This window comes from Gobio gobio (assembly GCF_949357685.1).
Source record: "Gobio gobio genome assembly, chromosome: 8".
NCBI lineage: Eukaryota > Metazoa > Chordata > Actinopteri > Cypriniformes > Gobionidae > Gobio > Gobio gobio.
The window spans coordinates 34,703,693-34,847,871 of NC_137114.1; the positions used below are offsets into that span (position 1 = coordinate 34,703,693).

A 144,179-nucleotide genomic window follows, 5' to 3' on the forward strand; every position below is an offset into this window, starting at 1 on the left:
CGCTGTCATTTCTCCCTAAACCTAAACTTAAAGTCAGAATGAGTGATTGTTGTAAACTGCAGTCTCTACTGTTGCTGAACTGCGGGATGTGTTTGATAATTAAGAGCAATTAAATGCACAATAATCCGCGCAAGAGACGCTGTTTCCAACTTAAAGGCGGCTTATGTGTGTGTGCTGCGAAATGGACCGACTTGCACTTTAGCCTATATTTTAGGCTTCGTGTGCGCGTCTAAACCATCAAATAAACAACAAATTGCCTGTGTCAAAATGACCGGGTTGGAGAGTAGTTACTTTAACAGTTTATGTCTTAAATGGGCATAAATAGTTTGGAGAAATAGGAGAATATGATATTATTAGTTCTGCATTCGGTCTTAAAGGGACAGCGTCTAATAAACCGGCTGACGATTGAGCCATTAATTCGAATCAAACAAAAGGCAAATAGAAAATATTCACATCTCTTGAATGAATAACTTTAGCTTTTATAAGCATTAATCTATCAATTTATACAGTGAAAACTATGCAGTGTTATTTTACATTTCATTACTTTATTAGATTTATTTGTAGGTTTGTTCTTTCTAAGTAATATTAATGTTAGCAGACCTTCCGAATGCCTGCACACTGGTCCATTTACAAATAGATGTTTTATATATTTGTTCAAACATTGCTGTTTCTTTTGCTATAGATATTTTACTTTTCAGATTATAAAGCCATGTTAATTATGTTCTTAATTATGTTTTTTTTTCATTAAAAAATATATATATACAGTATAATAAAAAGAACCGGTAAGAATACCGTTAAAGTACCGGATCGATAAGCAGTATCAGCAAGAGTAGTAATACCGTTAAAACCTTATTACTAAAACCTTACCCATCCCTATTAGTAATGCAGTGGAAATGAGTAGATTTGGTTAGCATGTTGATTTACGGTGTGCCCCTAAATTTTCAGTTGGGGGCCACTGTGCACCTGAAAAAAGCTAGTCTGGAGCCCTGCATTTAAATCATGATCACAACAATACATTTGGATTTAGCGAAATTACAGCAAACAATTCCCATTTTAAAAAGTTAAACCAATAATTTGAATAAGCTTTCTAGCTCTAAATTGTAACTGTTATGTCCCATATTCTGCATATGTGAATATAATGTAGATCTATTGTTTACATCAAATAATACTTAGTCCAGTCAAATAGACTGTAGACACTGCTTTCTGGCCAGTTAAAGAAGTCAACAAAAGCATTGCTCTTGTCAAAGCTTCAGAAACTAACTAAAAGTCTATTTGTGAAAGCCTCAAACCATTGTTGCTCCACGTATACTCTTATCACATTATCTCTCCATTTATAAGCTCAAATCTATTAATAAACGCTTTCAGTTTAAGTACAGTTTAAGTTTGTAGGCTGACTAGGTAGCGATCTGTCAATGGACAACTTTGAAATCCTACCATTATCAAAAATGCAATCTGAAAAAGTTTGCTAATGCTAATATGTGTTTATAAAAACAAAAAAAATCAGACTTACAGTTATAGCCATAAAAGTTAACCACTATAAGAATTCCAGTAACATGGCCATACTAATCAGAATCAGCATGTAAATCAACTGCAAAAATCTTCCTCAAACAAAGAAATAGGAAAAATTCCTATCATTAGACTGATAAAAAGTAAACCATCTGGTAAATAAAAATGGTACTTATTAACACAGGGACAGAATAGGTTAACTAAAATAAAGGCACACCTTAAGGAAAGCTCTTTCCACAGTGTTAATCATGAAATAATCAAGAAAAAAAAAGTTTAAGAAAAATGTTAACAGAAGGAAAACATTAAGACTTAAAGGGTTAGTTCACCCAAAAATGAAAATTCTGTCATTAATTACTCACCCTCATGTCGTTCGACACCCGTAAGACCTCCGTTCATATTCGGAACACAAATGAAGATATTTTTGTTGAAAGCTGATGGCTTAGAAAGGCTTCAGATAGGCCTCCATTGGCATTCAGTACATTTACACTCCCAAGACCCATAAAAGGCACTTAAAACGTCGTTACAAAGTCCATCTCACCACAGGGACTCTACAATAATTTTACGATGCGACGACAATAGTTTTTGTGCACAAAAAAAATATCAAAATAACACCTTTATCCAACTTGTTCTTGTCTTCCGTGTGTGCCTCCACGACGCATGCGCGAGAATATGACGCAGATCCGGCGTTCGGACACATGACCCAGAAGCGATTTGTTTACAACAGGGCTTAAAAACGGAAAAAAATATCAATCGGTTCACTCCGAGCAGAATCGATATTATAGCGTTTCCGTTTTTGCGTTCCTCAATAAACATTACTGTTCCGAAAACGGTTTGATGTGAAAAAATACCGGTTAATAACGTTATATTAATTTAGCCTATACTTTAAACAAATATGTATAAATAGACTTATTTTTCACTCATAATAATATAACGCATGGTAATTAAACTTGAATATTTATTTCATAACATTTTTAAAACCACAACAGAAATACATGCATTAATTACAAAGCATAAATAGCGGACCTGTTTTAATCAGGAGCGTTAGACAATCGAAAGTGGCCTCTTATGCCTAATTCTTTTCAGAAGAGTGATAACACGACTTGCTTTAAAAATTGCATGAATAAAGAATAAATAAACTGGATAACCATTGCTCTTTTAATGCACCGTCAACTGGTAATTTCAAAGCAAACACTGCGCAACACGTCCTTGGATCACATAATCAAATTCAGTCAGCTAATAAAGCTTGATCATTTAATGCAATATAACATACCATTTAATACGAAGCATCAACCGTCTATATAGAAAACATTGACCTGTCCTGTATTGGCAATCTGAAAGACTATAGGAAAAATGTTTGATAGATGCTAGTAACCTACTTGGATACACGGAATCCATAACTAGCCTAAATCAGTCTATTTGAGCTTAAAGTCCGTACTACTTATTTAAACGCTCGAAAAGAATGTCCTCCAATACCTGCGCTTTCATTGTAGACCTCAGCGGGGAAAGAAATGTACTTGAGGCATGAAAATGCGCGCTCTATACTGACTTGCGTAACCGGTAGATTCATAGATGACTGGTGCGCGGGCATTTCACTCACGCTTGATCCGTCAACGTCACATGCTGTACTACTCAATTCATGATTGGTCACTGCCAAATTAAAATATTAAAAGAACAATAAAATAACGTTATTAACCGGTTAATGGTCATTTCAAATTAACGTTTCTGTTCAGAACGATTCAAATTGATTTTGATTTCGTTTTTGTTCCCCTTAAAATTTCGTTCGTTTCCGGTTTTCGTTTTCGTTCCTTGAACCAGTTCAGAGCCCTGGTTTACAAGCAGAGGAAGACGTGCGTATCTAAGCTGTTGAATTCTACATTGATCGTGCTTTAGGTCTCGGCGTAGTTCTCAAAATGGGACTTTGGGACTGTAAGAAACCCCCCTGAATTTTATAAATTCAGTTTTGAAAATGTGTAACTCAGGCCCTGTGTGCTCTTGCACCCTGCAGACAGTTTGGGCTGTTTCCACTAAATTCCAGAAAATAGTGGAAAAAAGAATTTTGTCTGTCATGTTGTGTGCCCAAACTGTCTGCATGGTGCTAGAGCTCACAGGGCCTGAGTTACACACTTTCAAAAATGGGGTGGGGTGGGGTGGAGGGGGAGTCGGTTATTACAGCTACAAACACAAATATGATGTTTATCTAATTATTTTAGCTTATTATGGTTGAATTGGATCATTGAAGGTCAGCTGCAAAGACGTTGGTTAATAAATTGAGATTAAATACATAAAGTATATTTGTATAATTATATATAATTATTTCAGGTTTGAAATATACTGACTTTGAAATTCAAATGGGGATACAAAGTAACTTGCATAACTTATTTGACAAAGTAACTCAGATATTTTGATGAAAGTAATCTGATTACATAACCCACATTAAGTAATGTTACCCCAACTCTAATTGATATATTTACTTTAAAGTAAAATAACATTCTACAGTAAAAATTATAATCAAGTACTTTCTATGCTTTAGTGTGTTAGTCAACACATTAAAATAATTTTAGTTTGGTAAAGGACTACAAAAGATTATTATATAATGATTTAAAATGTACTTTTGAGTAATACTAAAATGTAGTAGTACACTAAAATGGCTTTTTTTAAATAATATTTTCTGCAAGTACAGTTTATTAGAAAATATATTTATAAGCTTGCACTACAAGTGCACATGCAATCCACTTCTTTTTCACAAGGGAGGGTCTGATGTAATCCGTGCCATTTTGGGGTCAGTGTCCTTTGGTAGCCTGCATGGCAGCCAGAATGTCACACTGTGAAGAAATACACTTTAGGGAGGCGTGTGTTTGCAGCCAGATCAGGCCACTATGTTGCATAACTGTCCCATAGACATGCTATAAAAAGAGCCTCTTTCTCCAGATCTTGCACTGCATCCAGGCAGCGGCCATTTCACCATCTTCTCAAGAAACGCCCTCAGCCTGAAACCCACCAAGAAACCATGCAGTCTGCCGACGCTAAGCTCAGTCGAAGCTCCCTCCAGCTGGCCCTGAGGCGCTACAGCACAGTGGTGCACAATATGGAGCAGACCGTCCTGCTTCCCAGCCTCCTGAGAGATGTGCCGTACGACGAGGGTGCCGACAACAGCATGGACCTGTACGAGTACTACCTTATGCTGAAAGCCATCAAGAACACGGTGGAGAGCGGCCTCATCCCCCACGACGATGCCAAGGCCAAGAGTCAAGCCGCCCTGCACAAAGGCCTGGAGCCCCTGCTGGAGGCCGAACCTGAGGCGATTTTCCACTTCCATCTGCGAGGCTTGTTCACAGTCATGGCTACGCTCGGAAAGAAGTCTCAGAACTTGACTGAGAAATACTTGGACATTATTGGGATCAGCCGTTAGGATTCGGCACATCTTGAGGAAGAATCCATCTTGAGGTGGAAGCAATTACCTGGAAAGCCATTTACATCCTTGTCACTATCTATGTGACATGTAATAAAAAAAAAATCTGAAAAACAACAAACCCTGTTTCAGAATTTTATTTAAAAGACTTCTTTACTATTTAAATAATTTAAATGTCTCCTAACAATTCTGTTATTTTTTTCATCCATTACATTTGGCTATATTAGTAATATTAGTTTAGTAATTAGTGAACTATGCATCTAAAAAAACATTTGATATCTAAAAAAAATAACTCTCAAATATGAGAGGTTGCAGAATAAGTCTCCATTTTGTAGACTATGTACACAAGATAATTAAAACACTTTAGAAGACATAATTGTACATAATTTGTATGCTATATATATATATGACTTCATTTGTCATGTCCCTGTCAAAATAACCAGTACATATAGTGAAATTATAGGCCAATAAATTCATGTCAATATTGCAAAATTACTGCATCTGTTTTTAGTATTATTTATATCATATTAGTTTTTATAAATATCTTTTATTTTTACGTTTTTAGTAAATGTTTTATTGAATTGCATTTTTTTATTATAATTATTTTTAAAATATTACTATTTAGGTTTGATTTATTTTTATTTTAGTTATTTTTCCAGGTAGAAATTTTTGTTTTGTTTGCAAGGCTACATTTTAATTTATTTAACTTGGTTTTTCATCTAATATTTATAGCCTATTTTATTGCCGCTTTATTCAATTTAACAATATAGTTTTAGGTTTGGTTAACGTTAATAACCCTAAAGTACACGTTTTAGAAAGTCCTGTAATAATCTCAGTTCACTGGAATGATCTGACCCTTGGTTTTTAACTGTGAATGTATGCCCCCCCCCCAAAAAAAACAAAAATAAGATAGATAAGCTTTCAAAGTAAACCAAGAGTAACTGAATAGGTTGCAAAACTCCTGGGATTGCGCATTATTGGTACAATATCTGTGCCAAAGTCTAGCTGAAATCATTTGGGTCATTCCTTTTGGACATCACTTTTTAAAAGACATTTTTGTGGAAACATGATACGGTGATGTAAAACATTTGAAAATTATTTTGGTCAAACTCAGTTGTTAGGGAAAAATTAACAAAACTTTAAAATACTAACGGTACTAATTTATGGGCATTGTGTACATTTTCTTAGACAACTCATGTGTCTTTAAAAGCATATCAGTTAATAAATGATCAGAAAATAAATATAGTGTGTGACATGAAAGAACACTCAAATGTCAGACCATTTGGGTGTTTGCCAATAGAGAGTTGTTTTGTGGGCGGAGCCTACCTGGTGGCAGAAAATGAGTTTTCCTCCATGCTTTTTGACATTATGCCATGCACATTTTAGAGGCATAATCAGTATCCTACACATGCATACAAATTCAGATTGTGAAAGGAACAGTTCACCCAAAATGAAAATTATAACAATTTAATCACTCCCATGTCATTCCACAGATTATACATTTTGAGGTGTTTTCTTGCAGTTAATTTTGTTTTTTGAGGGTGGGTAAATAACCGTTGAAAAAATCGTTTTGTGTTGAATGTCTCCAATCAAACTAATCTACTTGTTAAAAATGAATGTGCATTGGAAAACAAATGAACGGCCAAATAAAGAAATACATTTTTAAATAGTTTAATGACATTGAATATACAACTTAATAAATCAATACAAGAGTATTTATAACAGAAAAGCCTGTTAAACCAGATTTTCAACTATAGTTCCATTCAACGGATTGGATGAAACGGCTCCACAATTTCAGCAAATGTCTTCCGTTCTGGTGTGAGAAAAATACATTAAAAAGTTAAAGGATGAAAGTATTGTGGCAGCGAGCATACACAGTAATTTAAACATCTGAAGAAAATAAATACACTAATGCGGCAGAAAGTAAACCCTAATGTGGCTTGATTTCCATGTGCGGCCGGTTACCTTTCTCTTGAAACTCGTCAGGATGCAGCCGGACATACTCATTCATGTCCCTGTCCAATAGGGCATATTTGTAATTCTCATATTTTGTGAGATGATAGCCAATGAACCATCCAATGGTTATGAACAGCGCTTGGCGGTGAACACCTGCATATTAAAAAAAAAAACGCCAGAAAGTCAAATCACTGCACAAGATATGTTTGCATAATCAATGACTGGTTTGCATGCTTGCTGTTTACAGTACAATTGATGTTTTAAAGCTCATTCAGATTCTGTTAACTTTACTGGTAATCTTTTGACATGGTGCCATGTAAAGGTATATGAATGTGGTGTTCATTCAGAACCATGTATATTTCAAACTACCACCATGTCCACTACCACAGTTTATTTGTGTAAGTCAAATCAGCCAGGAACGCATTCACTTGATGTTATTAAGCTAGTAAATTACAATGAGTTTGTTACAGGTATGATTCATTAGAATAGCATTGGTTCAGATTCGTTCTCACCGGCTTTGAGTGCAGGCCTGCGGTTCAAGCTGTTGTGCAGCATCGCGGACGCCCAGCCGCACAGCCCGAGCCACACTGAATTTCTGTTGACGATCCCCGGAGGAGGCAGATGTTTCGCTTCATCAGGTAGGAGCCCCATGTTCCCTTATAACAGGCTTTTCTGAAGTCAGAACACTTAACTTTCCATATCACCTCCTAGAGGAAACCAAGGGCAATGTTTAGGCGGAAATGAAAACCGGTCCGGGGAGAAACACATGACGAATTACAAGTGTTCCGGAGAAGGCTTCAACGGCTGCATTCGAAATCGCATACTTCTCTACTTACTTCTCAGTAGGCGAAAAACAGAAAAACGTACTAGCATACTAGGCCTACTCTTACTACTTCTGCCATAGAAAGATATTTTAAAATTAGTAATAGTAGTTTGACAGTATGTGGTTCCGAATAAAGCATCTGTGACAAAATAAGTGGCAGAGCCATAGAAAAAACATAAAAAAATCGACTTATTAGCTTTTGAGTAATTTTTTTGTTTTTGTTTTTGTTGTATTTTCACAGTTTAATCAAGTAAAGTCGCAGCAAGTAGCAATAGAACTTCAAATCCCAGAATGCAGCGGCGTTTTTTTCCGGACTCGAGCTTCCACTGGGGAAGCAACATGACGTCATTATCAAAAAACCGAGGAAACTCTGCGATCATTGTGCAACACTGGAGCCGAAAATCTGCCGAGGTTGCTGTTGGGCGCTGCGCGATTGCTATTATCGTTTAGATTAAGAGCCCGAAGAAAAGACTGAATGCATTCGGAATAATAGAAGCAGTGGGGTGAATCCCCTGTGTTTGGTAAGTGTAAAGATGATTTAATGTGACCTTTAATGTGCAGAGCATCCTGCTAGCTAATGGAGAACATTGTGCCTGCTGGTTTTATTTCATCATAAAATACAATATGCAGTTTTCACTTTTTATAAAGGGTCTAAATAGAAAGAAAAAGATTTAGGCCACGTCTATGTCTTTTCTCCTTCTCCTCTGCTCAGAGGTATAGTGCATATCAGATTTCAGTTTTCTGCTTGGAGATATGCAGATCTTTTTTCATCTATACAGAGTGGGGATAAATAAGTATTTTTTTCTGCTATTCTTGAATATGCTTTAATATATATATTATATGCTTTAATATATAATATATATATATATATATATATATATATATATATATATATATATATATATATATATATATATATATATATATATATATAATATGTATATGTGTGTAATATATGTGTGTGTTTTCTACATGATCCAGAGGCATAATGTTTAATATGTCAAGGAATAGTTATATTTAATCTATTTACAACATTTATTTCTGGCCCGAAATGAAATATATATTTTGTTAATCATTCTATGAGTGTAAAAAGTTGTGCTCATGCTGTTGCATTATGTGGCAAGCAAACGATGTAATGTGAGGGTTAAATAACAGTTTTTTTTTATTAAACAATGCAAATGTATAGCTATAAAACAACAGTGAAAATATTTAAATGCCATATATTGTGTGCAAGAAGATCTAAAATATAAATGTGACTGAGTAACAATTACCTTAATTATATATTTTTTATTTTATAAATATCAATTACATTCAAAATGAATGTGAGATGAAGTTTGTTTGCAGTGGTGATGACATGGTTGAGTGTTCATTCATGCAGTGAAGTTGAGTTTATTGAATCAAAAATGTTTTTTAAAGGGGGGGTTTATGCAACGTTTCAGCTGTATTTCTTTTAAGCTGCATATGCTTCTGTCCAGCACCATTCTTAATTAGCTGTTGAATGATTGTTTGCCTGCGTGCATGTGTGTTGACAGGCCTCTGGGAGTTGCTCTTTATTCCTTGTGTCTTTATTGCGCTCCTCTCAGCATCCTGCCATAGGCCTTGGCAACAGCAGCTTTTGAGCACATGCATAGCAGCTTCTCCTATAGCAACACTTCAGAAACAAACACAGCTAATGTGTGTGGTGAAATACAGAGGCCCTGTTGATCTAATAAATTAAAGAATGGAAAGCACAAAAAAAAGGTCCCTAGAGACATCAGGCGTAGTTTATTCCCTCGTTTGTTCTCGGTAATGCATCACTGGTGTCATTGAAATGTTTGTTCTGCTGAGGCCCTGTTACTTCAAACAGTGTTTTATCAGAAGGATGTTGCTCAGCCATGTGTGTTTTGCATTGCAGTTTTTAACACCCACGTATTACCCGTCTGTCTTTCTGTCTGCCTGTCTCTCTCCCTCCCTCTGTCTTCATCATTCATGTTCCCTCAGCTGAGCGTGAGCATGGAGGATTATGACTACTTATTCAAAATTGTGCTTATTGGAAATGCAGGAGTGGGCAAAACCTGCCTCGTCCGACGCTTTACTCAGGTGTGTGAAATAATTTCCCATAACACAACACTGGATGTTTGCAATGTGTCAGTGTTTCTACAGGATTGACAGTCCCTGGTAATTATAATTTCATAATAATTGTTGCATTTAAACCTCTCCATCTTGCGTTATCTAGGGGCTTTTCCCTCCTGGACAAGGCGCCACCATTGGAGTGGATTTTATGATCAAAACTGTGGAAATAAAAGGAGTGAAGGTGAAGGTGGGTGTGACTCATTTTGAGGAATGTTTTTATTTGAGTTTTCAGTCTTTATTTTGTATTAAGTTATTTCAGTTTTTTTTTTAAATCTTTTTTTTTCTTTTTTTTTGTATCCTACTGCATCTTTTGGTTTTGCTCTTGTTTTCTTTTTGTCATGGGTTGTAAATTAAATAATAATAATAATAATTGTTTCTTTTTTATGTACATAGCTCCAATAATAATGCTAATAATAATATTTATTTATTTACATAGCCCCAAACCCAAGAACACGTCACAATATATATATATATATATATATATATATATATATATAAAACTTTTTTTTTTTTTTTTTAAGTATATTTAAAATTATTTAACACAATTTTTAAGCCATTGACAAGGCTGTTGGTAGATTTTTGAAATGACACAAGGAGGATTGTTAAGGATGAAGGAGGATTCTTACATTTTAGAAAAATCAATGTTAAAAAAAGGACTGTAGGAATTTGCTTTAAATATACATACTATATAAGTCGCACTGGGTCAAAAAAAACCTAAACAAACAAAAAATTTGTATCAATGTATGTCACATTTTAATATTAAAGCTACACTGTGTAACTTTTTTAGTTTATTCTTAGCTAAAAACACTTAGTTCTTTCAAAAATATATGTGCTCATTAATGTATATTTACTTCTTTCAAGTAATAAAGTATTCTCGTAAGTTTATAATATGCCATTGAAAATACATACGTGAGGGGTTCGAATGCGGGTCGCCATGTTGCCCCTCCATCTTGAAAGTACATTAGCCAAAGAGGGACATACCTTTTCGCGTTTTAACACTCGATGGCACCGTGTCGAATGTGGACGAGGTCGAACTGGAAGCCATGTTAACCTGGACTAAATCGGCCACCGTAGGAGTTAAAACGAAATCGGAATTGAGAAGAACAGAAACTAATATTCACTGGATGGTCATATACCCTGTCACCACTAGATGGGGGAAAATATCACACAGTGTAGCTTTAAATTCACCAATAATGTTAAAATAAATAATAAATAAAACTTAAATTTAACAGTATTTAGAATAGAACAGGAAACACAATTATATAGTATAGCTTGGCCTATATATAGTATAGTAAGTCAAAAATAGTCAAATAAAATAGTATAAAACAAACAAAGTATGGTGGCATTTATAATAAACAACTTTTATTATATATCACCAAGTCTAAACAAATGTATTTAAAAGTGAAACTGAACCTAGCATGTGTGCTATACAAATAAACCTGGGCTCACGTGCCTCTCTCTTTGGGCATAAATCCAAATATGTGAACAGTTTTTTTTGTGTATCATCAGTGCTTGATGTCAGTTGCGTTAAACACGTTTATAAAAACATGACTTCTATTCAGAAAAATATGGGGTATATCATTTTTGGACGATTGGTGGGCGGAGTTAGTGTGAATAGCCTCTGCCAACAAGGCGGGCTATTTGCACACTTGTTGTAAATAGACACTCTGATAATTATAGAAATGTGACCAAACATGGAATTGAAATGCAGAAAGCATCAGTTTAGTCCACTGGAACACTGTGACTGATTTAGCATGTGTTTTTGCACCTAAAGGCACCTCTGAGCATTTTTCCGCATTTCACTCCACTTCCTGCTAACGAAATGGACTGAAAGCTCTAGTTTGTGTTGGGTTCTGCCTAAACGTGCTAAGTGACTTCACTGATTATTTGATCCGCTCATCCCCACAGCTCCAGATCTGGGACACGGCCGGGCAGGAGAGGTTCCGCTCAATTACCCAGAGTTACTACCGCAGTGCCAACGCCCTCATTCTCACCTACGACATCACCTGTGAAGATTCCTTCCGGTGCCTTCCTGAGTGGCTGAGGGAGATCGAGCAGTATGCCAACAACCAAGTGGTGACAATCTTAGTAGGTGAGTATCCAAGCTTAAAGCTTCTGTCTGTCTATCTGTCTGTCTGTATACCATAATGCTGACCTTTAAAGTTGCATGAAATTAAAATGTACCTATTTATCTATTTTCTAAATACACATGACTGATATTGATCTTATTGTGAATAATTAATCTGTGCATCTGTTTAAAAGGGTTAGTTAAAATAAATATTCTGTCATCTATTACCCTCATGTCATTCATAACACCATAATACTTTATTTCATCTTCGAAACACAAATTAAGGCATTTTTTTTATGAAATATTAAAGATCATACATTGGAAGCTCAACCGTACTTGCTTGACATGCGAGAACAAACCCTGTTGGTTCTTGCAGAAGCTCAGATGTGCATAAGAATGAACCCTATTGGTTCTTGCGGGTCAAGCAAACATGTTTGAGCTGCAGTTTACCATATATGAGTGCTCTATGTACGTTTGCATATACATTTTTATATGTGAATAAAAGCCTAAATAAATCTGTTCATCATATAAAGCAATCGTATCTCTTCAGAAGACTTGGATTAAACCGGTCGATTCATATGGATTTAATTTACAATCTTTATGAACGCTTTGAATCGTCAAGAGTTTTGAGTATATATAGACTCAAAGAAATATCTCCGATGTCATTAAAAACATTTAATTTTTGTTTATAAGATGAACAAAACTCTTATGGGTTTGGAAGGACATGTGGATGAGTGGATGACACATTTTTGAATTTGTTTTTTTGGTGAACTAACCCTGAAAAAAAATTGACCTCCTAATATTTAATCAAATTGTCCTAAGTCAATCTTCTGGTGAATCTTCCGTACTCAGGACTTCTCCAATCATTTAGTCCACCCCTGCAAACTTATTCATTAATTTATTCGCTCATTGTTTATTCAAAAAACACATTTAAAAACAACCCAAGGTTGGCCAAAGAGGAGTACATATCGATAAATAAGGTAAAAAAAACTTTAAACATATTAACAATCCATATAAAAAATAACAGACATAGACTAGTGATGGGACTTTTACCTGTTTCACGATATCATTTACAATTTAATTTTCATTAAAACCGTTTTGTTATCGCGATTTTGAAAACTCGCTGTAAATCCTGTCCAGCCAGCATCAGTCTGGTGCAGACGCAGTGCCCAAAGTTGTTTTTTTGAACAAGAAGAAATGGCAGAAGGCAGTGACAGCGGCTGGAGATTTTTCAGCTTTCTAAAAGGACCAAATTTGAGGAGTGGTCATATTTTGGCTTTTACAAAAGTCCTGAGGGAAATTTATTCGAAGATGGTCACCCTCTCTGCAGAACATGCAAAAAGAGGTAAACACTTAAAATCTGCCGAGTCGTCTTCAGTGTATAGCTGACGCAAGGCAAGTGGGCTTTGACCTCAATACCAAAACTATGTTTGGGAAATAATTGGACACAAAGTTTTGAGTTTAAATGTTTTCGCTGAAATATATCTCACTTGCTTGAAATTAACGTGAATCTTCTGCAAAGAAAAGTTCGCAGCAAGTGGCTTTGAGCCAAAGATGAACGAACAAGTTCAAATAAGACTATTAAGGGTGACATTTAAGGGATAATAATGTATATTCATTGTACACTTATTACAGAGATTTTCATTACCACATAAATAATTACGGGAACATATTGAATTGAGATTAATGTTTTAGATCTTACCTGTTTATAAATCCATTTTGTACAGTGTACAAAACAATTGTCCAGACAAGATGATCAAAAGAAGTTATAGTAATTAAAGGGTTAGTTCACCCAAAAATGAAAATTAGCCCATGATTTACTCACCCTCAAGTCATCCTAGGTGTATATGACATTCTTCTTTCAGACGAATAAAATCCGAGTTATATTACAAAAGTCCAGGCTAATCCAAGCATTATAATAACACTAATAGTTGCTCTGTTTTTGAATTCCATAAAAAATGCATCTGTCCGTCAAATAACGTGCTCCATGCGGCTCTGGGGTTTTAATAAAGGCCTTCTGAAGCCAATCGATGCGTTTGTGTAAGAAAAATATCCATATTTAAAACTTTATCAAGTAAAGTTCCAGCCGACCACCTTCCCTGTTCAATTTATGGAAAAAGTGTTGAAAGTGCCTCTGCCGATCGAAAGACAAACGCGACCAGGTACGCTTGTCATGACGTCACGTACGCATCTTGAGTTTCACATTCAACTTTCAACACTTTTCCACGGAAGGCGATCGGCTGGAACTTTACTTGATAAAGTTTTAAATATGGATATTTTTCTTACACAAACGTATCGATTCGCTTGAGAAGGCCTTTATTAACACCCTGGAGCCGCGTGGAGCACGTTATTCGACGGACAGGTGCATTTTTTTATGGACTTCAGAAACAGAGCAACTATTACTGCTTTTATAATGCTTGGATTAGCCAGAACATTTTTCATATAACTCAGATTTTATTCGTCTGAAAGAAGAATGTCATATAGGCCTACACCTTGGATGACTTGAGGGGGAGTAAATCATGGGCTAATTTTCATTTTTGGGTGAACTATCCCTTTAAAGCTACACTGTGTGAGAATTTTAGTTTCTGTTCCTCTCAATTCCGATTTTGTTTTAACTCCTACGGTGGCCGGTGTAGTCCAAGATTAACATGGCTTCCAGTTTGACCTCGTCCACATTCGACACGGTGCCATCGAGTGTTAAAACGCGAAAGGCGAAGCTTGAATTTACGGGTATGTCCCTCTTTGGCTAATGTACTTTCAAGATGGAGGGGCAACATGGCGACCCGTATTCGAACCTCTTACCCGTATGTATTTTCAATGGCATATTATAAACTTACGAGAATACTTTATTACTTGAAAGAAGCAAATATACATTAATGAGCACATATATTTTTTAAAGAACTAAGTGTTTTTAGCTAAGAATAAACAAAAAAAGTTACACAGTGTAGCTTTAAAGTAATAATAATTATAGTAGTATTAATAGTAAAGTCAGAAAGTAAAATAGTAAAACAGAAAGAGATGACACCGTTCTGGTAGATACTGTGCAGATGAATATGACCATTCATAATAGATAATGCTTTACAATCAACTCCGTTAGAGAGCTACATATGGTCATTTATCTGTTCAGTAAAATACCTTACCTAACCTGTTGAGTAATAAAAACACCATCTCGTCGCTTTTACAACATTTCAAATCCTCCAGTTCTCGCCATCTCTGAAAAGCCAAGCCAATATTGATTATTGTTTTATTACGAGCTCTGTTGTGTTCCCTTTTTGCCAGCAGACTCTCCTCTGTTCGGCATTTGTTTTAAACAGGTGATTCCCTGGATGTTGGAGATTTAGCTGCTCCATGTCATCCTTTCTCGCGCGTTGTGATAACTAACCTCCGCCACTCCCACACATTTACATTTATGCATTTCCCAGACGCTTTTATCTAAAGCGAATTGCAATGTACTTATTGCACAATACACACGTCAAAGTAGCCGGAGCAACTTTTCGTTATTTATGGATATGATGAGACGCATACGGGCGAGTGACGCATGCATGCAATTTCCCATGAAAACCATCCCATCAGGTCCTAAAATAGGAACACTTATAATAGGCCTATAATGTTTTAAGACTAAAACATGTTTTGGAAGAATGATTGATGATGTATTGACTCATTATTTAAATGTTCTTCATTTTGAACTAAAATAGTTACATAGTAACTTTTGCCAGGCGTCGCAAATGGAAAAAAACACGATTTAACCATTTGATTTGATGTCATTTGAAGATTTAATGTCATTTGATTAAATCTTTTCATGATTTTATGAACATGAGGCCTCCATTTCTCCACATCTCAAAATCCAATCAGCAACCGATCATACAACTAAGTCTCTGCCCTATATTTTCATCTGTCGCTACTTCCGTTTCACTGCGATTTTAATGGCGAGACTTTAATGACATCTGTGATTTACAAAAAAGTTTATCAGTAAAGTTTCGTAGGCTTGCTGATTAAGGTGCTCATGCAGGAAATTGTCTATCAACGTGACTTTAATACGTTTTTGGATCTGTTGAATAAGCAAACAGATTATTACAAACTGCCTCGCAAACATTAGACCTTCTAGCTGTCAACATGCGTCGGATGTCCTTGTCACCAGAGCATTTGAGCCCTGTTGACTGCTGTTGTTGTTCACAGGGAATAAGATAGACTTGGCCGATAAGCGAGAAGTCCATCGGCAGCGAGCGGAGGAGTTTGCGGAGGCACAGAGCATGCTGTATCTGGAGACCTCGGCCAAAGAATCAGACAACGTGGAGAAGCTCTTTCTGGATCTGGCCTGCGAACTGATCCGCGAGGCCAAGCAAAACACGTTGGACAACAACGACTCCACCCCCATGCCTGGAGAAGGGAAAAACATCAATTACTTGAGTTGCTGCAGCATAAACTAAGTAGACTTGGCCTCCCTGTCTGGCTGAGGACGCAACATGGATTGCATACAAAGTGGTTGTATTGTTGGTGACAACTACGTAGTTGCAGTGGTTAAACTTGTTGACGTCCACTTCTTTTACCCTTCTTAAATCCCTGGGTATTTTAAAACGTACATTCGGAAAAACATGATAACAAGATGATGCTGCTTTTAAAGGGGGAGGGTGGTCCGAAGCTCCTACATGCTTTTGGACAGTAAAAAGGGCCTTCACAATAATGCTTGCTAGTAGGTCAGACAATGAGATTTGTTTTCAGCCACAAGCTCACCCATTTAAAGGACTAGTTCATCCAAAAATGAACATTCTGTCATCGTTTATTCACCCTCATGTCATTCCAAACCCATATTACACAAAAGAAGATGTTTTGAAGAATGTTCACGCTGCTCTTTTCCCGAATGAAAGCGTACAGTGACCAAAGCAGTCCATATGACTTGTGTTCTATATTTCAAGTCTTCTGAAGCCATACGATGCTTACGCTTTGGAATGACATGAGGGTGAGTAAATGGTGACAGAATTTTTATTTTAGGGTGAACTGCCCCTTTAAGATTCATTGCCACAAATTTGGTGTTGATGTGCACATTTATTACTCGCACAAAATGCACTTCTTGATGATTGCTTGCGAGATCGTTTGAGGTTGCTTATGCATGCTTTTTTAAAAATGAAAGTCAACAATGCAAACAGACAGCCAGCTACCTTCAATAATCTGTGACAGGAAGATGTGAAGTAAAACACCCTCATTTATTAGGTGGAGAATATAATACCCATACTGCGTGGATGGAAGTCTGGCTGTTAATACACAATGAAGGCCATGCCATTTTGATAAGTCACAGCAAAAACCCAATGTGCCTCTGCCATTTCCATCCTGTCGTCATATATTACATAACACCCCGGGGAATCTCTTGGGGTACATGTTTGGGTCATATTTCTCCCAAAAATGTGACTAAAAACGTGTTAATATATTCGTCTTAATATGTTACTTTGGAGTTTATTCGTTTTCATTATTTTAAGAATAATTATCATTAGATTCTCAATACAGTAATTGGAATAATCCTGTCCAGTCCAGACAGTATATATATATTTTTTGTTTCACATTACAACATATTCTACCATAACATATACATGCGTTAAAGGGTGTTTTTTGCATTACAGTCATGAGAATAGGGAAAATGTGCATAATTTTTATGGAAATTAAGCACACTGTAAAAATGTTACTGTTCACAAAATAAGCTCCATTTTCTTTGCCAAGTTATGATTTTTTTTTTTTTTTTTTTTTTGGTGAAATACACAACCGTTCAAAAATTTGGGATCAGTAAGATTTGTTTGAAATAAATTAATACTCTTATTCAGCAAGGATCTATTACATTGATAAAAAAAAGATTTCTATTTCATATAAATGCACTTTTAATTTTTGAAATCAGTCAAAGAATTCACAAAATGTGAAGTAGCACAAATGTTTTCAACATTGATAATAATTGACCATTCGCAAAGACCCGCCCCCTTTAGTTACTGTTGCTATGGCCGACAAGCCATGGCGCTCTCACACCACACACGTTCTCACGTAGAGAAAATACATCGCGGAGCAAAGAGGACATTGACAACACGCCGACAGACAGGACAGAGCAAGTTACTTTTGATATGAAACAAAGTCCCTACTTTGAAATGGTCATTTTTTTAAAGAAATTTAAACAGTAAATAGTGTTTTGTGGCTCTTTAATGTGTCGTGATCGCTGTAGCACCTCGTGAACCGATCATCTCTTCCTTCTAGTTCATTGATAAGCATGAAATAAACATGAATGAACACTAAAATAAATGTTGTTTCAACCGCAGAAAGACGTCAGTACACACCGTTTTTCCACGTTCAAGTCCGCCGACGTTAATCTACTAACTCTCCTGACTGCTTCGTCGGACAAAACGGCAGATTCGGCGATGTGATTGGTCAGATCGCCTGTCAATCAAACTTACGGTGAAGGGTGAATTAGGGATGCACGATATATCGGTATCGGCCGATATTATGTTAATTTTTAATGTTATTTTTATCAGCCTCATAAGAAAATTTGGCCAATATATTAAATCCGATAAATAATGTATTATTTCCTTGCAACATGCGCAGCACATAAAGGCTACATAAAATGATGAGAACATTATAATTGTGTGCTTGGGACATGGCTTTTAATGGTGAGACTTTTGTTTTTGTAATCAGGCTCTCAAAAATGATACAAAAATTTGGATTTAGATTTAACAGCCAATAAATCGGTTAATCGGCTTTCAAATATGAATCGGTTATCGGTATCGGCAAAAATTTTAATATCGGCGCAGCCCTAATAATAATAATAATAAGAAATGTTTCTTGAGCAACAAATCAGCATATTAGAATGATTTCTGAAAGATCATGTGACTATGAAGACTGGAGAAATGATGCTTTGCATCACAGGAATAAATACATTTTAAGATAGACATTTTAAACTGATAACATTTCACAATATTACTGTTTATTCAAACAAACACAGCCTTAGCGAGCATAAGAGACTCAAAAACATTTCAAAATCTTACTGACCTCAAACTTTTGACTGTCGTGTTCTTGACAGGTTTTATGAGATCTACCAGTCCAGAGGTTTTTAGTGGCTTTGCACATTATATGTTAAAACGTAAACACAATGAACTCAATGTTATAATGCACTGTCTAAAATGCTTTCATTCCATTTTAATATTTTTTCTCTCTCTCTAGGAATACTCCTGATTCACTTTTGGAGATATTCTTAATGTCTTTTCACACATTATTACATATTACAAGAACTGAAATATACCAGGATGCTTTGTAGTTAATTTAGTCCAGCTTTAGTATTGTAATAACCGTAGCGATGTTTAAAGCTTTTGGCACTTGAGAGGTCAAGAGAACAGTGTGTGTGTGTAGTTTTTGTGTGAATGAGAGATATCATGTATTCCATAGATGTTTCAGTGAGTTCTTGCACAAATGGTCTTTATGTTTCAACGCATTGAGGAAAAGATGATGGAGTTGTTTAACGGTGTGATGCAGTGATTCTGATTTTCTGTTCTGGAACTGTGTTGTGCATTTTAATGACTTTTAAACAGTTGGAACTTGTACCTCCAACCTTGGCTGTGCTGTAAGGTTGTTTGCACCTGTATCATTACAATGGAACTGTGAATCTCCTCTTTTATAGACTGTCAGTATTTTACTTGCTGCTACAGAGCTTTTTCCCCTTTTTTTTATCTAACAAAATCGACGGAGGTTTTAGTGTGCTTGGTAATATTTGTGATGATGATAATTCAATGATTTTGTTTCGAGTGATTTTTTTTTTAACACTCAACAAAATCCAACACTAAACAATGTTTAACTTGAGGACCAATTGTTTTACCTTTTTTTGTTGTTGCTGTCCATGCCAATTACTTTTCAGTATAATGCATTTTCCTCATATTTACGCATAGCTGCTTATATGATATTAAGCTTTTCTATTAACATTTTATTTCAAAGTGATAACCTTTTCTAGTTTTGTATGAACCGTTTTCTTTCTATGTTACTTGACGTGCCATGCACAGTATTTTCTCTGTCAGGTATTTTTGTCTAGCTTTGTTTTACAGATACTTGCCATATTGTAATGGGTTGCATTGTGTACCAATGGGACTCTCTAGAAGAATTATTTTTTTCTATGTTAAATTTAATTTCCAGTATAAGTTGTATTACTAAGCGCTTAGTTTTTCTGTATGCACAATGTTATTATGTCTGTTTCATTATGTAAAGACAATATTCATCAAAGCGTAACAGTCTTTTGTCTAGTGAAGACTCCACTCTTTCGCTGTACATTTATGTGCTTTCGGTATATAAGTTGTGGTGTACCATCTGTGATTCATTTATCATAAAGAGACAAACCCCACGACTGCAGCAATTCAGTATTGCGAATATGTTTTCTTGAGCAATTCTGTTAGTGTAACTTTGTGTTTTTAATTCTCAGCATATAGACTGCAAGTTAATACATTTCTCCAAATAAACATGGTTATGACACTATCTGTATTGTCATTGTGGGAAATTGGTACAAAAATTGTTGATTCAATTTCCTTTAAAAAGAAATTGGGTAAATCTGAGGTAAATATAATCAAATAATAGCCTACTAAAGTACAATTTACTTTGAAAAACAAATACTAATAACATTTTATTAATATTCAATCAATATTATAATACATGCAATACTATATATATAGAGTAGTAATTTTGAACTATGGTTATTACTTTTGTAAGGGGTGAGGAATAGCAAGAAACTACAATGACCATAAGCCATCGCGCTAATCACGTGTTTACAATACGGAAGCGCGTTGTACCGTGAAATGAAGTTAACAAAACATGCCGTTTATCGACAGAAACAATTGACATAATCCGCTTTGACAGAGCACATGGACAGAAAGACACTCTGAAACACTATACACACACGGCGAACAGATTTAGCAAACTTACTGAATGATCTTTTTCTAAAATGGTCTGAAATTTCAGAAATTAACCCTTAAGAGCTACGGTATTTTATATATATTTTTTAAGGCGTTACATTCATTGTATCCCTGTTGTTTTTATTACTGTAAGTTAGTTGAAAAGTTTGCGTCATGGAGTAACAACAACGAGTCATTTGACATCCTTCCTCGTTCCCCGTATGCAAATGATCCATCGCTTCATATTTCCAGATGACCTGTGACTGGACTCACTCACTCATTCAGCCATGAGACTGACCAGCACTGCTCTGCTCTTCCTCCTCTTCATCAGCTGTAATGCACTGGCTCTCAAACCGCAGCTCTTAGGCAGACACACCGTCCAAACCTACTCTCATCACAGATCTGTCTCGTACAAAACTTTCTATTTTGATCAACAGGTAAGTGTCTTATTTCATTGCTTGCCTTACTTGGCTGTTTATTCTTGGGCATAAGAAATCTAAACTGAACAGGACTTAAATGCATGTCAATAAATAATTTAGTTTACTTTAGAGAACACTGAAATTTTGTTTTGTGTGTGTGTGTGTGTGTGTGTGTGTGTGTGTGTGTGTGTGTGTGTGGGCCAGAGACGTATTATTTATGTTAATTAGGTAGTTTTTTATGTTAATTGTTTGATAAATATAATTCCCCCAACCCCCCGGTTAAAACTAATTAAAACAATAGTAAAAAAAAAAAAAAAAAAACTATATTATAATAAAACAGCATTTCCGCATATTATTTTGCAAACAACTTTCTGTTTTGTTTGTAAAATGGTATAAAACAACATTGATGAATAATTATAACAATATCAATCATTTGTTTTTTTGTATTGTTGTTTATACCATTTTCTTAATGCAAAGTTGTTTACAATCTAAATGGTTGCAAATGTATTTTCATCTATTTTGTGATTATGTCTACCTATTTCTTGAAAATAAATGATTGTAATGCAGGTACAGTAATACATTAAATAAACAAGACCCAAACCAAATAGGGCAATTTATCAGTGTGCTCAATAACCAATGAAGTACAAAATAGTAAATAACTATAAGAAAAACAATTGTAAATGCATGAATGTATTTAACCTGAAATTTCAACTACATAAATAATGGTAAGATATGTGTTTCTTTTTAATGTAAATATGAAATTATTAAAAAAAGACACTATCTATGGAAGTCACATTCTTAACGAGTGAGTCTTTGAGTCATTCATTCAAACGATTCGTTTAAACGGCTGATTCATTCAGGAATGAAGCAAGTGAGCGTCTTTATGAATGGGCCATTGAATCAGCAATTCATTCAGCATGGATTCACTTCTGTGTGTTGTTCAGAGATGCACAACAGTGCTTTCAATAATAATAACTATAACAATCATATGTCTTGTTATTATTACTTCATTATTATTAATATTTTGTATACCATTATGGGTTTTAATAAGTAAATAAAACCGACCCAAAAAGTGCAATTTATCAATGCACTCAATAACCCATGAAGGACAAAAGAGTAAATATCTTTAAAAACAGTGGTTACACTGATGACTGTCTTTGATCTTGTAATCAGAATCTCATGTGACAGTTTTTAAACTTGTTTGTTGTTAACAGATCATCTCATTTATCAGAGTTGTAAACCCTTGTCAATGCAATCAACTCTTGTGACATGATCACATTGCCGGGCGTTATTTCGCAGCCCACAGCAGATTTATCTGGTTGTGTGTGTGTGGCTGCTCATTAACTTACAACTGGGCTTCCTTAAAGGATTTCCTTTATTTAATGTGTACATAATCTGTGCCGTTCTGCTCTGTATTGTGTCTGCAGGAAATTTCTTTTCCCTTGTGGCCCCCACAGAATAATAGCAGATCCTTTGCTCTTCTGGGATCGGTCATATGCAGAGGCACATGTTGGCAGTCTGCCCGTTTTTCACTTGATTGAACTGAAAGTGAGATCTTGAAAGTCCCTTCATTTTGTATTTGTGCGTGTGTATCAGTTCCTGATGGTGTTCTAACATGCACTGACAAAAAAACACTAAGTGATTCTGAGTGATTGTATTGTTTCATTAGTATATACTATTTAAAAGGGTGGTATGATGCTGCCTGTTATTTAATAATTTACGTCTCAGAGACATTTCATCTCAACCTGAAGGGTGGCTTAGCAGTTAATCTTTTACATGCTGTCCGTGTGAAAAGCTGACACAGGAAAAGCCCTGCGTCTAGTTTTAGACAAAAACAATCCTGTTATGCTGTACTCTGAGCCTGATTACTTCTTGACCTGGACACACCAGAGTGAAGGCAATTGTTTCTCGTGTCTGTTCAACTCATCCTCTGAGCCGTCAGGAAGATTAGGCCCATTTCCTGGCTTTCTTGCTCCTCATTGTCTTGGTTTTTGTCCTTGTCAGCGCTTAGTATGCCTTAAACGGTAGCCTTCAGTTGCAGCGGCGCAGTCGAGGCTGTTAAAATGAGGATCCGATCTACAAAGACTATAAGAACAAGCGGTAGAGGAAATGAAACATGGGTCTCCCTCTGTGGTTCATTTCACATTCCCGCTCAAGTTGAGCTGTAGTCTGTCGTGTTTTAATTCTCTTTGTTGAGCGGTTGGACAGTTGTCGTGGGATATCCTTTCAGGATCTGTTGCTGGCTGTGGGTGGTAAAATGGAGAGCACTGTTTGACAAGCAACCAAGAGCAGAGCTGTGTCTAAATTCATTTGACAGTACCAAAAGCATTAATGTGTAACTCCAATTTGAAGGAACACGCCGACTTTTTGGGACTTTAGCTTATTCGCCGTATCCCCCAGAGTTAAATAAGTCCATACATACCATTCTCATCTCCGTGCGTGCCATAACTCTGTCTGACGCACACACCGCTAGCCTAGCTTAGCACAAAGACTGGAGGTAAATGGCTCCAGCTAGCCTACTGCTCAATAAGTGACAAAATAACGCCAACATTTTCCTATTTACACGTTATGATGTGTATAGTTAGCCTGGATGCCAGCCGAATTTAGCCCGGCCCACAATTTTTTTTGCTCGGGCAATTCGGTCTGGACTCGCTCCATAGAGGAGTAATTATGCCCGAACAGAAACTGTTCGGACCAATGAAATTGTCAGGGCGGGCTTTAGACGATGATGGACAGATGATAAACAGTAACGTAATCATCCACGTCATCGAAGGCTCTTGGGTTGAATTTGCTCTTATCTTAAACGGAGAACTTGTTCGTATATGCATTCACCTTCACTATTTCTCTCAGAAACAATGATCGTGTTGGTAAGTACTCTGTGTATCCTTAAATTATTTTATTACTGGCAAAGATCGTTTACACTCATCTTTTTCTTGTAACGTTACTTAATCCAGCGTGCGTGCAGACAGGGTTTCCAAGTGTTTTTGCAATGTCGCGCACAATTGCTACTCAAAACTATAGCCCAAAACAATAACTTTCCAGGGTGTTCTCCGGAAAAAAATGCAGTTTGGTTGGCAAAATATGTTATTTTGGCAAGGTTGCCTGCTAAAATTCGCATTCCTGGGTTTATATAATCACATAATTGGGGTCGCTTCAACCCGCGGACATGGAGAAAAACACGGACTTGGCAACACAGTGCAGTTGAGTTCTGTTGACATTTGACAACTAACGTTACGCGTCGCTCCGTTGCTCTGATTGGTTGTAGGTCTATCCAATTGAGGTCTTTCCTGGCTCGGTTGAAACACGCCCCATAATCAAAGCTCAATGGAGCGGTACCAGACTCAAATTCTGACTAGAATTGAGTGTGGCCACGCCAGGCTAGTGTATAGTACTAAGACCGACGGAAAATGAAAAGTTCCAATTTTCTAGACCGATAAGGCTAGGGTCTATTCTCTCATTCCTGCGTAATAATAATAACTTTGCTGTCATACCATGGGTGCAGCGGCGCAATGATATTACGCAGCGCCTGAAAATAGTCCCCAGCATGCTCTCTGTGCAAGCAGGTTGTCACGTTGGTCATGTTGACGGAAGTTAGCCTATTTTCAGGTTATGGCACGCATGGAGATGAGAATGGTATGTATGGACTTATCTGACTCTGGGGGATACGGTGAATAAGTCCCAAAATGTTGGCGTGTTCCTTTTAAGTCCAATTTCATACAGTTATGTATAGGGGTGGGGGTAAATTAAAGGGTTAGTTCATCCAAAAATGAAAATTCTGTCATTAAGTACTCACCCTTATGTCATTCCAAACCCGTAGGACCTTTGTTCATCTTCGGAACGCAAATTAAGATATTTTTGATGAAATCCGAGAGCTTTCTGACCCCCCAATATACACCAACGTTATTGCCACTGTCAAGGCCCAGAACAGCAGTAAAGACATCGTTGAAATAGTCCATGTGACTACAGTGGTTTAACCTTTATTTTATGAAGTGACGAGAATACTTTGCGCGCATAAAAAAACGAAACAATAAAAAATAATTACTTTGTTCAACAATTTGTTCTCTTCTGTTTCAGTCTCTTACACTGTTCACGGGTTCTACGTCAGAATGCCAGCTTAGTACTGGCCACTGATTGGCCAGCTCCTGTGTCAGCATCACATGCATGCGTCATTGTGCTCACGTGAACAGCGTCGACCAATAGTGAGCCGGCATTCTGACGTAGAACCTGGAAGCGCTGCACTGTGTTTACAATGTGAACTGCGTCAGAGACTGACATTGAAGAGAAGAAATTGTTGAATAAAGTAGTTATTTTTGTTTTGTTTTTTGCGTACAAAAAGTATTCTCGTCACTTAATAAAATTAAGGTTGAACCACTGTTGTCACATGGACTATTTTAACAATGTCTTTACTACCTTTCTGGACCTTGAAAGTGGTAATAACGTTGCTGTTTATAGGGGGGTCAGAAAGCTCTCAGATTTCATCAAAAAAATCTTAATTTGTGTTCTGAAGATGAACGAAGATCTCGTGGGTTTGGAACGACATGAGGGTGAGTAATTAATGACAGAATTTTCATTTTTGAGTGAACTAACCCTTTAAGCATGCCCGGCTATGATGTCACAATCATGTTGCATTGTGGTCTATGGATCTGCCAGAAGTGTACATGTTGAGTAGACTCACTCCTTTTGTCAAAATCAAGGGGTTTAGGGTCTGTCCAAATAAACTTCCCTCGCCAACTTCAAAATAGTGGCGGGGATTCCCCGGAGGGGAAGTGCATAGGAAAATTTGTGAGTCTGCGATGTCTAAAAATGGAGTTAAACAGCCATGGTCAGGTTCAAACTGAGCATCAGAATGGGGAAGAAGGGTGATTTAAGTGACTTTGAACGTGGCATGGTTGTTGGTGCCAGACGGGCTGGTCAGTATTTCACAATCTGTTGATCTACTGGGATATTCACACACAACCATCCCTAGGGTTTACAGAGAATGGTCAATTGCAGTGAGTGGCAGTTCTGTGGGTGAAAATGCCTTGTTGATGCCAGAGGTCAGAGGAGAAGGGGCAGATTGGTTCAAGCTGATAGAAAGGACACAATAAATCAAATAGTCGTTCGTTACAACTGAGGTCTGCAGAACAGCATCTCTGAATGCAAAACACGTAGAACCTTAAAGCAGATGGGCCATATAAAACTTAAAATCATGTAATACAGAATTAGTTTACTCAAAAATGAAAATTCTAGTCGATCATGTCTTTTGTAACATATATGACTTTCACTTTTCTGTGAAACACAAAAGATGTGATAAAGAATGTCCACGTTGCTCCTTTCCCTAATGATGCCACGATTGTCAGGCAACTTAAATTCACTTTACAAAGCAATCAGTTTCAGAAGAGTTTAGGATGTAGTGCATGATTCATATAGAATGCTTTTATGACTCTTTGAGCCTGACAGCCCCTGGTCACCATTCATTTTCAGTGTAATGGAAAAGAGCAACGGGAATGTTCTTCAAAACTTGTGTTGAGAAAGAATTCAGTGCAAGAATTTTCATTTTGGGTGAACTTTCTCTGTTTTAACAACTGTAAAATATCCACAGATTTTCTGCAGAACAGATTCTTAAAATACCCTGTACATTTTTTCATATATGATAAAGTAAGTTACAAAACAAGCTATGTGACACTTCCACATTTTGACAAAGAAACGGGTAGTAGATTGATTCACTCTGATTCTGCATTCCAGTGTTGTGAATTTGCTTTTTAAGTTTCTAAAAACCAGAAGGGGGCGCTGCAATTCTGAACCACAGTGAACACACTGTCCATGATGTGACCCATCTAACCTAAGCCAAAATCACTGTTCTCAAGTTATGAGATTGTGTTCAGTTCTCAAATCTGTCATAGTCATTTTAAGATAAAGAGGATATCATCGTACATGTAATTTCACAACAGAATATGGATATTGTATTATAAAAGAAGCTACACCACATTTAAAAGGTTTGGGGTCATTAAGATAAAAAATAAATGAATACATTTATTCAGCAAGGATGAAATAAACTAATCAGATGTGATAGTAAAGACATTTATAATGTTACAAAAGATTTCAATGTTTGTTTTAGCATTCTATTCATCAAATGTATCAGGTTTCATGAAAAATATTAAGCCTGCACAACTGTTTTCAACAATAATAAGAAATGATTATTGTGGATCAAATCGTAATGATGTAACAGAGTAGAAAACAGTTATTTTAAATTGTAGCAATATTTCACAATATTACTGTTTTTACAGCATTTTTAATCGACTAATGGCGAGCATACAAGACTTTTGAACAGTTGGGTATATAAATGTTAGTAATTTTAACACAAAATGTAAAAATGCTGATATTTTATCATTCTGTTACTATAACATTTTAAAAGAAAATACTTGTAAATTGATGGTAAAATATAATTTAAAAAAGTAATACCTTATTTATTTATATATTACAATGATTTTATTTATTTTATTTAATAAGACAGCATGTACTGTCATGATAAAATATTGTTGAAATGTTTCTGAGTGAAAATAAAACAAATAGACTTATAAATGATGTAAAAAGTCCATTTTCTAGAGCTGGAGGCTTCAGACATAACAGCTTACACAGAAAATAACTCACTAAAGCATGTGAATATAGCTGACACTCATTTGACCTGCAGCCAGGCTCTGACTGCTGTTGAATGAATGTAACTGTGAGTCCTTTTGCTGTCACTGGCTCATAAAATTTCTGCCTCTTTTGTTGCCAACGGGAGGAGAAAGAGGGTATTTACGAAAAAACAAAACACTAGAGAGAACATTCTTTATTAAGTGTTGGGTGGGATTCAAGAAGAGCGAGAACTGTAGAATTGCAGCTCTGGGAACAAATTTTAACATTCTTTTTACTCCTTCCCTCAAACTTGGAGAATTTATGGAAATGTAGAAGACGGTGGACGAGCTCTGAACCGGATGAATGGATATCACAATTCTGCTGAAACCGGAACTAATGTGGCATCCCTGACGCTGGCACTAGATTTTAATACAAATTGAGGCTAATTATCCCTCCATCCTGCTCTGAGGTTTCACGCTCATAAATATGAGATGGCTGTAGGCCAGAAGATTGAGGAGAACACCCAGGAATAAAGACAGTGTTGTGTCGTTACTGTATGTTAAGCACAGACAGCCGTTTAAAACCGGTTATAACAGCAGCAAACATTATTACACATTATATTATAAGCCTTTAACTACTATGTACTATACTTATTGTGATCATGTTGTATTGCAAAACACTTTTGCGGCTATTTAGGTGGGATACGGGTAAGATTAGGGACAAGTTTGGTGGTATGGGTAGGTTAAGTGTGGGTTAAGGGGAAAGGGAGAGATCAACAGTTTAGATGCAGTTACATAAATACATTACAGATGTAGTTACATAAAATATGTATGTACATAATAATTGCATTATATTAAATTATTATTTGCTAGTACATAGAAGTTAAAGACACTTAATACAAATTGGGACAAAACGTTTATTACTCTGATTTAATACCCTTACATAAAGAAAAATGTGTAACTTTGCCGATTTTCAACCTGCTTTGTATTGTTACAATGTCGGTAGTATATGTAAATGAAATGATATATAAATATAAATAAATTAAATTTATAAATGTTTCCTAATGCCCTGTCATCTGGACCGAGAAATTCACGTTTATTTGTAAAATTAAGTCCGCCGGATGACACAAAACGTGAAAACTACAGATCCGCCCACGGACAGTAGGAACAACACTGGGTTAACAAAGGATAAATAAAGGAAAAATTCAAATGGAAATTCTGTCATCATTTACTCACCCTCAAGTTGTTCCAAACCTGTATGCGTTTCTTTCTTCTGCTGAACATAAAAGAAGATATTTTGAAGAAGAAAAAAATAAATACTATGGAAGTCAATGGGGCCCATCAACTGTTTAGTTACTGACATTCCTTTAAAAGAACAGTTATTTTAAGGGAAGGCAACATCTTTCTGTAGGCGACAATGTTTTGCTTCGGAAGGCTGGGTGGAAATTACAGAATGGCAGTTTCTTTCAGTTTTTCCCCTCCATTTGAAACACTGTGTTTGTGGACATCCAGTTTGAAATGTTGACTAGAAACATGGAGGTTTTTTAGATTTTCCGTTGCGGCGTTCTCCCCATATTTACAATTTTCAGCCTTTAGCCACTGCTTACAACACGCTGCTGGATCCTTCACTGGAAACCGAAAGTAACGGACTCCCACTAAACGTTTGAGTGACTTTAGACTAAAAAAAATATTACTAAAAGTTTGCAAAGAAGTATTTCCTACTAAAGCAAGGTGGTATTTGACTCTGGTAAGCATATCCATAGCAGACTGGTGGGAATGGATTATGCCCAGTGCATTATGGGTGTTGAATTTCTCCTAGCTATTTGTCAAAAGGGAAGACAATAGCCTTTTTTCCTCTGCTTTCTAGTCAGGTAGCATCGATTTCATAAATGTTTTCACATAAATCTTTTTAGTGCAGCCAAGTCTTTTTGAAAGTCCATTTCGCCAGTTCTCTTTTTCCTTACTCATTTTTTGTAAAAAACTAAAAGCAGTTTTTTGTGTCTTAATCAGCATTGTTTTATTACAGATTGACCATTTTGGCTTTTTGGAGAATGGCACGTTCAAGCAGAGGTACCTTCTCAATGACCAGCACTGGCACAATGAAGGAGGCCCAATCCTGTTTTACACAGGCAATGAAGGAGACATCACATGGTTCTGTAACAACACTGTAAATATGCATTTTTAAACAGCTTTTATATTTATTTATTTATTTGACAGGGACAATGCAGAAAAAACATTGCTACAATTTCAAGCAGCAGATGCTCTACATACAGGCTTCTAGCCAAAGAAGCCCCAGTCCCTGGCTAGGCTGTTTTAACAACAATAAAACCATCACACACAAAAAAAACAACAATAATAAAAGAAAACTGAGACTGTGTACGACCATCAATGTTCACAAAAACGTGTTTTTGTTTGAACCACTTTTTTAAATTTCTTTGAAAAATGTTTAACTCTGTTTGCATTTTTAGTTCAACTGGCAGGCTGTTACCTTGAACTGAAAATGTGGATTGTGCAAATTTAGTTTTCCTCTTCGGTCCTGTGCAATTCTGATAAGTTGCACCTCTTGTAGTGATCCCCTTACTACGTTGTTTTGATATTAATTGGCATGTGATATCTGGAGCAAGATTATTTATACTTTAAAAATAAATTTTAATAAGAGACAAATTTATAATAAATTCCAAAGCTAAGCAAACTATATATGAAGGGATGGCAGAAAAACCTTCTCAGTGATATAGGGATTGTGGAACTGACAAAACACGGAGCTATTTTGCCAAGCAGGGAAAGTCATTATTCATCCTTGAAGTGCAACAGCCAGGAAGTAAAAATCTCATTCATTTTCTCTATAGGGGAATTTATTTCTGTGAACGACAATTCATAAACCTTTAAAGACAGACCAACTGTGAGCTATGAGGCTGTCAAGCGATAGTATATGCTTCTATTGAAGCCAACAGCCCACATTATTTCCACATATTTAAAAAATCCTGGTGGAAAAAACTACATTACCCATGATTCTGCAAAAAGTCCTCACCAAATTATGCCAATAGAACCATTTAGCACCTGCCCACTCAAATGAAGCACTGTGAAATATATTGAGTCAGTTTCCCTACACTCTTAAACTACTTAAATATTTACTTAAATATTTATACAGTAAATATGCATGTTTTGGATACACATATTTATATATAAAGTATATTGTTTCTCTCCCTCTCTCTCAATCATGTCATTCACAGTGCTTCATGGGATTGTAGTTCTTCCTTTATTAAAGTAATTGAGTCTTGTATCTTTGTCTTTTACCAAATCCCTATGGGAAAAATAAATGAGAAAAATACTTCAGAAACTATTCTGTTTAGTGACGCAGATATTATGAACTTCAACATTAACGTTAGCATAATGTACTTAATAATTATAGCATTACAAAAAATGGTAGTATCAGCAAATCTGTGAATCAGAAAATTTAAATATTACCATCCAAAGGAAAAACTTGAAAAAGTATAAAATGCTAACTCTTAGTAAAAATAGAAGCTCAGTATCTATGCCTCTGCTTCTTCCCAAGGGTTTCATGTGGGATGTAGCAGAAGAGCTGGGAGCCATACTGGTTTTTGCCGAACATCGCTACTATGGAGAATCCATGCCGTTCGGCGAGGAGTCCTACAGCGTGAGTCAAGACCGCTGCTCATGTTGAGCAATAAAGGGTCATTTAGCAAACCTTCTCGACTTGTATTTCCTTTCCTCCAGAATGCAAAGTATCTGAACTACCTGACCTCAGAACAGGCTTTAGCTGACTTTGCAGTGCTCATCAAAGCTCTGAAGAAAACCCTGCCTGGAGCTCAGAAGAGTTCAGTCATCGCCATCGGCGGCTCCTATGGCGGGATGCTGGCGGCCTGGTTGAGGATGAAGTATCCCAGTGCAGTTGTAGGGTGAGTGTTTGCCTTGTTCATATTTGTATATGACATTATAATATATTAATTAGGGGCCAAGCACCGAAGGTGCGAAGCTGCCAATTTTGGAGTCTCTAAAACAATCCCTCTAGCGCCACCACCTGAAGTTTGACTCATGTTTATGCTAATAACTTTTGAACCATAAGGGCTAGAAACAAAATTATTTTTTTCTCTGATTCCTTTGATCAAGTCCATTCGATTGCACCCATGATGTCATTTTCCGTCATGAAAATTTTCCCGCCATTTAGAATTTTCAGAAAAACCTACTTTTGCGAACTTGTCCTAGACGGTTCGTCCAATTTGCACGAAAATTGAACCAGATCATCTACAGACCATGCTGACAAAAAGTCAAGTTCAAGTTGATTCGTCAAATCGTTTTCGATAAATGCGCCAACAAATTTTATGTAGCGGTTTGCGAAAATACCCTTAAGGCTATATCTCTGCAACGCTTTATCGTATTCAAACCAAACTTGGTACATGTCATCACAAGCATGACCTGAGGCAACATGCAGCGTTTCGGTGCAGCGCCACCTACTGGTCCGGAGATACGAAAAATGGCTATTTTTGCTTATAACTTCTGAACCCTTTGTCCAAAAATCATAAAAGTGGTCTCGTTAGCTTCAACACGGCATGCCAAGTCCACAATTTTACCACATTACCATATTGGCTGTCGGCCATTTTTAATTATGTGCTAAAATGCTGTTTTTTATGAACTCATGAACGGATTGTCACAAAACTCGGTATGGGTCATCAGGACGATGCCTTGAAGGAGCCTGATAAGTTTCGAAACAGCGCCACCTAGTGGATAATTTTTTTCTCCAAACGTTTATAACTTTGGGTGTGGTTGACTTATTTTCATGGGAGTCTCCTGAATCATTGCCGAGTCCAATGATACCAGACTTGCCAGGTTTCGGCATATGGTTTGTGCAGCGTTGCAATTTAGCGTTTAAAAAACGTTCGCTGATATCTTCGAAACCGCTAGTCCGATTGAGATGAAACCAGCATCAGAAGTTCGGAAACATAGGTTAATAGCAGTAATTTTCAGCCCAAATGTCAAAATATTGATAGTAAGGGGTAGTAAAATCCAATCAAAGTCAGGTGTCAGTCATTTTTTACATGTTTTTTCATATAAATGTCTATAACTCCAAAACGAAATGAGATATTTTCACCAAAATTGACACACACATGTATGGGCTCACTCCGAGGACACATAAAAAACTTGTAGGATTGTGCCTCTTGGTGGCGGTATAATAGAACAAAACATGAAATTCCCATAGACTTCAATGCATTTTTCAGCCTTTTATCCTTAAATCATCTTATAATGCCTTTAATTGCTCATTGTTGCAGTTGATCTAACCCTCCCAGCCATGTTGGCATGTCTTATTGGCTTATTTGCGCTTGGCCCCGGTATTGCTGCTTGCAGCTATATTTTTAAATACATTTTTATGTAGAATAATATTCAAAGCATAATTTTTGGTAACAGTTTAGTTTAGGTTCCAATTCTCACTATTTACTAGTTGCCCATTAGCATGTATATTACAAGAAGTATTTAGGAGTTTACTGAGTCAAAAGTTAATAATAGTTAGTTAATAGTGAGAATTGGACCCTAGACTAATATGTGACCAAAATGTTTTTGAAAGAAGTCTCTTCTGCTGACCAAGGCTGCATTTATTTGATAAAAAAAAACAGTCAAAACTGAATATTTATTTATAATATTATAAAAAGAAAATTTAAAATAACTGTTTTCTATTGTAATACATTTTAATATGAAATGTATCTCTGTGATGGCAAAGCTGAATTTTCACCTGCTTCCACCTTCAACCCTATATATATTAATCTTTGAAGATATGAAGATGACATTGCAAATGTTTAATAAGCATTCAACGGTCACAGCTAGTGTGGAAATAACAGTCTATTAAAAATGCATAAGTACAGTAAATGCATATTTAATGGAGTATCATGTCTAGAAACTTAATAATATCTTTTTGAAGTAGTGTGTAACCATGAGTTTAATTAAGGAACGGGATTTTTCTACTGTGAAATGGGATGGGATCAGTGATTGTGACCTTCTGATGTTTTCAGCGCTCTTGCCGCATCCGCTCCCATCTGGCAGTTCATTGTACCATGTGGAGAGTTTTACAGAGTTGTCACCAATGACTTCACCATCAGTGGCACCAACTGCAGCAGCAACATCAGGAGGTCATGGGCCGCTATTGACAGGGTCTCAGCAACAGGTTGGTGAATGTGATTGCCATGCTGCATAATTTTCATGATCATGTTATGCTTGTGATAATCAATAGCATAATCTTTTAGATTACATTTTTTAGGAAACCTAATATGATTGACCTTAAGTATATCTAAGTATACAGAAAAGAGGAGAGATAAAGTCAGAATTGAGAGATATCAAGTCAGAATTGCGAGATATCAAGTTAGAATTGTGAGATATCAAGTCAGAATCTCGCAATTCTGACTTTATAGCTCACAATTCTGACTTTATATCTCGCAATTCTGACTTGATATCTCGCAAATCTGACTTTATAGCTCGCAATTCTGACTTTATATCTCCCAATTCTGACTTTATATCTCGCAAATCTGACTTTATATCTCCCAAATCTGACTTGATATCTCGCAATTCTGACTTGATATCTCGCAATTCTGACTTGATATCTCGCAAATCTGACTTTATAGCTCACAGTTCTGACTTTATAGCTCGCAATTCTGACTTTATATCTCGCAAATCTGACTTTATATCTCCCAAATCTGACTTTATATCTCGCAATTCTGACTTGATATCTTGCAATTCTGACTTGACATCTCCCAATTCTGACTTGACATCTCCCAATTCTGACTTGATATCTCCCAATTCTGACTTGATATCTCACAATTCTGACTTGATATCTCGCAATTCTGACTTGACATCTCCCAATTCTGACTTGATATCTCACAATTCTGACTTGACATCTCCCAATTCTGACTTGATATCTCACAATTCTGACTTGACATCTCCCAATTCTGACTTGATATCTCCCAATTCTGACTTGATATCTCACAATTCTGACTTGATATCTCGCAATTCTGACTTGATATCTTGCAATTCTGACTTGATATCTCCCAATTCTGACTTGATATCTCACAATTCTGACTTGATATCTCGCAAATCTGACTTTATGTCTCACAAATCTGACTTTATATCTCGCAATTCTGACTTGATATCTCGCAATTCTGACTTTATATCTCGCAAATCTGACTTTATATCTCCCAAATCTGACTTTATATCTCGCAATTCTGACTTTATATCTCCCAATTTTGACTTGATATCTCCCAATTCTGACTTGATATCTCCCAATTCTGACTTGATATCTCGCAATTCTGACTTTATATCTCGCAAATCTGACTTTATATCTCGCAATTCTGACTTGATATCTCGCAATTCTGACTTGATATCTCGCAAATCTGACTGTATATCTCCCAATTCTGACTTGATATCTCCCAATTCTGGCTTGATATCTCGCAATTCTGACTTGATATATCGCAATTCTGACTTTATATCTCGCAATTCTGACTTTATATCTCGCAATTCTGACTTTATATCTCGCAATTCTGACTTGATATCTCGCAATTCTGACTTTATATCTCACAATTCTGACTTGATATCTTGCAATTCTGACTTGATATCTCGCAATTCTGACTTGATATCTCGCAATTCTGACTTGATATCTCGCAAATCTGACTGTATATCTCCCAATTCTGACTTGATATCTCCCAATTCTGGCTTGATATCTCGCAATTCTGACTTGATATATCGCAATTCTGACTTTATATCTCGCAATTCTGACTTTATGTCTCGCAATTCTGACTTGATATATCGCAATTCTGACTTTATATCTCGCAATTCTGACTTTATATCTCGCAATTCTGACTTGATATCTCGCAAATCTGACTGTATATCTCCCAATTCTGACTTGATATCTCCCAATTCTGGCTTGATATCTCGCAATTCTGACTTGATATATCGCAATTCTGACTTTATATCTCGCAATTCTGACTTTATATCTCGCAATTCTGACTTGATATATCGCAATTCTGACTTTATATCTCGCAATTCTGACTTGATATCTCGCAATTCTGACTTGATATCTCGCAAATCTGACTGTATATCTCCCAATTCTGACTTGATATCTCCCAATTCTGGCTTGATATCTCGCAATTCTGACTTGATATATCGCAATTCTGACTTTATATCTCGCAATTCTGACTTTATATCTCGCAATTCTGACTTGATATATCGCAATTCTGACTTTATATCTCGCAATTCTGACTTGATATCTCGCAATTCTGACTTGATATCTCGCAAATCTGACTGTATATCTCCCAATTCTGACTTGATATCTCCCAATTCTGGCTTGATATCTCGCAATTCTGACTTGATATATCGCAATTCTGACTTTATATCTCGCAATTCTGACTTTATATCTCGCAATTCTGACTTTATATCTCGCAATTCTGACTTGATATATCGCAATTCTGACTTTATATCTCGCAATTCTGACTTTATATCTCGCAATTCTGACTTTATATCTCGCAATTCTGACTTGATATCTTGCAATTCTGACTTGATATCTCGCAATTCTGACTTAATATCTCGCAATTCTGACTTGATATCTCGCAATTCTGACTTGATATCTCGCAAATCTGACTTTATATCTCCCAATTCTGACTTGATATCTCCCAATTCTGACTTGATATCTCGCAATTCTGACTTGATATCTCCCAATTCTGACTTGATATCTCCCAATTCTGACTTGATATATCGCAATTCTGACTTTATATCTCGCAATTCTGACTTTATATCTCGCAATTCTGACTTGATATCTCGCAATTCTGACTTGATATCTCGCAATTCTGACTTGATATCTCGCAATTCTGACTTGATATCTCGCAATTTAAAGCAGCCGAGATGTCTCTGCAAGAGGCAGGGGAAGTTATTTATATTAAAGATTACGAGGCACATAAATTAAAAAAAAATCATGATGTGCACTGATTAAATCATTTATAATAAAAATACTGCAATTTTTCCATTCTATAAAAAAAAAAAGAATTTTCAATTTTGATATCATGGTGACTTTAAATTCCAAGTACTTGATTTTTGTTTCCCCTTGATTTCCTGGTTATGTAGTCCAGATTTTTTTTAAATCCCATGTTCATTTGAGACCCTTCGTGGTTTTGTACAGACTCTTTTTTTAAGCTTATGGGTTTCCCTGGACTCATTTGATTAGTCTTTCTTTTGTAGGAGAGGGTCTGCAGTGGCTCTCTCAAGAGTTTGGACTGTGTGGTCCTTTAAAGTCTCAAGAGGAAGTGTCCATCTTCAAGGCTTGGCTGCAGGAAACCTGGGTGAACTTAGCCATGGTGGATTATCCATACGAAGCCAACTTCCTTCAGCCACTCCCAGCCTGGCCTGTTAAGGTACAATAAATTCACTTTCAAGGTTTCCCTTACAGAACATGCTGTGGCACACACTTGATAAAATGGATATTTTGAATGCACCGTAAGTTGATGTGGACGGAAGCATGTGCCAAATGCATAAATGTAAAATAAATCATTGAATCATTACCAAATTCATATACTGTTCCATGATATTAACATGGTATTTTACCATCGTACAATTTGAACACTAGAACTGACCCTTTTCTTGGCCCCGCCCACGTTGGAATTCATATAATTTTTACATAAATGGAAGGATTCTTTGATTCATGATAAAAATGGCAAAAATGGCATGGTCTAAAAATGAAGTATGACACACAACAAAAATCATTAACAAAAAAGTTACACTTCAGCAGCTGGATTTCACAGCTACTCGGTATGAATCACTCTCACGCTATGAATTCCTCATTAATGCTGACTCACCTCAGATAATAAGTCAGTTGTTGTACCCATTTACATCATTATGCGAATAGCTTCATTCATATTCATAAAGCTTCTGTTTTCTTTCACCCTCAGAATTGAGCTTTTGTTCAGGTTTTTGTTTGGTATTGGTTAGAGGGTGGCGTGGACAGAAAACATGTTTATTTTCAAGACTCCTGAGGCATCTGCATTTTCATTCATTAAATCTATCTTACAAAGCAAACAAAAATCAATATGAGGAGCCCAGTATGCATTACAAGAAAGTAATATACGCTCTACTCCTAAAGCTAGTGAGCTGTCTACCTAAGGACATTTCAAATTCAGAATTGCCATCCTCAACGCATTTTACTTCCATATTTGATGTATTTCAGAATGGAAGAGGATATTCAACGAGTAAAAAAAGTTGACATTACATAAAAGATGCAGCCGGACTGAATGCTAGCTTGCTAAAGCAATGCCTAAATATCTATTTGTCGACTGGTTAATAATATCCCATTTTCATGTGGTCTAAATGACATCAGTGGAAAGGCAAGTAGAAATGAATTATGTTGGCCAGAATGAATCAAACAATCATGGCGGACTGAGATAAGAAAAATGTCCCAAAATATAATTGCGTCTTTGGCTTAGCAACATGCTAACATCAAACTTCTTCAAAAGTCAATCGTCTCTTGTGTGCTTTTGTGTGTAGTATGGATATCAAGCTGAAAAAATATAGTTTTTTTTTTTACCTATGAATTGTATTAGTTTCATATTTAAATAAATACGCCGAAACAAAGACACACAAAGACTAAACTAAATCACTTCCATTGTAATCAACAAAGCTGTCTATACTCGTCATGTCTGGTATAGACATTGTGTTAGTGTCTGGGTGCCAGACGCGGTAGACAGTCGACTTCAAGGCAGGTCAGTAGGTTTGGAAACCGAGATAGACATGGCAGTGTGAATTTGAATCACAAAAGCTTTTATTTTTGATTAAATAGTTTAGTCGTTTAGTTATTTTCTAGAAGCTTTTAGGTAAATTTATCTTCTGTGGTTTTTTGTTTGTAACTGTAGCTTATTTCTAGCACATATGAATATGCAGAGTACGTAGACTTGGTTTACTTTTGAGTAGTTTTCTTTTTCTCCCCTTAAATCTGATAATGAATGCAACCCCTATGGGTGGTTAAAGCAGTTTAGGCAGCGGGTGCAAAGAGGAGGCTTTTTAATGACAAAGCTAATGTGATTATGTGAGTGACTGAGAGAAGGGGGTATTGAAGGCTTAGGAGTGGGAAATCTGTTGCTGGAGATGAATGTGTAAGCCTAATCCCATCTGAAAAGCAGAGAGAAGGTGCTTTGGACAGCCTCTGCTGTTTTTGTCATAGTATAAATCTTTGCTCGGACATGCGTGTAGCTTATCTCGCGCACAGACCACCACCTCTGAAGAAAAGGTTAGCAACAACCTTCTCAAACCCACTCTAAGTCAGACATGACAGATATCAGCTCATTAAATGTGATGTGTGTTAATGTGTGTGACGTGCGCTGCAACGTCAAAATAAATTCATGGTTAATATGTAGAGAAAACTTTGAGTAAAGTTGCTGTCACATTTACTGCTTCTCTGCAAAATTTCAAATTTGAAATCCAGTCATTTTCAGTAGTTTCAAACGAGGGCAAATAATATCCCTACAATGGTTTCGCATTGGATTCAAGTTGGTGGTGGCCACGTTGACCAACAAAAACCTGTTTAGTTGTGACACTTTTGACAATAGACAAAACATTTCGCTTATAGACCACACCTTATAGGGATGGTTCACCCAAAAATGAAAATTCTGTCATTAATTCCTCATGTCGTTCCAAACCCGTAAGACTTTCGTTCATCTTCGGAACACAAATGAAGATCTTTTCCGTGAAATCGGAGAGTTTTCTGTCCCTCCATTGACAGCTACTCAACTACCACTTTGACGCTTCATAAAGAGAACATAAAACTAATCCATATGATTCAAGTGTTTTAGTCCAAATTTTCTGAAAAGACACGATCGCTTTATATGATGAACAGATTGAATTTAGGCTTTCATTTTCATTAAAACGTTGATCAGTGAACATAAACCGAAGCGGCTTGACACGCGAGAACAAACCTCTTGCTGAAGCTCAAACGTGCTGCACAACACGAGAATGAACCTCATTGGTTCTCGCATGTCAAGCGAACATGCTAGAGCTTCCATTTACCACAACTGCTGTGTGCATTGATGAATGTCAATGTTTATATGTGAGTAAAAGCCTAAATTCAATCTGTTCATCATATAAAGCTATCGTGTCTCTTCAGAAAATTTGGACTAAACCGCTTGATTCATTTGGATTCGTTTTATAATCTCTTTATGAACTTTTTGAAGCATCAAAGTGGTAGTTGCGTAGCTGTCAATGGAGGGACAGAAAGCTCTCAGATTTCATGAAAATATCTTTATTTGTGTTCTGAAGATGAACGAAAGTCTTATAGGTTTTGAACGACATGAGGGAGAGTAATTAATGACAGAATTTTCCTTTTGGGGTGAACTATCCCTTTAAGTCATTCATAAACACCGTGGCGCTTAATGTTTGTTTGAGAATCTTGACAAGCAATGCAACATTGGCTCAGCCAAAGGTATGCTAGTAGTGCAAAATTACAACAACACTAAGGCCAGAAACACACAAGTATGCAAATATAGGCACAAAGGTGGGTATAAAATTACCTTAGGATGTCTATGCCAAGTGGAGTTGCACGATTAATCGTTAAAAGATCGCAATCTCAATTCAAACATAAATGACAACAATTCGTCTGTGTCTATTAAAATCACTACAAAATCACACCAGAACATTCAGATCTGTGCTCGTGCTGCCATTGAGTCAGAGTAATGTATAGGTATGAAACAGCTTCAACAGCAGTCTTCTCCACCACACAGTATAATTATTTATATTTTACAAATATTCAAATTATCACAGAAGTACTGGGATAAACTTGTCTGGCTATCATCACCAGACCAAGCTCAATTTAAGATTGAACTATTTAAGATTGAACATTGGTCTGGGGTACCCTGGTCCTACCAGACTCTCGTACATTTCATTTGTACAGAGAGTCTGGCCACTCTCCATTGACACGCGTTAACTTCCTTGAAGGCAGGTACTCTGTTGAAGTTTAAAACTATTGGATCTGCCATAATAAATGTTTGGTCGTGACGGATGTCATCTCAAACTAGCACACGATATCAACGTCATCGTTCTCAGCCAGTCCCTCTGTTCGCTGATTGGGCCGGTTAAAATTTGACCCGGGAAAACCAGAGAATATACCGCAATCCCAGACAGAGTACTGAAGGAAAATGAAAATTGAGCGGAAGTACGTAGGAGGGCGGAGCCAGGCTAGGTCTAGGGAGTCTGCTAGGTATTTTCTACTGCACAAGAGGCGTGATAAACGAGCATAATTCAAATGACTCTGTACGCAATTGGATAGTCCTTCAACCAATCAGACCACAAGAGGCGTGATCAACGAGCATATTTCAAATGACTCTGTACGCAATTGGATAGTCCTTCAACCAATCAGACCACAAGAGGCGTGATCAACGGGCATCGATCCATCGCTTCTCTAACCGTCATAGTGTTAAACCAGACCAATAGTGCGCCAGGTGGATAAGCCAGTCTGTGATTGGTTCCCGCAAAAGTGTGACAGAAGCAGGATAAATGAATGTGCAGGTTTCCAGCCTGAGCTGCAGGGCGAAATCAAATCGCCGGCAGATCAGGCTGGGTTTACTCAGTCTAGGGATAAACGTTTATAGCTTGGATATAAACACTGTTGTCTACAGTATTATTACGCCACTAGGTAGCGTAATTACTTAAAAATGTATGTGATTGAATCATCCAGTCAGGAGATTTGTTCAAAAACACTGATTCATCCAGTTATCAAATAAGTATTTATAAGTGAGTAATTTAATCAACATTCAAACCGATTATTTTTAAATAATTCATTCAAATTAGTTCAACATTTTAAATAGACTGCAGCAATTAACATTTTGTTGCAACCTCTTGTAAATTAGGCCAATATGTTATTTTGTTTAGTTTTCTCTTGTCTGTTCAGAATCGTGATCTCTATTTGAAACAAATAAAAATCACGATTCTCAATTTATCCAGGATCATGCAGCTGCCAATAAACCAAATTTATGATAATTCAGGAAACATTGCCTCACCATCACAATTGTTGAACTCAAAGTGAAAATGTCTGTAGGAGTTAAAGTTGAGATGAAACGGAAGTAGTGACAGATATTTTCTTCTGTATTGTGACGAACATCCAAGTGTAAGAGATTAATAAAAAAAACCGAGAAAAAATGGGGACTTGGTTCTATCCATCGTTTGTTGATTAGATTTGGAGATTATTTTGTAGGGACAGGGTTTAAGTGGACTAAATGATTGGAGAAGTCCCGGCATACGTCACCTGGTTTTATGGCATTTTAACATTTTAAGGTAAATTAAAAAAAAGATTAAACTGATATATGGATGAATTTTTCACAATAAGATCTATAATATAAATATATATATATATATATATATATATATATATATATATATATATATATATATATATATATATATATATATATATATATATATATATATATATATATATATATATAAAATTGAACTTTAATGCTCGCTATAGCGCTCCTTGTGGCAATACTAACAGTTTAACAAATATTTGCATCACTTCATAGCTGCAAGTCTTTGAAAATGTTCTTACTACTTTGTTCCAGCTTGACATTGATAAATTCCACTTCAGCAGAATCCCATTCCACTCAATTTCACATGCAAATCAGATGATTCATCAGAAAAAGCTGAATTGGGGATTTTCACAGCACTGGAACATATGGAACATCTTTGTATGGATAAAGCTTTGCTTGTTTGCAGATCGAAATTGTAATTTGCGCCTTTGTTATGCAATAAAGCAGAACTGCTGTCATCTCTTTGAACATAAAGCCAGCTGTTTGTTCTGTGATCTATAGACAATTTACACACGTTTTTTCTGATTCTCAGGTGGTTTGCGCGAATCTTCGGTTTGATACTGGCGTACCAGACAAGGAGCTGTTGAATGGTATCTCTAAAGCTGTAAGAGTGTACTACAATTACACAGGAGATGCAGCCTGTCTCAACACCTCACAAACCGCTACTGGGAATCTGGGCATGCTGGGTTGGTTCTACCAGGTAAATTATTAAGATGTTTATGTTTTTGACTCCATATGGTCACATTTACTAATATATATGTAGCAAGGTTTAAAGACTTAGGGAAGAAGGAGTCAAGAACCGGCAACATAACATAACATAAACTTTAATCATAAAATTAACAAACAACAAAATGAAAGAAATGCAGCCCCCCTCATGGACGACTGCCGCACAAACATAAACAAAACGACGCAATGTAAAGTCCAGGCCTGATCCTCTCTCGTCTTGCACTGCCGTCACTCCTCCTTTTATCCGTACATGAGACTCGAGATCGGTGTGGCGCGCAGGTGACGCTCATTAGCAAAGCTCTGTTCCCGCGGCTCTCGGCCCCACCCTGCACAGTACATATTAAAAAGCACATTTCTGGATATTACCATCATGTAGCTGAAAGATGTTCAATAGACCTATTTTGTGTTTGCAAACATCGATGATGTTTTTTTGTTTTTTTTGTGGGCGGAGCCTACCTGGTTGCAGAAAATGACAATTCTGCCGTAGCAATCTATGGAAGCCACGGAATAGACTAATAATTCTGAGGGGAAAAGAGTCAGAATTGCGAGTTTATATCTCACAATTCTTAGAATGATAAACAGAATTGAGATATATACTTGTTATTTTGTCTTTTTTCTTCAGTGTGAGTTTATATCCCAAAATTCTGACTCTTTTCCCCTCAGAATTGTGATATAAACTCACAATTGCGAGTTATGAAGTTCAAACTGGGAGACATAAACACGCAAATGTAAGAAAAAGAGTCAAGAATTGTGAGATAAAAATGTTATAGGCTATGTTTAAAAGTTATCTATGTAAAATGTTATAGGTTTAAAGGGGTCATAGAATGACATTTTTGTACAAGTTAATATGATTCTTTAGTGTCTAAATGAAAAGTTTGTAATATACTTTAATTAAAAATTCTCATTAGTATTGTAAGAAAACACTCATTTTACCTGGTCAAAACCAGCTCAGTTTTCAGCAAGTCATTTCAGTGTATGTGACTTTAAATGATAATGAGCTTTGCTCACCCCGCCCCCTCTGCTCTGTGGGGCGTTCGGTTCGACCCGACACAACACCACAACACACGTGGAGTGTTGCCTTGACAACATTTGAGGGTATATTTTCGAGAAATAATGGCAACGGGAGTCTCTGAGGAAACATCTGAGCAACCTTATCATTTTGAACTGGAGTCGGACCAGGAACAGATGACGAACGTTTCTGAATGGTTGGTTAACGTCATATCACTTTGATCTATCTTTGTACTGGCAGAGTAGCGTAGTCGCTATGTGTTTACTGATGTGTTAGTTCATTGACAGATTGATGTTATGTTATAAGATTTTTTTTTTTACATTACTTCTTAATCAGTAACAGACACCGTTATAAACCATGTACAAAAGTAAGCTTAGTGTAGTGTTACCACGTTAACTTTATCACCCGAGTACACAGTTTGTAATAACAACCATAACGCGTTGTTCATTATAAACGTGGGATTATGAATTATATTGAGAGCGTCATACACAGAAAGCATGCCGTAATGTAACTTACCCTGTAAACTTTAGCCTCATTCGTCGTGAAGCATGCAAGCGATTTGCAAAGATTAATATAAAGGTTAATAAAACGTTACACTCACATCTTCCTGAGGTGCAGCAGGAACACGATCCTTTTTTCAAGAGCAGCTTATTAGCAAAACCTGCTTTATACTGACGCTCGTTTATAAAGCAGTCTGCTGAGAAATGATTCGCGCAAACATTGACGTTGATCGGGGGGAATATTCCCTTCTAAAACAAAACTCAGCAGCCACTGGGTCTTCAGCGGTTCGGATTTAGGAACATCAAAATGACTGCTGTGTTCGTTATTACACCCAACAACACAACACCACAATCGCTTAGACGCCATTCTGCTCCAGCGTATCAACAATGGCGGACTGATGACAGCTCGCTCAGGGCGGGTCTGTGTTGAAACGCTGCTGTCAATCAACAATCTTAGGAGGGGCGTACACCGTGTAACGTCACACGGTCAGACGGCTCGATTTGAGACAGGGGAAAATATATAAGGAGATTAAAAAAAAACTCTGGATGTATTTTTATCATTATAGGATGGTTGTGTACAGGCACTGCCAACACACATTTCCATATAATCAACTTGTAAAAGTGCATGTACCATTCTATGACCCCTTTAAATATTATTTCATGCTTCTGTAACTGCTATTTATGTCCCCTATGAACTGCATATGTGAATATTATGTAGACTTACGCAATTAGTTACTTTTTTTTTTGTGTAACACAATATTGTAATGCATTACTTTTAAAAGTAACTTTCTCCAACACTGGTTGTCTTATTGTGCAGAGCTGTACGGAGATGGTGATGCCGATGTGTACAGACGGCATCGCTGACATGTTTGAGCCACAGCCCTGGAACTTCCAGGGCTTTTCTGACGAGTGCTACAACCAGTTTGGAGTGCGGCCACGGGAAGACTGGGCAGAAATTGTATATGGTGGAAGAAACATCAGTGCTCACAGCAACATCATCTTCAGGTAGGACCTCTAATATTGAGCACTGCCTCCATTTTTCTGCTGAATGTTCACTTCATACTATGATTAAAAAATGAGGATGTGGGGAGCTATTCGATTTGGGGTTTAGATATTAGTCCTGCTCCAAATGCTTTGCTATCTACTGCCTACAATGTCATAAATCTCACAAATATCTGATTTGGAGTGCACTAATAAAAAAAAATCACAATTCTGACTTTCTTTCCTCAGATTTGTGTGTTTATGGCCCGGTTTCACAGACAGGGATTAGACTAAACCAGGATTAGGCCTTAGTTCAATTAGGACATTTAAGCTTTCATAAACATGCCTTAGAAAAAACATTACTGCTGTGCATCTTGAGACAAAACAATGACACTGACATATTTTAAGATATGTTAGTGCAAGTTGCTTTCAGTTAAAACAGCTTTAGTTTGGGACTAGTTTAAACCTTGTCTGTGCATCCGAGGGTAAGTCTCACAATTTGGACTTTATAACCCGCAATTTCTAGTTTATATCACAATTTGGAGAAAAAAAAGAGTCAGAATTGCAGGCTATAAACTGTGTGAGGTATAAGCTTTATTGTTAAATACAACTGCAAGGAAAAAAGTCAGAAATGCAGGTTTATATATTTTATATATGCCCTTTTTCAGTTGTAAAGTCTGAAGTTCACACTAAAGGGAAAAAAGTCATAATTGTGAAGATAAGTGGCAGTTACCTTTTTAATTTTTTATTCCCTGGTGGAAACAAGCTACTATTCTGGTATGGCCTTCTCAACAAAGCATAGCCACACGTTATGCTGCCTTAAAATCACAAGATATCCTCTTGTTGGGGAGCTAGTGTTTTTTATTCTATAATTAAAACATTTAATTTATGTTTAGGTACATACACTATATTTGGTGATCCTGCTAGACCTAAAGGTGTAACATACTAAGTGTATTGTTTTTCAGTAATGGAAATCTTGATCCATGGATGAGCGGTGGAGTGACTAAGAGTCTTTCCAAATCTCTGGTCGCCATTATGATTGATGGAGGTGCTCACCACCTCGATCTGCGCTACAACAACGAGTTTGACCCAGAGTCTGTGATCAAAACACGGGCGCTGGAAGTACAGTACTTCAAGCAGTGGATTAAACAGGCAGGATTTGATTGAAAATGAAAAGAGGACTTTACAGTAAGAACGACAAAATGAATTATTTCTATTTGCTTTGTGCCAAAGTTAGTGGTCTCTTCCTTGGTACTTAAACTGTTTTATTGGGGAGTGGATGGAAAGTTCTTTTTGGAATCATGGTTTGATCATCTTGTTCTTCATTTTTTTTTTGTGATTGTGTGTGCACAAACCAAGAATTTTGCCCGTACAATTTTCCATTACAACTACAATTTTTGTTGCTGTTTGGATCCTCAGTAAGTTTTTGGACAAATTTGAGGAATGTAAAGATTCAGAAACTGATACTAAATGCAAAACCACTCAGGGTTTCCTTTGCCAAAGTCTCAAAGCTGAATTGTAGCAATACTAATCATATGCATATTCGCTGTCAGCTTGGGTTTTCAACTGAAGTATGCTACATTTTAAAGGAATAGTTCACCAGAAATGAAAATTCTCTCATTTATTCACCCTTGTGTTGTTTTGAACTTGTATGACTGTCTTTCTTCTGTGGAACTCAAAATGAAATTTTCTATGAACAAACGAGACAAAAAGGACACCATAAAAAAGGAAAAAAATACAAGAACCCAATTTGAAATGTGAGGGAAAACTATATACATTTTGATATGTTTTTTCTCACAAAGGTATCGTAATATTTGAAATATAGTCATGTAGACAACATTTATGCTGGTTTTTATGGTTATGTTTTGGAAGACAGGAGCGTGAACATCTTTCAAACTCCTTTGGTGAGCCACAGAAAAAAAAACATACTGGTTTGGAAAGAGATTGTGAGTAAATGATAACAGCATTTTCATTTTTAGGGGTAAACTATTCCTATTATTCAATTGCAACATTATATCTTAGGGCTAATTTCTAGCATTCAGAAATAAAATACTCACTGAAATTAGCTGGATCTAATATCAGTGATCAGTGCTATTTTCATTGTCTGTACAAAATCACCACAAGTCTTCTGTTTTCTGAACAAACTGTTTACACTCTTGGTGTTCTAGTGTTACTCTGTTAATTTTGCACTATTTTTTATAGGAAATTATGCATGAACATGATCCACAGAATAAATGCATATGAACGGAAGTAACCGTAAACGTTCCATTTCCTGTTCCTCCACAAACGCTGCTCCAAGTGTGATTTAATGAAAACCTAAAGAGAGAAAACGAGCAATAAAGTAGCTAGCGGGAGGCATGCGGTGTAAAACACAGAGATTGTGCCCCATGCAGGGACCTGCAGGACTCCACCAAACCTGCATTCACTCGCTGGCAGCTCCTGCTTCTCCAAATTGTGGTGCGTAGACATCATCTGCTCTGTGCTGAGCTGCCTCCTGCTAATATTATTATTAATATCACAGCCAGAGTGCAGCGCAGGATGTTTTGTGGGGTCATGAGGAGGAATAGATGATGACTTTCACTTTGTTTCTCAATGAAATATGAAGCGTTCAGTGTTTTGCATTAATTTCTTTGTTTTTTGGGGTTATTTGGTAAGTAGTGTGAAAGTAAAATTTAGAGATATGCGCTTTTGAAGCGGCCATTTTTGAATCATTTGTTTTGACAAAGCACATATCCAACTGCCAAAGGCTCCGTCACGTCATAACCATTTCGAAATTTAAATGGTTCACCATTAGGGGTGAACCAGTCTAAACTGTGTTTTTTCTAAAAAGTTGTAGACATTTTTAATGACACATTTGTATAATAAAAAGTAAGAGTTTTAGTTAATAGTCTCTTATTGGCTTGATTAACCAAGCTCTCTATAAAACAATCCCTACAATTGAATAAAATAACACATATTATACAGACACTTCATATAATGGCATTAGATGATTTGTTAATTGCATTTAATAGATTATACTTTAAAGGTTCAGTGTGTAGTATTTATGATGGTCTATTGACAGAAATGCAATATAATATACATTACTATGTTTTCAGTGGAGTATAAAGACTTTACATAATGAACCGTTATGTTTTTCTTACCTTAGAATGAGCCATACACGGGTCTTCTTCCGGTGAAATCGCCATTTTGCGCCATCATGTTTCTACAGTAGCACTAAACGGACAAGCTTCTCTACAGAGCGCTAGTCACTCCCTGCTCTCTCCGACAATGACATTGCAATTCACAACCTCACCGTTAGATGCCGCTAAAAACCACACACTGCATCTTTAAATAAAAAATTTGCAACAGGTTTGTAAAAGGTGTTTTATGCATGTTTTGGTTGAGTTTTTGTTGCATTTGTGCGTGGGGCGTTTTGAGCCCTTCGAAACAGCAAATCATTTTGTGAATCAATTATTTCAAGCTTCTCCCATCACTAGGTAAATTGTAATTTCTGTGCTGCTAGCGTTACCAAATGAAATTAAAAAAAAAAAATCAAACATATTTCCTGAACACTCCCACCATCTGCCATTGGTCAGGCAAACAGATGGTCCCACCCCAAACTCACACTATTGGTTGAACCGCTGTTGCTATGTCAGTCTAGTCAGGAAGCTCAAATAAACAAAAAAGTGTTTTGATAGTGCTACAAAGCCACTTTTCTGGGAATTCAACTTATAAATGTTTTACTCACCGTTGTGATTTTATATTAAAGGTGCTGTATGTAATTTTTTTTTTGCAGATATTTAGGAAACATGCTAAGTTCACACTTGTTTCTCTGAAAAGCAATGCTACTGCCAGTTATTCTACTTTGAAATGTGTGTTCTGTGTCGGAATTTCTATTTTTGTTTTGGTCTGTGTGACGCCGCCCACTGCTAATTTATCCAATAGTATTTCGACTCCCCAGGTTGCCAGTTGGTTGAAAACACAGCGTATTGTAGCAATGGGAGCCAGCAAACGAACTGGGTCAGAGATCGTAGATTCTACCCGACCCAAAAATCCTCGGCATCCATCTAAAAATCTCAATGAACGAGAGCATATTAATGTAATGCATTTAAATGTTTTTTTTTCCAGTGAAAAAAAAATAGCTGTGCCTCAAAATAGCTTGAGTGCAACTCTACACCCTTACTTAATTTAGAATTCAAGGATTTGTGAAAATTGAGTAAGGCAAGAATGCACCATGTGTTTTTCTTACTTGTAATTCAAAAACAAGGGGTTTTCATATTTATAAAAGTACCACAGAAGGTTCTAAGCAGGCGTATGCAATTATTATTATACAATTTTTGGGGGAAATCTAAGCTATTCTTGCCGCTCATCATTCTCAAGTAAAGGATTTGGACGTTGACTGATGCTGTTTTATATGATAATGACATTAATTAGGGGGCGTTTACAAGGCAGAGATCTGAAATCATTAAGCTGCGCACAATTTCAAGATCATTTGCATTTTATAGATTTCACATCTGGAAAAGAGGCGCATGCAAGTTTTTTTTGTGCGGACGTTCATTTCTCTGACTCACACACATATTTGAGAAATGATCTTAGATCAAATGTAGGATGGTTTCTACATAACATTTTATAAATAAGGCCTAAGGTCTATTTTGGAAATTCTACTTGTAAAGTGTAGAAGTGTCCCAAGACAACTGGACATTTTGTCAGAAGTGGGATATTTTAACTAAATTTTCCCATCTATGACTCTGTCTAGAATGCGTCATGAATAATTGGTCAAGCACTTGCATAGAGCATGTTTCTGGAATAATAAGTCTCAGTAAATGTCTATATAGATGACAGTTACTATATTTCAAATGTATTGTTCACTTGGTCGTTGTTTAAACAACCTTAACTTGTCACAATAATGTAGGCGAACAAAATCTTCAGTTTTCATTCTGAATAACTTATGGTTACTTACAACATGTAGACAAACATCAAGGGTATAGTGGGGGGGATTTCAACACTATTGCACTTTTCTAAGGATGCTGTTGTTGCCATTAAACATCCTTTCTTCTCACCTGACAGTTTCATCAATCAAATATGTTACTAGTATTTTGCTGACCGAGTCTTTAGTTTTGGATGTGTTGGTTACACTGAGACCACACACACACCAATGGGAAAATGTGTGTGTGTGTAACCCACTGTCATACTGGAGAGGGTGGAAAGGGTGTCTGGGGGGGGGGGGGAGTCCAAGGAAAACAGGGTTTGTAAAAAAAAAAAAAAAAAGAGTGGGTGCTGAGTTTGTAAATTCCCTGGGTGGAGGGCGGGGTGCGCGGTGTGTAACGATAACCAAACAATACTCACTTTCAATGGTCCGTTTGCTTAAGCAGCTTTCCATGGACGTGAATCGAAAGCGGAAAGATGAATGTTGTTCCCTCTGCCTTCTCATTTGTTCTTCCCCCTGCTGAGTTTGTTCAACTTAGTTTGACCTTGTTAACTTCTTTTGCTTCTTTATCATTTGTTTTCCACTAGTGTTTTCCCCTGGAAAATTCAACTTCTGGTCATGTTCTGATGCTCTAGGAAAATATGTATTTGGGTCAATGGCAAGGATGTCCAAGATACAGAAAAGAAAATCTCTCATTTAAATCCTATTTAAGTTACATGCGTCACTTTAATCTTTATCACCATTTCAACAAAACCTTTCATTTAATGATGTTAAATATGTCAAGTGGTGTAACCATCATATAATATCACAATTATTGGATTTGCAAAACATATTTGATAAATAAATAAATGAACAGGTCAGCCAAAACTAATTATGTAATTTTTCCATTTACATTCAACCTCATGTGTTGGTCTGGCCAGTATAAAATAGACTTTTCTGCTTTTGCAACTTTTGTAAAGTGTTTAGGAATCTCCTTGGCCTCTTTTCTTTAATGTCAGACAATTCTTTCTTCTTTTTTTGATGTCAGTATTCTACTCCTCACCCTCTTTGATCCCCTTGGCCTTTATGTGGCCATAGAAACTTGTTTCCGGAATTAGTGCGTCAAGCCCTTAAATGTGAATGACTAGCATGTACAAAAGCTCTGTGCGGGAAGAGAAGAAAATATCAGCCATTAGTCTGGTGATGTCAGAGTGCCAAAATTAGGCTCCAGAAGAAAGAGGGGGGCTTTTGAAAAAGAAATTAAAGGGACAAGCATATATTCAAGGGACTTGATGGACTCAATCTTGAAAAAAGGCTTACTTTTTTAGTTTGAATAAAATTAAATTGAATTATCCGGACACATTATTCATATAATGAATTAAGAATTTCAAATGAGTAAAAAAAAACTAGAGCTTTATAAATCTTAAATTTAAATATATATTGATTTATGAATATGAATCACATTAATTAAATGGTCCATTCCCTTGTCCCATTAAGATTTATACAAAATGTTTTAAGCTGTTTTATTATATTTCTACTTTTTACTCATTTAATTCAGAATGGGAATATGTACGGGTTATTCAATTTGATTTAATTACATTTTACTATAGTTTGAAATGCGTAAATATTGAAAAAAAAATGTTGTGTATTTAAATTCTATATGTCCTAAATATATAGCTTTTTTGTACAAAGTATAGCCTGACTTGTATTCATGAATGTTGACATAAATCCATTTATTACACAACTTGGGTCAAAGCAGCATTCTGCTCGGATATATAATTACAACATTTACAATATAATTCATTATCCCATGTCCCAAATTTCCTAGCTGGACTAGTTTCTTAGTGAACATTTTAAGCTGATAAATAAGTCAAATAATATAATAAGAAACTCAAATCATTATTTCGGGGCCGGGAGATGTCTACTTGTTCAAAATAATCTGTTTTAAATTTTTCTAACATTTAATATTTATTTCACAACAAATTATATTGTCACTAATCAATATAATACAGTAACGAAAAAGTTGCTTCAATGAGAGCAGGTCATTGATGGGGTTTCTGACTTAATTGAAAATATTGTAGTGGTCACTTCTATTCTGTAAGAGGGAAACTGACTTTAGTGTGGTTTAAAATAGCCTTAACTTTGGAAACGTGGAGGGGAATCCAGTAAAAAAAAAAAAAAAAAAAAGCTTGTTTTTACACTGTTGCTATTTTTCTATTGTGGTACACAGTTTTATTGTGAGGCCATGGCAGCTTCTCTGGGACCCCCATTCAGGACCGGGTCTAGAGCTGGGCTACAGATAATTAGATCACTGCTATCAGTTTCACTGTCTCTTTTCTACATCACAATTTACATGATAATAACACTCTAGATGGTCCCCCTCTCTCAAAAGCGCTTAGACGTTCTCCTTTCCCCCCCTTTCCAACATCCAAATGATTCACTGCCTCACCTTAAAATGCACTTATGGGTGGGAATTAGAAAAAATCCCTGGGAAAACCTCTCAAAGTGGGAGAGAAAAAGGGTATGGCAGAAACTGTCCTTTGGCACGTGATTTCACAACATGCACAGTGATAAAAACAAGAAACTTTGTCAGGGCTGCTATAAATGTGTTAAATGCCTGGGAAAGAACAGTTTAGCGGACTGAATTGGAATTGGATCAGATTAAGTACATCTGAACTGACTTGACATTATTTAAAAGTCTACTTAGTGGTTAAAAAAAAAACTTGGATGGCAAAACATATGGCATCAATGAGCAAAAGTCCTTGTTTCTGAGCTATTTGATTGAGATAAACACAAAATCAAAAATGATATTTGATATCAAAACCCTCCACATTCAAACACTCCCAACATCCTCAAGTGTTTTCTTTCTAAGCCGAGCATGTTCCAAACCAGAGCGACGTCCTTTAAGTGCTTTCACTGAAATCAGGATCCGTTCGGACCCCTACGAAAGTCCCAGTGTTGGATCCCTCTTCAGTATTCACTGCTGGCCAAGAAACTTCCTGCAAATGCTGAATTGTTTACAGCGGCTATTTCACTCATACCCAGGATTTCTTAAGGTCAACATTTCTTCTGGCACACTGGGCTTGAACTGCACTTTATTCCCCTTTAATTTAACAGCTCCGGCAGCTTTTCTAGTTAAATCGACTGTTCATTATTGAGCCTCATTTTACGAAGGGGCTGTGAGGTGCAGTTTAATGAATCTCTGGCACAAAGATCCCTTTCACTGCCCAAGGAAGAATAGAAGCTATTTAGACCATGTAGGGCTGTATGTCAAAGGCAGCCTATAATAGTTGTCAGGCAGAGGCTAAAATTCCCACTGGTGCGGGAATGCACGAGAAATCAACTTTTACCACGAACAGATTAAGATAGTTGTAGGAAGTTAGAAGAACACGTAAAAAACCACAGTACCTGTCCCAAAGCATATGTATCTCCAATTAAGCATTCGCCTTAATGCACAGGACCAAATACACATGTCCTGAAGGTTTGGTCAAGTTTGTACAACTTATGCATTCAAATTCAAGTGGTGTATTTTGTAAAACATGTATTAAAATGTAGATCACACTGCGTGAAACTTCTGAATTCTTTAGGAGAATAAAATGCCACAATGCCACAACTAATTAAAAAATGTGTGAGTACATCAGATAAATAATTTTTTTTAAATTACAGGTGGTTTATTTCACACTAAGTATCTGTAGTTAACACTGTTCAAGCTGACTTGAACAAAGTATAAACTACTCTGTTGTGCCTGTTGCTATTTGATCATTAATTTGCCAACATTGTCAGGTATTTAATTTATATAGCTACAAGCTCTGTCCATTTCAAAAGATTTAAACAAATTTAACAAATAAAACTGTCTTTAATAAGATCAAAGCAATTGAGATCCCTTGTGGACAGTCCGATGTAGTTGCTCTCAGAGATTTCATATCATAAAATGTGTATATTCACGTAGACATAAACAAGAAGACTTGACCAGGACAGATGAACCCGAGGCTATTGTCTTTTTACTCTGTGGGATGCCTCAGACAAATCCCTCTTAGTTGCAGGTGGTCAGGCGTGAGCAAAGAGTTAAGTCCCAGGGTCCCTCTGCCCCTCCTCTTTGATGTCCTGACATCATTGGCCCTGCCCCCTAAAATAATCCTCCCTTCCCCCAAATTCCAGCTTTCGACAGAGTGCAGACGAACTGTAAGGGTGTCCTGCACAGGACCAAGGGTTAGCAAACCACCCTGGAAATGCAGATAAGAAATATGCTTTAGGGGTCTCACAAAGACAATTGCCTGTTCGGAGGTGTTGTGCTTGTGGCAGAGAGAGATGGCTGTTCAGGCTGCCATCATGAACTCTCAGTTCTTAAACTTCTGTTTTCCTGGCTCGGTCATGGATTATGAGGTGGAAAAGGGTCTGGAAGGGGGTCTCCTGGGCGAGATGGACTGCGAGGGAGACTTTAGGGAGACCACCAGGGACCTGCTTAGCTTCATCGACTCTGCTTCCAGCAACATCAAACTTGCGCTGGACAAGCCTGTCAAGTCCAAGAGGAAGGTCAACCACCGAAAGTACCTGCAGAAGCAGATTAAGAGGTGCACGGGGATCATCTCGCCAGGGACCACGCCGGTTCAGGAGCCATGCAAGAGGCAAGGCTCGCCCCAAAACCCAACAAGCAACTTCTCCAGCAAAACACCACCCAAGAAGGACGGGATACAGGCCAACCTGCAAAGCAAGAGCCTGGCTGCCCTGTTTAACCCAGCGAAGGATGTACGAGGAGAGAGGGCCAAGAAGCCCCCGCTGCGGCATCGAAACCTTCCTCCATCCTTTTTCACCGAGCCAGCCAACAGCTCCAGAGTTACATCTACTTCTGGCATGTCTCTCAAAGACCTGGAGCGAGGGACTCCGGAAGCGGCAGAGTTCTTGGAGCTCCTTGGACCCGACTACAGCAACATGGTCTCGGAGCAGGATCTATTCCACACTGCACCTATCAGGATTCAACAGGAGGTGACCATGGGCCCCGAGCCATATGACTCCCACCATTTTATAACTGGTGGGTTTTTGTACACCGAGCCTTGGGGCACTTGTAGCGACACCCCCAAAAAGTCGGACATGCGGACCGTACCAGTACAGCCAAATCTTTATACTCACACGGACCTTTCTGGCAGCGTGCCTGTGGAACAGAGCTCGCCATGTGCACTTACCTTTTCAAACTTCTTTACAGACTGCTCCACACCGCCGGTCTCCTACGATCTGGCAAACGGATACAACAGAGGGAGCTTTTCTTCTCTTTAAGCCAGAGATTTACTTTTTCTCAGACATTACATTGGGACAAAATTTCAGTATGGTATTAACAAAGGACACCATCTACATGAAATGTCCATTTTAATCCTGAAACATTTGCCTCAAAACCAGCAAATGGACCCTTTTAAAACATTACTTGATGGGATAACATGTATACAGTTGCAACCTGTAAAAGGCTTACAATCTAAGGATGGCCTTTACATCTAAGAGTGACCTTTTCTCCAAAATTGAATGAAAACAGAATGCATTTCTAATCATAAATTAACAAAACTATATGCCTCCGAATTTTGTGTTACTGTTCCCTGTAAATAAAACCACAACCAACTAAATTTGTTTTCTTAATGTATGGATACACTTTGGACCTCTATTAGCAATTTGAAACCATTTGTTACAGAGCTGATCTCAGGGGGTTCTGCTTAAATATGTCACTAAATAGTTACATGCATACAGTGATCCCATTAAGTATTTGAACGCCTAATCCACACTTAAAATGTATGGGTTCATTTCCACAAGACAACAACATATCAAATCAAGTGGCATCTGGAGATTTTCTTTCTCAGAACTAACTTCACGTTTTGCAGTTATTTTTAACCAAATGCGGTCACAGTGGCTGTATGAAGTTCACACAGGTGTTCCAACAACAGTTCATCACATTAACTGACATAATCCACTAACGTTTAACAGCCAAGTCTAAATTTTAAACAGATTTTTTTGGTTGTTTTCAAACCAAACTATATTTTTGGTTATATATTTTCTGTGCTTGTGCTATTTTTCTTAAAAAATAAATGCCACTTGGATTGATATTTTGATTGAATGGTACAATATATTTTAAGTGTTTTAAGTGGAAAAATACTTTTTAGGGCCAAGACAAAAAACAAAATGAAACATTCTGCAACAGTGACAATCTGTCTACATACTCTTTTTCTTACTGTTTGTTCATCTATTGTTTGTTGAGTGCTTAACATGCAATATTAGGTTTGCACATCTAAAACAATGGCTTAAGTTCCCTTAATGCAAATGTTTGAATATTTCACATACTTCACAGAATGTGTCCTCTGATGTTGGTCTAGATTTGGCTTGAAGTTTCCTGGTATTCTGGAAGAATTGGAAAACTATGAGTAGTATGTAAAACAGCTAAGTGGATAAAAAGGAGAAGGAGGTGGTAAAATTGTGCAAAATAAGCTATATGACGTATTGGTTGTGTGTTATAGTTGCAGTACACAAATGATCATGTTCATAAAAAAAAGGAGCACAACATGAAAACAGGAACTATATACAACATTATTTTGTAACACTATTGCCTTGGTTTAGGATAGAGAATTAAATTAGGAATCAGACATTTCCAATTGCATTGGGAAGCAACAAATAGTTAAAATATATTAAGCTAATTCATTATTTTATATTTAGTTGTAGTCTTAAATTAATTTTATGTGGGAAGCATCAGCAAAGAGTAAAAAATTGTGTTTTGTAATTTATATGCTTACTCTTCGCATTGTTTGCAGTACAGAAACAAAAAAAGTGAGAGTGACATTCGGTTTGTCTGACATTTGCTTTTTCAAGAACTGATACTTATTGTCTGTTTACCAGTAATGAATCGCATACCTAAATCTATGGAATACAGGGGCAATGGATGGAAGTTTTGGGACAAAATAAAGCTGGTCTTTATGTCTATTAAAGAAAAGACTTCTTTGCATGTCTATGTTTTAACCAGAAGCCGACATTTCAATGTGCAGCATGTGTTAAGTAAACACAAATCAATAAAAAAAAGACAAGAGAACCCAACTGTTTATCACAAGGGATATAAATGCAGGTACGACCATTTCATTCAAATTTATAAGGATTTCTACTGACAAACAAAAGGGTATAACACTTCTCAAGTTATGGCACCCTCTGTTGGCCAAAAAACGCCTTCATACTCATTTGACAAATTCAGGGCCTTGTGTTTCATTAGAAAGTAACTGCAATCCTGACTGTATTTACTTTATTTAGTGCACAATTGCATGTTGGAAGTGGTAAAAATTTTTTTGTTATATATATATATATATATATATATATATATATATATATATATATATATATATACAAATTGTATTCCAATCCACTATAGTAAACAAAATAATGTATTAACTCTAATATATTAACAGTTAGATCTATTAATGAAGATCAGAATCTCTTCTTTTTAAAAATACATCCTTTTTTACAAAATCAAATTTAGGCCTACTGTGCTGTTAGCATTTCTATCGTATTACTAATTCTTAGTAGTTTGATTATGAGTCCCTGATTGAGAAACTCTGCTTTAGATCTTTCATATTTATTGTAAATATAATGTGAATCTATCAGACACACACACACACACACACACACACACACACACACACACACACACACACACACACACACACACACACACACACACACACACACACACACACACACACACACACACACACACACACACACACACACACACACACAGCTATAATATAGTTAATAAATAATTTGAACCCTTTTTCAAATATCAGGTTAAAAACGTTAAATTCATGAAAAAGATTAAATGTAAATTTCGGTTCGGTTTTCTAAAGCAAATGATTCATTTTTATTGTGCAACATCTTATTTGCTAAACTCCTTAATGGATCCTGCATTCGTGGTCTCAGCACATTCAAGTCCACATTATTCAAATGCAATAGCCAGCCACTAATAGGCCCATTAAACAGTAATGTTTTATGTGTTACCAGCTTATATCTCTCGCTTCCTGTTTAAGGTAATTAACATGCTTTAACACCTCCATAACTTAAATGGTGTAAAATGTTTTATAACATTTTACACACCTCTAGCAATCTTTACATGGCATGACAATGTTGCAGAATTAGTCGTCGTTTTTCTCTTTTACACAAGATGGCAGTATTGGTGCTTCAAGCAAAGCCGTCCTCTACATCAGGACGTGCTTTATATGTCTTTAAAAGGAGATATTTCTTTGTAGTTTGCTTCACCCCACTGATGTTTCATATCTTTATTTCATGTCAGAGGAAATTAAGTGTAGACCTATATGAAGAATAGAACTAAATTCAAAGAACACGAAGATAATAGGCCTAATGCAATTTGTTTCTATTTCTGATTATGATAATGGCCTGCTAACATTACCTAGCCTACTTAGGATTATTACTCAGTATCTTTATTTATTTTCGTTGTCAAAACGCCACGCTGGTCAGAATGGTGTTTGAAGCGTAAACCCAGCCAGAACATACATAAAAAACGTATTACAAGTGACAGTTTTATTGGTGATACAAAATGCCAGTTTTTTCCAGTCTTAATAAGATGTCGAGGCATCATATGGAGTTCAATTGCGTTTAAGCATTTCTTGACATCCAATCTTGTTTCTTGGAAAATTAAGGTTTTACCTTACGTTTTTAGAAGAACACGTCCAATTTTGCTCACGGTTACTTCCGGTGATATTCTTGCGGTATTTTTTTTTGTTTCAATCTGAAACGCAGACGCAGTGCGCATGCACTTTTTATGTTTAGAATAAATGTAATTCACGTGTAAACGAATATATCAATCGCAGTCCAAAGTTTAGGGTACAAATGAACAGTACTTTTGGAATCTGAAATCGGATTCAATTCATTTGTAGCCTATTGAGTGTGAGCGTTTCAGAAAAAAAAACTAGGCTGCTGGAAAAAATATTTAAGAACAAAGAAAGTCTACAAGTTTTCATGGACATCCACACAAGTTCATTTCTGTCTGCCTCACATGGATATGTTTATCATAAACATGACAGAAACTTGATAATGCTCTTCACTTATTTCCCCTGAGAGAAAAGAAAATTGCATAAACATCCACAGGTGAGCTGTTTAACACCAAGATCTATTGTGCCTTTCCATTGATATGTGACATAACTATAGTGACAGTCTTACTTAACCTCCCGTTGACCCACAGTTTGTATTATGTGGTTTGCAATGGCTCTTACAGCATGCCATTTAGCCTACTGTTTTTTCTTCCACAAAACTTGTCAACAAAATGCCACTGTCGTGTAAATGAACAGCCAAAACAAATATAAAACGTTTTTCGTCTTCAATTGAAAACGGTGTCATGTAAACATACCCATAGTCTGATCGCTTTGTAACATCTCTTCAACAAGCCACATGACTTGAGGTCATTCATGTCTGGAGTCAAATAGCACAGTACATACCTAAGTGTAATACTAATACTTCTTTAATAAATCCTTAATTTAAGAATTAGCAACAGTAGTAGCCATACTTGTATTAACAACCACCACAAATCAGGGTTATCCGGTGTGATTGCACGTATAAATGGTGTGGGCCGGCATTTTTACATGTTGCAACAATCTTAGTTTTTATTGCTCTCACAGTTTTGTCTCAATCAAAGGAAAATGTTGCTAAACAGCAGGAATAGCAAATCCCCTTTAAACTGCTTGGCACAACCCTCCAGGCTAAATCACACTAATAAATCTTGCTCTAAATACTTCTTCCTGTCTAGCTGCCAGATTTCTTTTCTTACCCTAAAGCATAAAGGAATAAGAGAAGATAGATAGAGGAAACTCTGTTTCATTCTTACCCATGCATAACGCTTCTCTGTGAGAAGATGTGGTCTTACAGTAGTGAGCTACAGTGAGCGACAGCTAAAATTTCACATAAATATATATTACTATATGTTTGGACCAGGTTTTTAAGAAATGCCGAAATGCATTGTCTCCCAATTGTATTTTCGAGTTGTCTGCAGTGTTGCACAGTCATAAACAAACAATCTACCGCATCTGTCTTTCTGTCTAATTTGCGTAGGAGTGAAAGTAATTGTAACAAGCTTGCCTGTTTGCTGTTAACGACTGGCAGTGGATTCAGATGACACCTTTAATGAACACTGAATTTCTGCCCCGATGCTGGAAGGTCATGGTGTAAGATAAATGTCAAGGATATTATTATGTGAGAGCAGCAGAAACGAGAAACGTATTTCTCCAGTGTTTATAAATGAGAGAGAGTTTGTGCTTGAAATCATTATATTCTGCATCTGTCACATATTGTTCCCTAACAATAATGTTCGGAAATAAGTCATATTATTATTTTTGAAGAACGTTGGTGTGGTATGTGCAACTTAAAAATGTTAATTTAAACATGATGACAAAATTTACATTCTTAATGCATATTCCTGGTAGACTGGGCAAACCTAGCCTGATCTGCCGGCGATTTGATTTCGCCCAGCAACTCGGTCTGGAAACATGTACATTCTTTTCTACTGCTTCTGTTACACTTTTACGGGAACCAATCACAGATTGGCTTATCCACCTGGCGCGCTATTGGCGGGTTTAACACGATGACGGATAGAGAAGCGAATGGGTCGTTGATCACGCCTCTTGTGGTCTGATTGGTTGAAGCACCATCCAATTGCGTACAGAGTCATTTAATTTATGCTCGTTGATCACGCCTCTTGTGGAGCAGAAAATACATAGCAGACTCCCCAGACCAATGTACAATCTAAAATTGAGCTTGGTCTGGTGATAGCCAGACAAGATTCCTGGTCTTATTGTGAACAATTTGGAGGCACATTCCAAATAATCCAAATGACCCGATATTCTAAAACATCTTTGTAATCTTTAATGTAATAACTTGCTTTTCCCATGAAATGACTTTCTGCTGACATCACTTCAAGGAATATTCCTGGTTCAATACAAGTGTAAGTTCAAATGACAAGATATGGCATAAAAAACAAAACAAAGACATCCCTCACTTTCTTTGAAAAAGCAAAAATCGTGGTTAAGGTGAGGCATTTATATTGGAAGAGAAGTGGGCAGTTTTTGGAATATTTAAAAGCATAAATATGAAGCTGATATTTTTTATAAAAGCACTTGCATTAGCTCTTCTATTAAAATGTGGGAATCTGTTGAGCTGTAAAGTAAATGGTAAATGGACTGCATTTATATAGTGCTTTCAACAGACCCATGGCCATCCAAAGCGCTTTACATATTGCCTCACATTCACCCATTTATACACTGACAGCGGTGTCGTCGGGAGCAGCTGGGGTTATGTGTCTTACTCATGGACACCTTGACACTTGGTCAGGTGGAACCGGGGATTGAACCACCAACCTTCCAGTCTGTAGACAACCTACATGAACCACTGAGCCCCTGTCACCCCGTAAAGCCATTCTTGTCATTTTTACAGTTGCCATTGTGTTCCATTGTAATGGCAAAAAATCTGTAATAATGTAAAATGTAATAATCTGAATTATCTTTTTGCTGACATAAGTTGAAGGAACTTTTCCAGGTTCATTGATAGTTAAATTAGACAACACTCATGGCATATCATTGATTGCCACAAAAAAGAAAAAGGATAAAAACATAAACAGTGATACATTTACAATGGAATTAAAGGCCAATGTATGGATAAGTTAAGAACTGAAATATGATGCTTATTTTATAAAAAATTAATTAATTCTTCTATAAAATGTGTGTATTAATTGAGCAGTTCTTGTCAGTCTCGTTTAAGCTGTTTCGTTGTAATGTCTATGAAGTTGTAAAATTGGATAAAACTACCAAGAAATGGCTATTTGTTCAATGCTGAAACCATGTTAACACGTACATTGCTTACATTGTATGGCTATACTATTTAAATGTTGCTGATTGTTCTTGTCACAGGGTGTGTTTCATGTTCATGTTTCATGTTTTCAGTTTATCATGTTCAATGTCATGTTTCTAATGCCGCGTTCCAGGCAACCTGTAACCCGTGTTTTTCCAACCTTCTACCCATGAAAGTGCACTGGAACGGCAGTCAAACACGTGACTTCCCTTCCGTGAACTCGTACTAGATCGATGTACTCCCAGTTACGAGATGCCTGGCTGCCAGGCAAAACCTGCCTGGAACGCAGTATAAGTTTGTCATGTTCTGTCAGGTTTCCTGGTCTTGTCATGTGATTCCCATGCCCTCATGTGATCTTGTCGCGTTCTGTCATTGGTTCATTGTTTAATCAGTGTTCACAGGTGTCCCTTGTCTTGTCATTAGTCTCATGCTGCGTCCCAATTCGCATACTATCCGTACTAAATAGAATTCGAAAAAAGAATTAGTATGTCCCAAATCTTAGTATGTTGAAAAAAGTATTCCAAAGATTCCCGGATGGTTTACTATTTCTGGTCAGAATCCGAAGTGCAGATCGATGCGCACTCTAACGGCTGATATTGCCCACAACCCATTGCGAGATGGACGAGGATTCGATTAGAACTACAAACGCGGATAAAAAGTGTTTAAAAAAACTACAAACATGACGGTTACGCGAGTCTGACGGTTAAGTGGAGAGGATTAGATAAAGTGGTTTGAGTGAGCAATTATCAGTATTTAACCTGACGAAAAGATATTTATTCAATATTATCCACATTATATTTCTCCTTCAGCAGCATTGAGAACTTTTGTAATGATACGTTTGGCCATTAACTTTGCAAACACATGAGAGGAGTCTCTGCATTAAAGACCCACGAAAGGCAGATCAACGAGCGACTACATTTCTCTCCGATACGGTAGGAAATTAAATTGAAAGTGGGGGATTTGAACTGTGACGATGATTGACAGGGCAGTTTAAACGGTGACGGGACGCACATAACTAAACTAAAGATGACGAAGTAGTATGTCCCAAAGCTTGCATACTCTTCTGCTACACACTCAAAAGTATGTACTTTTTCTTCACAAAAAGAGTACATACTTTTAGGACGTAGTATAAGTAGGCGAATTGGGACGCAGCCTCAGTGTATTTAGCCCTCATGTTTGCCATGTGTCCTTGTCTGTTATTGACGTTGTAACCCACTTGTTGGGGAGTCTTTGTCATAGCCAATTCTTTGTTTCTGTTTAAGTCAAGTCTTTGTTTTATGCTTTTGATTTATGTTTTGTTCTGAGTTAAATGCACATGGTTTCTGAAGCTTGCCTCCAGTGGACTTTCGTTACAGTTCTATTGTCACTTCTGTTGTATTTCACTCTAATTCAGATCTGTGCTTTTTGAAAGAAATCTCAAAGTATTTTTGTGGTAATCAACATTATGCCACACACAAGATATCTATTAACATAGGGTTCATTCATGGCTCCATTATGGTAATGAATCCACTTTTACCATTCAATCAATTCCCAACAGACAAAATCAAGCAATAAATGTCCTGCATCACTTGAAAACGTCACATTACAGAATTAAAATAGGTTGTAGGGGTTTTTTTTTTTGAATGATAAACAACTTTGATTCTGTGTCTCTTATGTGATGCAAATTGTCCACATCCTCCTTGCAGTACATGCTGAAAGCGAGATCCAATCTAAAATTGCAAACGATGTCCTGATCTCCTCTGAAAAAGGGGCTTTAATAACCCTGAAGAGTCCTTAGAGAGGAATAAGATCTTATAAAAGTCCAGAAAATCCCATTCCCATCATAGACCTCTCCTTCGTAATTGCCAGATCTGGCCCTTCTCAAAGGTGAAGGACGCTCTCTTCTGAACACTCCTCGATGTGGGCCAGTTAACTTTCAGCTTGAAGTCCAAGTACAAAACTATTTTATGGTCATTCTGTGTGTATTAATAATCTTTATTGACTAATTGGATTAATTCAGGCCATCTTAGTGTCCACTGTATAAGACTGAACTGAAAAAGATGGTTAAAAAGTGAACTTGATAAGATGTAATTTGCAAAGTAGCAGTGGTCAAGCACTTGTAAGTTGGTTCACCTCTCACTTCTCACATTCATAGTCAATTATTAATTATAAGAATAGATATGCTTCTAGCTCTAAAAGATCATGTTCGAAGTCATTATAATATAATCAATAATCTATATGACATTATGTAAAATAACCAAAACGGCAGCAGTAAACGCCACGGTTAAAGGTTATTGGATAGTGAACTCAACACATTTTATAATATAATGTCATTCTGGTCATGCACTTATTCTTTGATCTTCAATAATTTTTTTAGCAAATTATGGATTTATTTTGTTGTTATGAGCATTATCATAGAAACAAATAATTTCAGAGTCAGAAGACATGATTAGCTTCCATTTGGGATTCTGATATTGTGTGACTGTTGCCTATAAAATATATTTCTTATATATTCCTTCTTTGAGGAAGTATCTATTTATTTATTTATTTATTGTGTTTATCATAAACATTTTAACATTTATGTCATCGCTGTTGCTTCAAAAATCTTTATGTAATTCTGATTGATTGATCAAAACTGTGGTAAAATGCTGATACACACCTGTGTGAAAGAAATGTTCTCTGATATGTGGAAGACATTCAATTAAGGATTTTTTACCATTAATAAATGTAATTATTTATTGAAAGGTATTTAATCAGTGTTTTTATGAATGCAAATCTGACCACAACCATGCCGATGTCTCCGTTATATTCTCATTTTCTGCACTTTGCAACAACACAACTTTGTTTCTGCAGTGACCTTCAGCATGTTTCCTACTACAACGCCTGATGTTTGTGTTTTACGTGCCTTGAGAAAGTAAACCATGCAAAATCTGATGAGAGCAGTCAGATTGAAACAGATTTCCAGAAATGCGATTTGGACACATATGAATGTAGCTCTAAATGGATTTGTAAAAATTGGATTTCATGTGATTTTTTGACGTTCACACTTGCAAAATGGTCACATTACAATCGGATATGCACAAAAATTGGATTTGGGTTGACAGTCTGAACGAGTTTTATGCGCATTTAGGGATATTGCGTAAAAAAAAACACTGGATGGAAATGCCAAAATGCGCATAAATTAAAAAAATGCGCACAAAAAAACGAATGTACTCAACTGATTTGGATAAATATTTTTATCCGATAAGAAAACATGCACATAAACTATGATGGAAACACATTTACCAAATAAATTCCTCGATGAACATCAAAAAAAGACTTTGCAATGGGACGGCATAATTGGACTAACCAGCGGACCAATCTTGTTGCATGGCATCTAAAATGTTTTGGTTGTTCTGAAATGCCTGAGCAAAGGTCCTTGCACACTCTGAAATTCTCTCTGAGTCTGAAATTCTCCACCAAAACTTTTGTCCGTCATAAAAACAATAGGTTTGGGTGCCATTTTCTGGGTTTTTCGCATCCATAGCATCCATAAGCCACGTTACAAGCGAACGCCAAAATCCAGAATGGCGTCTGACAAGTTGATCCACTTCGTCTTGCAGCACAAGACGAAAAGAAGACTCCATTTTCTTATTCTTAGTGATATTTATTGCCAGTTTATCAGGAAGGGACGATTTTGATCTCTTCGACTGACTGAATGGACACATGGTGTATTAATCACAAATATTTATGCGATATTCCAATTTTACGCACAAGTTAACTTTGGATGGAAACATATCTACTGTAAGCCTATGGGATTTTTTGTAAAACCATTTTACTGTGCATCAGGTGAAAATCATAATTGTTCAATAACATAGAAAAGTAATTGCACACATCTCCTCAATAGGTTGTATGATTTAATATCTAATGTAGTTGTATATTATTTTAAAGGTACACAATGTAACTTTTTTTGTTCTAAATTAACTCTTTAATTTAAATAGATGCTTGTCGGGCGAAGCGGTTCCAAGAAAAGTAAGAAGCGTTTCCAGTTGTATTATTTGTAAGATTGAATATGTTTATGCACTGTTTATAGTCTTATGCATTCTCTATTGCTGCACCATAAAGCTGTAATAGTTATGCTTTAATTATTCATGTGCAAACAATGTGAATCTCAAGCTTTAAAACATAAATTTGCTGCATTTTTCACATCACTCAGCTTGATCTGACTGATGCTCAAAAGAATAGTACCTATTAGATGGGAGTGCCTGTTTGTGGCACCGTTTCTGCATTTCCTGTCTGGGGCATTGAACCACCCCATGTTTGTGGATTGGGGGCAGCCTCCACTTTTAATGAATTGTTTACCTAGCGCGCCTTGTTGCACATTGCTTTTGATGTTTGCCGAAAGCTGACAGAGAAATCTGAAAGCTGCCTGTTTTGTTTCATTCCAGGTTTCTTGTAATCGTGAACATAAAACAGAAACACTGAGACTCCAGAAACCAAGATGAAATATGGGGGATGTATCCGATATCTTTGATGGCTTTTTAAACTAAATATTTAAAAACCCTTAGAGATGTTGCCAGCTTTTCCTCACTAAATGTTTGGATCACCTGTCAGGTAATGACACCCGTGTTATGACATATTGTGAAGCCATTTCCTGAATGTTTTATGAAGTAGCAAATCTACAGTGGCTTTATGGACCCCTTATTTAACCCTGTAAAACCTGAGATGAAATAATGATCAGGATTATCCAATTTCTCTGGAATAAAACTGAATTCCTTTATAATGCATTATACATAAAGCCTTTAAGTAGACTTAGCATCTTAATAGCATCTTATCTTATTACTTGTTAGTAGCCCCTTTCACACAGCAATACTGGTAAATTACCGTAAAATTACCAGAATGACTTTACCGGTAAATAAACAAATATGCTGTTCACACAAGCAACGGCATTCTGGCTTTTTACCGATAAGAGACCATTCACACATCAACAGCAAAATACCGGTAAATTCTGTGATGTCAGTAATCAGAAATTATCTTTAAATGCCATGCTGTTTTCTTCATCCGCCCACATGAGGAGAAGCGCTTTAGTTTCAATTTGAGAGTATCTTTTTGACGTCTGAGGGACAGGCAAACACGTGTTTGCTCTTAAAACACAACAATCACATAATAGTATCCTATTATAGCGCTGATGAATGGAAAAGAAGGCTGGGTCTCGAGTGCAACACGTTGAAAAAGCTGCGAGACGTGGCGCAACGATCAAAGATGATGATTTAGCGCATATTTAAATAGAGAAACTATTAAAAAACCTTACACTCTAAAAAATGCAATTGGGTTGTTTTAACCCAGTGAATGGGTCGTTTTAACCCAGCGGTTGAGTTAAATGTTTGCTTGAAACAACCCAATCGCTGGGTTAAAACAACCCAATTGCTGGTTTAGTCCATTTTCAACCCAACTTGGGTTGTTTTTAACCCAGCATTTTTTAGAGTGTACTGTAAACAGCATGGAGTAATCACATTATCTTCATAAGTCTTTATGATTGGCCCAAAGCAGACTTCTTACGTCAGCGCACTCTGATTTCATACGTGAATATACCGGTAATCTTCATTCCGCGTTCACACAGAGCACATTACCGGTAATTTACTGGTAATGTTACAACTTCCCTTACTGGTATAAATTGCCGGAACCAATTTACTTGTATTTTTGAAAAGGTCCTGTTCACACATGATCTGTTACCGGTAATTTACCAGTAAAGACTGCATGTGTGAAAGGGTCTAGTGTGTGAAATGGGGCTGCTGTGGATTCTTCCAAAATTCTACTTTTGTGTTCCATGTGAGGGGGAAAAAATAACAGCATACAGGTTTAGAATGATATGAGGTTGAGAAAATGACAGACTTTTCATTTTTCGGTGAACTATCCCTCTATATCTGTATGAGCCTTCCTTAATTCAAAGACACCGATTCTCGGCTCCCATCCCGACGGCTGGCACATATCACATGGCTGTCATATCATCTGCCTCAGATATTTAGCCAGTATTCATTTTGAGGGAAAGAAGGTTACAGAATGCAATGGATTTGCCTTTGCGTCATTCCACTAATATGACATTCAAAAAAGTAGGAAGCATTTAATTCACTCCCAGTTCATTTTTTTGATAATGCTCTGGCACTTTATGTGTGCAATCGTCTGAAACAGATTAATTTCCCCGGGTGCAACCTCTGGATGTCGTTTTGTCTGCTCAAGGTAATCCTTCCAAGACGTTGATACTGAATAGTGTAATTCGTCCTCATTAGCACATGCATTTCTTTGCCTTTTTTCTAATGAAATGAAAGATGCCTGTGAATAACGAGACATCGCAGCAGGTTTTAACCATGACATTGCAAAGGATTAGTCACCATGTGGGTGAGTTGGCCAGAAACGGATTTCTGGCATTGACAATAATAGAAAGTAGTGATGTTCAATTTGTCTAATTTCAATGAATTAGAATCGTGCACTGAAAAAAGCAACAACATGTAGAAACAATTTGCCAAATAATTATAATAAAAAAAAGTAACACATTGAATTAAAGCATGAAAGTAGAATGTCTGAAATAGTATTTTCTTGTAAAATGTACTCCAATAATCTTTGTTCTATTCACAGCTTTGAAAAAAAAAATGTTTATACTGTGGTTCAACTCGCTGACTTATTGAATTAGAACTGGGCAGAAAGTAAAATGTTTTGTAATGCATTGAACCAAGGATTTGACTGATTGGGTGAAAAGTAAGTTAATTTAGTAGCTGATTATCATAAATGTTATAAAAATGGAAATATGTTTTTGATTTGATTGTATGACTGATACGAAATGGATCTCCGTTTTATATATTAAAACATATAAAAACGTAGTGAAAAGGAATTTCAGCAATACTGAACTGTAAAATAAATAAATACATAAAAATAAATAAAATTACAATAAACAAACTTCAAATTTAGTAGAAAAATCTATGTAAATATCTATATGTACATACATATGATTGGAAAGTTTAAGATTATGTAATGAACTTTCTGCATAGTTTTGTTGAGAACAAAAATGGATTTCAATCATGACAACACTCATAATAGTTTTAGCATGTTGTTGAATACGGCAGTGATAATATATTTGGTCTTGGACTAGATCTACTACTCGGACTAAATCTACTACTCTGCTGCTGCTGTTGATTTGTGCTGAAGAGAAAGTATGGACTTGCTACTGCCAATACATACACAGATATGCTGTTGTGAACATGTAAGATATGCTGCTGCTACATAAATAAACATGCATATATCCTGTAGCAGATCTAGGCAGGTGGAGCTGGGGGAGGTGGAGGGTTTTTTAGAGGAACTCGGATACAGCAAACAATGAACCAGACTGTTTAACTGTTGAGCAAGAAATCTCATTTGCTGCAGGAATAGCAGAGACCAATCAGCTTGTGTCATGTGGTAATGATGTGACCAAACTAGATATATCTCCTCTGAGACATAAAGTACCAAATTGTTTTCTCCAAAAGGTGAGCTAGACAGCAATAAGTATCGCATTGTACTCCGAGTAAACTCTTGTCTCTTCATCTGCATAAGTGAACTTGCTTGAACTTGCTGCTCGCTTCCTGGGGAACAGAGGCATTAATACATTTCATTATGCATCATAACACACAGTAATTATAAAGCTCTGTTCACTAAATTTCAAATCTGAACATATAAAGACTTGTAATAAAATATTAATCTTACTGTAAATATGTCCTCTGCAACAAACTGGAGAAATATCAGATGTGTCTATATCCACTTGACAATAGGTGCGCAAGTTCTTAATAAATTGGAAATTATAAATAGTCCATTTTAATAAGCAGTGACATTAAAGGGAGATTTATTCTCATGAGAAGAGCTACACTGAAGTGGAAAATTATCTCAGATTGGCATTTAGATTTCATTCTAATCAGGTTAGACACCACAGAGGCTTGTAAACTAAAGCCGAGTGTAAAGGACGCTGGTAAAACTTTATAACAAAGTGACCTCATCTTGTAAACTCTGTTTTTGAGGACAGTTACAAGACACAGCTGCAAAGAGTCATGCATGGTGACTAGTTTAACATTGACAACTTGATTAGTCTTTGCTACAAACGGTATCTGTCTTTAAATTGCATATCATTACATTTATTGCAAACACAGAGGACACCGGTGGTATAATATAACATTTTAAATGATTAATATATTGCTATTTTTTATTATATATTTTTATTTAAATACCTTTACTTCAATAATAATAACTGATTAGTATTTGTCCTTTAAATTGCAAAGACAGAGACTTTCAAAGACTTTCAAAGACATATTTAGCTTTACATTGAGGGTAATTTTTGCTCCTAAAGTGACTGAACTGAAATACATTGCTTTGGTGAACACACACAATACCTTTTCATGTCCTTGCAAAGATGCAAATTTTATGGAAATTCTTCCTACATTTGCATCTTTGTCTCTGAGGATATGCCCGCATACATAATCGTAAATTTAATGTTAATGATAGATTATATATCTAAAGCAGAAAAACAAACATTTCTGCATTTGCGGCATCAGGTCTGTACTAAAGTTCATCCTTCATTGCAACAAAACAATACGCCCTCGCGATGCTCATAAAGGCAGAAACTTTTTACTTTCCATAAGGCAAAGGCAAGCATACCATCTGAATGGTTTTGCTTGTAAAATCAATCAAGGCTGAATCTATTTGCCCTCAAAAGAATCTCAAACCAATATGCACCAGTACACAGCAAATCCTCTGAATGTATTTCATCATATTCACCGTGTCTGGTGATATGCACATTCTGGACCAGAGATAACATGCAGAGAGAAACAATATTGACAATGCAGAGGGAAGCGTATTAATCAAATAAAGATAAATCCATCCGTTCAGAGCCGGCACAATGGGAGACGGACAGCAAGTGGAGCGCTCAAGCTCTGTGGACCCCATAGTGTGGCCGAGAGTGGAGCAAGGACAAAAGGAAGGTGATTCGGCGTTCACTTCATTATGCATCTGTCATAATGTATCTGTAGAGAGAAGAGTTCTGAGCACCAGTCCTTAAAATTTTGAAAAACGGAGTGTCATTGCAGTTCATAGCAATAATTGCCTTTGTATGACTACTGTTCCTGCACTGTTTGTGCTACGGACATGAATGATACCTCGAATCATGTGGCTTATTGAGGAGAGGTGTGTTATTACTTTTCTAAATGATCAAAATCACAATTTTTGGATTCCTATTTTTTGAAAAAAATCTGACAAAAAACATTCATTAACATAATGTCATATAGGCGGAAACCCATATCTCCATATTTTGTCTTGTGACCGTTGGTCACCCTTTACCTCTGTCTGTGGGTTTTGTGTAACCGGTCCTTCTCGACCTGCTCTGAGTGGGATTTGAACCTGCGTGGGAGGCAGGCGCGCTAACAAGGACGCTAAATTCCACAGCAACTCTTGAGGCCAGAGGAGCCCACTTCCAAATATTTAACCATTTAAAAGTATTAAAAAAAGCTTTTGGCTCCATTGGATAAGTACAGTGTTTGAATAAGTACAGTATTTTCTTTACTCAAGAAACTCTAAAGGCTAATGTTTTGTTTATTTAAAGGGGCAGAGAAGAGTGTCTCATGCTTCCTTCACGTGCTATCGGAAATGTCCTACTTCCCACTTCAGAAGTCGTGATTACGAGCGTGTTGCATTCAAGTGCTTTGTAGTCAGAATGAACGGGAATCATGGAGGACACTGTGTTTATTCTTGCATATTTATTGAGAAAATCTTATTAAAACCAAAATTATAGTGTCTCATCATATGCACTGACAACCATAAACATTTACGATGCAAGATTCTGTAATTTCGGTCAAATTCAGGCAATTTTCGCTGTGTATTAAAAATAGCCTACGCTTCAAATGAATACTCGTGTATGTAAATATGCACTACATTAAAGACAAAACCGATCTAGCAGTTTTGGGGTAAAAACGAATAAATCATATATACCTGTCCTGTCACAGCAGTAGTTCTACCCGCCAGCATGTTTAAAATTTATGGCACGCCCATCTCAGAAATTTGGGTATCAAAATTATTTCCGAACTTCCCAGTAATAAACAAAACATGAGAGGGCGTTCAAGTGCAATTTTTACCTCGGAAACTCGTATTTACGATAATTCCGATGGCACGTGAAGGCAGCATTAGTATAGCGTTGGTCGTTGAGTCATATAGCCAATACTGTCTTAATAGTCTGTGCACAGCACTTCATCTTTAATAACATGATATTCTGGCCAAATGACAGAAAAATCGGAGTGCTTATAGCTACAGAAAACTTTATAACCAGTAAGTAATGCCACGCATCTACTGCCTCGAATGACTGACAAAACGCATATGTCCGGAATTCACTGGTCAGAAACCTCATAACTCTAAGCTTGATTTTGGTAAAATGTTAATAATAAATTGACACATGCAAGTGTCTGACCATAAAGCTCCAATATCAACTTTGACAACACAGTGTTTAATTATATATTAGTGGTGGGCCGTTATCGGCGTTAACGTGCTGCGTTAACATGAGACTCTTATCGGGGGGATAAAAAAAATAACCGTTAATCTATTCTCAAAGTTGGGTTGGGAGCTGAGTCTGTACTACGCAAGCTATGATGACTTTCACCTTGATATTTTAGCGCGTATGTATACCTAGCCGACTTGCACTGTAGGGGGCGCGAGAACGAGTCTTCGAACCTGTGTTTATGCCTACTAGTGTTGTCAAAAATATCCATATTTCGATATGTATCGATACTGAAATATCTGAAACGATACAATGCTCATTTTCTACAGTATCGATATCTGCTGCGCTCTCCTCTCCGACCGACAGCGAGTTGACACGCACCCGCCTCCTCTCATTCAGTCCAGTTTACCCTCTGAACATGGCGAACGGGTGTTCTGCTGGATTCTTTCTCATGACTGCGTGTTAGTATTGGTGTTCCGGTCTGAATTTCGCGTGGGGTTGCACATAACGTTAATTCTACTAATTCCCGCAGATTTCGCGCTCGCATCTGAAGCACACACACACATACCGTAATAAAGCTGCCTCTGACATTCAAGTGCAAAAATGAGCTCCTTTTTCCAGCTTATTAATGGTCAAATACACTCAAAAATGTCTCAATGCCCATCTTGGTGAGTTTTAACGTAAACACAGTCGTAACCAACTCACAGGAACAGTGTTTGCAATCCATGCGTGTGTCAGGTCTTAAAGGGACAGAAGTTATTTATTATTCAAACTACAAAAAGACAAACGATACGAGCACACATATTCTGAATGCCTTCGGTAGAATTCAAATGAGCCATTTTAATCTAGATTAATTCCAAGATCACAGTGAGATTAATCAAGATTAAAAAAATTAATCTATGCCCACCACTTATATATATATAATATTTATATATATATTAGACATGTGCCGGTAAACGGCAATACGATATACCGCAATAATGAACATGCACAATATTGTTATCGTGGGCACTTCAAAATACCGTGAATAATTATTTATTACGAATTATTCAGATTTTTAGAATGTATTTTAAGAATACTTTACCCATCAACCGTTTAAAATGAACAACCCGTCAAAGAGGAACGCGCACTGATGTAAACAGACCGTGCATGAGCCGAGCACATGGCGGAATGAGGAGACACACTGAAGTGCACATTCATTGTCTGACAGCAGAGGGCGCTGACGAACAGCAGAAATGCAGCCGTTTCCCCAGTAACCACAATCCGGTGCTCGTCATCACATAACCTAATACTTAAAGACTTAAAGTCATTTTCAAACTTAATTTTTTTTTTTTTTTTTAATTACATGCCCTAGATATTGTTTGAATATGTTCTGACTGTTGTTCAATCACACACTTTACAATATGGCTCCATTATTTAACAATAGTTCATTCATTAACAAACTGACAATGAAAAATACTTCTAAAGCAGGCACGTGCAGAGGGGGGGGCTTTGGGTGCTCGAGCCCCTGCCCTTTTTCAAAATGAATCAAAAGTGCCCCTCTCAGACAAATATCAATGATAATATCGTGGTCAATAAAACTAAATAAATGTGATTATAATAACATGACAATGTATACAATAGTAACGAACGGCTCAAAAGTCGGACAATTTCTGTTGAGGCGTTGCCATAACGCGTTGCTATGGGTTGCGTGCGTTTTGATTGACAGCTGATTTTCCACTGCTCGGAAACGGCTCTCGAGCCAAATATGGTCCTTTCAGAGAGTGTGTGGCCTTACGGGAAAAAAGTAAACCAATATTATTTTTTTCATCCATAATCAGAGCTAATGTGTTGATTTAATTACAAATCTATATATTATATAAGTATTACACAATTCACCAATGCCCGTTTGTCATATGTTACACAATCGTGATCTGGCAAAGCAAGTTCAAATTCCATTGGGCGATGTAAAGTGGAGCGGTAATTTTTTGTTCTTATTCATAAATCGGTTGAAAATTACATGGACAGACTAACTAACGTTTGTGGAACGATTTCCTGTGGTTTGTGTCATATTTTAAATTCCATCACTAACTAAATGGATTTTAACTGACAACAAACAAATCCCTGCACAAAACCACAGCAGCAAAAGTCGCATTAATGGTAAGTAGTGTTAAATTCACTTGTATTTATGTATATTGATACACCGTTTACTATTTCATGAAACTATCAAAGTTAACAAAACCCAAGTGCCGCCGGCACAGGCCTATTATATGAAGTGTAGGCTGGCGAAATGGTGACGTGAAAGGACTTTATTATATTAACTTACCATTCTTGAATATTATGCAGCATTATAAGTCTCTTATGTTCATCAAGCCTGCATTTATTTAATAAAAAACAGCAATATTGTGAAATATTACTAAAATAATGGTTTTCTATTTAAAAATAATTTAAAATATAATTTATTCCTGTGATCAAAGCTGGATTTTCAGCATCATTACTCCACTCTTCAGTGTCACATGATCATTCAGAAATCATTCTAATATGAGGATTTAATGTCAATGATGGAAACTGTGATGATTCTTTGATTAATAAAAAGTTAAAAAGAACATAATGTAATAATATTTCACAATATTAGGATACTGTTTTTTTCTGTATTTTTGATTAAATAAATGCAGGCTTGATGAGCATAAGGATATATATATATATATATATATATATATATATATATATATATATATATATATATATATATATATATATATATATATATATATATATATATATATATATATATATATATATATATATATATATATATATATATATATATATATATATATATATATATATATATATATATATGCCCCTTTTTTACATTTGAGCCCCTGCCCCTGAAGAACTCTCTGCACGGCCCTGTTCTAAAGCATGTATTAATCTTAGTTAAATGTACATTTCAGCATTTAATAACACATTATTAAAATCAAAAGTTGTAACTGTATTATTTAATGGACCTGAGCTTACACTAACAGTTGCTTTTTTAAACTAACATTATCAAAGAAGAATAACTTCTGTAAAAATGTAGCTATTCGCTCTTTGTTAATGTTAATGCATTAACTGGTGAGACATTATTGTAAAGTGTTACCTATTGTTCTTTATAATTCTTTAGCACTTTAATCTGTTTCAAATATTTGTTTACTTTATACATTTTTGTGTATTGCTTTATTGTATTTAAATGTTTGGTTCTTTTGTTATAAGAAAGTTTTTAAACCTGTTATAGTATGACAACACTTTTTTTGCAACTTTTTTTAAATATCGTGATAATACCGTATACCGTGATAAAATCTTCAGCAATTAATCGCAACATGAAAATTTGATACCGGCACATGCCTAATATATATATATATAAAAAATACAGTGTATTTTCCTTTTCCTGAAAAATATCGGTGTAGCGTCTGGAGTGTCTCTCAACTAGGATCAAAGTGGTGGGATGCTTTCCTCCAAACGGCTCGGCATTAAAATTAAATTCCTGCTCCAACGGCTCCATCAGGTCTGAGTCAAATATCACCTCCGACTGTTTAATGACCAGCTAGAGTGTGAACAGAGGACCTTTTAGATGGCCCTTTCTGAGCTTCAATCAGATGCTAATCAGCCAGGACAGTTCCCTCACCCTTCAGTCCTCAACGGCCGGGGGGATGACTCTAATACACACTCTAACACAAACACACACACACACACAAGCATTCCCCTCTATTTAGCCTTTAATTAAACTATCCCAGAAATTACGTATATGATGATTTCTTAAGTGTATGCATGCTCCCTATATTTCTTATGCTTGCGTGATGTAAAAGCTATCTTAAACGCTCCAAATTGCTCTGTATAGAAGATGCACTGCCTTCATGTCTGTAAACCAAGGCATGTCTGATGTCTAAATGTTCCTTTTTCTGTGTCTTAGTCAATGGTACAAAGTATATGATTATGAGATGTACTGCTAGTAGGTTTTAGTCCTGTGGAGTGAAACTTTACTAGTTCTGGCTTCCAGCAAGAACATTCCATTGAGTAATAAAGTCCGAACAAAGAAACTCTCTCCCGCCTGAAATTCACACCAACGATTGGTCGCCGCAGGGAAAGTGGGCGTAGTTTAATGGACCTCAAAAGACAGTAACACGAGCATATCGGGGCTCAGTCAACTTGCAAGGACCCCGACGAGACAAATTTCCTTTTCCTCCCATCTCATCAGCGCGGCTCGCAGGCTTTGACCTGCAAGCCGGCGCGGTCCAGCCAAGCTGTTGTTTCCTTTGAAGATCGACGTGCTCCGCGACGCAGTCAGCGGCGCGTTCCACCAGACGAGGAACTCAGCTGGACGAGATGAACTTTCCCTTCCAAGACGCTCCCTTCCCAAACACCTTTAAAACTCCCGCGGACCAACGAAGCTCCGGAAGAACCAAACGGAGAGAGCGCTTCAGCGCACAAACACTCTGAGAAACGCCAACGCATGCTTCTTGCTTTACACAACACCAAGAAACCATGCAAGTATCAATTCTACCGAAATTTAGATGCGTTTTAAGATTGTACCCCTGTTTAAGGTGATATAGTTCTTGCTGGCTCCAATGGTTATGTCTGGGAAGGTGTCGGATCGGCACGATCATACCCTCCTTCCTTTCCCTTCCCCCTCATCCTCCTCTTTACTTTCCACTATTCTGTAAATACATGTATTCTTTATGTAGTCATATGTAATCGTAGTATTAGTCTTTATTAAAACCATGATATTCGCGTTTTGATTGTCATTGTTTTGCTCACGGAACACGAGTCCCTTTAATGTCAGATCTAAGCTACGAGCTCTTATAAGCATCGTTGAATGCTTTAATTAATACCATAACTCGGAAAGTTTGTCCTTTGTGGCCAGAGGGATAAACTTCCCGAAAATTGGGTAGAAAGAATAGACCTGGTGAGTGGATAAAGAATCTCCGCTCGTTCTTTAAACGGAAAGGAGAGGAATTTTGAATCAGCTCCCTAGAGGTTATTCTGTGATTATTTAATGTAGATATATCTGTAGTAAATTACAATAAATTGTTGTTAACTATATATATATATATATTATATATTGCATGAATACCGAGGTTAGGTATTCCCATTTTGGGTGATTTTGGAGATATGTGATTAGATTATAACCCATTATGATTGATCATAAATCCCTAAATATTAATACCCACAATTCCCTATTGAGCTAATTTTTAATTTAAATATATATGTAACCCTAAGACCCTACATCGGTTTTGGACATATAAGGTTTCCGCCCAACACTGCAATATTATAACTGTTTTTTTTTTTCTTCTATACACAAGTTATTTGAAAGAACATATTTAAAATGTTTTAATTTAAAAAAATTTGATAAAAATTGCACCAGCCATGTTCTGCAGCACAACAGATGTGCTTAATAAGTGCGATCCTCAGGAGCAGCTGTGTGTTGAATACTGGTTCATTGACCATATGAAGACAAATGGCTAACAGCTGGTTTCTTCCACTGCAGTCCCACCCCTTGGAAAAAAAGAAGCTGTGTTTCTTAAGTTCATCGCTCAATGAATCCCAGGCCAAGGTAATGCTCCGAGAAGCTTCAGGTAAACTCTGCAACACTGATACTAAATGATATGATATTAAAATAACAAGGTTACCATTTTACATCACATACAGTAATATACTACAAATATATATAGTGATAGGCTAATCATCATGTTATTTTCGCTGTTTTATAAATTCTCATAATTGTTTTACTATTTATATCTTTGAAAAGCCTCAAAGCCAGATATGTTGTGGCTTTTTTAAACTCTAGATAGTGTTTTAATTTTTTTCTTCTCAAATAAGTGTAAATAAAACAGTTCTCATTGTGACAACATACAGTTCAATTAACTTTTTTTCCCTGGGAAATAATGGTGTAAAAGTTCAATCGGTTTTTGCAACCAAGACTTTAAGGTATGGATCTATACAGAATTTCACTTTAATAAATTACCACACCCTGGGAAATATTTATTGAAGTGAAAAGTGTCCCTTGATATTATCAGTCTCATCCTGCTTTTGTGACTGGGGTTAGTGGAACATGATGAAATGTATAGTTCATAATAACTGATCAGTGTGTGGTGTGATGAATTATTGATTGGCACTATTATAGCTGTTTATTTTGCTCAAAGGCGGCTTTGTTTGGTATGCCCATATATTTACATCTATAATGAAGTGAATACTGTAGAATCAATAATCTTGTACTAAATGTGTGCCATTAGCTGAAACAAACAAGTACTTCATCACTACAATCTGGTTCATAGTTGTGGATGTGCATATATTTTATTTATCGACAGCTTCTACGACATCAATGTGATGCATTGTTTCCATAACAATAGCCCTTTATAACTATACACTTAAATTAACTTCTGTGCATTCAAATTATAATGAATTACAATGTTGTCTTGTTTTAACACAGGGGGAAAATGAACTCAATTACTTAGTGTCTTTGAAAATTAGCCATACATTTTCAGTTTAATTAGGCACTAAATGCGCTGAAATAGCACTTCACCTTGAATATTTAAAGTGTTTTTCTTTTGGATATTACCTTTCATGTAGTGTGTTATATAGCTGTTTGTGAATGTAAAAGGTCTGCAAAGTATCAAAGATCAAGGTGCATAATAAATGGAGTTATTGTCTCCCAAAAGAAAGAACCGATTCTGAACTGCCTGAAATGAGTCGTCAGTAATTTCAAAATTACTCCGTACTCGAATCTACATATTGTAACAGATTTGCTTAAAGGAACACTCCACTTTTTTTGAAAATAGGCTCAAGTCCCCTAGAGTTAAATAGTTGAGTTTTACCGTTTTTGAATCCATTCAGCTGATCTTTGTATCTGGCGGTAGCACTTTTAGCATAGCTTAGCATACATCATTGATTCTATTCAGTCCATTAGCATCTCATTCAAAAAATGACCAAAGACACTTTCAAATTGTGTTGTGGATTTACCAGTGTGATTAGCCATGGTTCTGTGTGTTGTAAAGGGCTGTGATAGTAAGTCGAAGGTGTATACTACCACCATGTTTCACAGAATACCAACGAATCATTGCGCCGCTGCAGCCATGGTACGGCCGCGAAGATCCGCGACTATTACACAGGAATGAGAAAGTTGTTCCTAGCCATATAGGTGTAGAAAATCGCAACTTTTCATTTTCAGTTGGTATTAGCACACAAATTAACTGTAGAAGAGTCAAGTTTTAAATAGGAAAAATATTGAAAGTGTCTTTGGTAATTTTTTGAATGAGATGCTAATGGATTGATTAGAATCAATGATGTATGATAAGCTATGCTAAAAGTGCTACCGCCAGATACAAAGATCGGCTGAATGGATTCAAAAACGGTAAAACTCAACTATTTAACTCTAGGGGACTTGTAAAATGAGCCTATTTTCAAAAAAAGTGGAGTGTTCTTTTAATGCCAGCCTATATGGTCTTTATTGGCTGCCCACAAACAACATTGACTTTGATTCGCCCTCAAACACTGTAGTTGTACCTGAGGACGGGAAGAGTTTGGTTCGTGTTGTCGACAAGTCAAGAAGATGATGTTTTCTGTGCTGTGAAAGCAAATCCACTTTGCATGAACTTTCATAGAATGTGGACTTGGCCTCGAAATGATTCAATAGAACCGACACAATCGTTGCTGTTCATATTGCAGTTTATCAAGCTCTGAGAAAGCATTCAGAGCTGAAATTAGGATGTCTGTGGCTGTCGACCAATCATAAGAGACTGGGCCATCTGACCAATCAGAGCAGAGTATAGGCGCTCAGAAAGGAGGGGTTTAGAGAGATTGAATCGCTTACCAAACCGTTTCAGACTCTGTGATAAAAGAGCTGATGCTGCAGTCTATATTATGAGAAAATTAAGGTGTTTCTTGACTATTTGAACCTACGTTCACATCAGTAGCGAACTGTACCGGAGTTCACTTGAACTAAGCGGACTCGGGTACGGTTCGCGGGTGTGCACCCGAGTTCGGAAGACAGCTTTCACACCATCCAAACGAACCGAACTCTGACGTCAATCGAACCCGGGTGCACACCAAAACTGCAAGTAAAAGAGCTGATGCTGCAATGTATTTTATGAGAAAATGAAGGTGTTTCTTGACTATTTGAACCTACGTTCACATCAGTAGCGAACTGTACCAGAGTTCACTTGAACTAAGCGGACTCGGGTACGGTTCGCGGGTGCGCACCCGAGTTCGGAAGACAGCTTTCACATCATCCAAACGAACCGAACTCTGACGTCAATCAAACCCGGGTGCGCACCAAAACTAAGTGTGAAAGCACCCTGAATCACTTACCGAACCGTTTCAGACTCTGTGAGAAAAGAGCTGATGCTGCAATGTATATTATTGATGTAGTAGGTTCATTTATTTTTGGGTGACGTCACAGGAATTGCGGACCATATAGTTTCCGGCCAAATGATTTAAAGCGGGCCTGGCGTGACACTGCGGCAGGTGCGCTTATGGTGGTTTGGTGGGAACGCGGAGAGTTTCTGCACACCGCGTACAGCTTGTACCGTTTTGTTGCTTGTCCCAGCCCCTGGCGCTGATAATATTCGGGTAGGTCGTTAATTTACTATGTGTAACAGAAAAGAGTTGTGTGGTGTGTTTGAGCATGTACCGTTTTTGCTTTGTAGCAACAAACTGCCAGCGCGGTCATTGATTGGGAGCTGCACGTCTCTTATCATGGCTTTTCCCTGTCCATGTTTCTGATAAGACTCTGGTAGGTCATTGAATGTGTATCATGTGCTACCAGTGTTTGATTGTTTTTAAGTGCGTGCTCTGTTTGTCTCATTGTAGTAAACTCCACAGCGTGTTTGCTGAACTTGACTGATAATGACGTGTTCTAAGTAATATAGGAAACCTTGTGGAGGTAATTTTAATATATTAATAGTATTATAAACTGTTTTTCATAAAAATAAATGGTTGAGATTGTAATGTGAATACGTTTTATAGGGTATGAATGGAGGTGTTTTAATTTGTAATTTTGTTTTGGCAGACTTGCCTGAGAACTGTTCGTAATTAGACCACTGTTTTTCCCAGTGATGAATGTTTATTCATTTTTGTTTTTGGTATTTTTTTATTTTCTTGAGTTGGTTAGGTGAATTCTGTATAGTTTTGATTTCTATTTCTTCATTGTTTTGTTTTTTTATTTATTTTTTTATTTTGGATTAGGGGGTCCTTGTATTGGATGAGGCGGTCTCTCAGCTACTAGGGTTTGGTGTGATGCAGTGATAACACTACTAGTTGGTGTATTTGATGATTGTATATTGCTGTGCACGGGTGAGCGTCACGAGTGTTATGGTTATACTAGAAATAGCTGAGACTGTCACTTTCAAATTATGACGCTGACTTAAATAAGCCCATCTGGTCCCCTTATTCCTGCTATTTTGTTTATATTTATTTTGCATTGTATTTGGTCAATATATTGATTGTTTTTGTTTTGTTTATACATTAAATTCTATATACGTTTAAGAAATAGTTTTTCTTTTAAAGAAATAAAAAACCCATGCACTACTCCAGAGGACATGTTTTCATTTAATTGAATCACTTGAGCGGGTATACTGCCCCCATCGGGTTTATACAGGTTGGCACCTACCAGCCTGGTAACATTTGGCGTAGTCGAGCAGGGTGCAAGTGTCAAGGCTGTGGGTGCATGAGTTTTTTTTTTTTTTTTTGTTTTTTTTTGGTGTTCTTTTCTTCTTTTTTGTTGTTTTTGTTTCTCTCGAATTTTTCACTTTTTTTTTTTTCTGGGAAAAACAGTGGTTGAAGACCTGGATCATCGTCAGGGGTCCTGATCATCGGCTGCACAGCAGATTGTCCTTCTGTTAAATTGATTGATATATGTATGGTGTTTTTTTTGTTTTTGTTTTTTTGTTGGGTTTTTTTGTCCCCCCCCCTATTACAATATGGCGGAAGAAATGGCAGCACAGTTGCAGGCATTGACTGAGCTGGTACAGCAATTGCAGTCAGAAAATGCCAGGCTTAGAGAAGAAACTACTCAAAGAGTGGTAGCCGCCCCAGCTAATGATTTGTCGGAGGGTCCTTCTTCAGTGTCTATTCCTTTGACTAATTCGCTATTAACTCCTGGAGCTATTCCATCTCTTCCTGTAGTAACGGAGCGATATGTTTATGTTCCAAGGGAAAGAAAGTGTCCTCATTTCTCAGGCAAGGCTTCCCAGGATCCTATGGGAGTAGAGGATTGGATTGAGGAGGTGCGTAGTTCTCTGACCTTACGTCATATGTCAGACACTGAACAAGCTTTTTTTGTCTTTGATCTATTAGAAGGTGAAGCAAAGGCTGAGATGAAGTTTAGGACCCCTGCTGAGAGAAATACTCCGGAGAAGATTTTTTCCATTCTTCGTGAAACCTATGGTGGTTCTAGATCTTATATAGGGTTACAGACTCAGTTCTTTCAACGCAAACAGATGGAGGGTGAATCCCTGCGAGAATATTCTCATGCCCTAATTTCTCTTATTGAAGCAGTTAAGAGAAGGGATCCACAATGTTTCACTAATTCTGATTCTGTTCTTAGGGATCAGTTTATAGAACACGTTCGGGATAACATGTTGAGACGAGAGTTAAAACGCCGGGTACGTATGGATCCCTCTGTCTCCTTCTTAGACATTCGTACTGAAGCTATCCAGTGGGTAGAAGAAGGAGAACGTATTGTTAGTCAAAGGCCCCGTGCTTATTCATATAGTGCTCAAGGCATGGTTGGGGAGATTCAAACAAATATGGCTGAAGTGCAGTCAGTAAATGAGTTAACAGAATTGAAAGAGTGCCTTCGTAAACAACAAGCACAATTAGACACTATCATGAGACATCTCGAATCTCCATTATTTCCTAAGAAGTATGAGGTCCATCCGCGTGGTACTAAGTTTCCCTACCAGCCAGATGGTAAACCTATATGTATTCGTTGCAATAAACCAGGTCATATTGCTAGGTTTTGCAATTTAGATCTGAAATCATCTCAAGATGTTGCTGGCAGGGACGTTCCACAAAGTCGCAGGCAGGCCACTGTTATGACTAGAACTACAGTTGATCAATCGGAAAACTAGAACCCTCCGGTGCTGGTGCCCAGGCATCGGAAGGGGGGTTTTCGGGCTTCAAAGGACATAATAGTACTAAACTTATAGGGAATTGTCCTACAGTAAAAATTAAAATTGGGGGGGTATCTATAGATTGTTTGCTAGACACTGGCTCCATGGTCACCACTATTACTGAACAGTTCTTTTTTGAACATCTCCAGCCAACTTTGGGAACAGCGTTGCAGTCTTGTAACTGGTTAAAGTTAAAGGCAGCTAATGGTCTCGCTATCCCATATTTGGGTTACTTGGAGGTAGATGTTCAGGTATTGGGTAGAGTGCTTCCAGGTATGGGAATCTTAGTAGTGAATAATCCAGGGGGGGTGCGGGGTCAGGGGCAGCATGGCCAGATTCCGGGCTTGTTAGGAATGAATGTGATCAATCAGTGTTATCAAGAGTTGTTTATACGGCATGGAGATTCTTTGTTTCAATCTCCAGGAGTACAAGCTTCAGGAAAAGAATGGAAGAAGGCACTGGCGGAATGCAGACAGCTTGACCGTGCCCTTGAAACGGGGTTGGTCGGCCGTGTTCGGGTTCGTCCTGGTCCTGCTGTTTTGGTTCCAGCTGGTACACTAAAGTTTGTTCCTGCTATTTGTCACACTGGTTTAGGATCTACATTTTCTTCAGGTTTGTTGGAACCTTTACCTTTGGAGAATTGTCACCTACCCTGTGATTTGATTATATCCTCTGCCTTTCTGCCAGTAACTCAGGGGAGGTTGGAAGTACCTGTGGTAAATGTGGGGACCCAGGATCGTTGGATTCGGCCTAAGGTAGTTCTTGGAGAATTTCATCTAGTTTCATTGCAGCCAACAACCCAAGTAGAGTTCAATTCACTGAGATCCACTGGAGAGCAGGTAGCTATAGTTCAAGCAGTGGCGGCAGAAGAACTTCCATCAGTGGGTTTTTCACAGTTAGTTTGGCCTAACTTGTCTTCTCAGGAAGAATGGGAGGCCCGTAATCTTCTGGAGAGGTATAGTGACATCTTTAGTCGTGGGGAAGGTGATTTGGGTTGTACTACCTTGGTTGAGCATACAATACCTTTGCTGGATGAGACTCCAGTGCGACAGCGGTATCGTAGGTTACCTCCTTCTCAGTATGATCAGGTGAAGATGCATATCCAGGAGCTGGTAGATCAAGGGGTAGTGAAGCAAAGTTGCAGTCCATACGCCTCTCCAATTGTTGTTGTACAGAAGAAAGATGGATCGATTAGGCTGTGTGTAGATTATCGACAGCTGAATTCGAGAACTCGCAAGGATGCTTTTCCTCTCCCAAGGATTGAGGAGTCCTTGGATGCGTTGGCTGGGGCTAAGTTGTTTAGCACTTTAGATCTAGCTAGTGGATACAACCAGGTCCCTGTAGCCAGTCAAGATCAGGAGAAAACAGCGTTTTGCACTCCCTTTGGGCTCTTTGAATTTACTAGGATGCCCTTTGGGTTGTGCAATGCGCCAAGTACGTTTCAGCGCCTTATGGAAAGGATTTTTGGCGACCAGCGATTTCATGCTCTGCTTTTATATCTTGACGATATAGTTGTCTTTTCAACTTCCTTCCAGCAGCACTTGGAGAGGTTAGAAATGGTGTTGAGACGTCTCCAGCAGTATCACTTGAAATTGAAGCTACAAAAGTGCCATTTGTTCCAGACTGAGGTGAAATACCTGGGGCACATTATTTCGGCAGAAGGGGTAGCTACTGACCCTGAAAAGGTTAGTGTTGTTGCCCAGTGGCCTAGACCTAGTAATGTGACGGAATTGCGCTCATTTTTAGGTTTCGCTTCATATTATCGTCGATTCGTTGAAGGGTTTGCTTCAGTTGCTGCACCTTTGCATAAGTTGGTGGGAGCTTTGCAAGGCGGTAAGAAAAATGTTCGTAAAATTCTAGGCTCCTTTGAACAAAATTGGACTGATAATTGTGAGAGAGCCTTTGTGACCCTTAAAGAAAAGTTGGTGCACACCCCGGTGCTCGGGTATGCAGACTTTGCGAAACCATTTATTGTGGAAATTGACGCAAGTCACCGTGGCCTTGGGGCAGTTTTGTCTCAAGACCAGGGGGGACAAATTAGGCCTATTGCATTTGCAAGTAGAGGGTTGCGCCCCCCCGAAACCAATATGTCAAATTATAGCTCGATGAAATTGGAGCTTCTAGCTTTAAAATGGTCAGTAACGGAGAAGTTCAGGGAATATTTAATGGGCAATAAGTTCATTGTATACACCGACAATAACCCTTTGAGTTATTTGCAAACTGCAAAATTGGCAGCTGTAGAACAGCGCTGGGCTTCTCAGCTGGCTCTTTTTGACTTTGAGCTGCGGTATCGACCAGGGGGTGCTAATCGTAATGCAGACGCATTATCACGCCTTCCCTCGCCGTCTAGTAGTAGTCAGATGAGTAACGCCGGGACGGTAGTTCCCGCTGAGGTGATTGTGCAACCGCAGGTTTTGAAGTCAAATCTCTATGTCGCTAGAACTTCAGTGGTAAATGCCGTACCGATGCGGGAGAAAAGTGACCTCACCGTATTGCAGGCCTCCGATCCGGTGATTGGAGTCTTTTTGAGACACTGGAAGAGGGGATCCCCACCTCCAAAAGGAGAAGTGGCCCAGGGCCCTGAAGGTCTGAGAGAGCTAGTTAGGCAATGGCCTCGGATTAGGGAGGATAAAGGAGTCTTATATCGAAAGGTACAGCTTCCACCCGCAGGAGAGACTGTTTTGCAGTTATTGCTTCCTATTGCTTTACGGACCGAGGTTCTTAACAACGTACATAATAACCATGGCCATCAGGGTGTTGAGCGGACTATGACCTTGCTAAGGGAAAGATGTTACTGGCCAGGAATGTGGAAAGATGTTAAACAGTGGTGTGGTCAATGTGAGCGGTGTGTACTGGCAAAGGCCACGCAGCCTAAATTTCGCACCTATATGGGAAGTCTTACTGCCTCAAGACCATTAGAAATCATTGCTATTGATTTCACTCTCATGGAACGAGCTAGTAATGGGCAGGAAAATATTTTGGTGGTGACAGATGTTTTTTCCAAGTTCACCCAAGCTTTTGCTACCTCGGATCAGAGAGCGAGGACGGTGGCCAAAATACTTGTGGAAAAATGGTTTTGCGTGTATGGGGTACCAAAGCGTATACATTCTGATCAAGGCCGTAGCTTTGAGAGTGATTTGCTTAAACATCTTTGTGACATTTATGGAATTCAGAAGAGTCGCACTACCCCATATCACCCTGAGGGGAATGGGCAGTGCGAGCGATTCAATCGAACGCTGCACGACTTGTTGAGGACTTTGGCTCCCGATAAAAAAGGGAAGTGGCCACACTTCCTCCCGCAACTTTTGTTTGCATATAACACCACTGTCCATCAGTCAACACAGCACTCCCCTTATGAACTGATGTTTGGTCAGAAGCCACAGTTGCCAATTGATTTTCTCTTGGGTGTGACTGGGGAAGAGTTAATAGGAGGCAGTGTAAGTGACTGGATTCTCCAACATAAAGAGCATTTATCCTTGGTTTATGACAGTGCCCGGAGGTATTTGGAGGAGAGGGCCCCATATCAAGGAATGGTGCCACCGAGTGACGCATTTATTCTCGCTCCAGGCACATTGGTTTATTGTAGGAGTCACCCTTTAGGGCGAAATAAGATCCAGGATGCCTGGGGTCCTAACGTGTTTGAAGTCGTGGAATGTAAAGATAGTCTTGGGAATGTGTATGAAGTGCGGCGTCAAGATTGTGCAGGTCCTTCTAAGTGCCTTCATAGATCGGAGTTAAAGCCAGTCCCTAGTTCACAGGCCTGTAGGGCCCCAGTGGATGAGGGAGGAGTGGAGAACAGTGAAGGAGTAGAGGAGGAGAGGGAGTTTAGGGAAAATGATGATTTGGTAGTGGAAGTCACTGTTTCCCACCCAAGTGCTCTAGGTCAGATGGAGAAGGAACAAATGGAAAGGGGAATCCCATTAGGTCCCTACCCTTGTTCTGGAGGGCAGGTAGATTGTGTTAGAGAGATTGTGGACCAGAATCTAAGTGAAAGTTTGGCTCCACCTGAAAATACCGAGTGTGGTGGTTCATCTGCGGTGGTCGGTAGTGAACTAGGTAGAGGAGATGGGATCCCCCCCTTAGTTAGGCGTACTACACGTCCCACGGCTGGATGTCACTCAAACCCATTTCGGTTACCTCAGGGGTTGGGTCCTAGTGACGCGATGGTGAATTCCCATCTTACTGTATTTAGACCATGGCAGTAGGGGCAGTAATGAGGTATTCACCGGGACGGTGAACTTTCAAAATAGGGGTGTGTGTAGTAGGTTCATTTATTTTTGGGTGACGTCACAGGAATTGCGGACCATATAGTTTCCGGCCAAATGATTTAAAGCGGGCATGGCGTGACACTGCGGCAGGTGCGCTTATGGTGGTTTGGTGGGAACGCGGAGAGTTTCTGCACACCGCGTACAGCTTGTACCGTTTTGTTGCTTGTCCCAGCCCCTGGCGCTGATAATATTCGGGTAGGTCGTTAATTTACTATGTGTAACAGAAAAGAGTTGTGTGGTGTGTTTGAGCATGTACCGTTTTTGCTTTGTAGCAACAAACTGCCAGCGCGGTCATTGATTGGGAGCTGCACGTCTCTTATCATGGCTTTTCCCTGTCCATGTTTCTGATAAGACTCTGGTAGGTCATTGAATGTGTATCATGTGCTACCAGTGTTTGATTGTTTTTAAGTGCGTGCTCTGTTTGTCTCATTGTAGTAAACTCCACAGCGTGTTTGCTGAACTTGACTGATAATGACGTGTTCTAAGTAATATAGGAAACCTTGTGGAGGTAATTTTAATATATTAATAGTATTATAAACTGTTTTTCATAAAAATAAATGGTTGAGATTGTAATGTGAATACGTTTTATAGGGTATGAATGGAGGTGTTTTAATTTGTAATTTTGTTTTGGCAGACTTGCCTGAGAACTGTTCGTAATTAGACCACTGTTTTTCCCAGTAATGAATGTTTATTCATTTTTGTTTTTGGTATTTTTTTATTTTCTTGAGTTGGTTAGGTGAATTCTGTATAGTTTTGATTTCTATTTCTTCATTGTTTTGTTTTTTTATTTATTTTTTTATTTTGGATTAGGGGGTCCTTGTATTGGATGAGGCGGTCTCTCAGCTACTAGGGTTTGGTGTGATGCAGTGATAACACTACTAGTTGGTGTATTTGATGATTGTATATTGCTGTGCACGGGTGAGCGTCACGAGTGTTATGGTTATACTAGAAATAGCTGAGACTGTCACTTTCAAATTATGACGCTGACTTAAATAAGCCCATCTGGTCCCCTTATTCCTGCTATTTTGTTTATATTTATTTTGCATTGTATTTGGTCAATATATTGATTGTTTTTGTTTTGTTTATACATTAAATTCTATATACGTTTAAGAAATAGTTTTTCTTTTAAAGAAATAAAAAACCCATGCACTACTCCAGAGGACATGTTTTCATTTAATTGAATCACTTGAGCGGGTATACTGCCCCCATCGGGTTTATACAGGTTGGCACCTACCAGCCTGGTAACATTGAGAAATAATATCAATGAGAAAATTAAGGTGTTTCTTGACCTTCGATGCATGTAAATCTATTAGGAGTCCTCCAAAACAAAATTAGGAACCTTCAAAATAGCTAATAGGGGCACTTTAAGTCGCCAAACAATTTAGAACACCTAAACACCTTCATGTATTAATTGTAGATTGTACCTAAAATGCAGAACTAAAAAAATTCAGGTAGTAAACGGAATTTTGTTTGTTTACATACAGTTATTCATTACAATACAATACAATACAATCAAAAAGTAGTTTGGATTTAAATAGGAAAATGCTTAAGAGTCAATGATCGGATATGTTGTGAATAAGGAGCTTAAATGGTGTATTTTTAAAATGTAGTTGTCTGCTGCATCCTCCACAACATAGAAACTCAGAACCGAACCACAAAATCAGAAACTATGGCATGCAAATTGTTTTCAGCACAGACTTCTGCATGTTTGATTTGATTTGCATAATTCCTGTAGTGAAACGGGTACTAAAACAATGCAGACAGTGCATGCAGATCTATCAGCAAGTGCAATTCATTCTCAATGAATCCCCCAACTGTTTTTTATCCTGAGCTGTATTGAATGTAAGGTGGAATTGAGATGTCGCAGTGCCACAGTTTGTAGAGCTGACAGGTCATTTAGTCTTGGAGTCACTGGGCTGTGAGATGTCAAGCTTTGAAGCGTCTTTTGTGTCAAGAGTCAGAAGACTTGCTGCCAGTGACCAGGAAGCCTTCCTGAATGTCATGCCATAGTTATTTACTGACAATTTATGTGCCATAATATGGGGCTGGCATACCAATTGGTGTTCACCTGTCACTGAAGAGGTTCACAGTGTTAAAAGTGTATGTTTTTTTTTTTTTTAAATATAGCTCTACATATCAAATTGGGATATGGAAGTACGTAGTATGTCAGAAATAGGTGGATTTGACAAGTGTAAGCACACACATGAAGCAAAAAAAGCTTTTTAATATCTTAGTTAGCCTGTAGTATTTTTTTGTTTTTTTGAAGTAACTTAATGATTACGTTTTTTATTTTATTTTGCATTCATCCAATGGTGTGAATTTGGGAAAGGGTTGTCTGTTACTCTGACCAATAGCAGATGAGGGAAGAGTTTGGGGAAACCTGTTTGAAAACACTATTTATTTCCACTTATTCTTTCATCATTCACATGCCTTTTTTGAAGATTGACAGCCCTTGGCTACTTTTACTGTATAAAAAAAGAGCAGCCTTAATATATCGCAAAATATCTCCATTTGTGTTTAAAAAAAATATTGGGTTTGTTTGGGATGACATGAAGGTCCTTGTGAAAAAGTAGTACATATCAGCATACTTATAAAATGAGTACTTATTACAAAAAATAATATACTTTAAAAGAATATACTGAATGACTTTAGCTGAACTGTTTTGACCCTCTTAAGTAGGACGTAATTACATGCATCTTTATATGTAATGTCTTCTACTTCTATTGTCTTTAAAATATGGTTAAAGTGTACTGCCGAATGTACTGACAAGCATTTGTCATTTTTGTTGAAACGTATATGTCATGTATTTAAATATATTTGAAATGAATATGAATAAATAACACACTTAAAGGGATAGTTCACCCAAAAATGAAAATTAGCCCATAATTTACTCACCCTCAAGTCATCCTAGGTGTATATGACATTCTTCTTTCAGACGAATACAATCTGAGTTATATTACAAAAGTCCAGGCTAATCCAAGCATTAGAATTGGATTCATAGTTGCTCTGTTTTCGAAGTCCATAAAAAGTGCATCTGCCCATCAAATAACGTGCTCCACGCGGCTCTGCGGTGTTAATAAAGGCCTTCTGAAGCGAATCGATGCGTTTGTGTAAGAAAAATATCCATACTTAAAACTTTATCAAGTATACTTTCGACAGACTCATATACACCTAGGATGACTTGAGGGTGAGTAAATTATGGGCTAATTTTCATTTTTGGGTGAACTAATCCTTTAACATAAATAGCATACTAAAAGCACATGAATGTACTTTTTCAGTTAAAATCAATCATTTTAACTGAAAAAGTACATTCATGTGCTTTTAGTATGTTAATCAACACTTCTATAAAGCAACGATTTAAACAATGATTTAAAATGTACTCTTTAAAAATAAAACGTTTATTGTCACTTTATTACAAAGTTCCCTTTTAAAAGTGCACTTAAGGGGGGGGGGGGGGGGGGGGGGGGGGGGTGGTATGATCCAGAATCTGATCCGGAGGCTGAAATTGAACAAGAGCAGCAGCAGCAACTTCTACAGCAGGACATCTGTATGTGGCATGTACTGTAACTGTATTTGCTTAGTGGCTTGTCATGCGTGAGTTTTACAACATTTGTGTGTGTTTACTCATGATTTATGAGGACATGATTTGGTTAATGGACTATTGTATGCGACTTAACGTTAACAGTAGTAAGCAGAACGGTTTTGAACGTCATGTTGTTTACAGGTGCACTTACACGCCGATAGCTAACAAATCAAAGACATTTGAAGCAGTTTTACTCACCGCCTTCTTTCAACGCACGACCATGAACCTTAATCGCTGGGACCACTCCATCTTTCAGCATTACAAATCCGGAGTTGAACCGGGCCTTGTTTATAAAACGATCGTCGCTGAAATGCATGGGGAACAAACAAAAACACTTGCACAACTCCGTTGCTGCTCCGGAAAAACAAACTCCATCCACTGTCCCATTAACGCTGGGTTCTTTGGGAAGCTGTACAGGGTTGTCTTGCCCTGACTACCAAAAACACTTCTTTGGTGACATTGTTGATTGCGTGAAGTCCTGTGACTGCAGTGCAGCCGGCTTCCTTAAAGCCATGCAAAGCGTGCGCCCTTCCGGGAGAAGAGCCCGTACGGCCCGTACTAGGACATTCCGCCCTTGCTGACGTCAGAAAGACCCATACTCAAAAAAAACTTTCCGAAACTTGTGAGAAATCGGAAGGAGTATTTTTGCCACAGAAAATTTTGAAACTTTGTCCATGTTTAGCATGGGAATCTAAGTCTTTAATAGTGTAAAAAACTCAGTATGCATGAAACAGCATTTCACCCCCCCCCCCCCCCCCTTTAAGAGAACAATTCTAATTAAAGCTGCGAGCAGCGATGACGGGCCCAAGCCGGTGGCACCGCCACGCCGGTGGCATCAGCTTAACTGTGCACAGCAGGCGATAGGCATTTAAAATTGGAAAAACTAAAAGGACTATGTCAAAGTCATCTGAATTCACCACATTAACTGCAGCAGTTGGTGCTGCTATGACAACGAACCACAACAGCCACATCTATGAGATCAATAGAGTGCCGAAGTAATGACGTCACTTTGTAGGCCAAAACGCGGAAGTGAGTTAGCATTTTAGCCCTATGGGTTCCCTCGCCCTAAAGTCTATGGGTTTTTTGAATGGGTTTTTGCTAAATCGCCTGAAATAAGGTCTGTGGTTAACAAAGCCTCTATATATTTTCACGTTTTAATCTATGACATAAAACACACTAGTTATAACCTGCTTGTGATTTTTTAAGACTTTATTGTGTCTTAAAAACGATGGTTGCTAACAAGTTGCTAAAAGGGACTACATCCTTTGGCGGGGACTTTAGACGTCATCGTGACAAACAGGCAATCTCTCACTAGCCCGCGTTTCAGCCTAAGAATGAAGAACTTATGTGGCGTGAATAAATCGCGCTATTCGCGCAAAGTTGGATGCTTGAACATTTGGAGTTTACTCTCTTCACATGTTTGTCTCGTTGAGAAATGGCTGACATGGGCTGTGTTTACACGTCTTTTTGTGTTAAAATCTACTGTTAATGTGTGACAAAACTTAGTTTTAAGACTTTTTCAGTCGATAATGTAGTTGTTTAAAGCTCAAATCTGTGGTTTATTTATAAGAAGAGTGCCTATTTAAACATTTTATCTGGTGTTATCGGAGTTGTGAGCTCCAGTGAGTCAGCGGCGGTCAGCGCTTGTTTAGCCGGCGAGAGCAGCCTTTCCTCGGCCAGTCCTTCTGCCGTCTGCCGCTGGCGCTGATGTCTCTCTGGCGTCTCCAGCTATAATTAGTCTTGTGGAGATTTAACGGCCCATATTTGCTCTCATGGATCTATAATTTGTTCCCTGGCAAATCGTTTAGGCTGAGTGCAAAGATAAGTTTCATTACTTGTTTATTTTTAGGCTATAACTGTACGTTACCGTTGTAAGTTAGCCGACTAGCACTGACTTTGAATGTTTGAATTGTTTGCTTTATTTCATGTGTAGCTTATTATACGTTTTGTATTATTGATCATACATAAACTTGCATTTAACAAAAAGAGACTGGGTTTTGTTTCATGTCATTTAATGTTATCACAGTGATAATCATATTGTCTGAAAAAACATTAACAAAAGATAAATCTCAGAGAGGCACGCATAAACAAAATGAGTTTCTAACATTTTTGGAAAAAACGAATGGGCAATATTTCTCATGAAAAAGTGGATAAGTGTTCATACACAGCGCAGATCATAATGAGCGAGCGTGCTTTTAAATAAAGTTTGAGGAAGCTTGATGATGACGTTGATCCGCGACCATGGTGTGCTGTAGTCCGTTTATAGCTTACCGTTAGCATTTTATATCTGACGGCTTTATTTGGGCTTCAAAATGTATACATTTTGGATTAACTTGTAAAGATTATCTTGGTAGACAAAACGTGTAAGGGTCATTACTCTTTGTTGAACACAGATCTTATTTTTTTGCGATTTTCCAAAAGTCTATGGGGAAAATGAATGGCTTTTTGATCGAGGGAACCCATGCGTCGCTAACTTCCGGGTTGGCCTACAAAGTGACGTCATTACTTCGGCACTCTATTAAATTTAAATTAATTTCATGTCAGATGATGTCAAAGGTCAAATTGGAATGAGTTCACAATACCATTCAAATGCTGATGTTGTATTATCCTAACATTTCTCTTCATGTGTTTTTGACCTACCTTAGCTACCGTTTGTGCACCAATCTTATGCACCATAAAGCGTGCTTTCATTTCAATATGGGTGGTCCAATAAAATTTTTTTTATAAAAAAATTTATAAATTGAGCCAAATCACAGTAAAATGCAAAGATGATTTTAATATCAGTGTCAGGTAAGAGTAAGATACGTGTCTACATTTTATGGAAGTTTATTATAAACAGCCACTTTTAGAAAACCATGTGAAATTTACTTTTAATACATTTAAATTATATCAGTAAATTATTCATTAAAAGACATCTGCATCATATGTGATCTTGGCAAACACAGCACATGACGTTTTTATTTCAAGTGATAGTTATTTGTGAAAGCCTAAGAGAGAGTGGCAGAAAGAAAGACATGGAATGTTTTTTATATCCTGTTTCAAAACTAACACAATGCTGCCATCTTTTGTTCATTGAGAGAAGGGCAGCACACACAGGCACAATAGATTATTCAAAGAAATATTTATAATATATATATTAGTGCTGGGCATCGTTAACAAAAAAATTAACTAATTAATCACATTTTTTTCTGTAATTAATCGCGATTAATCGCAAGTTTTTAATATTTTAAGATTTTTAAATATTTTGATATTGTAATAATTTCAGTTACTCTCCAAATTAATTTAGAAACAATTTAAAGACAGCATATTGTAAATATGTGTTGTGTTGTCATTTTTTATGAATGAAGGCCAGTATCACTGATACTAAAGTCTCTATGAAACATTAATGACGTTACATTACAGTATAACTGAAAGCTCCCAATTTCAACATTTATTAGGCTTTAAAAAACAACTTTTAATTTAAGTGAACTTAAAACAATCTTTACTTAAACCCAAAATAATAAATGTTATATTTACCCATGGCCTTACCTGTTATACAGAAATGTAATAGTTATCAAACCTTCCTTAACTGCATAAATAATAAATCAAATATAGATGAATCATCATTAAAGCTACAATTTTCTCTGTTCCCGTTGTTCTTTGATGAACATTAATGACAGGCATCATCAGTGCTGCTGTCACTTTAAGAACAGCCGCGGGTCTCACGCGCTGTCCCGCGCATCTCATTTCCTCACAACTCTTTAAAGTTAATTTAAGACGTTATTTAACTAATTTAAGACTCTAATATGAGAATACTCAAAATCCTCTGTGTTATTGGTTGTTCAAGAGCAAAAGAGAACTCGATGTGAGCAGGAAACTAACGCGTGTCTATCTATGCGTCGAGTGTGTGTGTGTGTGTGTGTGTGTGTGTGTGTCAGTGTCCCTTGATTAGCTGACATGAGACGCATCCACACAGACAGGACACTGACACACACACACACACACACACACACACACACACACACACACACACACACACACACACACACACACACACACACACACACACACACACACACACACACACACACACACACACACACACACACAGACAGGACACTGACACACACACAGACAGGACACTGGCACACACACACACACACACACACACACACACACACACACACACACACACACACACACACACACACACACACACACACACAGACAGGACACTGACACACACACACACACACACACACACACACACACAGACAGGACATTGGCATACAGCGCGCTCTCTTGTGTCTTGTCGCGCTTGGAAGCATTTACATGAATAGGAGCGTGACCATGTAACGCTAAGCAAAAATGGATATAAAAACGGACGCTGCGTTATTTGCGTTAAATATTTTTAATGCGTTTAGCTTCCGTTTCACGTTGACCAAGTTTGGTGGAGATTGAATAAATCGCCTACGAGGAGAACGTAAAAACTCAGACCCTGAATTATAAAAATATTCACGTTCAAACAAAAACTTTCTGTGAAAAAAAGACACTTATAAACAGATACTTGTAGAAAACAATGTGAATTTTGTTTTAAAATAAATTTGAACTATGCCAGTAAATAATGAATTTAAAGACAAATGTGTCAAAAGTGATCTTTGCAAACACAGCACATGACCTTAAAGCACATGTATAGAAAACACACTCACACTCCTCTGTTTTAAAAAAGAGTTCTGTCTGAATGAGTACATGGAATCACGGCTGTCAGGTGATAAGATAATTAGTCCAGAGATGTTTTTTCAAGAATTACTTTTTGTAATTGCAATTTTTTTTAACTATCCACTCACCTAATTTAATATATATTTTTGTTATAGCTTATGATTATATATTTTTATTTTATTGCTCAACAGTAGTTCTCATCGCCGATGAGGTCTTTAAATATTTTGAGAAGGTCTTAAAAAAGTCTTAAAAAGGTATTAAAATTTACTTCAGGATTCCTGCATATACCCTGCATATGCATCATACGTGATCTTGGCAAACACAGCACATGACGTTTTTATTTAAAATTAGAAAGTTTTAAATTAGTTAAATTAGATTAGTTAAATTAGAAAGTTGTCCGGCTCGAAGAGAACAATATATGTACGGGGACACATGAAATGTCTACAAATGTATGTCCTCAGAAATCACAGAAGCACACACACACACATGTTTGTTTTTGTGAAATGTGAGGACATTCCATAGGCGTAATGGTTTTTATACCGTACAGACCGTATTTTCTATCCCCTTACACTGCCCCTGCCCCTAAACCTACCCATCACACACACACACACACACACACACACACACACACACACACACACACACACACACACACACACACACACACACACACACACACACACACACACACACACACACACACACACACACACACACACACACACACACACTGCCTCTGCCCCTAAACCTAGCCCTCACAGGAGACTGTGCAGTTCACTTTCTGTGAAAAAAAACTTGTTCTGTGTGATTTATAAGCATTTTGAAAAGTGAGGACATGGGGAACGTCCTCATATTTCACCCTCTTTTTGTAATAGCTATGTCATACCCATGTCATTATACACATTTGTGTCCTGATATTTTCACAAAAACATGCCCACACACACACACACACACAGAGAGAGAGAGAGAGAGAGAGAGAGAGAGAGAGAGAGAGAGAGAGAGAGAAACAAGTTTTTTTTTTATCCTGCTTCAAAACTAACACAATGCTGCCATCTTGTGTTCATTGAGGGAAGGGCAGCACACACGGGCACAATACATTATACAAAGAAATATTTATAAAATATATATATATTCATCTGAAAAATAGTACAGTCATTTTAAATTAATCTAAGTTCAATTACCAAACATACAATCTTAATTTAATTTAAATCAAAATATTATTTTACAAGATATGAGACAATTACTGTTCCCCTTTTTTTGTCCTTATTTAATCCCTCGCCATGGCAACACCGTTTGAGATATCCAATATTCGTTCGCATTTTAGCATCTTCCGTATCTTTGTTTCATGTTGACCGAGTTTGGTGGAGATTGAATAAATCGCCTACGAGGAGAACGTAAAAACTCAGACCCTGAATTACATAAATATTCACCTTCAAACCAAAATATCTGACTTCCTGTTGGTCGGAGCTAATGACTGTAAATTAGAAAGTTGTCCGGCTCGAAGAGAACAATATATGTACCGAGTTTGGTGACTCAAGATAAAACTAACCCCCCCACTTTTGTCAAAAGGTGGCGCTAGAGAGCCCCTCATCCCCGCCCGTTTCTGAGGCTTTGTCCATCTGTACTGACTGACATCTCTGATGTGTGTGTTGAGTTTCAAGCAGTTTCAAGCAATTTCAAGCATGCTAAGAGCCTCAGAACAACACTGCTACCTTTTAGTGAGGGGAGGGCAGACAGAGAATAAATATTCAGAAGAAATATATTAAATAAAATAAATATATTGATCTGAAAAATAGTATGATTATTTTAAAGCTATTTGGTTACATTTTAATAAAACATTGTTTTAGTATGTTTTTAAACACACACACATACACGTTGTAATACCAGTGTAATACCCATGTCATTATACAAATTTGTGTCCTCATAAATCACAAACAAGAGAGAGAGAGAGAGAGAGAGAGAGAGAGAGAGAGAGAGAGAGAGAAACAAGTTTTTTTTTTATCCTGCTTCAAAACTAATACAATGCTGCCATCTTGTGTTCATTGAGGGGAGAGCAGCAGACACAGAGAATTTCTGTTCCCCTTTTTTGTCCTTATTTAATCCCTTGCCATGGAAACACCGTTTGAGATATCCAATATCCGTTCACATTTTAGCATCTTCAGTATCTTTGTTTCATGTTGACCGAGTTTGGTGGAGATTGAATAAATCGCCTACGAGGAGAACGTAAAAACTCAGACCCCGATTTAACCAAAAATTTACCTTCAAACCAAAATATCTGACTTCCTGTTGGTCGGAGCTAATGACTGTAAATTAGAAAGTTGTCCGGCTCGATGAGGTCAATATATATACTGAGTTTGGTGATTGTAGATGAAACGAAGCCCTTCACTTTTGTCAAAAGGTGGCGCTAGAGAGCCCCTCATCCCCGCCCGTTTCTGAGGCTTTGCCCATGTGTACTGACTGACATCTCTGATGTGTGTGTTGAGTTTCAAGCAGTTTCAAGCTATTTCAAGCATGCTAAGAGCCTCAGAACAGCCAAAAGATTATTAAACTTTGACACGTTGCCATGGCAACAGTATTTGAAATTTCAGGAATCCATTTCATACGTCTCTATCTGTCATGTTTTCACATTATACTGATGAAGTTTGAAATAAATCTGGTGAAAATAAGATGGTGATTCAAAGCATTTTTGAAAGTGACACACTTCCTGCTGCCAGTTGGTGGCGCTATAACTTTGACTCACAAAAGTCATATCCATGTGATCGGCCTCTTACAACAAACACACAGCTGAAGTTTCATCCAAACCAGTCAATGTTTGCACAAGTTATAACACACTTCCTGTTTCCCTTTTCTCGCCATAAATTCGTTGCATCGCCACGGCCAGACTTTTCGAGATATCAAAAATCCGCTCGCAATTTAGCATCCTGGATATGTTCTCTTCATGCTGACCGAGTTTGGCAATGATCGAAACAATGGCCTCGGAGGAGTATATTAAATTCCAGAGCATGCGTTTTCCGAACAACCCATAATAGCTCACTTCCTGTTGGGCTGACACATAACTATGAGCACGAAAGTTGTTTGGCCCGATGAGGTCTATATGTGTACCGAGTTTCATACATGTACGTGCAAGTGTGTTTGATATATGGACCAAGTTTTCAGACCCCACTTAAGGGGGCGCTGTCGAGCCCCCCTGCCACGCCCGGGTACCAGCTTCAGCCCGGCTCTGATGGCCGCGCATTCCGACGCCTGTGCGAAGTTTCAAGAGTTTTCGAGCATGTTAAGTGCCCCAAAAGTACCCGAGAAGTCGAAAAAAAAAAAAAAAAAAAAAACAAAAACAAAGAATTAAAGCTGCGAGCAGCGATGACGGGCCCAAGCCGGTGGCACCGCCACGCCGGTGGCATCAGCTTAACTGTGCACTGCAGGCAATATGCATTTAAACAGGATAATGTTTTTAAATCGCTCGAATATGTCACATTTACTGCAGCAGCTGGTGCCACTATCACCACAAGCCACACCCATGATGTAATTTAAATGTAGATGATTTTTAATGTCATGGGATGAAATAGATCTCTTTCAAATATGTGAAAAGTTATCTTTTCCTGCTCAAAATGTTATAAGTCCAGAAGGCCAGTATTTAATTCAAGGTATTTGTATAGTTCTTTTTTTACTTATTCACAAGTGATAGTTATTTGTGATAGTCTATGATATGAAAGGGGTAAATTATCATCATCAAGAGAGAAAGGCACACACACAAACTCACAGGGTGAGAGAGAGACCCCACACACACACACACCCAGGGTGAGCCTGAGAGTGAGGGGGGAGGGGAAGGACTGAGAGAGAGGCAATCTGCACATTGAACAAGATTCACAAGATTTTAACAACAAAAAGAAATAAAATCTAAATGGTGGGAGAAAGTTTTTTTTTACTTCAATCTCTGAAAACATTATTTTGAATATATTTGAAATCACAGATGTTGGGTGATGAGAATTGTAACTCAAATATAATTTACAAAAACTAGTCCTGTCTGAATAGTGATATGTCAGTGAGATCAGCTCGGGCGCGCACACCGTCTATGGGTGATGTCACGTATTTTGCGAAATGCGCAGTTAGGTGATGTGTCGCCCTCCACACGTTGCGAAACAGACTCCGAAATGGGGAAATGTAAATTTGTGGACTCCGGGTTGGAGTAGGATGAGTTTAAACAATGACCGCAGGGTTTTTCTATGGTTTTTCCTGCATAGCGGCCGCCTCCGTCACATTTCGTGCCACCTCCGTCTGTCGACAAAACTCAAGACAGGCAGTCACTTGCTCAGATTAGGCATGTCGTGGTAATTAAATAATCATCAGAAATATATATTGTCACATGATCTTTCAGCAATCATTATTAGTATTTTATGATTTGCTAGTACAAAGTCATCTAAAGCCATTCCATAGCTGAATGTCTTTCCTCCGCTGTAGCTGTCCATCATTCTCCGTTCAGCATTCAAACTGCGCGTCGTGTTTGGTTACAGTCAGTCAGCTGCTCGGTAAAGCTCACTCCAAGATGATATATTCCCGTTGTAATACTTGATATGCAAATAAAATAATTTATCTTCGTGGAGTTTATCTAGCGGTTTCTGAACGATGTTGTGCTCCCTACCCGGGTGACAACACAAGGCATCACACGCACAATAACCGGAATTTAAAACTGTGAAGAAACCGACCGATATACATAGTAGACTAGGATTTGTGCGCTCAACGCTCATCGTCTCTTTATGCCGTGAACTTTTTAATGTGCACTCGCGGTGCACTGCGCCCTCTGACTCCATGTTGCTTTAAGCGCATCATTCTGCACCCGGGATGCGCATAAGCGCATTGTGCCACGCCTTCATATATTTTCATAGTTTTGTGCACTTAAAGATGATTAAAAAAAATCTTGTTCTCACGTATCTATCATATATTTGTTGCCCCTTTACAGAGCTGCACATTACGTTTACAATAAACTATAAATCTTGAAATGTTATATTATTTGTGTAGGCCCATATAATTATTTACATTCATATATAAATTAAATATAAATAGTTTTTTTTATAAATGTATTTAATAAGAACACAAAGTAATTTGTACCTTTTCATTAACATTTTTAGATTTTATAAAATTAGTCCAGAGATGTTTTTTCAAGAATTACTTTTTGTAATTGCAAATTTTTTTAACTATCCACTCACCTAATTTAATATATATTTTTGTTATAGCTTATGATTATATATTTTTATTTTATTGCTCAACAGTAGTTCTCATCGCCGATGAGGTCTTTAAATATTTTGAGAAGGTCTTAAAAAAGTATAGTATAGTCATTCCGTTTCATGTTGACCGAGTTTGGTGGTACTTTAGTTGAGTATTTGTGCACATTTATGTGTGTGCGTGTGTGGTCAAACTGCAAACACAAAACAATTCACAATTATTATCTAGTAATGTTCACATCACCAAATACGTTTCTAAAACATTGTAACATTAGCTTTGTGTACTAAGCATTAAACTTTGTTTAACTAAATGCAACATATTTTACAGGCAATACAAACTGTAAATGTCTAAAACAAAACAAATATATAACATTAGGCGTTTAGGCGCTAATCGCAAATAGCGATCTTCATAGTGATACACAAACCATCACAACACTTAAACAACATAACACTACTCACCACGCTGGGAATATAATGTAAGATAATAGTTTTAGCTGGAATTATTAAATGTTCAAATCTTCATTTGAGATCAACATGGCTTTCTCACTCAGTTCTCTAAGTTCAGTTTGTTTTTCCCTGCACTTCTTCCTGCACGATCACATCACTTGGGCTCACCGGAACAACGTCCTTAAAGGGGCAGCACCCAACATCAGGGATTACCAGTCCACCCACCCACCCACCCACACACACACACACACACACACACACACACACACACACACACACACACACACACACACACACACACACACACACACACACACACACACACACACACACACACACACACACACACACACACACACACACACACACACACACACACACACACACACACACACACACACACACACACACACACACACACACACACACACAAATCCCTGAAGAGATGGAATGTTTTTTTTTTTATCCTGTTTCAAAACTAACACAATGCTGCCATCTTGTGTTCATTGAGGGGAGGGCACACACAGGCGCAATACATTATACAAATAAATATTTATAAAATATATATATATATTCATCTGAAAAATAGTATAGTCATTTAAAATTAATCTAAGTTCAATTGCCAAACATACAATCTTAATTTAATTGAAATCAAAATATGATTTTACAAGATATGAGACAATTTCTGTTCCCCTTTTTTGTCCTTATTTAATCCCTCGCCATGGCAACACCGTTTGAGATATCCAAAATCCGTTCACATTTTAGCATCTTCCGTATCTTTGTTTCATGTTGACCGAGTTTGGTGGAGATTGAATAAATCGCCTACGAGGAGAACGTAAAAACTCAGACCCCGATTTAACCAAAAATTCACCTTAAAACCAAAATATCTGACTTCCTGTTGGTCGGAGCTAATGACTGTAAATTAGAAAGTTGTCCGGCTCGAAGAGAACAATATATGTACTGAGTTTGGTGACTGAAGATAAAACTAACCCCCCCACTTTTGTCAAAAGGTGGCGCTAGAAAGGCCCTCATCCCCGCCCATTTCTGATGCTTTGCCAATGTGTACTGACTGACATCTCTGATGTGTGTGTTGAGTTTCAAGCAGTTTCAAGCAATTTCAAGCATGCTAAGAGCCTCAAAACAGCCAAAAGATTATTAAACTTTGACACGTTGCCATGGCAACAGTATTTGAAATTTCAGGAATCCATTTCATGCGTCTCTATCTGTCATATTTTCACATTATACTGATGAAGTTTGAAATAAATCTGGTGAAAATAAGATGGTGATTCAAAGCATTTTTGAAAGTGACACACTTCCTGCTGCCAGTTGGTGGCGCTATAACTTTGACTCACAAAAGTCATATCCATGTGATCGGCCTCTTACAACGAACACACAGCTGAAGTTTCATCCAAATCAGTCAATGTTTGCTGACGTTATAACACACTTCCTGTTTCCCTTTTCTCGCCATAAATTCGTTGCTTCGCCACGGCCAAACTGTTTGAGATATCAAAAATCCGCTCGCAATTTAGCATCCTGGATATGTTCTCTTCATGCTGACAGAGTTTGGCGATGATCGAAACAATGGCCTCGGAGGAGTATATTAAATTCCAGAGCATGGGTTTTCCGAACAACCGATTATAGCTCACTTCCTGTAGGGCTGACGCATAACTATGAGCACGAAAGTTGTTTGGCCCGATGAGATCTATATGTGTACCGAGTTTCATACATGTACGTGCAAGTGTGTTTGATATATGGACCAAGTTTTCAGACCCCACTTTAGGGGGCGCTGTCGAGCCCCCCTGCCACGCCCGGGTACCAGCTTCAGCCCGGCTCTGATGGCCGCGCATTCCGACGCCTGTGCGAAGTTTCAAGAGTTTTCGAGCATGTTAAGTTCCCCAAAAGTACCCGAGAAGTCGAAAAAACAAACAAAAAAAAAAACAAAAAAAAAAAAACAAAGAATAATCTGAGGAAGAACAATAGGCTCTGCGCCCTTTCAGGGCTTGGGCCCTAATAATCTGAGGAAGAACAATAGGGCCTTTCAGGGCTTGGGCCCTAATAAGAAACATGTCAATAATGTATTGCAAGGCAATGATGAAGCAGTGATTCAGTTGTCAAAGTAAAAATACAAGATTGCTCAAACTTGTTTTGAATTTCATTTTATGCCACTCACAGGTCATTGGCGTAAGGGCAAGCATGGGGTGTTTTTTATTACCTCGAAACCTTTTGATACGAAATTGCTGACACTTATTGTACAAACAAGGGGCAGAGTTTGTATAAAACCACTGGCTGAACTCACTGTTACCTTTGCTTGTTTTCACAGTCTGCATCCTAATAAGTCAGCAGCAGCAGCAGCAAGGACATTACTGGTGCGGGAACAGAGGAGCTGAAGTAGACGCTGGCCTAAAATACATTAATTTATGCTAATAGCTCCACTGCAGTGCAGCCGAAGGGTTGACCTCCCGCTTACCTTTGCAGACACTTTATTCCAGTCAGGCCACACCAAACTCCACAAGAACCTCCTTCTGACCCTATTAATTGATTTCAGCGGGAGTTCTCAAGGTTCCTCAAACACCTAAACTGCAACAGCTGTGTGTGAGAGGCGGCAGTTAGGATACTAGTATATGATAATACGAATTTCAAGGCCAGCAAGATGAATTAGTATTTTGCTCAATAAACACTGAGGCCTGCCCTAACCCTTTATTATCTGACCTTATCACATTTACAAGGATCAAAGGAAATGTTACCTAGGTTGAACTGTGCAGGCTCCGCCACCTCGGGAAGAACTGAGAATACATTTTATCACAGCTGCAGATTCACAAAATACCCATATTCAGCTAACAGCTCATTTGAACAAGAAAGAGAAAAGGTCACAACAAAGTCAGTGTTTTATTTAGTAATATAGACCTACAAAAAGTAACAATACTTCTAGATGTACTAGTACTAGTATCATACCATGTCCAAAAAAAGTAAACATTTTGGGGAAAACACTGCACAAAATAGGTGTATTTTGTCTTACTGCAATGGCATTCATTTCCATTTTAAATATAACGTTTAAAGGTGCACTTACAGATACATTCCCTGAAAACAAATGTGCAATGTTTCCTTAAAACTCATTAAGAACAGGATTTTTTTTTATTATTATTTCAGTGTGTACAAGTAGGACGCTCACATGTACATGCATATGTTGATTAATACTTGCCATGATATACTAGCCTAGAAATGTAATTTGCTGCCAGGGTAGTCTAGCAACTCTCCGTTGGCGTGTGAGCTGGAAAAACCAAACTCTGGTCAGGCCAATCACATCGTGTATAGAGTCGGTGGGTGGGCTTAACAAAATGACGGCAGAGTTGACGCGGTTCCACGTGCTACTTGTAAACAAAGAAGCTGGCGAACAGCGGCCTTTCGAATCGGCTTTGGCCTCGACTCTGGAAGACTTGGAGTTAAGATTTTCTTTGAGAAAAGAACAAAGAACGGCACTGAAGTCATTCTTAAAAAAGGAAGATGTGTTCTGAGTTTTCCCGACCGGATACGGCGAAAGTTTAATCTATCAACTAGCACCGCTTAACATTCTTCGTTGCTCTGGTTGGTTGTAGCACTATCCTATTTGGGAATTTGAAAGACAACCGTTTATCCCGACCCTCGGATTGAGCCCTGCCAATGGTGAGTTCCCAGACCCAACATCTTGATGTGGGTCTGACTTGTCAGGCCAAAGATATACAGGTCTTGTCCATACAAACCTGAACCAGAAGTGCATATATAATCTAATTTCTACTTTTTAGATTGTTTGCTTAAAGTAAATGTATTCAGTCCATTTGCCCTGTATTCATCCATTAACATAATGCTCAAATAACCATTGCTAAAAGTAAATTACAGGTTTATCCTCAGTGGCCATGTGTACATGGCTGAACAATTTCATGGATGCTTTTGCATCTAATATGAAGAAATATTAATCACTAGATAGGAAAGAAACAATATAGCAGGCCGCATCACAGTTGCAACATAATGCATTTGCATTTTCAGGTCGTTTTTAACTTTTTGTTGAATGCTTAAAGAAACCGTAATGCTGTCAGAAATATTAACTGGTGCATATTAGTGTATTCTCTAAGCTTATGATATCACTTGGAAGATTTGGACCTCATGTACAAAATCCAATCCGCATTTATGTTTAAGCATGCATGGAATCTGTGCTATTACCCAAAGGAGAGTCTTCCGATTCGATTAATGCAGCCTGAGCCTAACTGCATGACTGTGCTACTGAGATGACATGCATCCTAATACAGAATTTAAGGGGGCAGGTGGATGCTCATAGCATGCAGATTGATCTGAAATGAATCTGATGTTATTAATGTGCCACTATCTGGCTTCTGTTACACTGGTTCAGTGCATCCCTGAATGCTTTTGCTCAATAGTATGCAATATTGTAAGGAAATGGAATTAAAATAGAATTAAATTCAAATAAATATATGTACACTATATTGCCAAAAGTATTGGGACACCCCTCCAAATCATTGAATTCAGGTGTTCCAATCACTTCCATGGTCAAAGGTGTATAAAATCAAGCACCTAGGCATGCAGACGCTTCTCCAAACATTTGTGAAAGAATGGGTCACTCTCAGGAGCTCAGTGAATTCAAGCTTGGTACCATGATAGGCTGCCACCTGTGCAATAAAATTCCATTCGTGAAATTACCTCACTATTAAATATTCCACGGTCAAATGTTAGTGGTATTATAACAAAGTGGAAGCAATTGGGAACAACAGCAACTCAGCCACACAGTGGGGTCCGCGCATGCTGAGGCGCACAGTGTGCAGAAGTCGCCAAATTTCTGCAGAGTTAATAGCTACAGACCTCCAAACTTCGTGTGGCCTTCAGATTAGCTCAAGAATAGTGCGTAGAGAGCTTCTTGGAATTGTTTTATGGTGTGGGGTTGTTTTTCAGGGGTTGGGATTGGCCCATTAGTTCCAGTGAAAGGAACTCTTAATGCTTCAGCATACCAAGACATTTTGGACAATTTCATGCTCCCAACTTTGTGGGAACAGTTTGGGGATGGCCCCTTCCTGTTCAAACATGACTGCACACCAGTGCATAAAGCAAGGTCCATAAAGACATGGATGAGCGAGTTTGGTGTGGAGCAACTTGACTAGCCTGCACAGAGTCCTGACCTCAACCCGATAGAACACCTTTGGGATTAATCAGAGAAGAGACTGCGAGCCAGGCCTTCCTGTCCAACATCAGTGCCTGACCTCACAAATGTGTAGTACAATATAGTGTAGCTTATTGGTTCATTTAATTTTTCAGTATGAAGTACCCAATGTTGTTGAGAGGCTACTCACTGCAGAGCCATTACAATCTAAATTGAACTCTCATGGAGTGGAGTAGATTGTAACAACAGCAATCTTTGTACTTGACACTAATTTACATTATTTTAGGGATAGGGAGTACATTTTGAAACAACATCAATTTTGTAGTGATACATGTGGGAAAATATCAAAGTTTGAGTGCAAAAACACATACACTGAGTTATAAACGTAAAAGTACAAAGTCTTACAGTCCCTGGGCTCCCCTACATAAAACAAGCTGCATGTTATTCAGTAAGTTACATGCAAACAAACAGAACTGGAATATTACGGAAAATTATCAGGGAGGCTAATACGAGATGTTAAAGTGACAATCACATTAACTAAACAGTTGCGGTGCACTCCTTAACTACCAATATTCATTGTACAAATGAAGTATGACTGGTTACCTCTGTAACTAATGAACGCATATGCTGATCTGTTGTCAGCAAAGCAGTGGGAAAGCTTCTTCCGAGGCATTTCATGACATGACTGTCCTAGATAAATGTCAAAACACTCAACAGAATCTCTGTTATTAGGCGAGGATATTTTGAAGTAGCAGGTTGTTGTGTCGGCTGTTTTAATTAGGCATGTGCATATTTGGTCTTTGACTACTGAGGGTTTGGGTGGTGATGGAAAGAGTTTGTGGCATTAATTATAACTCAACGTTTAAACAGATTTTACAACACTGTTGAAATCATCCAATAACATGATAAAATATTATGTTCACCTAAAGGGTTCTGGGTCATTTTTGGGAAACAAGCAAAGCTGAATTATGCCTAGAAAAACAACCCAGGCTCATTGGAAAAACATGCCTGTGGTGACTTTTTTTGTTTGTTTTGCAAAATGATATTACACTGCTTCTTGCATGTTTTGTGACACGTTCAAACTGAAATGTCCAATGTGCTATTATCTGATTTCACAGATAGTGTTCTTCTTAATATAACAATGTCGATAGAATGTAAATTATTTGCTATTGCTCTTGTTGTAAATGATTTTGTTCCATTTTTATGATTGTTGTTGTTATACAAGCAGGATGTGGCTGTTGGTCGGTGTCGTATTTGTCCCGCCCCTCCTACACTGTTATTTGGACAGCTGGGTAAAAAATGGGAATTTTTAAATATGCGGCGCTCGAAAACATGAAAAAATACACTGACCATAGGGAAAACACTTTGGTGGACACACGGCCTAGAAGGTTAACGTTCATGCTTGAAAATACATACCGCCTACACTAAACCCGACCTTTAACCTAATTGAGAGTGTTAACAAAAGCAAATGTGAGAATTTCAGTTTGCTTCTAAAAGTCTTTGAGCTCTTTCATTGTGACTCGTGTTTCATGGGACCCGTACCCGAGCGCTCCACGTTGCAAGTGCAGTGCTGTACCAGGTGAGGTAATGAACAAGTTTACCACATCCGAAAAAAGCCATACATATGGCCATACAAAATTCAAAATGTATTAGTTCACAAATCACGCATTATGGTAGAAGTGTTTTGAGGTCTCAATATAGTATTGTGCAAGGAACCACTAAATAAGTCTTAATAATTGATTCTTTTCCCCCCTCGTTATCATAATTTACATAAAAAGTACCGTATTGTTCCGAATATAAGACAATCTCTTTTTCTTAAAAATACATCTGAAAAAAAATGGGCTTGTCTTATATTCAGGGTCTAGACATGGACATGTCAATAATACACTCACAACAATAGGTGGCACCAGAGTGTGCCAAGAAATACGATGTGTCAGAGTGTTAGAAGATTGCGAGCACAAAAGTCTAAAAAACGCAAACAGTCAAAGGAAAGCTTACTGTCTAAGAGCCGCATGACTGTCATGTTTGCGTGCCTCGCTGATGTGGGACCAAACTTCCCCCGTACGTGATTTTAAAACGCAAGACAGAGTTTTCAAGAGTTTTTTTTTTATATAATTCAGATGGGCTACAGGTTATTTTCATGGTATGCCAAAAAGTGTTTATTTTTTAAATGTAATCATTAGTACATTTTACCAGTATTTACAATACTTTCAATACAAAAATTTAAATATGAAAAATATGCAGTATCAAAATTATTTTCAAATTAAAGCATTTTCTTTATCAAAAAGAAAGGAGTTGTCTCATAACCAGGGCTGTCTTATGTTCGGACAATATGGTAATAAACGTTGTTGCGGTTTTACTGCCTCTAGTGTTCATTTCAGCTAGAAAAAATGCAGTGAATTATATGTATTGGCACGTTTTTGGAGTTTTGCAAAAATGTAGGTAGAGGCACAATGAGCCTATGTTGTAGAAAAAGCTTAAGCATGCACTACAGTCTGCTGGACTGGTGTGGACCACTGAGTGCTAATTGCAGACCGCTGGCGCTGAGTGCTTTTGAACTCCTCATTCAGTTTTGTTCTCTGATGTATCAGGCAGTGATTTTATCTAAATTAATCAGGCTGCTTAAAAAAAGTTCTGACAGGCTGGATCTGACCCCTGGGTCACTAGTTGATGAACTCTGATTTAGGCTATTGTTGCCTTTTTTATATAAAAGCCAAGTCAAGCTCAGCTGTTGACAAAATGTAGATAAAAAATAGACTGCATGTGTATTAAGGGTGTGAACCGACACTGGTCTCACGGTTTGGTTCGATTACAATTATCATGCCTTCGGTTCGATATCACAATGCATTGATGATGCACTGCATCCTCATGTAGGCCTATACAATTTTGTCAGTCAATTCTATGAACTGAACCTTTAATTTTACCTGCTCATAGAAAAAAAGCTTCTTGAATGTATCAAACATCAGGAGCTTTTAGAACAAATACACAATATACTAAAAGCCACTTCTGGAGGTGGTCTGGGCCGCATTACAGTGAAAGCTAAAGTCTAAATGCATCTAGTTGTTGAAACATTTTACTCCGCCCAACAATGCTAAAAAACAAACGTGTGAGAGCGTTATGGGCTATATGACATGTTATAGCCAGATATGACAGCGCTACTGAAGCATGCATCGGCGCAGACGAGCAGCTGCATATCTCTTCATCAAGCCAGCGCACAAACTACCGCAAATAAAACCGAAAGCAAGTCGCAGGTGCTCAACATACAATCATTAAAAGTAAAGAAACCGAATGATCTTACCAGTGCTGTTGCCAGGCTCGCTCCTATCGAGGTCTTTGATTTTTTTAAATTAGGTGATAATTAATAAAATACAGCTCATATCTGTTGTTTCCAGTGACGTTAACTCCATTATATCTGCATATAGTGCGGGAATTGAAGATCGGATTTATATCAGTTTTGCGGAGATGCATTTATGTGACCAAATGTAAATGAAATCGTTTTGATAAATCCGATAGATATCTGATCTGTAAAAACGCATGAAGTGACCAAGTGTAAACAGGCCCTTTAAGAACTCTAACGTTGATATGTTTGATCCATTTTTGGCTGAGCTGGGTCCACCTTGGCACTGACAGGCGTTAACAGCTCACAGTGAAAAAGGCTGACATGGTTTCTTAAGTTAATGGTATTATTACCCCTTGCACATTTTATTTGTGCATGACATGATTTACACACAGCGTTTGTCTTCTCCAGGTTGTGCTTACCAGGTTTTTCATAAAAGCCGAAATGTGCCCAGATGTCTACTTTTAAAGTAGTTGGAGCATTTTTAATTAGGCCTACTCACGTCTCGCCTCCCTCTGCCTTTGTATGCTACCGCAACAACTCACGCACGTGCCAAATGACGTCAGAAAAGCGTCAGTATATTATAATCGGTTATGGTCTATTACTGAACCGATAACGAATTGTACTCGTCTGCATCACGATGCATCGAAGAAACGATTAATTTCGACGCCACTAATGTGTATGTTCAGATGCGAACAAATATGTTGACAATGTTACAATGACACTTTGGGCCCTATTTTAACGATCTGAAACGCAAGTGTCAAAGCGCGAAGCGCAAGTAACTTTGTGGGCGGGTCTCGGCGCTGTTGCTATTTTCCCGGCGGGATAAATGGCTCTTGCGCCCGGCGCAAATCTAAAATGGGTTGGTCTGAAGTAGCTTCATTATTCATAGGTGTGGTTTGGGCGTAACGTGAATAAACCAATCAGAGCGTCATCCAACATTCCCTGTAAAAGCAGGTGCGCAAGTTCCATTATGGATTGCTATTATTATGGCGTATTTACCAGGCGCACGCCAGGAGCGGTTCACAGCCGAGGAGACTGATGTGCTTGTAAGAGCAGTGAAAGACAGAGAAGTTGTGTTGTATGGGGATGGGAGAAACCCACCCAAAATAGCGTCGGTTAAACAGGCGTGGGAGGAAATAGCCACAATTGTTTCATCAGCTGGCATCCCCAGGACGTCGCACCAGTGCCGCAAGCGCTACAATGACATCAGAAGACGGGGAAAGTCCAAGCTTGCCAGCATCAATCGGGCACGCCGTGTAACAGGAGGTGGATCTGCCTCTACTCAGGACCTGACGCCAGCAGAGGACATCGCTGCGTCCACCCTCAGCGATTAATTTTTTCCTGGTTCTTGACGGACAAACCAAATTGTTAGATGTCCTTATATACATATATGTCTTGCCAGAAGTTGCCACTATTGGGCAAACAGGTCTCCTTAATTATTAGACTACAATTAGCCTGAATCATTTGTAAGCTAGATTTATGCCTATTTTTTCACATCTTCGTGGCACACCACAATGATTTCCGTCATCTCATGTGTTAATATTTTTTAGTGTAACAATTTATGATTTGCAAAAATAACTGTTGCATCTGTGTAGATTACATGAGAAAAGTGTATGCGCGTTGTGCACGCTATACATTATGGTCAAGCATGCGCCCTTAAAATAGCATAATGAACAACGCGCAACGCACCACTGACTTTAGACTAGATTTTTTCTGGTCAGTGGCGCAATTGTTTAATGGAACAGCAAAATAGCACCAGGGATTGTTTGCGCCGGAACACGCCTCCTTTTTTGCGCTGAACCGCCCAGGTAGCGCAAGTTCATTCACTAGTTTAGCGACGTGCTTCTGTGGAGGGAAAAGCGCGCTTTGCGCGGGTGCAAAATAGGAATGACACATGCGTCGGTGTACAAAGTCAATTGCGCTGGGTGCAAGATAGGGCCCTTTGTGTGCCACATACTGATGCATGAAGTAACACAGAGAACCAATCAGTAACCAAATCTTTTTGTTGTGTTAAAGGTGCACTATGTAACTTTTCCGTCCTCTAGAGGTCGCCTATTCGAAACAAAGTCGTAGCTTGATGACGGCAAGCTTGAGCGCAGAATATTAGTGTAACATACAATCCACTGGAAGGCAAGCTTTCTGAACCCAAGTGCAGTCTCTTTAATTACAAACTCAAAATACAAAACATAAAACAAAGACTTGGCAATGCAATACAAAACAAAACAAAACTCGGACTTGACTTGACACTCACCAACCGTGGTTTACACATTCAATAACAGACGAAGACACATGGCAAACATGAGGGCTTAAATACACATGGACTGATGACAAGACAAGGGACACCTGTGAACAATGATCAGACAATGAACCAATGACATGACAAGAACACATGGCAGGATCACATGAGGGCCAGGGAATCACATGACAAAAACCAGGAAGTGGTTGACAAGACAAAACATGACTGTGAACATGACAAACTGAAAACATGAAACATGAACATGAACATGAACCGTCACCAAAACACCCTGTGACAGATCCCCCCCCCCTCTATGGGCGCCCCCTGACGCCCAAACATAACCTAAACACCAAAAAGTCTTGGGGGCGGTCTTGGGGGAGGGATGGTGGGCCAGGCCCGTGCAGGGGCACTGAAGACAGACCCAGGCACAACATGGATGGGCCTGGGAGTGTGGGAGTGGCAGTTCAAGGGGCCATGGCGGCAACGGCAGTTCAAGGGGCCATGGCGGTAACGTGGGCTGGAGCGGGCTTGGGGGCTGGAGCGGGCTCAGGGGCTGAAGCGGGCTCGTGGGCTGGAGCGGGCTCGGGGGCTGGAGCCTGGACGTGGGCTGGAGCCGGGACAGCCTGGACGTGGGCTGGAGCGGGCTCGTGGGCTGGAGCCGTGATGTGGGCTGGAGCCGGGACAGCCTGGACGTGGGCTGGAGCCGGGACGTGGGCTGGAGCCGGGACGTGGCCTGGAGCCTGGACGTGGCCTGGAGCATGGACGTGGCCTGGAGCATGGACGTGGCCTGGAGAATGGACGTGGCCTGGAGCATGGACGTGGCCTGGAGCATGGACGTGGCCTGGAGCATGGACGTGGCCTGGAGCATGGACGTGGCCTGGAGCATGGACGTGGCCTGGAGCATGGACGTGGCCTGGAGCATGGACGTGGCCTGGAGCATGGACGTGGCCTGGAGCATGGACGTAGCCTGTGGCTTGGCTGTGGGTGGAAGAGGACTCTGAACAGATGACTCTGGCTGGGTTGTGGTCGGTACTGTGGGGTTGTGGGGCCCCTCTTGCACAGTCCCCACCGTAAAAGAAGACCCGGCCAGCAGAAGAGCAATGTCAATATATTCTGCTAGAGTCCCCGGGGAGTTGCTCTCGGGCATCAAGTAGCTTAAAAAGTCATTAAAGTCACTGCAGTAAGAGTAAAGCGTTTCTGCAAAATAAAACAGAGGGTAGCGCAGATATGACACAATTGACAGGCGACTCCCTCACACGTCCCCGTTCCTTGGTTAAAATAGCAATTTTCTCACGATTTACAAATAGTTGGAAACATTTGGGATATTGTAAGTACTCAACTGAACAAAATATAGGCATATAACACTGGCCTAGTGGTTTTTGGATATTTTACTGCAAAAATGTTACATATTGCAGCTTTAAGTAAAAGTTACACATGGCTTATATAATATTTTGGTTACATTTTATTTCAGGGTGATGTCTTAGACCTACTTACTCAATTAAGTACTGAAAAATATTAAACAACATGTACTTAAAGGTTTGGGTTAGGGTTTGGTTTAGGTGTAAGGCTGGGTTAGTTACTAATTATACATAATTTACTGTTATTAATATAATGAGTACATGTAGTAATGTGTAACTACATAACCTTAAAAAAAAGTGTTATTTCAATAATGATGCCTTAAAAACATTTAAATCTTTCTTGAAGTGACTTTGACCAGATTTTTCTGATTACAGGTCAAAACAGAAACATAATCCTAAAAATGTTATTATAATTTTTATTCCACTTATATTTATAATATATGTATAATGGTGTGCTCACAAGATTTATAATCATTATGTAATTTAATAATTTATAAATATCTTCAAGAGAACACACATCCGCCTAATTAGAATTCAGGACACTAGTAACCATCAAATAATTAGCAACTAATTACTCAAGCAATTAACTACTGCAAAATGTGGAATAGATTAAAATAGATTCAAGCTAAAGTAATTTCTTTCGCATATTTTTTCAAATATATTTAGACCATGTGAATGTTATGGAACTCACACACACACACACACACACACACACACACACAAAAACGGCACACAAAAAAAATTATTTATGAAAAAAAGACAATCATACATATCATACACATGTGGTGCGCAGGTGATAAGTAACTCTCATTCAGCCTGGTAGCAATCAAATTCACATGCTTTTGAGCTCTCCAGGTTTGAGCGATAACTTTTAAATTAGGCCACTTTTCATCTCTACCTTTAATTTAATTTACATTTATATCTCCAATTAGATATGCATCTTAGGGTTATTAATGGATGCTGCATTCCACATTCCAGTATGCTAAGCAAGCTGTTAGTGTACACAGAGATTATTTTTAGTGTTTCATCGTAGCCGTTTACTGATTTTACTGCGTTAGGTTTTAATGGAAAAAGTGCAGAGGTAATTAGAAATATATTTCAGCCACTTTGCTTGATAAAAGATTGTTCATCACCAAAAAAAACTCACTCCTACTTGCAAAAGGTCAACATATTGAAATATATTGAAAACGCACGCCTAGGCATTGTTTGTACAAAATCACATTTAGCAATCAGGTGTATAACATCAGTTTGAAAAAAAAACTAAAGTGTTTTCTTGTAAAAACAAAAGTGGATTGTGTTGGTATTTAATTATGTACAGAAAATATAAAGAGCAAGCTATAATAATGTAACGAACGTTGTATGGCATGTAGTAAGATTATTCTGGGTGTTATACTGTAATTAACATAATACCCAATCTCCTCTAAATTAACTGTTGGTGTAATTAACAACTCTGGCTTGAATCTGCTCATCAGTTTTAAAGGCATTCGTTTTTTTCACAGTCAATGGCAAAAAAAACATCCATATGCTGTTGACTGTGCAAAGAAAAATGGGTAACACTTTACAATAAGTTTTCATTAGTTAACTACATTAGTTAACATGAACTAATAATGAACTTTATATACTTTCACAGCATTTACTATAATTAATCTTTGTTAATTTCAACATTTACTAATAGATTATTAAAATCAAAAGTTGTATTTTTGTGAACTAACATGAACAAACAATGAACAACTGTATTTCTATTAACTAACATTAAGGAAGATTGATGCATATTGTAACAAATGTATTGATAATAGTTAGTTCACATAAGTTACATATTAATACATTAATTAACCTAAATTGGTTAGTTAAACATAGTTTAACGATGAATAAGCTTTATTGGGGTTATTCTATTTGACAACCCTGCATGTCATGAAAAAAAAAATTATTCAATTATACAAAAATTAAATCATCTTGACTTAGAAAAATTAGCTTAATAATTAGTTTAAATGAATGAAAAAAAGTATATATTTTTGATCACACCACACGGGCCAGCCTTCACTCCCACGTTGCTCAATGAGCCTTGGCTGCCCATGACCATGTATCTGGTTCTCCACTTTTCCTTCCTTGGACCACTTTACACTGTAAAAAATTCTAAGCTCGTACAGCAGAAAAAATCGTAGTGCTAATTTCCCCTAGCTTTTTCTTGTTTACTCAACTTTTGTAAATAAGTTATACTAACTGAAAATAAGTTGTCTGTGATAAAAATTTTTTTCAAGTTGAGTCAACTTAACATTGTTTGTTTTCTGAACTGTTCAATAACGAATCTTTTTTAGTTGAGCCAATTCAAAAAATTTTGTCTGTAGAACTCAATGTCTGAAGTTGAGTGAACAAAAAAATTATATGGGAAATTAGTACTAAGAAATACTACGTTAGAGAAACTACAAAAACAAAAGTCAAAAACTGAAAAGAGTGAGTCAAGACAATGTTAACTAAACATTTATTCCAAAAAGCATCAACATTTTTTTAAAAACGATTTGTACAGCCTTTTGCAGTCAATAAAATGCTATTTTAGTTAACTATCATGATTGGCTAATTACTATTAAAAGGTACAGTTTACTCAAAAAGGATAGTTCTCTCATCATGTGTTCCCTTATGTCTCAAACTCATATGACTTCCTTTCTTCTGCAGAAAACACACAAAAACATACAGCTCCAGTGGTTTAATCTCTGCCTTCTAGAGCAATTCAATCAATTTTGGATAAGAAACAGATTAAAATATTAGTCTATTACATCTTGATATCTGACTGTATTGCTTCAGAACACCTGGATTAAATTACTGGATTCACATGGATTATACATCTTGAAGGTTCTGAACCCCATTTAGTTGCATTGTATGGATTGTCTATGAAAATATCTCTGTTTGTAGAGAAGAAAGGAAGGCAAATGAGTTTAAAACATCAAATTATAATGATTTTTGAGTAAACTATCCCTTTAAAGGTGCCATGGCATGAAATTTTCATTTTATGAGGTTTTTCAACATTAATATGAGTTCCCCTAGCCTGAATATTGTCCCCAAGTGGATAGAAATGTTGATCGGTGTAAACCCGAGTTCTGGCTGTCTTTCTCTGCCTTTGAGAAAATGACAGGCCAGACGAGCCAATCCTGAAGTCTCCTGGTTTGACGTCCAAGCAGGAACGGTTACCTCCCTTTCCTCCGCCCAGAGAATCTGGCACGCCCATGCAAGCGCTCGAGAGATCATTGCTTGTGAACGAGTGAACGCTGGCAGTTTCTCAGTGTTTGGATGTACAAATGAAAACAGAAGTCTTTTTTCAGTACCTTCTGATCTGTGATCAGTGATTTCTTATGTGTAGCTAATTATTTATTATTCGTGCACACGCTGCGGCTTCTCTCTCTCCCGACAGCGTTATATTTTCACATATCAGCAAATAACATGTGAATGAAGCATTGTGCTTATACTTTTCACTCACTTTATTCTCTACTACATTTCCTCCCCCCTTCCTTTCTCTTATATCATAATACCATGTTTTTGGATATGTAATATGGTGCTGCCGTGGTATTCCTTGAAGCTATATATATATATATATATATATATATATATATATATATATGAGAAACAGATTAAAATGGATATATATATATATATCTCACCTAAAGGATTATTAGGAACACCTGTTCAATTTCTCATTAATGCAATTATCTAATCAACCAATCACATGGCAGTTGATTCAATGCATTTAGGGGTGTGGTCCTGGTCAAGACAATCTCCTCAACTCCAAACTGAATGTCAGAATGTGAAAGAAAGGTGATTTAAGCAATTTTGAGTGTGGCATGGTTGTTGGTGCCAGACGGGCCGGTCTGAGTATTTCACAATCTGCTCAGTTACTGGGATTTTCACGCACAACTATTTCTAGGGTTTACAAAGAATGGTGTGAAAAGGGAAAAACATCCAGTATGCGGCAGTCCTGTGGGCGAAAATGCCTCGTTGATGCTAGAGGTCAGAGGAGAATGGGCCGACTGATTCAAGCTAATAGAAGATTAACTTTGACTGAAATAACCACTTGTTACAACCAAGGTTTGCAGCAAAGCATTTGTGAAGCCACAACACGCACAACCTTGAGGCTGATGGGCTACAACAGCAGAAGACCCCACCGGGTACCACTCATCTCCACTACAAACAGGAAAAAGAGGCTACAATTTGCACAAGCTCACCAAAATTGGACAGTTGAAGACTGGAAAAATGTTGCCTGGTCTGATGAGTCTCGATTTCTGTTGAGACATTCAGATGGTAGAGTCAGAATTTGGTGTAAACAGAATGAGAACATGGAACCATCATGCCTTGTTACCACTGTACAGGCTGTGTAATGGTGTGGGGGATGGTTTATTGGCACACTTTAGGCCCCTTAGTGCCAATTGGGCAATGTTTAAATGCCACGCCCTACCTGAGCATTGTTTCTGACCATGTCCATCCCTTTATGACCACCATGTACCTATCCTCTGATGGCTACTTCCAGCAGGATAATGCACCATGTCACAAAGCTTGAATCATTTCAAATTGGTTTCTTGAACATAACAATGAGTTCACTGTACTAAAATGGCCCCCACAGTCACCAGATCTCAACCCAATACAGCATTTTTGGGATGTGTGAACGGGAGCTTCGTGCCCTGTATGTGCATCCCACAAATCTCCATCAACTGCAAGATGCTATCCTATCAATATGGGCCAAAATTTCTAAAGAATGCTTTCAGCACCTTGTTAAATCAATGCCATGTAGAATTAAGGCAGTTCTGAAGGCGAAAGGGGGTCAAACACAGTATTAGTATGGTGTACCTAATAATCCTTTAGGTGAGTGTGTGTATATATATATATATATATATATATATATATATATATATATATATATATATATATATATATATATATATATATATATATATATATATATATATATATATATATATATATATATATATATAGGGATGTATATCTGTCCATAGGGACAGAAATACATAGGTTACGTAGATAGAACAAGATGAATGTTGTCTTTAAGAAGACCAATCTTTTTTTATAACTGAACATATACCATATATAGTATTCAAAATATGGAGTGGAGACTTTTAGTTTGTTTCTTAATCATGATCAAGACTGTTACTGTTTTCTGTTTGCTGTGTATGATTGAGACCTCATAGAGCTTCTAAAGTGCAGAATTGCAGGAGAGATTACATAGAGAGATATTAATGGCAGATAGAGAGACTCCTCCTCTTCTGCTGAATGTTATAATGACGACGCAATTGAACTTGAGGAGCACTCAACATTCAGTGCAGCTGTTTTCTCTTTCAGATAACCGAGGATGAATGCTGACCTCTGCTTTACTGCTCTTTTACACACACACAGCTAATGCTGCACATTAATACCTTCTGAATACCCTCTCAGAATAAAGCTTCAAGGAATACCACGGCAGCACCATATTACATATCCAAAAAAATGGTATTATGATCTAAAAGAAAGCAAGGGGGGAGGAAATGAATAAAGTGAGTGAAAAAGTAAGCACAATGCTTCATTCACATGTAATTTGCTGATATGTGAAAATATAACGTATGCCAATTGTGTTCTATTTCTACCATAATGCCATTTAAAGAGTAGACAAAGTACGACACAATACCCTTACAATATCTGTTCTGTTAATAATATATGAAATAATCTTTCGATCTGACTGTCCGTGTACAGATATAAAAATACGGAAGAATTATATAGTTACCTGTCAAAAGTCAGACGGATGATGTGTTTTGCGATTTGTCATTCCAGGTAACATGTTCATGTACATATACTACCGACATTGTAACAATACAAAGCGGGTTTATTTTATTAACAAAAATTTATTTTTTGTTTATGGTTTTAATTTTAGTTAACTATAATAACCCTGCATGATACCATCCTTTCAGCAGGTTACTGTTTTGTAAGGTGCAACAGCGGGGCAATGCAAATGTAAATGGATTCAGTAGTACGTTATGACAGCAATGGAAGCCTGCAGACGAGGAACCTCCCAAATAGCCTTTCACACATGATATCTCCCATAGCATTATAATGCAGGTAGGAAACACGCTCGGCTGCTTGGCTTTAACGCTCCACTGCGTCTCGGCTGGCTCTCAGGGCGCTCTTCTATGCCGACATATTTCCCTTCACCATGGTTACATATTGAAACCTGTTAAGAAAGCGACTGCATTGATTCAGGGCACAGCTCAGGCGTACAGCTCATTCTTTAAAGCCAGAATGGCTTCTGTCAAAAGCTGCTGTGCCCACGCCAACAAAATAGGCGGCACCACGCGAAGAGCCGCTCTGATACGCATATCCCATAAAAAGGGGGCAAATGCTGAAACAGAGGCTTGCTCTTCTTTTTCTTTTGAGGTTATAGCTGAGACCTTGCTACATTATGATTGTTGATGGCTAACTTAGCATCTGGATGCGCTCCAAACGCAGGGCATGAATCATGAATCACGCAGGGGCTCAAAGCTGCCTTCTGCTTTAAATATTTCCCTTGGGCTGTGGAGTTTGACATGATTACTCGGTCATTGTTTTCACTTTTTTTTATCAAAGTTGGAGTCATTTATCAAGTTCGTATGTGGATTTTATTATTTTCAGATGATTGATCTATCTATCTATCTATCTATCTATCTATCTATCTATCTATCTATCTATCTATCTATCTATCTATCTATCTATCTATCTATCTATCTATCTATCTATCTATCTATCTATCTATCTATCTATCTATCTATCTATCTATCTATCTATCTATCTATCTATCTATCTATCTATCTATCTATCTATCTATCTATCTATCTATCTATCTATCTATCTTTGTATAAAGATCATAATAAGATGAAAATGAGATATAATAATTTTTTTTAATGTATTTTCTTCATTTGTTCCTTTTTGGAAAAGTAATAAAAATTCTCATATGCGCTCACATACAAAAACAAAAAAAAAAGACTTATGGAAGAATAATATTTATTTTTTAATTACTTTGCATTCCATTCTAAATCTCTTCCACGATCTAACCCTCTGTTGTCTTATTACTCCCTGAACAATGCACTCTGTGTAATTACACGCTTAATTATTGGAATTTTCTATGTTGAAAATGTACATTTGAGGTTTAAATACCCTCACTGACCACTGCTGGTTGGACGCTCACATGCATGCTAATTAAATGGGCAGAGTCTCTGCACAGATCATTGGTTACTGCTGATTAAGGCATAATGGGATGTAAATCAAAGACAACCATCCAGCAAATTAGACGTTTCAACCATTAAATCAAGATCTATCCTCTAGAGATAAAACATGTTAACAGACAGCCTTGTTAAAATTTGTACTGAAACTATTGCATGTCCGGTCATATTTCACCACAAAAAAAATAAATAAAAAATGTGCGTAAAGAAATAATATTCTGTTTTTAAGACCACTGAGTTTTTTGTTGTTGCATTGTGACAGTTGAGCACTGTTTCTTCCAAAATTCCCATATTACCACAATTTGTCCAGACACTTGCTCTTTGTAAATTGCTGTAATTCCCAATATTCTCAATTGTAATTCTCATTAGATTATGATAACTGTAATGCAGTTCATATTACTGTAATTTAATTAATAATAAAAAAATATTGTTTACATCAACCTAAAACAATAGTATCATACCTAGTACCATAATGTACTTTACAAATAAATATTTGTAAAGTATATAATAAAGAATCTGTTTTTGTTCATTATAATCAAAAATTGTTGGTCAGTATAATCTGCATTATAATGCAATAATATATTTTTTTCTCCAATTTTTTTGCAGCTTTTTTCTTGCATGTTTACTTCATACTTTATTGAAATGTACATTATTCTCATTGTAATTCACATTATAGTATAATAACCGTAGTACTGTATTTTTACTGTTAATTTTTCTTGTTTATTTATTTATTTATTTATTTACATCAACATAAATCAAAGGTGAAAATGGCAAAAAAATAAATAATAATAATAATATATATATATATATATATATATATATATATAATAATATATATATTGGATTTATTTTGAGGTGAAATATGACACTTGTATATCTTTTTGACAGGTTTCATGAGATTCACTCAAGAATGTACATGAATTTGATTCAAGCTGTCATGTCATTTAATGTTTTGGATCATTAAGCTGCATCCAAAGCAAGGTGAACAAAAGGACAATAAACCAATAAATTGAGCGGGCAGACTATAAAATGAATAGTATATAACATAATTTGAATAACAATGCTGCATGCACTATTCTTATCCATTTGAGGCGTCCCCAAAGCTTCTGGGAATGTCATATGTGCCACTCATAGGATCTCTGGGTAGGAAACACATTCTTTAGCTCACAATGCGAAGCTCCTTTTGCCATGGACGTCTCCTTCTGCCTGCTGTGGAATAACCATATCAAGTAGCAATGTCCTTCAAGCTTTTGTCATAAAACCGATACACAACAATGATAAGCACAGCATGCTATCAATCACACGTCCCGGGACTGTCAGTTCACGGAGCGGCTCCCGTCTGCCCATGAATCATGCAATAGACCACAATCCAAACGCTTTGATACGCTTCCACCCCCCACCTAGGCCATTGCACATGTAGACTGTAATACATCTTAACTATTTCCAATGGCTACGACCAATTTCATATCAGAAGTGGGTTTTTATGTGAGCATTGTGGGAAAGCGAATCATTTTCTTGCTCAATTCCCTCCCAGTTACTTTTTAAACGTTTTTGGTCTTCATTAGATTTTATTTCCAACGTGCCCTCATATCGATTAATTATCCTTGACAACTACATTAATTCAGGTACAAGCAAAGACTATGAAGGACATGTCATTACCTTGAGTGTTAATTACTCTGAAAAAGCATGAACATATAATTTCTTAAGCACTTTCCTCGCTTCATGGCGACCGCGGCAGGACATAAAGAGAGGAGGGAGATAATGGTGGTGCCGGACGAATCGGGGTCCATGTTTAAAACCGATTTAAAACAGAGATGATGTCCTCAAAGGTTCACCTTCAAAGCCAGGCTATTACATTTCCCTGCAGAAATGCGTCTGATTCTAATCAGGCCTTAAGGCATAGAAATGTGCTGATGAAAGCCGACCAATAAATGAACATTATCACCTCGTGGCATCTCAACCCTTGCTGTGACTTCCTGCTCAAGCCCTCCGCAGCAGTCAAGGGCTTTAAGAATGCATGCACGGGATAATTAGAAAAGCCCAAAAGCTGTCTGATCTACAGATGGTGGGGTCGATAGACACTTTCATTATTACGCACTGAGCACGATGGGGTTTGGGTAAAGCATCAATAACCTGACATCAGGAGACCCATAACTTTGACTTCAGTACATGCTTTATTTTGTCCTTCAACTGTTCATATTGAAAGTGTTTAATAAAAGTGTCAGTTCACCTGTTCACTCATTTTATAGGTGACAATGCTAAAGTGTCCCTGTTATGCTTTTTTGTATATTACATTTCATGTTTGTAATATAGCTGTTTGTGAATGTAAAAGTTTCAAATATCATACGAAGTGTGCAATAAATGGAGTTATTGTCTCCAAAAAGAAAGAACCGATTCTGAACCGCCTGAAATGAGTCGTCAGTAATTCCAGTCTTTCTTTCTGCACAAACCTATGTAGTTTTGTAATAAATTTGCTTAATGCCAGACCATAGGCTGGCATAGGCTGGTCTTCATTGGATCCTCATGAACAAAGTCTACTTTGAGTGCTAAAACACTGAAGTTGTAAATGAGGACTGAAAGAGTTTGGTTTGTGTTGTCGACATGTCGAGAAGATGAGTGCTGTGCGTTACCAATTAGCAAGTTGGCATTTACTGAATTCGTTTCTACTGCTAAAAATGTTAAAGTTGATTACATGATAATTTTAAGTTAAATGTATGAATTAGTTAACTCAAATATTTTAAGTTAGGAGCAATTCAAATGTCTGAGTGCAAAGTAAAAATCTGCCAGTTCTGCTTACTTAACCTTGAATTTCTTAACTTAATTTTTTTTTTATGTAACCGATTACCTAATTTTTTTCTAGTTTTGCCAACTTATTCGGGTTTACAATGTGGTAATATGGTAAAATTGATGCCATCGTTACCGTTGTATCACTGAGTGCCGAGAAAGCCTCCGGAGCTAAAATTCAGATATGGTAATGGGCGTTTCGTTTAGTAATTTTGATCAAGAGGCATGAGTGAGGAAGATGATAGTGAGGGAGAACTGGGCGAGTCCATGACAGTAGCATATTCCTATCGAAATAACTGGTTTTCGTCAGTCAAAAATGTGCAGAACAGCGGTAAATGTGATTGCACTTTAATGCATTTATTTTTTTTATTTACTCTATTATACTATATCTAAGTGTCAGATATTGCTTTCACTGGCTTCTGATCATGTATATAGCTTCTAGATTTTGTTTTGCAGGTCTATTGATTATTAACAAAGATCATGTTTTACGTGCTTGTTTCTGCAAATGTTTGCGAAACAAGCTTCATCATCATGTCACGCAAGATTTTGTACTGTCTTTGAGTGTCACCATGTTTTGGGTGACATAAACCTGCATCTTAGTGTAGTCAAGGTTGAAAATTTGAGAGTTCAGGGTTCAAGCTGGAATTCCAACTCATATTATTGCACTTGTACAAGTATTTGTTCAACAAGTATTAATTTCATCTTTCTTTTCCATTTTGTATAATCTGTTGACTGAAAATCCCTCCCACTGGAATAATCCCTCCCCATAACATACTTGTAGTGTACTTCAAATCTTAAATGTATACTTAAAAAACAAAACAAAAAAAATACTTGCGGATGAAATAATAGACCACTTAAGTGCACTTAAAGAGAGTACACTTTCAAAGGTTTCTTAACATACATAAAGGACACTTTAAAAAAAGTAAAAATTTTCCTATAAAGTATACTTTAAATCATTATGGTTTAATCATCTTTTGTCATCATTTAAAGAATTACACTTATTTTGATGTGTTGACTAATGTACTAAACCACATGTAAAGCACTTGATTATAATTTTTAACTATAGTGTGTTATTTGAAATTACATGTTTAATATACTACATTGCAACTTCATCTACACGTTTCAAAAGAATATTTAGTTTACCATAAATGCTTGTCAGTTTGGCAGTAAACAATAATAATTAAACTAATTATGAAAGTACATAAAGGCCTGGTTTCGCAGACATGTTTTAGATTAAGCCAGGATTAGGCCTTAATTCAATTAGGACATTTAAGTCCTTTTTTATAAATGTGCCTTAGAAAAAAAAAAAAAAACATTACTGGTGTGCATCTTGAGACAAAACAATGACACTGATAGATTTTAAGATATGTCACTGCAAGTTGCTTTCAGTTAAAACAGCTCAAACATGCATTTTAGTCTTGGACTAAAGGTTTAAGCCTGTCTTTGAAAAAAAGATGTACTTAAGTCTTAAGTTGTTCAAAAAAAGCACACTTAAGTTCAGCTAATTGCATTTAATATAAATTTAAACTATAGTACATTTAGATTAAATTGCAGTTAACAAGAAGTTCACACGTCTTTTTCAGAAAGGAAATGATGCACTTGATGGAACTCTACTTCTTAACACGGTATATGAGTTTGTTCTTTTAAAAGTTATAAGGTAAAACGTATCTTCATGAGGATGTGGTGTGTGCTTTAACGGTGGGCTTCCTGGCATTGAGTGTACACCAGCAGCCAGAGAAATGACAAGGAGAAGCAATCTACTTGACCCTGCAGGGGATCTTGACAGAGAGCTCTTGCCATCAGTGCATAGCTGGAAGCTAGCTGTATGCTCCCATCTGTGTGTGTGTGTGTGTGCTTGTGTGTGTGTGTGTGTGTGTGTGTGTTTCAAATCAATGCCGTGATAAAATTTAAAGAGCCAAAACAGCACAGGGGAGAATCCATCAGGAATTGGACCATGGAACCTTCGATTAAAGTCATAAAACAAATGACAGACATCAGAGCAAAACAGCAGCTAAAGGCTTTGAATTCTGAAATTTGTAGAGATCTCTGAGTAATAACAAAAGTGATGGAGCAAAAACTTTCTCAGACACATAGTTTAAAGGGATAGTTCACCCAGAAATGAAAATTGTCTTTTACTCACCCTCATGTCGTTCCAAACCCCAAAAACTTTTGTTCAATTTCAGAACACAAATGAAGATATTTTAATGAAATCTGAGAAATTTCTGTCCCTCCATTGACAGCTAACGCAACTACCACTTTTACGCTTCAAAAAGTTCATAAAGGGATTGTAAAACTAATCCATATGAATCGAGTGGTTTAGTCTAAATTTTCTGAAGAGACTCGATCGCTTTATATGATGAACATATTTATTTTAGGCTTTTAAAGGGGGTGCTCTCCCTGTGGTCTGTGTGAGTCCTAACACCCTAGTATAGTGATGGGGACACTAGCTGTTAAAAAGCATCCTCCTTCGGATGAGACATTAAAACGAGATCCTGACACTCTGTGGTCAAAAAAAAAAAAAAAAAAAAAAGAATCCCAGGATGTCCTTTGTAAAAGAGTAGGGGTTTAACCTTGGCATCCTGGCCAAATTTGCCCATTGGCCTCGGTCCATCATCATGGCCTCCTAATCATCCCCATATATACTGATTGCCTCCTCTCCATCATAAGCTGGTGTGGGATGGGCATTCTGGCGCACCATCCAGATGGAAGCTGCACATTGGTGGTGGTTGAGGAGATTCCCCCTTCTATGTAAAGCGCTTTGAGTGCTAAGAAAAGCGATATATAAACGTAACAAATTATCATTATTCACATAAATTTTGTACATTTGATCAAAATGCATTTTTGTCAAAATGATTGCACCCCTCTTTTCTGTAGTGCTGCGTGGATACAAAACATATTATAGTAAAACACATTAGCCAAATGTCAAATATGTGCTGGGAGAAAAAGAAAACACCTCTCAAGCTCATGAAACATCACACACCTGACAATTCGCATGATACTCTAGGCTCTTGACCTTTAAAGCATTTATAAAGTGCTTTAGACAACACGGGTCATGCACTCTTTCTGCTGTAACTCGCTCTGCAACCTTTTCAGTAGAAATCTTTGTATCACCACTGTGATGTAACATCACTTAAAATGTGTTGTATAACAGTTCACATACATAGTGAAATGTCTTCATTTTTCAATTATTAGACAAGCACCAAACCAGCATTAACCTATATCATAAACCATCCGGCATAAAATTGTATTTTCAGGTATTGTCAGCACGGTAGTTTGGAAGTATGATCACACTTATTAGTTGTCTTTAACTACTATGTACTTACATAAATCTGCTGCTATTAGGTAAGGGATACAGATAAGGTTTGGTGGTATGGTTAGGTTTAAGTGTGGGTTAAGGGACAATGGAAGGGTCAACAGTATAATTATAGATGTAATTGCGGAAATCAATTATACATCCAGGTATTTTTTTAAACACAAGTAGAAGTAAACATGAATGTACTCAATAAGTGCATTGTGCACTATTAAAAGGTTCTTTATTGCCATCTATAGTTCCATTAAGAACCTTTTGGCGCTTTAGGGTTTTTGTTGTGTTTTTTTTCTCATCGTCAATAATAGTTGTAGGAGATTTTGTCTCTTAGCCCTCCTTTTTGCTCTTTCCTTCTGTCTACATTCCATCTCCGTTATCATGAATCCCACGATACACAACAAAAACACAGCTCCGATCACAACTTCCTCCATTCTCCAGTTGTTGAGTGCCACGCTGTCGGATTCGGCCTGCTTGCATCACTTCAGAGTTCCTACTGGCAGTGCGAATGCAACAAGCACAACGGCCCTACACGCTAAAAAAAAAAGGTTCTATATGGCACTAAAAGTGGTTCTTTGCTCGTAATCATAGGGGAACCTTTTAAAGTTCTGTTTAGCACCAATGTTGGTGCTTCAGGGGTTCTTCAGCTGTTCTTTTGCTAAGGTGCTACATAGCACCGCTACCATATACAGAACATGTCAAGATATGGTGCTATATTGCACCAAAAGTGCTTCCTCTATGATTACGACAAAGAACCATTTTTAGTGCCATATAGAACCTTTTTTTTTAGAGTGTAGGGGAAAATATAGGCTATGTTCACACTGCGAGCCTTAGTGCTCAATTACGATTTACTGCTCATATCTGATTTTTTTTTTTTGAATAGCTGTTCACGTTGTTGTAAATACAGCCAATATCAGATTCATGGTCCTGGACTGACCCGAATGCGCAAAAGAACGGTAAAAAGACGTCATACAGCATGCCGTCATATGGAAGTAAACAGGGAGGACATTAAAGTAAACAATTACATGTTATGTATTGTGTGGTCTGCCACGGAAGCCAGCAAGTTTATGCTCAGGCAATATAAAAAACAAAGATAAGGACACGAAAAGAGAGAGCAGCGGTTTTAAACATTTATGACACAAGCCCTCATGTTTTGCTTGTAGAGCTGTCACTGTAACAAGTATGAGTTCTGACACATCACTGTCCTTCACTGACTACCTTTCGCAACTGTCTTGATAACTTTGGGTATGTAAATTCTAACTCCCATGAGCGCAGAATTGTGATGAATGTTGATCTAGAGTGATTAATAAGTCATGAATTCCGATTTGACTGTTCAGACTGAGGTCACATTGCAAAACATCTGACAACTATCGAATTTAGGTAGGACCAGAATTGAAAAGAACAGATTCCATGTGGTTTGTGCTGTTTACACTGCTCAAAAAAAAAAAGGTTCTATATGACACTAAAATTGGTTCTTGGCACGTAATCATAGGGGAACCTTTTTAAGTGCTGTATAGCACCAATTTTGGTGCTTCAGTGGTTCTTCAGCGGTTCTTTTGCTAAGGTGCCATATAGCACCGCTACCATATACAGAACATGTTAAGATAGTGTGCTATATAGCACCAAAAGTGCTTCCTCTACAGTATGATTAAGACGAAGAACCACTTTTAGTGCCATATAGAACCTTTTTATTTAGAGTGTGTTATGACAAAACAGATCTGGATTTGGGCTAAATTTGCCTGTAGTCTGAACTTAGCCTTAGTTCTCTGGGAACCGCCCTTGTGGCTAGTTCCTATAACTAAGTTCCTATAACTACCCGGTGTGAAAGCCCCTTTTAACACCCATGGAACCTTTCCATTCCACAAAAGTGGAAGAAGTCAGTCTGCATTTGATACACTGTCTGATTACACAACTCACGGTCCCTCTTTATATTAAGTGTCTTTAACTACTGTGTTCTTACAACAGAACAGTTTTTTTTCCTTCATTTGAAGAACCTTTTTTTCACAACAAAGGTTCTTCAAATTAGGGAAAAAAACCTGTTCTGTTCACTGAAAGGTTCTTTGGGGAACCAAAAATGGTTATTCTGTGGCATCATTCTGAAAACCCCCTTTTGAAACCTTTCTTTTTAAGAGTGTATCAAATGATTAATTTAGATGTAAGTACACAGTAGTTAAAGACACTTAATATAAAGAGGGACCGTGAGTTGTGTAATCAGACAGTGTATCAAATGCAGACTGACTTCTTATTGTTTCTGGGGTAATCACCCCATCATTCCACGCTTCAGTGCGTACGGCCATCTTTCGGCGGAATTGCACCCTGAGGGGAGTGCTTAAGCAGCTCATCACTCATTTTGAGTAATTGTGCAGGTGAATTGTAAGTAAACTCTGTGAGCGCGCTCGGTTGCTTCGAGTACCAGATGCCAGCCAAGCCTGCCAGCGTGTGGACATGTGACTGCCTCATTAAGCCAGGAGGAGTGAGCCCGTTGGCCCTTCCCTGCCAACAGAGCGCTGAGGCTCAGTCAAGCCAACCGTCCCTTTGCCCAGACAGCTCCCGATCAGGGAAGTCAGCCAGCTGGGACAGATCCTAATTCATTACAGGCGAGAATAAGAAATAAAAATGCAAGGCCAGCATCAAGGAGGAGGCCGCAGGGAGCCGGCAATGATATTAGAGGAAGGGAAACTGTTTCCTCTAAGCAGCAGATTATGAAAACATTAAGCAACAATTACTGTAATGAGAATTACTGGGGCGGCAAAGGAAGCAGACAAGCTGTGTTCATCTGGCTAATGCAGCTGGTTTCAGGGGTGAAGCACAGGGAGTCGTCGAGGGACGGGCGCTTTTCATTTGTTTTCGACATGTCAGTCTAGTGTAGATGGGGACCTGGCGCTAGCCTTAGGTTGATGATCTCATTGAGCATCAAATTGGCATTACTGTAAGCTGTTCGATATGCAATAAGCTTGATTTATTATTTGTCAGAAGGGAGATACTCCCCGAGGCATGGGGCGCTGGGAGACAACACATTTCAAACGAACGAAAGCATGATGGGTTAACAGGTGTAAATTGGATTCCTTCCTCTCTTAACTGACTGGATTGACCGGCTAGTAGCCTTAGCATGCCGAAGCCATCTTATTTATTATTGCCTCTGCAGGTCAGCTTCTTCATCTTGATCAAGCCGTACACTCATAGGAATTATGATTTGTTTTCTTTTTTCTTTTTTCAGCCGAAGTAATATTTATGAGCCCAAACAGCTGCTGCTTCAAAACAATCTTGTCGGATTTGATTAAACTCTCTCTGACACACAACAAAGTTGAGCGCACACAGCTTGTGCTCATCGCCACAACCTGTGATTACATGAGCGGATTTGGTTATTGCGGCTAATATCATTAGCATTCACGCGTATTACCCCATTCGCATCTCTTGATGTTGTGCACAATGTTTGTGCAAACAGGTGGTGCTGCAAACAAGAAGCAAATGTCCGCAATTAGTTGAGGCCACTGGGTTTAATCCACAACAGATTTTGTCTACATATAGAACAGGATGACCCATGAAGTTTTCGGAGGTTCTGCTAAGTCTCGAGCAGAGTGTCGGCTTTATACAAACTCAAAATATAGCATAACAGATGTTGCCAACAAACATAATATTCTCACTCCAGCTATTTTGATCAATTTATATTTTGTTACAGGTGTGCAGCTAAGCCTGCCAATTTACTTTAACGTTATTTCCTCCTGTTTGGATATGCGATTCTGCAGCAGTAAAACAACACATAAATTACATTACAATTATGTGAATTTTCCATTTCGCAAAAATTTGGCATAACTGGTATAACCGAGCCAAACTACAGTTATTACTTCAAAACTATTACTTTATAAGAAATAAATTGCAATATTTTAGATTCAAATATGCATTTTTATGCATCATACAATGTATATAAAAAACTTTTATATACTTTTGTAACTGTACAGGGATAAACATCCACTACATTTAGGCACAACAGGAAAAATAAATGATGATAACATGTTATTGTATTCAGAGGACTTTGTGTGAACATTCTACCTCATTTATAAAATGTTTATATTTTTACAACCTATAACACTTAAATTCTACATGTAGACCTGTATACTACATCTTTTTGCAACACTATGAAGCATACAAAAATGAATGTAATTTATTAAATCTAATTGATTCAGCCCATGTCATCAAAATCTCACTTCAGTCAGAGCAAAGTTTGTAACCGTCTATTCAGTGCCTGATTAAAAATATGACAAAATTCTGAACTTCTGCCAACTGAACTTTGTATGTAGAAACATAATCAAAAGAGATTGTGAACTTTTCGCCTTCACTTTTTAAAAATTGGTTTAAGTTTTGCAAGGTCGATCACCAATGAGCATGTTAGCTTAGCACACTCTTAGCCATATATATATAGTGTGTTTATGTTGTTTTACTCGAGTCTTACCTCAACGGACTGAACAGAAGAAATGAACCGGAGAAGATTTCCACGTCAAAGAAGGTTGAGCCTCTGAGCCACACCTATTTATTGCGTAATCGCTATGGACCAATAGTAGTATGAAGGTGTTTACCTGATATCTTTCTTTGAAATAGAGAAATGCAAGAATTAATACTATGCACACACACACAGAAATGTTAAATTAAATTAAAAAAATATATATATATTTATTTATTTATACAAATTAGTGTAATTTTTCAGATCAGAACCTCGTCCCCACCCAAACCCCTGCTGCCGTCACCAAAATCTCACTCTGAGCTCAGTTCAAAACTTGAGAGCCCTGATATCATCTTCATTGCACCTTGCACAAGCAAATAAAACACTAACAAACGTAACAGCTATTAAGGTCACTCTGAAATTCATGTCGATCAGCATGAGGAAGACATCCCTTAATGACTTCCTTTTACACTGAAATGCCTTCCGTTTGCACTGAAAAGTTCACGCACATCTACATATGAAATCACTCGCATATATATATATATATATATATATATATATATATATATATATATATATATATATATATATATATATATATATATATATATATATATATATATTCACAACTAAAGCATGCATCCACGTTTTATTTTGTATGTATGCGCAAGTGTTTTATGGATGTGTATGCGCGCATCGAGTTTATATGTATGTGCGAGTGTTTATAGGTGTATATGCGTGGAAGTTTATATGTATGTGCGAGTGTGTAGGTGTGTCTGCGTGCAGTGAGTGTATGTATGTGCGAGTGTTTATAGGTGTATATGCGTGGAAGTTTATATGTATGTGCGCGTGTGTATAGGTGTGTCTGCGTGCAGTGAGTGTATATGTATGTGCGAGTGTTTATAGGTGTATATGCATGGAAGTTTATGTATATGCGAGTATTTATAGGTCTATGCGTGCGTCAAGTTTATATGTATATGCAAGTTATTCACAAGTGTGTATGCATTCATTACTAACATAATATGTATTGGTATGGATTTCATATTAGTGTGCACGTGTATTTCATATATGTATTTTGAACATCCAATAGTATACATGTATATGCGAGTAATTTATAGGTGTATATGCACGTGTGTTATGTATGTATTGATACGCAAAGTTTGATTTAAATCCTACGTGGCGCCTCATAATTTAAAGCACTGTTTTAAAGAGTGCGCATGTGCGTGCTCTTGTACGTAAGGACGAGCCAATGATTGAATCAGGAAATAAAGCAAAATAACTGAGAAAAATTTGAATTAGAATTATTACTCAGATGCCATGTTCATAGTTTATAGCAAATAATCTAGCATTAATTCAACCTTAACCTAACGTGGTTGACAAATTTGCGACAATACGGTTTCGGAAACAGTCGTCAGTAGCTAGTTGATTTCTTCAACTGTGCATCGTACTATGGTAGTTAAGCAGTGAGTTACGTCGTTGTACGGGAAACGCACCCCAGTTCGGTTCCGTTCACACAACAGGGCTTTGTCGAACATGTAGTTTAGAGTCCTGAAAATGTACGGGTGTATGAGTTTGTTTAATGCTGTTGTCACTGCTGCAGACTCCTATATATATGAATAGTTATTTGAAAAATATAATTTTCGTGGAGCCAGTAGGCCCCTCCCCAGCAAAGGCCCTTGGGCTTCAGCCCCTGTGTTAATGCGCCTCTGGTCATATGGTCTATTTGTATTGTTTTTAAATAGATTTTTGGAGCTTTATAGCCCCTGGTCACAATCCACATTCAGTGTATGGAAAAGAACGGCGTAAATATTCTTCATAACATTATGAAAACATTTCATACAGGTTTGAAATGACTTGAGGGTGAATAAATGATGGCAGATTCATTTTGGTGTAAACTATTACTTTAACCTAATGTCTCCTGCACTACCACCATGAATTACTCAGAGTTGTGTGATGATCAGGTGGGACCTGCAGATTTGCTGCTGTATTAATTTTATCTGCCTGGCAGGCCTGCAGTAATTTACCGTACTGTATTGAGTCCTGCCCTTAATGTGCCCATTAAATCATGGAGCGAGATTAAGACTGAGGCCAACACAGCTCAACAAGATGTACAGTACTGAAAGGCAGCCCGACTTCATGACCCAAGATGGATGGGCCTCAGTTTGGGCAGGATAGGATGCCTCCATTGGGTGGTTGGGGCTATGGGAGACCATAAATCAGACTGGCACCACAGGTCTGGGCTCAGGTGGTGTAATGATCCAAACAGCATGTGGCCGACCTCTTCCTAGCCACTAGGTTTTGAGGGTCCACCCGCTCCGTCAAACCCCGCGGTTCACCGTTCATCACTGCTCGCCTGATGCTCAGAGGCATTGGAGTCTGCAAACACATCATTGTGGACATTGTGTAAAGATAACTTCAGGTTCAAACAATGGGGCCCACAGACCGTTAATACAAAACATGGAGACGGTAGAAACATACGGAATGCAAGGTTCCATTCAATTCCACAGACAACCTGACACTAGGTGCAGAATACAGGTATAGAATTTCTAAACTCTTTGTTGGTGGAGCTGTTGACAGGTATCAATAGAAATATTTAGATTATTAGTTCAAGTTTGTTGCCTATCCATGCTTTAGCAATGACCAGTGACTACAGAAATGGGATCGGTTAAAAAAAATGGACATTTATGAAGGAATTTAGTTCTTTCAACTGCTGCTTTCGGGTGCCATTTTTAATATTACTGCATGCACAAGACTGGGATTTCGGAGGGTTCCCATCTCTGGATACTACATGAGAAAGCAACATTTTCTGGTTTTAGCCACAGGTATGGCTGTTAAACGTTCTTTAAAGAATGTTTTAAAGTGCTAATAAATTGCATTGTGGTATCACAAGATATGTTTTATATATTAAAATGTTAAAGGGATAGTTCACCCAAATATTTGATCACCCTCATGTCATTCCAAGCCCGGAAGACTTTCGTTGATCTTCAAAACACAAAATTAAGATACTTTTAAAGGTGCAGTAAGTGATTTCCGAGAAATGCTATTGACAGTGGATTGGACCGAGCGCCACAACACACTTGTAGCCAATCAGCAGTGAGTAAAATGCCTCAGTCATCTCACAGCAAGAAGGTCTTGAATTAAAAATAAATTGCAGGTATAGATAATAATGTACTATATTTTTAACCAATAACAGTTAAAGGTAACTTTTAAGAGCTAGCATCTATTCACTGACCTACAAAACAGGTTTGTCGCAAAACGAACATAGATGACGAGATAATGATTCTGACAATGCTGATTGTTTAAACGGATTATACATTTAATGTCTAACTATAAGCAATAACTCACGATCGAGAGTACTGAATACTGATATTCAGTTAATTTTCATTCATTTCAACTGCTGCTACTGGTTGTAATTTCTATGCTCATAATTCTAAAGACAAATATGGACATTTACAAGACAATAACCTGAGCTGCCCTTTAAGTTGGTTGGAGAATGCTGGTGAGTAGAAATGCTCACCTTTCAAAGAGATAAGTACAGACATTCAGGAAGAGACAATGATAGAGAGAAGAAGAAATACATGCTGGGAAATCACTTTGCCTACTGGAAATGCCTCTCTTTATATGCTCACGAGTGGAGAGACTGCACTGATCCGTCTTCATTAAAAAACAGATTTATATGACGCATCTGATTCTTCACGGCTTCCACACAAACATATTAGGATGTTATGAGTGACTTCCAATATATTGCTTCCCTGTTGCCAAGGAGTTCTGAGTCTCGTAGCATGTTGCTATGCGGTTGCTAGTGTGTGTTCTGAATGGTTGCTAAATGGTTGCTTATTTTTTTTCAAAAATTATATTATGATATTCTGGCTTGCGTTCTTCCTTTAATATAAGTCTATGGGATTTTTTCCACTTGTTTTATCGTCATCCATGCTCTATTTTGCATTATTTTGGCAAACATGTGGTACTTCACATTTGATTTTACACTATTTCTACACTACTGTTATTGGCAGACTCATTCCTCATGTTGTGTTCGACTAAAACCTACTGACTTTATTCACCCAGGGTGTAACTACTTCCCCAACATTTTTTGAGAATTTTTGTGTGATCCACCCCCCCACCCCCATCATATTCTTTTTAATTAATATAGCCTACATGCATTGTATTCTTTGACTTTCAAGCAAAATATTACGCCCCTGAAAGAGTGTTCTTGTCTGACAGAGTCCTTTCCGTTTCTTCTCTCAGGAAATCTTTCAGCATACAGGGCACAGCCATTTACAGTGTCTTACACAGGTCACAAGATGTGAAAGAAAACTTTTCACTCTTGGCAACAGATGTAGCCGCACATAGCTGTAAACATGACTGATGAACTGAAGCAACAACTGGGTCAAATATTCTACAAATACCCTGCACAAAACAGGTATTGTACGTGTACGGCAATAAACGACACGTCTCCAGCATTGAAATGCCTTGTAGGCTTGCTGTGCCTATTGTCCTTTTAACAATAGACAAAGCTGTGTCTGAACTACACTCAAAGCAAATACATTGAAAATGTAATGATTTTCACCTCTTTGTTTCTTATTTCAGGAAATCTAGTAAAAAAAAGTGGGCAACACTTTAGAATAATGGTCTGTCATTATAACTATGCAGGAAGTAATGCAGGACAAATGAGTAGCACTACATTAACACTTCAGCTACAAACTATAAACTAATATGAAAACAAGATTAAAGGTGCCCTAGAATGAGTTGCAACAATATTTGAAATTGTTCTCTGATATCTACATAGAGGGTATGTGGCTTATTTAAGGGCAAAAATTGTCCAGATACGACTTCACAGGTCCATTTACAACCCTAGAAATTGTCCCTATAATGAAATGGTCTGTTTTTGCCTTATTTCGAAGGGTCATGAATAGTAATGTGGAGTTCTGCTCTGATTGGCTGTTTCACTGCGTGACTCATTTCAGTAGCAGCAAACACATCTCTACTGTCCGGCATGACAATGGAGAGATTAGGCATCCAACCTTATATGTTTGCGCCTGTTTCTGACGAAGATGCAGATTTTGAGGTGCAACCAATTGTTTTGAGATTGGAAATGGATGCTTCTGAGTGGTAAGTTTTGTCTTTATTTTCAGTAAGAACCTGCAAAACGCAGCGGTTATGTCAGTACTAGAACTTCAGCCTAAACGTTAACTAGCATATAGCATTAACTTTACACGTTAACTCCTAACGTCAGCAGTCACAACTTTGTTTTTAGCATTGTAAAACATTTTAATTATTTTAATGCGTCACCATATGATTTTACAATGATAGCTTCTTCACTTTCAATCACAGACTCTAAACAGCGAACTGGGTAGCGCGTAAATATGTTGTTTGTACAGTACAGTTTGACAGTAGAGTACTGAAGTGGATAAAATCACTACTTACTGCACTGTAAAAAAAATTCAGGTCTCTAATTGAACATTTTCTAGTGAGCGATCACATCTAAATTTTTCTGTTGGCCAAATTGTATTTCTGTGAATTGATGGAATTTAATTCAATTAAAATTCAAGAAATTTAATTTGGCCAACTGAAAATTTTAGATGTGATCACTCACTAGAAAATTTTCAATTGGAGACCTGATTTTTTTTTACAGTGTGCTTGCGGGAATATAGTTGGAATTGCCCCCTTCTTCAGTATCAGACGCTAAACGAAGCCTGCTTGATATTGTCCCAGGTTAGAAAAACTATCCGTGGTGAAATGGGCCGAGCAAACGAACAACTTTGAATTAAATTGGTGCGGTATCCTGTTAGATAAACATCAACCATGCCTGTTGGCAGTTTTGTTCTGTGGGAAGGTATGAAAGTGTGAAGTCCTCACATCCCCTGCACAGCCTGGAACATAACATTTATTTCCATGATCTGCCATTTTCGCTGTCCTCGCTTGACGTTTGTTTCGGCTGTGCAATTCCCCCTGGCCTTGAACATGGGCTGGCATATGCAAATGTTGGGGGCGTACATATTAATGATCACAGTCATTGTTATGTTGAGATTCACCTATTTTTCTGTGGTGTTTCCGCACAATTCATATGAAGGAGGAAGCAATGGTGTTTGAGACTCACGGTGTGATTTCCAACAACTAGTGATCTGGACAATTATTTTAGTGAATTTTTTTTTTTCACTTTAAAATAATTGTCCAGATCACTAGTAGCTCTTGAAGAGTAAACATAGAGGTCCTGTGATAATATTAGTCCTGTGCGGATCGGCATCTCTGTGATTTGGCGGGGTTGTATATAATTTTTTCAAGGTTTTTGTTTCCTGTGCGCCTTTTTATCCATCTTTCGTGAAGAATGGAGTCTCCATTGGAGTGTGTTGATAGGTTTTTGGGTGCTGAGTCATATCGCTATAACTTAAACCCTGTAACTTATAACTTATTCCCTGTAACCCAAAACTGGTTTCCCACTGAATCTAAGCAGGGCTGAGCCTGCAGTACCTGCTGGGAGACCAACTGGGAAAACTCGGTTGCTGCTGGTAGAGGTTTTAGTGAGGCTAGCAGAGGGCGCCCCCTCTGTGGTCTGTGTGGGTCCTAACACCCCAGTATAGTAATGGGGACACTATACTGTAACAAGCACCGTCCTTTGGATGAGACGTTAAACCGAGGTCCTGACTCTCTGTGGTCATTAAAAATCCCAGAATGTCCTTCGATAAAGAGTAGGGCTGTAACCCCGGGATCCTGGTCCAGTTTGCCCATTGGCCCTTGTCCATCATGGCCTATATATATACGATTGGCTTCATCACTCTGTCTCCTATCCACCATAAGCTGGTGTGGGGTGGGCGTTCTGGCGCAATATGGCACATCAGTGGTGGTTGAAGAGAGTCCCCCCTTCTATGTAAAACGCTTTGAGTGCCTAGAAAAGTACTATAATAATGTAACAAATTATTACACTATTACACTATACAATTTGCAGAAATAGAAAGCAGAAAACCATCAGAAGAGTGAAAACAAAAGGAATGATTAGATGGAGATGGATGACATGCAGCAGCATGCGGTGAGGAACATTCTTCTGTTTATGATATATCATACAGCTAGACCTTTAACGACAAGACATTTCCAAGCAATAGCCTATCCAAAATAGTGCACAATCAAGCGAGGGGGTTCACAGCATAATTCGAGGTTAATGTGTTACAAATAAATCAAGCAATTTATAAATCACACAAGGTCCCCATATAATACTAATCCCATGTGATGTTAGTTATTAGTTCTTAATGAGGCCAATCTAATTCAGTAATTATTGATTACCAAATAAAGAACTATCTCAGTCCTAAATTTGATATTACTTACTAATTAGTTCATTTGTTTCTATATTAGTTTATAGTTTGTAGCTGAAGTGTTAATGCAGTGCAACTAATTTGTCCTGCATTACTAAGAAGAAGAAAAGAAGAAAGACTGAAATAGGATTTTCTTGTAAAACATATTCCAGCTTCCAAATTCTCCACACTCCAACTTCATAGTTGATTTCCCTTTAATTTTTTTTGTGTTGTAAATTAGTGTTGCCATTTTTGAGCTGAAGACCAAGCCAAAGACCAAAAAATGTAAGTGCTGGTAGTCAGCCTTTTTAATCATTGATTTAACATTTTTGTATTCTGTAACTTACTATTGTCTTCACTTTGGTGACTTTGGTTTGGTTTAGTTTGGTTTTAGATGTTTTTCTTCTTAAGGCAAGAGACTACAACTCTTTATAAATGCTTAAATGTACAGGCAGAACCATAATTCTTTCAGGCACTAAAAAGGGCTATTTTGCTTTCATAACTTGTCTTTCTTCAAACATTTAAGTGTGTTACACTTAATTTTGATGGTTCCCTTTAGACTTTCTGTTTGCAACACTTTGCAACTACATGTCAAATAACTCTCATTAGAGTACTTGTTGAGTATTAGTGGACGGTTAAGGATAGGATTAGAATAAGGGGTTAAGGGTTAGTAGAATAAGTTGACATACTTGCAAAGTTACTTATAGCCAGTAGAATGTCTGTTGGGAGACATCACAATAAAGAGTTAGCAGATATTAAAGGGATAGTTCACCCAAAAAGGAAAATTCTGTCATCATTTACTCGCCCTCAAGTTGTTCCAAACCTGTATGATTTTCTTTGTTCTGCTGAACACAAAATAAGATATTTTGAAGAATGTTTGTAACAAAGCAGATAGAGCAAGACTACCATATTATTTCCCCCCCTACTATGGTAGTCAATATCTGCTTTGTTACAAACATTCTTCAAAATATCTTCTTTTGTGTTCAGCAGAACAAAGAACTATCCCTTTAAGCACAGTCTACTAAAACTCTAATGAGAGTTGACATAGTTGCAAAGTTACTTATAGTCAACATAATGTCTAAAGGGGTTCATCAAGATAAAGTTGATAGTTGATAGTATAGCAAGCCTGCAGATTTCAATCACAACACATGTTTCAAGGGCATGTTTTTTTTTTCCTCCTCTTCAGCAGCACTTACCTACACCAGACTTTACAGTTTTATTCTGAATGTTTTAACAGAATGGTTTGTTAATATGTAATTTGCCTGTTTTATTTTTTTATCCATCATTTGCATATTTAAACGTAACATTTCAGATTAATCAATTGGGGAAGTATGTATTCACCTATTCACCTGTTGCATCTTCCTTTAAAATAAACAATTGTAATAGTAATGCTTCCCTTTTAGTCCTGCAATCTAGCTTACAGCTGTTGCATCCAGACACTAAAAAGTGATAGTTCACCCAAAAATGAATATTCTGTCATCATCTACTCACCCTCAAGTTGTTCCAAACCTGTATATGAATTTCTTCTGCTGAGCACAAAAGAAGATATTTTGAAGAAAATGGTTAACCAAACAGTTGATAGGGCACATTGACTTCACAGTATGTGAAAAAAACAAACAAAACATGGAAGTCAATGGACTAGATGAACTATCCCTTTAACAATGCTTTCAAATAAATGACATGCAAGCTTAGAAATCAAAAGCAGAATTATTTGTTGAAGGCCACCATCTAATTTTGTTCTGATAAATAGTTCTATTATATGCTGTCTGTTGAACACAAATGATTTCCATTTGTTTCTGTGTAAAAAGCAGAACGCATTTAATCTACGGCTATACGCATGAATCAGCAATAATTACTTTTTGTTCTTTATTTATGGTTATGGAGGCATGGCAATTTCTGATTAAAAAGCCAAATTATAAAAAAGGGTGATGTAGACATTTTAAAATGGAATAAAAAAAACACTGCTTTTCTTTGGATGAAAGACGTTTTGATTATAATTTCACACAATGGAACATCGTTTATTTCTGCTGTTTCATGCAATTTACCACAAAAATAAGCCACAGAAAATCTCTTACAATAAGGTGAATCACAAAAAATAGGCTTTTTTCTCTTACTTATCTTTTTTTCTTTATTTTGATATTGTAAAATGCAACGCAGGCTTTGTCTACCCTTGTGAAGAAGGGTTATTTTGCCAAATGTGCACTTGTAGTGTACTTCAAATCTTAAAAGTATATGTTTTTAAAACTGTACTTGCAGATAATATAATATTAATGAATAAATAGTAATATTAAAGGCATCTTAAGTGTACTTAGAGTACATTTTAATGACTCTGTTTCTTAACAAACTTAAGCAAAAAGTACACTTTTGTAATAATGTCAAAATACATATACATTTACATTACATTTATGCATTTAGCAGACGCTTTTATCCAAAGCGACTTACAACTTGGGGGTACAATAAGCGATTGGTCGTGAAGAGTCGAGTGAGCGCAACAAGTGCCTGAAATACTTGGTCCGTGTACATTTCTCAGTGTAGCACAGGCTAGAGTAGGGCGGGAAAGCGGAGGAAAAGAGGAAAGGAAAGGTTTTTTTTTTTTTTTTTTTTTAGGAGGTTAAGTGCTCACGGAAGAGATGAGTTTTTAGTTGACTTTTGAATGTTGTCAATGAATCCGAATTTCGGATGGCGGTGGGCAGATCATTCCACCAGCTGGGAACGTTGAATGAAAATGTTCTGGAGAGGGATTTTTTGCCTCTCTGTGATGGTACCACAAGCCTTCGCTCCTTAGCTGAACGAAGGCTTCTGGTGGGGGTGTGACGACGTAGAATCGAGTCAAAGTATGCAGGAGCTGAGTGCGTGGTGGCTCTGTAGGCAAGCGTCAGCGACTTAAACTTGATGCGAGCAGCGAGTGGTAGCCAGTGCAGTGAGATGAAGAGTGGTGTGACGTGGGTCCTTTTGGGCTCGTTGAAGACCAGACGTGCCGCTGCATTCTGGATCATTCGAAGTGTTTGGATCGCACAAGAGGGGAGTCCAGCCAGAAGCGCATTGCAGTAGTCAAGTCTAGAAATAACCAGGGCCTGGACAAGAAGCTGTGTTGCGTGTTCTGTTAGGAACGGTCTGATCTTCCTGATGTTGTAGAGCGCAAACCTGCAAGAGCGAGCTGTCTTAGCAATGTGATCTCTGAAGGACAACTGGTCATCAAATGTAACTCCAAGATTTCTGACTGATTTTGAAGGGGAGATCAGGGATGCACCTAGCTGGATGGTGAAGTCATGTTGCATAGTGGGACTGGCAGGAAAGATGAGGAACTCAGTCTTTGCCAGGTTGAGCTGTAGGTGATTTTTACTCATCCATGCAGAGATGTCAGCCAGACAGTTGGAGATTCGTGCAGCTACTGTGGGATCGTCTGGTTGGAATGAAAGGTAGAGCTGAGTGTCATCAGCATAGCAGTGATATGAGAAGCCATGTGCCTGTATGATGGGACCTAATGAAGTAGTGTAAATGGAGAAAAGGAGAGGTCCAAGCACTGAGCCCTGAGGAACCCCCGTGGTCAGTTGATGGGCTTGGGATTCCTCTCCTCTCCAGGCAACCTTGAAGGACCTACCTGTGAGATAAGATTCAAACCAATGGAGCGGAGTCCCTGTGATGCCCAGTGATGAGAGGGTGGACAGAAGCATTTGATGATTTACCGTGTCAAAGGCAGCAGATAGATCAAGGAGGACAAGGACTGATGATTTGGACTCAGCTTTAGCTATCCGCAGGGCTTCGGTGACCGACAGTAATGCAGTCTCTGTGGAGTGGCCCCTTTTGAAACCGGATTGGTTCGAGTCCAGCTGGTTATTCTGTGAGAGGAAGGATGAAACCTGGTTGAAAACAACTCGTTCAAGAGCTTTTGCTTTGAATGGCAGGAGAGAGACAGGTCTGTAGTTATCTATGAGTGATGCGTTTAAAGTGGGTTTCTTAAGCAGTGGAGTTACCCGAGCCTGCTTGAAAGTGGTAGGGAAAGTGCCAGTGCAGAGCGATGTGTTGATGATGTGTGTGAGTGCAGGAAGGAGAGTAGGAGAGATGGCTTGAAGGAGCTGTGAGGGAATGGGATCGAGAGGACAGGTGGTAGGATGGCTGGAGAGGAGAAGTTTAGATACTTCGGCCTCAGTGAGTGTGGAAAATGAGGAGAGAGTATGTTCGGTCGTGGAAGTGGCTGATCTAAAATCCACAGTGTGTGGGGGTGAGAACTGATTGCTGATAGTTGTTGTTTTGTTTGTGAAGAATTGTGCAAAGTCGTCTGGAGATAGGGAGGTGGTGGGGGGTGGAGGAGGAGGACAGAGCAGAGAGTTGAATGTTCTGAATAGTGTGCGTGAGTTTGAGGTGCTGCTGATTTTGTTTTGGAAATAAGAATATTTAGCTGTGTGTACTTCATTCGAGAAGGATGAGAGCAAAGACTGATACTTAGCTAGATCTGATGGGTGGTTTGATTTATGCCATTTCCTCTCTGCTGCCCTGAGTGTCGTCCGATGTTCACGAATAACATCAGATAACCAAGGGTTAGAGGGAGTAGCTCGTGCTGGCCTAAAAGAAAGAGGGCAGATATTGTCTAGACATGAAGTTAAGGTGGAGCATAGAGTGTCAGTTGCATTGTTAACATCCATAGAAGAGAATTGTGTGGATGAGGGAAGGGAGGAAGAGACAGCAGAGGAAAGATGAGAAGGAGAGAGTGAGCGCAGGTTTCGTCTGAAAGTAACTGGTGGAGGAACTGGTGGTGTGTGAGTAGTAAGTTGAAGATTAAATGTGATGAAAAAGTGATCTGAGATGTGTAGAGGTTTGACCAAGATATTGCCTGTAGAGCAGTTGCGTGTGTAAATGAGGTCCAGCTGGTTACCAGATTTGTGGGTATGTGACGTGATGAGGCGTTTGAGGTCGAATGAAGCTAGGAGGGAGTGGAAATCTGAAGCATAAGATTTGTCCAGGTGAATGTTGAAGTCGCCGAGTACTATGAGTGGGCAGCCATCCTCTGGAAATGAGGACAGCAGAACATCTAGCTCATCAACAAAGGTGGTCAGTGGACCTGGGGGGCGGTAAATGACTACAATATGTATTTTAGTGGGAGTTGAAAGCGTTATAGCATGATATTCAAATGTGTTGTTTTTGCAAAGAGCTGTGTGAGATGAGTATTTCCAATTGT

At 37.7% G+C, this 144,179-nt stretch overlaps 5 protein-coding genes across 5 annotated transcripts; 4 read left to right on the forward strand and 1 right to left on the reverse strand.

Moving 5' to 3' along the window:
• Positions 1 to 4,445: 4,445 nt before the first annotated feature.
• thrsp (thyroid hormone responsive) lies at positions 4,446 to 5,001 on the forward strand. Its single transcript, XM_079823868.1, has one exon. The coding sequence runs from the start codon at positions 4,514 to 4,516 to the stop codon at positions 4,913 to 4,915; it is 402 nt and encodes a 133-aa protein (XP_079679994.1). The 5' UTR covers positions 4,446 to 4,513; the 3' UTR covers positions 4,916 to 5,001.
• Positions 5,002 to 6,366: 1,365 nt separating this feature from the next.
• Positions 6,367 to 7,628, reverse strand: ndufc2 (NADH:ubiquinone oxidoreductase subunit C2). Its single transcript, XM_079823547.1, has 3 exons — positions 7,384 to 7,628; positions 6,881 to 7,024; positions 6,367 to 6,728 (listed from the first exon to the last, which is right to left on the reverse strand). Exons 1-3 carry the CDS (start codon positions 7,520 to 7,522, stop codon positions 6,679 to 6,681), a joined length of 333 nt encoding a protein of 110 aa, XP_079679673.1. The 5' UTR covers positions 7,523 to 7,628; the 3' UTR covers positions 6,367 to 6,678.
• Positions 7,629 to 8,041: 413 nt separating this feature from the next.
• rab30 (RAB30, member RAS oncogene family) lies at positions 8,042 to 20,357 on the forward strand. The gene is made up of 5 exons (XM_079823983.1): positions 8,042 to 8,215; positions 9,675 to 9,773; positions 9,910 to 9,993; positions 11,715 to 11,898; positions 16,051 to 20,357. The coding sequence occupies exons 2-5, from the start codon at positions 9,687 to 9,689 to the stop codon at positions 16,299 to 16,301; spliced, it is 606 nt and encodes a 201-aa protein (XP_079680109.1). The 5' UTR covers positions 8,042 to 8,215; positions 9,675 to 9,686; the 3' UTR covers positions 16,302 to 20,357.
• On the forward strand, positions 16,341 to 50,562 carry prcp (prolylcarboxypeptidase (angiotensinase C)). Its single transcript, XM_079823980.1, has 9 exons — positions 16,341 to 21,208; positions 29,813 to 29,953; positions 31,340 to 31,441; positions 31,522 to 31,703; positions 33,807 to 33,958; positions 37,015 to 37,187; positions 42,655 to 42,822; positions 45,175 to 45,362; positions 46,304 to 50,562. Exons 1-9 carry the CDS (start codon positions 21,059 to 21,061, stop codon positions 46,503 to 46,505), a joined length of 1,458 nt encoding a protein of 485 aa, XP_079680106.1. The 5' UTR covers positions 16,341 to 21,058; the 3' UTR covers positions 46,506 to 50,562.
• Positions 50,563 to 54,384: 3,822 nt separating this feature from the next.
• On the forward strand, positions 54,385 to 57,170 carry fam181b (family with sequence similarity 181 member B). Its single transcript, XM_079823982.1, has one exon. It carries the CDS (start codon positions 54,532 to 54,534, stop codon positions 55,492 to 55,494), a length of 963 nt encoding a protein of 320 aa, XP_079680108.1. The 5' UTR covers positions 54,385 to 54,531; the 3' UTR covers positions 55,495 to 57,170.
• Positions 57,171 to 144,179: the final 87,009 nt, after the last annotated feature.

Coding starts and splice junctions, on each gene's coding strand:
- thrsp (XM_079823868.1), top strand. CDS start 4,514: ATGCAGTCTGCCGACGCTAAGCTCAGTCGAAGCTCCCTCCAGCTGGCC.
- ndufc2 (XM_079823547.1), bottom strand. CDS start 7,522: ATGGGGCTCCTACCTGATGAAGCGAAACATCTGCCTCCTCCGGGGATC. Junction 7,025..7,383: donor CAGGCCTGCACTCAAAGCCG/GTGAGAACGAAT, acceptor TTTAATATGCAG/GTGTTCACCGCCAAGCGCTG. Junction 6,729..6,880: donor TGACGAGTTTCAAGAGAAAG/GTAACCGGCCGC, acceptor TTCTCACACCAG/AACGGAAGACATTTGCTGAA.
- rab30 (XM_079823983.1), top strand. CDS start 9,687: ATGGAGGATTATGACTACTTATTCAAAATTGTGCTTATTGGAAATGCA. Junction 9,994..11,714: donor TAAAAGGAGTGAAGGTGAAG/GTGGGTGTGACT, acceptor TCATCCCCACAG/CTCCAGATCTGGGACACGGC. Junction 11,899..16,050: donor AGTGGTGACAATCTTAGTAG/GTGAGTATCCAA, acceptor TGTTGTTCACAG/GGAATAAGATAGACTTGGCC.
- prcp (XM_079823980.1), top strand. CDS start 21,059: ATGAGACTGACCAGCACTGCTCTGCTCTTCCTCCTCTTCATCAGCTGT. Junction 31,704..33,806: donor TATCCCAGTGCAGTTGTAGG/GTGAGTGTTTGC, acceptor TGATGTTTTCAG/CGCTCTTGCCGCATCCGCTC. Junction 37,188..42,654: donor TCCCAGCCTGGCCTGTTAAG/GTACAATAAATT, acceptor TCTGATTCTCAG/GTGGTTTGCGCGAATCTTCG.
- fam181b (XM_079823982.1), top strand. CDS start 54,532: ATGGCTGTTCAGGCTGCCATCATGAACTCTCAGTTCTTAAACTTCTGT.